Source organism: Anguilla anguilla, chromosome 5, assembly GCF_013347855.1.
Source record: "Anguilla anguilla isolate fAngAng1 chromosome 5, fAngAng1.pri, whole genome shotgun sequence".
Lineage (NCBI taxonomy): Eukaryota > Metazoa > Chordata > Actinopteri > Anguilliformes > Anguillidae > Anguilla > Anguilla anguilla.
This window is the reverse complement of record NC_049205.1, coordinates 35,418,504-35,562,682: the sequence shown is the minus strand read 5'-3', so window position 1 is coordinate 35,562,682 and position 144,179 is coordinate 35,418,504. Positions and strand designations below refer to the sequence as shown.

Sequence of the window (144,179 nt, the reverse complement as noted above, 5' to 3'; positions counted from 1 at the left end):
AAATACAGTACATGCAACATGACGTTTGCTTCATTTGGCAGTTGGTGTTACCCAGTGTTTAAAAGTGTTTAAAATTTCTGTTTCTGGCTTTCATGCTACGGTATGTGCAAATACACAAATGCGTTATTTTAAGCTTTTTTAAATGAATGCAGTTTGTGTAATAGGGTTTGAGTATGGCTTTATTATTTTAGTGCAAACTTTCTAATCTACTTTATACATGCTGTCTCTATAGTGAAACTGAATGTAGGGGGAACTTGAATCAATAGAAATACAGTATTTGTTTCAAGATATTGACTGAATAAGTCCAAAATATGTAGTCTATCAGATATAATGTATTTACCACCACAATTCACGAAAGATATTTATGAAAATGATCAATAATTGTCTTTTGAAATGAGAAATTTAAAAGGATTGCCTTTGTAGTACTTACTGTATTGTTCAGGTAAATTCTATCTGAAAGTAAGTAACATACTTTCATGTTCCTTAGAAAAAAATGCATAAAAGTTAAAAGTAGATGATGGCTTTTAAAGGTGTCAGAGGAGGGGGAAAGTGCTGTTGGCCCCATCCCAAAATAGTCCCCTAAGCCCTAACCCACACACGTGCAGAGAACAGATGAAAGTAATGTAGTCATAGCCCAGACTTGGCTTCTGCTGAGCTGGTTAGAAGTTACAATTTTGTTACATATGCCCAATTCAAGTCAAGTCAGTTTTACTGAATGGCATGTTTAATGAAACAGGATTGTCACATGGTGCTTTAACAGAACCAGATCCCCCGCAAGAGCAAGCACTGACTCAAGCACAAAAGCAATATTTTGTCTAATTGGATTACATCTATAACTAGACTCACAACCTTAATTTATTGTGATTCCCACATAAAAAATAAATACACTGGTAGTCTTGTCTATTAAACTAAATTCCATTTCAAATCATTACTTTATTCATAATAGAAATTGTCGGGTAGATGATGTAAATAATTTTCAGAATTTAACATGCAGATGGAATCTAAGAGCTGATGGAAATATTTTAAATGGTGAGTGCAATTGTCATGGATTTGAAGAGATTTTCTTTTAATTAGATACAGGCCTGCTCTCAAAATCTTTAAATTTGAGTTTTGGCTGTTATGTTATTCGCTAGATAAACGGCTTCTCATAATATCAGATAAGCCAGTTAATATCAAAATTTTCCTTGCTTCCTCCAAATGATAGTTTTATCGATACTGAAATTCTAAAAAATAAAAACTCTTAAAACCATTAAGAAATTGGTGTTGAAACATAGTTCACTAGTTAGCCATCTTACTTCTAACTATTAACTGGTCAGCAATAGTATGAAATTGTTAATTTAATGTATTGCTGTCAAAATAAGTACATCTAGTCTGATTGGTACATTAACATAGGTAGACTAATTTAAGTGAGACAATCAAAACCCCCTTATTATGTGTATATTTTTTATTCAGCAGTACAGTGTTACTGATATACAGTCATTCATCTGGACTGGGATCCTTCCAGGCAAGGGGCAATCAGCCTGGCATTTCAGTTCACCAGCCGTGATCAAGTTTATTTTTCCGCTCTCACTCTCTCTCTCTCTCTCTCTCTCTCTCTGTTTTTAAAATATGAATAGAGGTCTGATGTAATGGCATGAATATAAAAGCCCTGTCCAGTTTGTGGTAACTGCTTGCATGAGAATGTAATCCCTCACAGTTTGTGAACAGTGCTGTTCATTTCACACTCCCCAGCGGAGTGACAAGCAATGGGCTGAATGGAGTTTACCCAAGGAGAGCACAATGTCGGGCTCCACATCCTGTCTGCACATTCACATTGTAATTTATGCCCCAGAGGCTGTAACAGAAGAGATTGGTTTCCAAGTGGAACGAATCTTTCTGTTGAACCAAGATCTATTGATGTCTAATATGTAGATATGTACTTTAATCTAGATATTGCCTGCACTTGCCTGCACATTTTTAATCCGAAAGAACATTTCACCTTTGTAAACATCCCCAGTTTCTTTGAAATCTTTCTTTTTGAAATTGTTTAAGCATATCTTAGCTTTAGCCTCTGTATTCCTATTTGCTATATTTGCTATATTTTTCTCTCCAGTTTTTCTTTGTTTTGTGCTACTGCAGTGTTTTTAATTTGGAAGAAATAAAGGGAAAAAACTGAAAAAAAAAAGTTTTGGAATTTCACAACCACACTAGATGATGTACTGCAAAGATTTTAAGATTCCATAAAGTGAATTATAAAACTTGTCTCTCAAAATGAAGTTGCCAAGAAGAATTGTCAAAATTGTCAAAAAGGTATAATCCAGTGAAAACTTTACACACCTGTAATGACTGTAATTGCTCAGAAACATCAGTGTCTGATGTTTATACTGACAGAACTACCTTACAGTTCATGTTTAATTTAATTGTCATTTCCCTCGTTCTCAATATTTTTCAGTTTATGTAGGATAATTAAAACCATATTGGATTGCTGTAAGCTATAAAGCACAACCAGATTTCACTGGGAGCAATATTCTGTCAGCACGGCTTGCTATGAACCATGCGGTGTCAGATTGCATCCATATTGTGTCTGGCGAAGGACTGTTGGCACAGAGAATTTATAAACCTCGCAGTCCAACCTGGTCTTAGGTTTCTGTTGGTAAAAGTAACTCTTCAGTTCAACTGAGGAAGAGAACAAAACATGACAGGCTTTGTTCAGAAAGGTTTCAGACTGTACAGTGTAGGTCCAGTGACACATAGGTGCTCAGTGCTCTTGATAATCTCTTGATAGCTGGAGACTACAGGTTCTAGGGGCATTATTTGTTCAATAGCCCATGGGGGGAAATCCCATTTGTAATTAAGTTCTTTGGACCTGAATATTCTATATTCACCTGCTACCAGTACTATTGCATTACATATTAAATGTGTGATGGTTTTGGTATTGTAACCCATCTCTTCCATACAAACACCCATGAAAACATTTTGTTTTATTTTGAGAGTGTGTTGCAAACACTATGCAACATGCATGCATGGTTCGCTTCCAACATGGAGGAGCACTTGAATTATGCGTTCCCCCTGATTATTTTCTCCTTCCAAATTTGGGAGTTTGCACCAATTTCTTCACAACCCCCCAACAATAGACAACAGGTGCTTTAACCCAGGTGCGAACCCGTTGCTGTCACTGTCTGTGTTCATGTTTAAAGCTGCACTGATCTTGTATGTTAATAAATGAGTGCAATGGCTTTAAGGTATTGATTCACCTGGTCTGTTTCACAGAAATCGCTACTTGTTCACCCAGCTTAACCTGAGTTATGCCAGTAACAGAGGCAAACCAATGCCATCTCCAGACCAGAGATTACTACATCTATAAAGCATTAATTTATCTTAAGCTTAAGTCGAGTTGAACCATCCAAAATACAAGCCATTGATTTATACTGCTAGAATCCATATAAAAACATAAAGCGTGCTACCATCCTAAAGTAATAACTTGAGAAAAGAGTGGTAGAGGGTGGGTTAGGAAGGGAGGAAGAAGGATTTGCAGACTGAAGAGGTCATCAGTCTTCATTGGAAAATGGCCAGTGATGAGCCATGTTCTTAGCTCTGCCAGAAAATAATAGGCCTGTAATATAACACAAGTTAAAATTGGTCGATGTACATTAGATGTGCATGCATTTGGATTGCTTTCACCAGATACTCCAGTGCTATCTTCCATTGTCATGTTATTATGTCACTGTGTCAACAATTTAGAGAGTTTGTTTACGGAAGCATGTCACTTTCAGTTTGGGGTATTACCACATACTGAAAGCTCTCTGTGAGTATCAGGTACTCTGTCCTAGAGAAACTTCTCCATTGCTTGAGCCTTCATTCTCTTTTTCCTCCATAGGCGCTCCCAGACTAGACCTTGCCACACAAGTACTTTCTCCTAGAGCAGTGGTAATCAACCCTGTCCCATGCTGAGATCTACCATCCTGTAGGTTTTCATTTCAACCCCAATTTGGTACACCTGACTCTATTAATTTGTTTCTCTATTAATTTGTTGCTCAACAGAGATCACTAGCTGTTGAAAGAGGCCTCGTACAGAATGGTAGATCTCCAGGAACTGGGTTTGTTACCACTGTCCTAGAGTAACTGATGAAATTGGTGGATAGTAGTACAAAGTAAAGGAAAAATAATCTTACTATTACTGATACTCCCACCTACATTTCAGATTCCAGCCATAAACTGGTAATTGGGTGTAAACAGTGGGGCCATTCCAAGGGGAAAGTGCAGCTCATTATAAGTGAAGCCACATTAAATCAGGTGACACAAGGGGTGAAGCTCTTTCACCCTGATGTTTATTTATCACAGAGATGAAAAGGTTTCGGTCGGGGAGCCGCTGTTGATCTTTAAGTGACTGTGAACACTGTCCTTTTCTTTGGAAGTACTTGTGTGGCAAGGTCCAGTCTGGGAGTGCCCATGGGGAAAAAACAAAATGAAGACTCAAGCAATGGAGAACTTTGGAAATTGAAAATGGGGTACCTCCAAAAGAGGCAGCATCCTTCATGGCCCAGTTTGAAAGTATAATGGGCTGAGTTCATATAAATTAAATATGAACAGAAGGAATTCAGCTTACAATCATGCTCATCATTTACTTGGATGTTCACACTTAAACTGGATATACTGCTATAGTAATATATGATTTGATGTTTCTTCTCACCATTAGTCTGTTATTAGATGCTCTAAAATGTATAGTTAAACAAACATTAGCATAATCAGCCAGTAGATTTTGCATTGGCTAATTGTATACATCTTTTCAGTTTCAGCTTTACCACCACCTGGCTGGCAGCTATACAGTTTCATCATTAAGAAAATGGCTGGTTACTTGTATGCACCATAATATATTAAAGTCAGTAAATAAATGCTAGTAAAAAAAAAAACGTTTGAAAATAATTTAGAACAAAGAGTTGTCACAGCAATCCAGTTTTCAGTCAAAACACAAAATGAACAAGCAATGCAGCCCGCTGTTTCTTAAACAGTTGCAATTATATGGCCCTGTTTTGACATCATACCGTCAGAATGTGTTCTTTCAGTTGAAACATGCTTTCAATAATTTCTTAATTGCTTGTCTGCTTTCTTTGTTAGGTTCGGTAGGGAACAGACAGGGCAAGTAAACCAGCAGGGGTCAGCAATAAGCAATGTATGTTGATACTCAAATGCTGTTACATCCTTTTAACACTAGATGCAGGTAGGATGAAATGCACAATAGGTGTTTTATTGTTTATCATCAGCCTTGGTAATGGTTTGATATTTACTTGGAATTCAACTTCTGGAATACCACTGGATGGCTTTCATCTTTTCATAGAAAAAAAGGATCTAATAATCTTTTGTGACATGCAATTAATCTTATGCATGGTGTGAGTTAAGCCATTCTATTTTTCAAATAGATACGTGGTTCATTTATTATTCAACAAAACTTGAGATCCATCATTTTTAACAGTCTATCTAAAAGAAATCTTTTAATATTTATAGATATTAATGAAGCCATGACTCTTTGTTATTTCTACATTTGCCAGTCTCCAAGGAGGCCAGTGCTGCTTAATGCTGTCAGGGTTAACTGTTGGAGTTCAAAGGTCAAGTTGACCTTTAGAAATACAGGTTACTCATATTTACTGAAAAATGTATTCATGTCCGATTGCCACCTTCGGATTGAAAATGGTCAGTGAGATTTAGGAAATTAATATTGTTTCATTGAACATTGAGATCTTGGTATGCAACTTGGCCAGTGGTTCAGCAGATTATGCTTCAATGTTAACTTCATACTGCATATAACTCCAATAAGGTTGCTTGGATTTGCGTTATGGACTATATACTGCTGTTACATCCACAAACATGAGATTAACTTACATTTAGGGGGAAAAAATTCAGTCAATACAATGTTGGTCCCATCTACAGTTTTGCATTGTAGTTTAATGTGATATTGCTTGTTATCTTTTTTGAACTACACAAAAAATATGTTGAAAACCAGTTTGTTTTATGTTGTAATTAGTTTTATAGGCCTGCCTGTGTTCCTGCATGCCCATGATTGCAAATTCTGAATGCTGAGCCAACCACAGATTTCCATCGACCGTTAGACTGGAATTTCATTTGAAGTCAATAATTGTTAGTAATCTGGGATCGGACAGAGAGAATGTTGAAAAAAAACATAACATTTAAACATGGCGGTGATGCAGTGAGAGGACGGGAGTGCTTAAATCAGCATGTAACTATGGTCTGGTGTAACTCATACAAGTAACTCAAATTTACGAAGGAATGCATAAATGAAAAGTTAAATAGAAGTAGGGCCTAATGCAGCAATAATGTACTACATTAATGTATGTATTTCAGCGGATCAATAAATACTGTAATTGGCTTGCCCAAATGACAATCGTTTCTGTAGAAATGGGGCAATTGGTCTTCTCACATTGCACATTGTGAGGCTGTCCAATCAGAATAGGCCTATATGATATGAATAAAAAAAAATTACATACTGCAGACCTGAAGCACATAATTTGAGGTTGCCGAGATAATTTTCTCTCCGGTTCATTACAGTGGAGAACGTGTAAGATCTTTGTTGTTAATGTATAATTCCTGTGCTCATGAAACAATAATTAAATTCACAATGGTTGTTATTACAGCTAAATAAGAGTTAGAAATTATATTGTGCTCATTGCTTAAGTGAAAGTAGTCATTTGAAATCAGTGCTGTGGAGATATAAAGTACTACGAATTTGATTAAAGTTCAAGCAAAGAATGTATTTTATAATTACATCTCCATAGTTGTTTGATAACCTGGATCAACAGGTACAATAAAAAATATATATATATTAATCATGAGCAAAATTACATTAAAAACCATGAATGAAAAATATTAATATTGATGATGTGCTCTATTAATGTGCAGGGCAAATTTAGTTAACGTTCAGTGACATTAATTTCACAGTTTTTTTGAGATTTTGTTTTGCTGCTGAATTTTTGCTGTCCAATCACTGATAAGAGTAACGTAGTTGCAGCATAGACAGTTTTGTTGCAGATTCGCTCCTTACACATTGCAACTCTATACAGCCTGTCCATTAATATATATGACCCCAATGGTTGCAAGAGGAGGTCTTGGTGACACTTAAAGAGGGGTGGATGATTGCGGAGACACATTTGACGTGAGCTTCGGTGACCAAGATGACTCAAATTTCAAATTTCTGATGTTTCAAGTTCGATTGAGTCTAAGGTGATGTCAGTACAGAACTCTGACGCCCTGTGTGTGCAAAGGGTGGATAATGAGCAGGAAGCACATATTCCAGTATCAAGATGTTTATTGGGATGGCAGGTATACCATCCGCCAAGTTGCGCCTTGGGGTGGGGGAGGAGTGGAGAGGGGAGGGATATGATCCATACGTATACAGCACAGAGTTTGGCACTTTTTTGTAGGGTTTCCTACAAAAACAATCGCAATGACCGCAGACTCTGTACCTTCTGACCTCATGTAAACACACTGAATTCAGATGTAACCTCACACAGCCACAAAATAATTCCCCAAACTTGGTTATTTTGTGTTTTTTCCTTCTTATTTTTCCTGCTGATTTTGTCATCACAAATGCTCCAGTCCCACAATCAATAATTCTCCCCATTGTACATTTAGCTACATCCGCCAATAACAACATCTGATCGAAGCATAGACAGTAGAAAAAATACGGACAATGTCACTGTGACATCGCCCATCGGCTTGGTGAAAAGCGCTTTTGAAGCCTGGGAAGTACCATAGCAATGCATATTCAACTAAACAGGCCAGCCCAACGTGTCTTCAGCTAACCTAAGCTTGCAAAGCCCCAGTCCCATTTTCTTGTGGGAAAAAATTATTGACTTCGTATTTGGACCATATTGTTACCATTGACTTACATTGAAACGGGTGGCTGAAATACCTATACTGGAGCCAACCGCTTGGATCAAAGTCATCTGATGAAAGTAGCCAAAGTGATTAAAGTGTTTGCAAATTATGATTGAGACTGAAGTCTGCCTATTTGATGTATTGTTAACTGCATTTCATGTGATAAATAAAGTGTTCAGATGATAAGATAAAAAAAAACACAGGGCCAAGTTACATTAAATAATTTATAAAACATTGGACAACATTGCTTTGGAATAAAGCTTATTTATTCTGCATGAGCTAAGACAGTCAATATTGTTTATTGTAAATTGGCCTCATTAAAATATCAATACTTTCAATGGCAGGCCTAGATTTTGCAAATTTTAATTAACGGCTTATAGGCAGTGCTTTATATGCGTGAGTAACTTGCCATTTTTGCACGCTGAAAACATGTTTTTGCTGAGATTAAATATACAGTGAACTCCATAATACTTGGGACAAAGACATTTTTTTAATATGGTTCTCCGCAATTTTAGATTTGTCATCAAACATTTCACATGTTTTACACACTTTGGTTGCACCATGTTTTACATAGCCCCTCATCGCAAACAATATTTGGGACATATTAATGTACTATTGAAGTCCACATATCCTTTGCATACATTGACTGCTTGAAGTGTGTGACCCGTACATATGACAACGTGTTCCTTTTGGCCTCCACACTGCATTTTTATTTTATTTCTCAGCCTCATAATGGCATTTTTGACAAAGGCAATCAAAAGCCTAGAATCAAGACTAGATACTGAAAACTCTGTTATACCTTCACTGAGGAAGCCATTGAACACACCTGACTAATAACAGACACCTGTGAAGAGATTTGTCCCAAACACTATGGTGCCATGAAATGGAGGGCCTATGTATAAAAAATGCTGTAATTTCAACATGGTGAAACCAAAATGTATAACTTAAAAAGAAAGAAGGGTTGCTCACTTTGTTTACACTTGTATAAAAATACCCTTAAATGAGAATTACCACATATGAAGTGTTTCATTACAAGTCTAAAATTGCGGAGTACAAAGCCAAATCAAGAAAAATATGTCTTTCTCTCAAACTTTACAGAGCTCACTGCAAGTGCAAGGCAAAACATGTGAGCAATTACACCCAGTTTAAAAAGATAAACTGATAGCCCGGCCTCCTACAGTATGAAGTGGCTTCACATTGGTGTTTCAATTATTTTGTTCCTTATTGGAACTATGTCTAAAGCATCCAGGCCCAACATTTGTCTTTGCATATTACACAGTAAGGAACAGTTTATGTACATATTAAGAAGTCATTTGATTATTTTCTGAACTGTAAAATGTTGGAAGCTACATGTAAATACATGCAAAGGAACATCACTTGACTTACTGATTTTCTTCAGCATTCTGAATTGCATGAACACTAGTCCCGTTAACACCGTTAACACTATCATTTGGTCGAGCCCCATGAGAGGGAAGTAGCTCCGTGGATCTCAGTTTAAGTTTTCCCCTGACAACGCTTGACATGCTTTGGAAAGATGTAATAGCTGTTTTAGATGGTTACAAGACTCCGGAAAGGTAACATAAATTACGCTCAAATGTCCTGACCGTGCTCTTTGTTTAAGACATGCAAAGAGGAAATGGAGGTGGGCATAGCTACATTTCAGCATGTGTCTTGAGCACCATTTTTGGAATTACACTCATCTTAAACACACTCTCTTTTCTCCTTTCATGAATTTAATTCAATATGAACATAAAGGAAGTGAAAACATCCCGTCAGAAGGGATTTGTAGAATTGTTGTCACAATGGCCTTTTATTATTCTAATAAAGAGCTTGATGTTTTAAAAGCTCTAAATTACATTGTATTGACTGTGAGTGTGACTTTGCTATCAACTTTCTTGACTTGTAGGTCTCATTTCCCTTTATTATGCAGATTCCGTCAGTGCTAATGTTTGAATAAATATGTATTCTCATTTTAAAGCACTGTAGGCATGAGCATATGGTACTAAACATTTAAAACGTAATCCAGGCCCGACTAGTACTAATGTTTAATCTGCACAATTTTTGTCCATTTATACAGTTTCCAAATATAATAATATTGTGCCAGATGCAAACATTCAAATTCACCATTTAACGTTAAATACAAAGAAACATTATTTAATTGACATTACCTGCATAGCAAACCAATTTGGGAACAGATTACATTGGGACAAATTACTGATGTGGATAAAAAAACGGTGTAATACTTTAGATGGGTCCGTGATGTTATCAGTTGTTTGGCCTGTCACAGAACACACTTTGAGCAGATTCTGACTGCCAACCATTAACCATGGAGGCAAGTGTAAAATGCTCCCTCAGGGCTCAATGGTGTTCCTATTTTAGGTGCATTTGCCCCTGAAAATGGGTGTGTGCTAACTGGAAAAATAATTCAGGAGCACGTCTACTAATTGGGATGCATTTGTGCGTTTCTAAAAAAAGTTAGAAGCACATGTAGCTCCTAGGAAAAAAATGGTAGCATAGAGCCCTGCCCCTGTATGTGCTGTTGTCCAGTGGGATGGGGTGAGGGGAGGGGGTTCTTTTCCATCCAGCTGTCTGCTGCATTCGCAAAAGATCAGATAGGCAACCTCACGTGCTGGAACAGGCAAAGGATGAGGGAGAGAGGGGGACTAGGGTTCTGGATGGGGGAAGGGGGGAGGTGGAAAGGAGAGGGGGAGGAGCGCTTTGAATGAGTTTCCAGGCTGACGTTGAGAGAGAGAGAGAGAGAGAGAGAGAGCGAGCGAGCGAGCCCTGTGAAGAGCAGGCGTGCGTTCTCACCCCGTGATCTGTCCTTACACCTCTCCGTAGGCTTCTTCAGAACTGTCTGGGGAGGAAACCAGACCGTTCTGCCCCTGTGCCACTTTGATCCGTTTTCCTCACCTGACTTTTTTGGATTTTGCGAAGTTCGGTGGACGGGCTGAGAGACTGAGAGTCGTGTCGGCTGTGATTTCTCATGGGTAAGTGCCTCCTGTCACCTGTCTCTGGAATTCGGTGCGCAGATCCGAGCTCAGACTGCTGTAAAAACCTTACAGGCTAACACAAGGCGGACTTGTGTGAGATCTAGTTACCTTTTCCAGACCACAAACATTCATTTGATATGTGTCTAATACCACCGATGTTGTATTGTAATTCATCTGAGATTTTTAGTTAGGGCACCGTTTACGGAGTAGGACTTCTGAGTTTTTTAATGTTTTAAGGTTGGAACAGACTGCATTGTGTTGAAACTTGCTTCAGGGGTTTCAGAGTGTGTGTACTTACTAACATTATTTCCTTTGAGCTAAAGAAGCCTTCTCAGAACAGATAATGTTATAGACTGCCTTTACAAAATTAAGCAAACGTGCTCATGTCTTTATATGAAACTAATAACACTAGTTATCCTTTTTAAACGCCAGAAAGCAAAACCAAAGGGCATCATGGTAGCAAGTGCATGCAGAGTCCTACAGGGTTTTAAAAAAGAAACATTCTTTACAGTTTTAGCCACTGACAAAGATAACTGAAGAAGCAACATTAACTTACTTTGACATCTCAGCGCTGCAAGCGTCTCTTGTTAAAAATTGTTGAGTTGAGCAGCAGTGTGGATTTTCCCTGGCTTGGCAAACTGAGTTTGCAAACTTTGCCAGGTCCTGGCTGGGCACATCTTTTTACACCACAGTAGCTTTCTCAGTATTGTGATGTGGAAAAGCTTAATGGATCCAGCATGGCTCTCCTCCATCTGGCAAGGCGCAGGCTCACATCTCCCCAGCAAATAGGTGCCCAGCATGAGCCCCATAGAGACTTTAGTCAGGCCTGAAATGTTAACAAAGTCGTTAGGAACTGGGCTATTTGCTGCAGGTGTGTGCTTGGATGATTCCTGTTTGGGGTGCCTGTTTAACTCCTTCAGTAGAAGTAGCGGGCTAGAGGCCCTTGGATTAACTAGAGGCAGAACGGATTAGAAATGAAGGGCTTTGGCTCAGTGTGGAGGGTTGCTTACATGCAAGTTCTGAAGGTAATGTGCACATTGTCTCTGTGGCCAAAAATGAATCCTTAAGGACAAAGCCACGAAGAAGAAAATTAGCTGCTGTTATGTGATTTGTGTGAGAGCTTATTTAAAGATCTGAGGAATACTTCTGGAAGATTTTGCTGGGCAGCAATTCATTTCTTTTTTGGATTTTTCCATTGCAATTATTCTGTTTAGTGTTCTGTTCTGGTCAGCTTTTAGACATAAAAGCTTTCGCTTACAATTCTTTGTTACTGCGTGCTGAACGTATATTAAGTAAACGATGAGATTTCAGTGAAGACACAGGATATTACTGTATCTCCAGATGGGGTTATGCCCACTAATTTAGTCAAAGCCACATCAGAGTTTAATTTCCTCCCTGAAACCCTGCCATCGTCTGCAACACCCTTGTTTAAGAATTTCAGCCGTTACCTTGCCCTGGCTTTCTGAAAAAGCCAGAAACCACTTACTGAGTTTAGGCACCGTAATGCTATTACCTTCATTTACAGTGTAAACCCATTTGTGTTGCACTGTTTTACCTTTTAGAACTGCATTAGTATGTTTTGTGAATTCCAAAAAGCCAGAATCTTGCACACTTACTGTATAATGTAATATAATAAAGCATAAAAAAAGTCACAGAATGGTCTGTGGCAGTCAAAAACAAGCATTTCTGTTCTGACAGCTTTGTGTTTTGAATCCACAGTCCCTTAAAATCTGGGATAGCCGTTGTAATGGTGATGTGGTGTTCCATATGTCTTTGCATTTTTTTCTCCAGACAACTCCAAGGCTTCAGTTTTAATACATTTCTATCTATCTACTAATTAAATTGTGTGTTATATTCAGTATAATTATCATGCTATTCCAGTATAGGGTATCAGTTATAGTTTTGAGCACAGAGAAGGAAACTGAGGCAGATCTGGATCTTTATCATCGAAAAACTGTGGTTCCAGCAGTCTCTTCTCTTCCTTTTGTGTATGTAATGTATTTCCTACCGCAAGGCTTACTGCTTACAGTGGCCAGGTCTGTCAGTCTTAAAACCATGATGCTTCAATGCATGTCACCCACGAAAGACTTGAGGCTAGGGAAATGTGAAAATCCAATCGTGATGTCACTCCTGCCTTTCTGACATGGTCATCATACCTTCCCTTCAGGTGAGGTAAATGAACGGTCAGATTAATCTCTTTCTTTCATCTGGCCAAACAAGTTTTTTGTGACAAAACACAACAGGTGTCATGTCATGGGTATATACAAAAGCTCCAGTGTATTTCTTCCTCATGCAAATCAAGGCGTGTACATCTATTTTTTGGCAAACTGCTTATGCAGGATTTTTTTCTTCTTCTCACAATGCAGTTGTGCAAGGTAACCAATTTTCAAAATAATGATCAAAATGTATTCTGTCATGGCGCCCTGACTAACGAGACTTTCTGTAGCGATTGCAGCTTTTTGATCACATAACTGTACTATCAATACTGAAAGTAGGGTTTTGTTTGTGAAGTTCATGTTCACTTGTTTTTCACCCACATAAAGTGCAAGGGAGAAGCATAACATTGGTGTAAGAAAGCTTATATATCAAATTCTTTTTTTGTTGTCTCGCACTGAAAGCTTCCTTCCAGCTCTTTGTACTCATTGTACTCTGTAGCAAATGGCTTGTTACAAACCCCTGATTCCACAGCTAAATTACATATTTGTTTCTGTACTATTGCTTGTAAACTCAACAGCACATCTGTGCTAGCAACAAAATATTTGTCACACTTCTTGCTATGCCTCTCTGGTCCTAGAAAGCTGGATTGTCTCCAGGGATTGAATCCATCCAGACGGTTAACTGCCTAATTCAACTAATCACTGTCTTGATTGGGCCAATTTAGTGTTCCTCCAGTTCTGAGAGTGTCTGGTGTTTAGAGAGCTGGAAGACCTCCAGAGTTTTTTTTAGCTTAATCAGCAAATTTGGTAAGTGCCGAGTCTCCAAATTGGATAACTGACATGTACCTGAAATTTTATTTAATCTGCACACTTATATTGTTGGACCTCTGTTGGATATCGCATTGTGAAATTATGCCAAATTCCTTAATGAGAGTGAGGCAGTAGTCTGTGCATTGTGTGCTGTTCAAAAGACGATTTTTCTGTCTTTAACATGAGCATTTAGGGCACTTCTTATGGATAATGTAGTAGAACCTAAAAGACACTAAGCTGAGTTTTAGACTGACCAGTAGACTGAACAGGATATAAACCTGTAAGTAGCATTAGCAGTTATGCATTTTCAATTTGTTTTATACAATACGCAGATTCTGTGTTAATATCACCGACGCAAAAAAGGGCTAATAACCATAAATGAGTCACACTTTTCACTGATAAAACATAACTAGAAAATAATTATTAACCTTGCTCAAATCAGTTTAAGTGGATTTGGGTAGTTAGATGCTATCTGTTTGTTGGCACAATTCTGTTATCTTTTCAGTGTTGCCTTCTCTATTGCTGTGTCTGTGGATATCATATGACTAGAGTCCCTTGCTTTCTTTGAACTCACAGTCCAGCCCATGTATCTTTCTCTTTTCTTGAATGAATGAATGAATGAATGAATGAATGATTGCATTTATATAGCACTTTTCTGAACGCTCAAAGTGCTTTATGGTGATGAGTGGGAACCTTTCTTGGTTTTCCTTCTCTATAATCGACTTGGTTTTCTATGCATTGCTTATCAGACTGGCTTCTTCAGTTATGCCACCATATCAGTGTGCCATATCAGATAGGGTGGATTCAGACAGACCCAGTGGCCAGACTCGGCCTCTCACAGTGAAAGGGTGCAGTGGACAGGAAGACACACAAGCCTGCTGTGAAAGCTCCTGTTTCACGCTGTGCAGGAGTGGAAGCAAACATAATGGTGTTTTGCTTCTACTGACAAGTTAATTTTTCATTTGTAACAAATTGTCTCTCACAGGGTCGAAAGGACACCTTAAGCTGTAAATGTGAATATGAAAAAATCTTTGACAGGAAAATACCGAGTCAAATGGTCCTTATATAGATGTTGTATATTTTATTACCATAGGTGCATTTTACACATTCTTTTTTACAGGTTCTCCCATATTATAAATGTGAACAAAATGGCAGTGTGTGTACTTAACGAGGGAATGCTGTAACCGAGAATACAAAAACAACCTTTTAAAGTAGTCTTTTAGGTCAAAACAGAATTAAACACGAGTCCATACCTGGCTTGGTATACCAGTACGTTTATTGTTGCTTTGACTCCTGATTATAGATCCATGTGCATATTCTAATGATATAGCCGGCATTAATGTGCAAATGTGAGTTTCTGAATCAAAACTTTTGACCTTTTCAATTCAAAACTACTCTTACATTTGATGACCTCACACATGCTTACACACGTGTTCTTTAAAGAAATCTGTTAGTTGTGAATCATTGTACGTTGTTGGCATGACTAAATTCTAAAGGTCCCCTGTATTGATGTTTCCTGAAAGCATTTTTTTGAAAAAAGGAATGTCTAGAGTTTATAAGGAAGGTCCATCTCCCGCTAATGTCTAGAGGCAAGTAAGCCCCTGGCATGAGAAGAGCAAATATTTGACTTGTGTTAGCCATTCACTGAGGAGGGGGTTAGCTCATGTTCCCACAAGGATGTTACGGGTTTCGGCACACAAAGAAGCTGGGTGACCTTGAGTCTTGAGTAGCGGTTTCTGAAGTGGTGGGGTGAATACCCTGTCGTGAGAGAGAAGCTGTTTCTAATCGTTTATTTTTTAATCTTTTTTTAAATTAGGTGAATAATACCAAGATGCTACCTCATACATATGTGACCTATTTATTTAAATCTACCAGCGCATACATAAACTGAATTAACTGATCACACATGACTTATGTCTTCAACATTGAACGGTACCACTATTTCTATGAGATTGATTCTCAGTATTTGACCTACCATATATATATATATATATATATATATATATATATATACTTAAAACAGCACATTTTGGTCTGTTTGCTTTTAAACCATAGATGGGAGACTGCCTATGACTTAAGGGTCTTTTGAACAGGTCCTGAGGCTGGAAAACTTGAACGTGTACAGTCGGCTAATATCCTCTTACCGCTATTCTTGCTCCTGTTGCATTTCTGTGGTAGTTACACCTGCAGTCTAAATGAGCATGGATTTTGCGGAAAAGCCAGAGGCTCATTCTTTATCAGTGGATCTGTGCAATGCTTTATGGTCCTGCAGTGAAATTCAATATGCTCCTGGTTTAAAAAAACAACATCTATTAATGAGTAGTAAAATAGTCCTTTCATAATATTGCCAGGTCAGTGAACTATTGTAAATCAAAGTGCTTAATGGAATGTGGAATTGTACTATTTAGACTACATTTTTATGCTTTTGAAGAAAATGTGTACTTTGAAGTGAATAGTTATTGAGTGTTTCAGTGGGAATGCCTGGGATTCCTTCTTCACGGATAAGGTGAGAGCTCAGTCACAGCTGTTAAATAGTTTACATTTTAGCCTCCGAACCAGCGAATAGTCTGCTGTTGATGAAAGAGCAACTGGAAGTGGGATTTTTTAAATGCATTCTGTTTACTACCCCCTGCGATAAAATACTTTTTAGTATGCTTTAGTGAGCATACTAATTTTGGCATTTTAGTATAATTAGAGAGAGAAACAGCAAAGCAAAAGAAAAATAAACAACTCCGCATTTTTTGCATAAATTATTTGTTGAAAAGCCAAAGAGATTTGCAAATCCTTTCAAGTTCTGAATTTGAGGCATTTCAGGATAATACTATTGTCAGTAAAGCATGCATTAGGAAGTTAAATATTGATAGAATCTATTGTATTTTGTTTACTTTTTGAATGAATGTACATGTATCACATTTTGCCTTTAAATGTTGCTTTTAAATGCAAATATTTCTTTCCATCCAATATAATCAAGACAATTACCTGTCACAACATTTGGCAGCATTGTGGTGTTTGTTTAAATGATGGTAAATGGCTTTCCTTTATCCAGCTGTAATCAACAATTCAAATGAATTCTTGTCAGGCTGTTATATTGGTTTGGTTATCAGATAAAACCTGCCATTGTTTGTATATTGAAAAAGTAGCAGGTCATGCTTTTTGACATGCTTAATTTTGGTCATATTTCAAGGCGCTTGTCAGATTCTGCTTTAATAGACTATTTGTCTTGGTTTCCTTAGAGGACAGCTGTAGCGTTCTTTGAAAATATAATTGAATTTGACTCACGGCAGCCCCTTTCGTGTCAGATTTAACATATTACAGAACCATTAGGAGCATAATGGATAGCACGCTCTATTTAATCTTGAGATTAGCTCTTTAGTAAATTCATTTTGGAAGAATGAAGTAAAAAGTCTTTGTCTCTATTTTAAATCAAATCTTTAAAATGACTAAATCCCCTGAAAAACAGATCCTTATTTATTTGCTTGCTTTATTTTCTACTATAAATAGGTAAATTCCCTGAGAATCTGCTGTGTCTGCTCAGTTGAATCAAAGCCAATATCCTGATCAGTTAACATTGCTGAAAAGCAGGTAGTACCCCAATGAATTTACCTTAGTCAGCCTATAGTCTGACTAAGAATAAGGAATACTCTACTATGCATTATACTGCATAAAATTTTTTTTTTTTGCACAAATTGAAAGTTCTGGGATGTGAATGTGGAATATGTATTCTTCATAGCATACATAGCTGTCCATAATGTACCCTTTAGAGGGTATATCAGGGAGGGGAGCTTCTGCTGGGGATGTGTCAGTCAGTATCACATAGTGCAGTGCACTCCCATCTGTAATGAGAGCAATGGCATTAAAGGAAACTTGAACAATTTTCTTTTTTTCATGTTAATTGGCTGTAGTTAAAATCATAGCTACAGTACTAGCACAGATTATAGATAGACTGAATTATAAACAGTCAACAATCTCTCTTTTTGGCATAATAAATGTAATATAATAGACATGTCTTTGTAAGTTGCAAAACAGATTTGTGGATCTCATACTCTTTATGAGAAAGTTCAGATTGTTAATTTATTATAATAATACCCCCATAGGCCAGTGCGGTTCAGAGTTTACAATTATGGTGGGAAAGAATAGCAGTATACATGGTGAGTTCCCAGGATTTGGAGAAATAGTAGTTGTTCATTAAAATATAAAAATCTAAGGTTTGTTGCGAGTGCCAACCGATGCCTTCTAATGTCTAAGGAAAAAAGTGTGAAAAAATGCTTTTGATAAAAAAATTTTTATCAAAATGCTTTTGATTAAAAAAAAAAGATCTGTGCATCTTGATAAAGCACAGATGTGTTTGATAATACACAGAGCTTAGCAAAGCTACATTGTAGAGTGGAGAGTAAGCTCCAGGGTGTTCCTGTGTCAAGTGGCACAGGAATTTTACCTGCGCTCTGTTGTTTTGTGTGGCAGTGACTGTGTCAGGCAGGTATCATGTTTGAAAAACGAGCCAAGCATTGCACAATGCTTTTCCCTGTTTTCAGTGGCATTCTGCATGTTCTGAGCTGAACGTTGCATTCCATCACAGGAATATAATATTCATGTAATGTTCATTTGTCAAGCTAGGGCAATCTTGGCTCTGTTGCTTCACATACTAAAACTGGGTTTATGCAAATGTCAAACAGCATACTTTTTTGTTGGACCTTGAATCCCCATTATTGGCTTACATTAATTGTAAGAAGGGGCTAGAGAATGCCTTGCTTCTGGCTGATGGATACTCTTGTCAAATAGCAGGATGCACATGGGATGATTTATTGCTGAGAAGGAAGGCAGTTCATGGACAGTGGCTATTGGGTTCACAAGAATCTCAGGTTAGTCTGTTTTTTTCCTCGGTTAACCAATTACATAATGCCTGAATGCCATTGGAATGCACCTTTCCAGCTATAATCATTCACGTGTACCTGAAATTAATAGGATGCTACTTATACCCTGAACCATATGAAAGTTTCTATGAAATGCATTGTCCCTTAATAAATGAAATGAAACAAACCATTTTGTATTTAATTGGTAAAATTAATAAGTATAAGGACAAGATAAAAATGATATTCTTAATTCCGCCATCAGGGCCTGAAGCTATCAGATTTAGCAACAGCAATTTTTGGCATGCCGGTAGACAACCTCTACATTCTCAGCTCACCGCTAGCCTGTTTGGACTTAAACACTTGTGGTCTGTCAGATATTTCTAACATGCAGACGTGTATTGCCAAAGTTTTGTTGTGTTCCAAACTTGTTGTTCTCTTGCCGACAGTGGAGTGTTACCTGTTAGTTGGGAATGGATTTCCCTATAGTCTGTTGGTCCATTGAGTGTATAAACTCATGGCCTTTTGGTTATACCGTACGTGTTCTCAACACATATGACATCTGACAACACATATGACATATGTGTAAAAGTTTACTTTTGACAAGGCTGACATTTTTCACAATGGATGGTTTTCAGGTTTAGGGTTTAAAACTTAATACAGTTATGTGACACTAGCGTGCCGTTAGTCACCATCATGGAAAACCCTCCGAAATTCTAAGGAGCAACACATTTCCGGTGCGTCCATAAGTTCCTGGTCAGGGAGAAAACGACAAACAACACTCATCTTTGTTGTCTCAAACTGTTGAAACGTCAATGATGGTGCAACCTTTAGCCATTGACTCCTCCTGCTGCTTTTGGAGCTTCATGCATTTGGTCTTAAGGAACTATTCCTGAAGGGCATCTACCCTGGCCTTGCTCGTCTCCTCCATTTCCTTAATGGTGATAATTGGTGCCCAGAGAAAACTGAGCATGTGACCATCTGGGCCATCAACTTGAATTTCAGCAGGTATCCCCCTAGTGTCCCCGTACACACGCTAGAAATTGTTGGGGTCTCAAAAGACATGCGACTAAATATGCATTTATGGTCTAATCAGTGCACAGCAATAAAATGACACTCTGATAACTCTGGGGGAAATGGAGATACAGCACAAACAATGTCAGGAACGATGACAACACTAAAAAAATCTCCTCTTACATTGCATAATTATGTGTTACATTTTTTGCACATATTTTGCAAAAACAAAGGCAAAGGTGATAGGCCTGTCAAAAAGCATAAATGCAAACAGATCAGCTTAGGTGGCACAGTTGCAATTGATTTAACAACAGAAATTGATCAGTGGAAAAATTCTGGTTGAGAAAGTGGATGACCAAAAATTAAAGCCATTATTTAAAGACGGTATACATGTAAGGACATGTCTAAGCATGAACAATGATATATAACATCAAAGAGACACATTCACATGGGAAGATTGCTCTCAGTCAAAAATGCTACCCCTGAGCCATTCAAAACCAGACGGGAAACTTGGAATTAGGCTGCAGACTAATTGATATTTGAAGTGCACTGGATTTCAAACAATACGGAACTCACTATATATAACTATTTCATGTAGCTAGCCATATATACATAAGGTATGCTTTATTAAACCCCATGGGGTAACTTTTCCTTTGCATTTAACCTGGTTCCAGTTTGGAGGCCAATGCTTTGGTCAAGGGCAATGGCAGAAGTAGACCTAATCTGACATGCATGTCTTTTGGTGTGGGAGGAAAGCCACATGAACATGGGGAGAACATGCAAACTCTACACAGAGAGAATCCAGCTGATCGGGAACCCAGAATCTCTTCCTTGTGAGGCAACCGTGCTAACCACTGCACCACCATGCCACTCATATATACTTTATCCTTTACTTTACTCACGTGTGATATTCCCCTGATATTGCAGCAATGTTATTGAACTCTATAGAGCAGGTTGCGCCTTCACCCCCTAATTGTGGATGTTATCATTTATTGTTATACTAACACGCACCACTGAGTCTGACACATGTTAAGCATCAAGGAACATAAACACTGTGCTGTCATTTTTCTCATGTGCTGGGTTAAAATGGCAATTGAATGATTAACCAAGATGACTGCGGCAGTTTACTGAATGGTTTTTCAACCTGTGGCTTGAAATAGAAATAGTCTATCCCCTTTTTGATGTAGGATTGAAGTACACGCAAAGTAACAACCCACTTCTCTGGTCCCTAATCATAATCAAGATATTTTCTTTCTTTATCTCATTGAGGTTGATGCAGTGGTGCTGTGTGAAATCACAATACTTTAGAATTCTAATCCAAGAATTCCATAATCATACACGTAATCCATAGATGACAACACTTCCTCTGTCAATATCTGTGGACTAGTCCAACTCAGAGACTCCATTAAAGTGTGCAATCTGATTTTAAATGATTGGTTCGGAGGTGACATCATGTCATACAATAGAAATTGATTAATATATGGTAATACCATATACTTTGATATATTAAAGTACAATTTTATTTCAATTCTGTCCAAACCAAAGTCAAATATAGTTGGTCATGCACTAAGAATTTCATATAGCTAGCCATATATGGGTAGTCGTATGGGTAGATCATTGTCAGAAAAATTCATGGAGTTAAAAGGAAATAAACCTGTTGGTACAGTATAATATATAAACGGGAATGGAATGTAGCCTACACCTGGGTGAATATCTCAAAGGCAATGCGAAGAGAGCCAAGTATATATCTTTCTCAGTTTCGCCATGGAAGAGAAGGGAATGTGTAGTGACATGTCTCCCCATAAAACTGTCGTGCAGAAACAGACAAGCATGTAAATGGCCACATTTTGCCTAAAACCCAAAGCTCATTGTCTGTTGCTGCAGCTGAAGTAGCCAGCTTTTAACGGACTGTACAACGAGGCCTTTGATAGGCTGCAGATTACCCAACTGTATTAGCAAGCCATTTATGAAATGTTAATAGAACCATTACAAGAGCAACTCTTTTTTTGATATGTGTAATAATATTATCTGATGTAAATGTTGTGAATTGTGAACAGGTTGTAGAAGTACAAATGTGGTATTTTTCAGCTGTTACTATTGAAACCGCATACCTGTGCACAGCAATATTTTTCAATGATGGTATAACATTGTGAAAATTTGGATACCATCCAACCCTAGAGCATTTTTAAGCCACTGATGAATTTAATGGATAAGAAGCAGACTTTTTTTCTATTTATTTTGGTGTCAGATTACAATGATAAACTTTAAAATAATATGAAAGTGGAAGAACTTTCATAGCTCATGAAATCTGACATAAAAATTAAAAGTCTTCTGTCGGTTTTAAAATGAGTCTATCCGTTAAATACAAAATTCAACTGTGTTTTGTTAATGCAAGACTTTTGAAAACAACTGTATTGTGTCTTTTATCTATTTTCATATGAGAGACTGCATCAAAATTCTAACAAGATTGCTAATCTTGACTAAAACTTTTTTGTAAGGCTGAGAAGTAGCGGAGGTCTGAAGCTGAGTGCGGAAAGCAGCAACAGACATGGCTTTGTTGTCAGTATGCAGTAAAACAGGGACTCCGTACCTGCTAGAGTGATTCTGCAGCTGTGCCAGAGAAGGCCCGGGAGACCGAAAGGAAACCGGGCCTTTAAATCTCAGAATGTGGCCAGCCTAGGAGATGAACTCACCCAAGGGTCACCTCTGCTTCCCATCTGGGTCATACAGTGGTGAGGGTTACACGGGAAGGAGATTCCAGGGCGTGGATCAATCACTTCTGAGACAAGGTGATATCTGGCCCCGCTCGGTGCGGACCGCTCTTAAATTAGTTAACGTCTGTCATCATCGCCTTTTGGGTCTTTTCCCACAGCTGGGCCGAGTATTTGACATCTGGAGCTGGGTCAGTCCGTGCACTTGGCTGGTGTTGGCTGCGTGAGAGTTTTGTGAGTGTGTCTCCCGGTGTGTTCGCGCATTCGTCGGGTGGTTCGCGGTGTTTGTGAGACCTTGGGAAGCTCTGAGAGAGAGCGGGTCGGGGCCAGGTTTAACGCTCTGTGGATCAAAGGCGAGTCCACCACAGCGGCCCCTGGAGTCCGGCTCCCTCTCCCTAGCGTTGCGAGTGAAAACCTGGGCCGGCCCTGTTTTTTTCTTTCAGCAAACACTGTGCTGCTCTCTCAGTACTGAAAGACAGGGCTTTGTCTCAACCCCTGTGTGACCCCTAAATTAGCATGTTTGAATGACAAGTCCATGTGGCTGACTCTACAAGGGAACAAATGCTCTGTTTGGGGGTGATACTGGACCCCTGGTATTTTCTGGAAGCTCCAAACTTCCGCAGCTCTGACCAAAGATTGTGTCAGTAAAAAAAAGCAGTATCACTGAAATAAATGCACTGGATAAGACAAAATGTGAGGTACTATGGGAAGACAACACTTAAGTTCTGGGGGAAAAATACAACAAGTAAAACATGTCCTTTCGAATCAAAAAGGTGATGTGCTTGAGTGAATTTCTGCAGTGATTTTGGCAGTAGATTATCCTGCACAGGCTGTGTTTTCTTTTGGTTGTAGAATTGCCCCTCCCCCCCAGCCCCCCCATAGAGCCTCAGCAGCAGTAGTGTGTGGAGAGGGAGGAGCAGGAGCAGGGGCAGGGACAGGAGATGGCCAGGAGGCGGGGCCAACCCTGAGAGTTGCTGCAGTATGCACAGCAACATAACCCGAGCCATAGACCTGCAGTTTTAAAGGAAAGGCTGGAACCTGTGATACCAAAGGAGAGTTACAACATGGCTAAACCAGAGGAAATTCCCCACATAAATAGGAAAGACTGCTGAAAATGGTGAGCTGAATTACTGGGTCATGCTTACTGTGTGGGGGGGTTTTTCCCTGTTGTTTGCTTAAGGTGTTAATAACTTCACCTCTTGGGTCTAGTGGGATGGGGTGGGGGCAGGGGTTGTGCCAACGTTGAGGGGCTGCTGATACAGGTTGGCTGGAAACCAGCACTAGTGCCAAAACTAAGGCTGTTGGAAATATGAAAAACCTCTGGGAGAGGAGGTGCATTTGCTGATGTTACATTTTCTTGAGGGCTGGCCTGCCCCGTAGTTCATGTGTGTGAGCACTGCAGATTGTGTGTGTGTGCATAGTCCCTTCTGCAGATATCCCTTGGATTATTTTTTCTTGTCCTTGGAGTTGGGAGATTTTGTTGGATTGACTCTGAAGCCCAGCAGATGGCTGTTCCTATGTACAGTTTTTTTTTTTTTGGGATGGTTTAACTGAGCTCTTGGGTTTTTTTTTTTTTTGTTATTGTTTTTTTTAGTGGCTTGAATTGTTCATCTGTTCAGAGAAGTCAGACTCTTATAAAACACATCTTCAGCATATATAGAAGTATAAATTGAATTCAAGAAGAACTTTCAGAATGGTTGTTCTTAAAATGCAATCTGTAAATGGAACAAGGCTGAATTTCAGTTCGTAAAGAATATCCTAATGCCTCTCTCAGTTGTCTGGCTTTTAATAGACTGTATCTGAGTAAAGTTACTAAAAACAAATGCGCCAATAAAGTCAAAATGGTTTCAGTTTCAGCTTGTGATGTACAGTGTAGGTGTTTTTAAATAGTTCAGTTTTTGTTGACATAGGCCTAGTTTTTTTTTCCACTCTCCATTTGGATTTGACCGCATAATTACTATTCCATGATATTTCTGCCACTTCATGGCTACTTACTGATGCCAATGTGCTATTTAATTAATTTTGTTTCATATGTTGTTTTGTTCTTGTATTTTGCTACCTCCAACCTTATAAAAGGTTTATAATGTTGTGGTGTTTCTGTGAGAAATTGTGAGCTTCCTCAGTTTTTTTTCGTTTTTTTTTCTCTGTCTATGTTGCCATCTGGTTTACTTGTCTCCAGTTGTAGGGTTCAGGCTGGAAAAAACCAAGGTGCCATTTTTTAAAGAGGCATGCCAGATCTTGGTTAGTGTTGTGTTAACCTTGAAAAAAGACCTACACACCAGTAGGTCTGTTGCACCTTTGGGAAATGCTCTCACAATGTGGTGTGTGAAAGGCTGCCAGAGTATCTAGAAAAATGAAGGAAATGTAGACTAAATACTCTTCAAAGGCTGCAGATTTTTTTTATCATTACTGCATTACCAAGCCTGCTAGATTGAGTTTCAAAATAAACATGGTTGTACATGGTTGTAGGATTGGTGTTCCTTCATTAGTCATTTTTAGTTGAGTAGCACTTGGCTAACCCCTCTGTTTGTGTTGAGAACAAAATGTTAGCTATGCTAACAGTGAAATTGCTTTTGTCAGAAGTCAAATTCTGCCTGTCAACTAGCTAAGATATAGCTACTCTTGTTGCCTAGTTATCATGCAGCTAAGGAAAGTCACATTAGAAAATCAATCTAGTTTGATTTGATGAAAAAATGAAGATTAAGAAACTGAATTTATAATCAAATAAACAAGCTTCGCAGGTGATACTGCCATAAGCCTTATTGTCTCACAGTATTGACAGACTGTGTTCCTGGCCACTGTAATATTCCAGCGATTCTTTGTTTTTGGGAAAGAGTATTCCAGCACTAAAATGAGCATACACCTCTGAACATTTGTTTCCTCACTTTGCTGAGAAAGGATACTGTAATTATTAGCATATTATTAGCATAATTTGCTAATCAGATTAAAATGCCACAGCCTTTACACCAGTTCTGCTCTTGTTCAAATTCCCCTATCTGTCTCATAGATTGCACTGAGGGAAGTTTTCTATCAATGCCTTTTTTGAGACATACATAATATCATTTTTGTCATGTGATCATTGTAAAATCTGTAGGTATTGCAGAAAAAGTATTCTCAAAAACTTTAAGTCACATTTAATTCGGGTTTTGAACACTTACTTATGCTCCAATACAATATACAAAACAGGGACCAGCTGATTGCATTTGATTGGGCCCAAAAAATGATCTTCAAAGGATCCACACACATTTTATCGTCATATTTCTTGTGCTGCTATGATATTCAGCTACATGTGACTTCAGTTTTTGTCGAATTTATATTGCCTCCAAATCTGCTTCAGCCAGGCTAAAAGTACCAAGACATTACCGGCTTACTATCCAAGACAATACTTGCCAAATTGTCAGGTTGGCAAAAAATTTTACCTGCTATTTTTATTATTTCAGCCAGACTGTAATGAGGTTCGCAAAGTGTTTGAGAATGCTTTGAACTCCTGGAGTTGATTTCAGGGATAGTAGGATCTGCTCAGGTGGGGCTGGAGAATATTGTGTAAGTGCAGTTTAATTTCACATATCAAAGTAGTTAAATACACGACTGAAACCTTGATTACCTTGAATGAGCATATTTATATGAAAGTAAATGTTTCATTTTAGTATGGCACTAAAATGAATATAATAATGTGCAATTTCATTACTGCTAGCTTGCTGAACGAGAATGAACTGGGCAGGTAAAGAAACATCCTTCATAAGCATATATATTATAGAACTGTAGGATAGTAATGTTGCATCCATTTCAGTGTCTATTTTTGTCAGAACCAGACAGCATGCATAGCTGGAAGCGTAATCAGAAATAACGTTGGAAGCTGAAGGCCGGGGGTCCCCTCTCGGTACCAATGTTGGACTGGGCGGATTGGGGTTGGATGGGCATTGACACCCTTATTCATTATAAACTACTGGTAAATTTCTTCCATCAATTGGTCAAACCAGACATTATCATGTCCGGCTGGGACCACTAACTGGACCTGTACAAATTATTTGAAAATAATTTGAGTCTATGACCAGTTTTGCCTACGGAAATTAAAGAATAACTTAAGTGCTAAAAATAAATACAACCACATATATGTCAGGTGACAGACATATGGTTAGTCCAATGACCTTGATCCTAAAATACATAATTTGCTTTCTGTAGGAATAAGCCATTGATAATCACAGATTTTTGTCTCATGTCTTTGCATCATTGGCTACGAGGAGGTGGATTGAGGTTGGTGGGTTGGTGGAGTGGGTGTGTCTAGCCTCATTTGGCAGTCTGTGGATACACATGCATCTACGTGAAGTTTCAAAGCTTGTTGTCTGTTCTGTAGACTGTGAGTCATCGCAGACGAAAGCAACCCACTTTACGCTTGCATCATTCAAAAAAAAAAAAAAAAAGCAAAAGGGGCAATGAATCCCCTCTGAAGTTGCTCTTTAGTCAAAAATGGCCATTCTGAACATGCCAAGTTCAATTGTATTTGGCTTGTGAGAACACAGCGGTAGCAAACATCAACATTCAGCTCTTCAGAGGTTTAATCTCAGTAATAGCCTGTCTCATTTGAAGGGTGTTCCTCTCCTGGCTTGCTGATGTAGCTTTGTTGCGGCTAGAAGTTTAGTGAATCCAGATCCCTCTTTTTGAAATTGTGTAAACATGGTTGGTTTTTTATATCAAATATAAAACCCATTCCCCCAGAAACAAATAATACAATGACAATACAATGAATACAATGGAAGATGGTGGATGAGCTCTTTACGATGAGGATCAGTGGCAGAGTTTGGGTTTCGTGTTTTGCTTAGCTATCATCAGCTCAGAATTCTGTGGTATCAATTATTGGAATTAGTTCAATTATTGACATTATTCACTGAATGATTGGTTATAATCTGAGAGACCTGCCAATTAAGATCAAGTGCAGTCATGGTGAATCATTAATGTGGCTTTGAGACACATTCATTTCTTATTTTTTGGTTCTCATATGATCTACAAATGGACTAAACACCTCTGAGGCAATTGTTCAAACATATACATTTCAAACGTGTAGGCATTTAAACATGCACAATGGTGCTTTCAAAACATTGGAAACACATTTACAAGTTCAGAATTTCCTTCTGAAAGGCATCTTTAGATCAAGCCACTCTTAAATCATTCGCATATTGCATTATGCTTGGAACCTCTCGTAACTGGCTTGAAATGCACATCAAACTAAAGCCATGTGCTCATGAATAGAGCGCAGTGCATGAAATCCAGCATAACATGGGTGAGGGAGTGATCCATCATTTGCCGCAGGGGCTCAACTGTCATACCCTTGGCCTGCCCGTGGAATTCAGCGGAAAGGCATGTTTCACCCATTCTCACATACAGATCTCACAGGACACCAGACAAACGTCTTCTATGTTTCTTTTTATGATTGTAATTGGCATTGCCTCTTGTTTGTGTTCAACACGGGCTCAGCTAATGCCTTGGTGATATGCCATAGTACAGAAAACCCTTCTGTAAATGTACCACGCTAACCCACAAACATGCTTGCGTATCGGTGTTCATAAATATGCTTGTGTGTATCAAAGTATGCAAAGCGATAAAGTGCAGATGTGAAGAAGTATTTGTTTTTGTCTGGGAATATACGGTGCCCTCCAAAAGTATAGCAACAAAAGAGTGCAATTTGCAATTTTTTCTATATACTTATTTGGATTTGAGATATAAAGATGAATATGAAACAAAAGTACAGACAATCTGCTTTTATTTAATGGTGTTTAAATGTGTACATATTTTACCATTTTACAGAAGTGCCTGTTTTCGTTTTGAGCGCCCACATTTTTTCATCGGTGTGAAAATAAGCTAATGGATGACTGACAGGTGTTAACTGTTGCTGAGGTGTTTCATTTTTGGATTGGTTGTTCATGCATAAGTGAGTGCCTAGTCTTGGTTTTAGACTTTGTTTTCATCTGTGGAGTCAGAGGCATACATCATCATGAAGACCAGAGAACTTACTATGGCTGAAAAACAACTAATCTGTTACCAGAGAGAACAGAAGAATTCATTAAGAAGGATAACACAGAAACTGGGTATGTCAAGTACAGCGGTTTGAAAAGAAACAACTGGTGTGCACAATACAGGTCAGCCAATGAAGACACCTGCCGTTGATGACAAACACATCCAACGAGCTGTGATGAAACACCCTAAAGCTACGGTCAGTGGCATCACCATCAGACCAGATGGCAGGGGTGAAAATGTCACAAGCCACCATACACAGAAGACTTTGAGGGCAGAATTATAGAGGCTACACTGCAAGATGCAGACCTCTCATCAGCAGCAAGAATCAAATGCCCAGATTTCACACAAAAAAAAAAAAACAAAAAAAAAAAGAAATACAGACATGAGCCAGAAGAGTTCTGGAACAAAATTTTATGGAGAGATGAGAACAAAATAAACCTTTTCTAAAGCAATGGAAAGCCAAAAATGTGGAGAAAGGAACAGCCCATGATCCAAAATATACAGCCTCATTTGAAATATGGAGGTGGTAGTGGTATGGTTTTGGCATGTATGACTGCTTCTGGAACAGGCTCAGTGATCCTTACTGATGTTATGGCAGATGGAAGCATTAGGATGACTGGAAGTGTACAGACAAGTTTTGTCTGGCTATGTACAAAGAAATTCCTCCAACCTCATCAGCCGGTACTTCATCCTGCAACACGACAACGACCCCAAAGATCCTGCCTACGCAATCAATGCATTCTTCCTATGGGAAAAAGTGGAACGGTTTGGACTGACCAAGTCAGTCACCTGATTTACATCCAATGAGCATGCATTTCACTTTCTGAAGAGGAGACTGAAGACAGAAACCCCCTAAAACAAAGATCAGCTGTTTGAAAGTGGCTGCAGTGAAGACCTGGAAAGGCATTTCCGAATATGATATCAGATCTTTGGTAATGTTTAAGGAATATGCAACCAAATATAAAATTTTATTGCTTTGATTTTCTTTTAAGTTTCACTGTTAGCTTAAAGACTGGGGGGGGGGGGGTGTTGGGGGGGACTCAAGACAAAAGCAGCTGTTTTTGTAAGATGGTAAAACATATAAGCATGTAAATACTGTGAAATAAAAGGTGATTGCCTGTACTACTCTTTCTCATCTTTTGGCCTCAAATACAAATGCCCTGACTAGATAACAAAAATAACAAATTTAACTCTACCATTACCATACTTTTGGAGGGCACTTTATTTCTTCATAACAAATAAAAGAATCAGAAGATGACACTTGTTTTGATGTTTTACTTAAAAGTGGTTGATATATTGCAACCAAACCTCTATACCCCTGCAAAGTATAGCTCGAGTGGAAGCAGAGAACTGGACTTTGGATCTGTTTTTGACAAAGGTTTTTAAAATGTTATGCTCGAGAACAGTGAAGTAATTTATCATTTATAGCGATTGTCCCGAGAGCACCAAACTTTGCACTGCCTTTCTGAAGACTGAACATATCAAAACATTATTCCTTGGTAATAAATTGTAAAAATCGGCTTTACACATGACTACTTTTTAGTGGAATGTCACAGAGATACTTGTCATATCTTAAGTGTAAGTGGATACAAAATAAACAGTGTTTGTATATTTACTAAAATATACTAAATTCACTGTATAAAATTTAACTCAATTAGTTTTATACATCATAATAACAAATGTTGATAGGCCCAAACACACAATAAATAAAATAGTGAAAAAAATGTTCTTCCACATACACATTAATTTAAACAAGCCATTTTATGTCTATAGTATTATTAACTAGTCACATGAACATGTCGACAGACATGCTATGAACCTATTTTCTTGCACGAACATGCTTAATGCAAATTGGACCAAAATATGATCCCTGATAATATTGTTATTTGCATAGAAACATCAAAAATGGTCTTTCATTTAATACTCCTACTGGTATTTAACCGTAAAACTGTACTTTTTTAGCTCGTTGTCTGTAATTTTGTAAACTATGTAAGCATTGACTTCAGTCATCACGACAATCATGTCATTATGAATTGCCAGTGTTAACAAAATTTTTTGTGGATTTCTGTACCATATGTTGTTTTTTTTGTATAGCTATATAAATAATTATACAAGACAGCCCTTTGGTTTATCCCTGAAATTCCTATTCAAGATACCTTATGCCACCAGAGTACCAGAGAATATGAATTCATTAGTGTTAATGTACATAACTAATGTGAATAAATCACTTGGGTGGTAAACTTCTGAGCAGAGAATTGTCCACAGGAAACAGACCCGATGACAGAAGAAATGCATCTGTGTGTCACTCAGTTCAGTGGTTGTAAATGGGTCACATTGCTCAGCTCTCCATTTGCTTAATTAAAACAGTGATCTATTTTAAGAAAGGTGAAAACATCTATGCTTGCAGGCTGATAAAAATAGATGGACAGCAGACTGTCTCTTTCCAAATGACTGCCTGTTCTGTGCTATTGCTGTTACTACATGGTTGAATTACTACACATATGTAAAAAAAAAAAAAAATTAAAATATTGAAAAGCTTAGGTGATTTGGCGGAAAAACAAGAAATAATGTGTCAGTTTCTTACTTCAGTATTCCCCTGAAGGTATTGTGAGTTCATATCAGCGTAAAAAGTTTGAATGCTATATTAGGCAACTTTGGTAATCAGGGTAGTACAGCACCATACTATCTTTGATTATTTGGATGGATCATTAGCCATGCACGCTCTGTGACCAAATATGTATTGCTATTTGTTGTGTAATGCAATGTTGTATACTTCTGAATAGCTACTAAGTCCATAATTATAACTGTAGAACTGTGATTTGGCTACATTATAGATGAAAAAAGCAAAGTAATGAGGAGGAATACTAGGTGCGTATATTAATCAAATTGTATGTCCACTGTATCAATATAATCAATCTAAATGGTAGTGACTGAGGCTTTGGGCTTCTACAAAGACTTAAAGCAATCTCAAGCCATCTGTCCTGGTTGTATACATACCAAGCCTGTTTGGACTGAGCAATAAGTTAGATATATTTTTTTTTAAATATATTTTTTATTAATCTTCATGATGACAATGCTCGAAAAAATATCCACCAAAAAACGTTTCTGAGGATGATCGCTTGCCTTTCAGAGTTGAAGCATTGGAAACAATGATGAGAATCCTATGTACTGTTTACAGGCAGGAGGTGGGGTGAGCATAGAAAACTGCAGCATTTCATGGGTTAATCAAATGCATGGAGTACTAGTGGTAATGCCATTGCTTTACTGTACATTGCTCTTGCCTCGGCATGCTGGCGCATACCAAAGAAGTGACACTTTGGCTTTATTTCTTGTTTTATGAGGACAGTTCTCTCTTTTATGCACTGGTTATGGGCTGTTGGATAACAGTTGGTTTCCCAGTGGCTCAGTCTATGAAGGCCCTCACCCTGAGCAGAGACTGTGGTGTAGCCACAAATGTAAACCTCATCTGTTGTCATTAGCAATGATTGTGAGTCTGCAGTGGTGCTACACAGTAGGCATACAGTGGGTTCAAGCCAGCCAGAGTTGGGTTCTTGTGTGCATATGGAGTGCAGAATCTAGGCCATCATAAACATGGTTTTACTACCTGTATCCCCAGCTATGGTTTAGGAGCTCTGTCACCTTGACACCTGTCACTCTTTAGTCGTGTGTCCCCACAATATTGTTGGCTTGGTTCTGGGATGGTTCAAAGGGTGAGCGTGCACCCCATTACCCCCTTTTTGTTACCACCCTCTGAGTCTGACCATTTCCTTAGCACACTAACCAACATGGGCCATTAGGCTAAGTACCGTGATTTGCATGCTAATTTTGCCATTGTGAAAGGTCCTGGTGCTGTATTCCCACAGCCATGCTATAGCTGCTGTCTCCTCCTTGTTCCTGAGATTGTTTCCACGCCCACTCCATTGCACTGTCCAATCACATCATAAATAACCACTTATCCATTGAAATAAGACTCCTTAAGGTTAAATAGACTAGCTCTAGTTTACTTTGTCTTTACAGCATAAAGCCAATGAGCAAACAGTTCACTGTGTCGCTTTTATTCTGTCAGCAGAGAAATGGCAAGCATTGGCTAGGCCTTTTGTTAGCTCGTCAGTCACCGTACTTACAAAAGACTGGCTGGCTTTAGTTTTTTTCTGAAATTCTCCAAGATATATCTGCAGCCACTCTTGCAGCCTTTCACATTCAGCTTGGCTGGTACGTGGTCTGCTACAAGAATGAAGATGGATAAGTGTGAAAGTATTTAACATTGGGCTTGTCCCTGTTCTCCTTGTTCTTTAAGGGTGGCTAGATCAGGTTGTCTCTTGTGCTGTGCTTGCAACCTCTTGAAATTCACGATGGGATATTCTTTTGTAGGTCAAGTCAGCGTTTGTATAATCTTCTGTTATCTTTGATTCGTTCAGTATTGCTTTCTCTGGTCAGAGGCTTTTTACACATGCCTTTCCCGGTAAAGTGGGAAGTGATTTGCTCTCTGTCCTTGTGCTTAGACACAGTACGAGGGTAAGAAAATGAGATGTGTGTTCTGTGGTGTCTCAAGTCACACTGAATGAGACAGTGACTTTTGATTTTAAGGGTAAGCTATTGGACTAATTTACACATAAGTGCAACTTTTCCTTGTCACAATCGATGCAAACATCATTGAAAAATAATAGTGTAGTAACTCATAATAAACCTCCATGAATAATATCTTACGTACTGTTCAGTAAAATGGTGAAGAAGGAAAGATGGCAGTGCAAGAAATTTCATTTTTGTAGGTACAATCGCAGATTTTGTTTTCTCTGTGCATGCTGTTTTTGAAATTCACTCCAAAAAGTTAATTAATTAATAAATGAATGGAACTAAAGGACATTAGGCGATGGCGTATTTAGTTTTTGAAGAATATAGAGGACATTTGGAATTATTTTGTCTGATTTCTGACCATTCATTTATAGAATTTGATTTGTTCTTGTCTGTCCTTGGTACTTGAACTGCATTATTTAAAATTTTATTGATCCCAATATTCTCAAGCCTACGTCGCAGCCTTAATTTAGCTCCAATACCATCACTGATATATGTAGATTCTGTTGCTTGCTTTTAAGTAAGTTTACTAGGGACAGTACTTTTAAATAATGAATGCTTTGTTGTCTTATTGATCCCATTTTACAATGAACAATTTCTAGTTCCCATTTGAGACCCCAGAAATAAACTTCATAATCCAAGCTTTCTAGAACATGATATTTTTGCTATTGTATGGAAGATTTGTTGACTTACAGTATAAGCAATAAGCAAAAGTGCATGCATTGTGAACACATCTGTCAACGGCCAGGACTGACCTCATTTGGCCACATTTGTCCTTAACTTTTCAAACTTAATCAAGTGTTTTTGTTTCTCCCATTGTGAACATAGTTTGGTGTGTTAGTTTGGTTATTACTAAACTGTTAATATGAAGAACTGACACAAGCGTTTAATCTTCAATCAGGATTGAAAGCAAATGTTGATTGAATCCAGGCCAGAGTGTTGGGTCAGAGCTTGCATGCTGTGTTGTTTTGAGAACATCAAGTTATTTGTCATACAACAACCCTTTGTTTATTTGGGAAACTTCATGGAGCAAATCAGTGAGTAGTGTTTGTCAGCCAGTATTCCCAAAATTCACGTGCACTGGCCTTTTTAGTAGCTCCAAGGGAATGCAGAAGGCCAAAATTAGATCTGTGTGGCCAGGCAAGCACTTTTTTACCTTAATAATGCTTCCTGAGTAAAGTGTTTTTGGCCACTGCCCTATATTTTAGTCAGAACATTTTCCAGAACCTGATTTTTTTTGGTCTAGGTGGAATTGACTTGGATACAATGCAGGTCCAGTCAAAACGGAAACATTGCTACACTGATTAAAAGTGGAACTTCTGAAGCTGCCTAAGGTTAACATCTGTTTCAGGGAAGGAAAAGTGTTAAACAAAAGGTACATGTTCACCAGGACTTTCGCTGGTATCATCCTCAACCCGCTTGTCCTGCCTAAAGTGATATTTATAGTTATCCTGTTGATGGTCTTATGCCCATAGACCTGGCTTCCTCTTGGCCTCTCATATTTAGCTGTACAGGGTAGAGGTGGGGTTTCCATCTGACAGTCACTCACTGACCTGCTGCTATCGAAAAAAAATATTCCTTTCATCACTTCCCATCCTGGCCCAGATTTTATGTCGAAATATTATTGCTCCAATGAAAGACTAGCGCCACTGTATTTAGTGTATTTTTAAATACTCAGTCGTGGCATTGCCTCGGCATGATACACATAATGGGCACATGTAGCATAGTGGCTTATAACTTTGAGATTGTTGGTTCGGTTCTATCAGTGCCTTAAATGTAGTGAACACCGTTTAGAATGTAATCACATTCTGCTCTTCCCTCAAATCCTCCTTGGATTCAGCTTTGGAAAGTCAACGGGGGTGGGAAGCAATATCAGCTTTAGTTTCAATGCGGTGTTACTGCTGCAAAGCTTTTAACAAAACCTATAAAATGAGTGAAACTCAGCTCCCCAGAGAAGGCCCTTATTGATTATCCATTGAATTAAATGTAACCAGGAGAAATGAGATTAGCACTAATGTAATAGTCTTCAAGCTGCTTTGGTAAATTTGGCAAGTTATTGATGGACTTGTCCTGTATGTTGCTGTAGATGAGCATGCACAGTGGGCTTTTATAGCATTTGGGATGATGTAATTCCTTGATATTAATTGGTGCTGGCACCCTGAAAGACTGTCTTCCACGGTAATGCACAGTGTTAATCCTGCAGGCAAAGCTATGGTTTTATTGTTGAATCATGCTTTTGTGAACACCACCCTTATTCTCAAACACTATATATGGCCACTCAAGGAAGCCGCTGGAACAATCAGACTGTTCTTCGTGATATTAATAATTCTACTTCTGTTTGTCTTTTCTTCTCCATAAGAAAACTGGCATTATGTGAGGTTCATATAGCCTATTTGACTAGGTTTTGGTTTGTGCAGACAACTGGGATCCATAACACAATTACAAGGATGAATGTATTTCTGTAGGTAATGGGTAGCCAGCAAAGCCTAACCAAAAAACTGTTGTCAACAGGAAGTATATTTTCTTTACATTTATCTGCTTTAATCCACAAAATATTTTTGTTTCACCATGTTCATCTCAGTGCAATCGCTTAAAATGTCTGTTGGCAAAATAATGTTCATGGCTGCAAAGGGTAGGGGCAACGGGGTAACAGGTCTCAGATGGTCTCTGAACAGACACGTCTGAATAAACGCAGCTAGCCTTCAAGCAGATTTTGACTTTGTTTGCCAATTCAGTCGGGAGACATTGTGTGGAGGATGAAGGGGTCCCTTCTGGGTTCCTCCTCTGTACAGTGGCGGGCTGAAACCGCAGCCCTAATGATCCGTTGCATTATTCAGCGACCTCTTTTGGTTCTTAATGGAAATAAGACGTAATCCCCTCCGGATGGACTCTTGCTGTGTGGCCCCTCGGCGTAAGATGGATGCTTTGTTGGCTCCCATCTCAGGGAATTAAGAGGTGTCTGTGACATTTTGGGATCTCTTTTGGGAATTTCTTCTAGATTTATCCCTCAGGATCCGTTTGAGGAAGATGTCACTCTTTATTCCGAAAGACTGAATTGTTTCAGTGTTTTCCCTGTGTCAACTTTTGTTTATGTTATTGCTAGCATTTCATTGCATTCTTTCCACCAAACATTAACCACCAAACAGAAGGGGCTGTTATATGTAAAAAAGTATTGATAATGAAAAGCATATCAAGTGAATTTAGAAAAGGAAAAGGAAGTTTAACTTTATCATGGTTTAGCCCAGATTCAATCTAATCGCTGTGCACTTTACTGTCTGTTTGAGTAATGTATTCAAACGAGTGTGCTGCTTTTAGTTATGACACATTATTTTTTACTTGAGGCTCCTGAAATTAGTATGAGAAAAAAAATCTGTTTTCTTTGATCATTACGCGAAAAGACAGTAAAAGACATTCATTTAGATCAATTCTTGGTAAGAGTGATTTTTCTTTCCCACATACTCATATGCGGTTCAAGTCAGTAGGCTCAAATAGTTATTAATACAATCATGGCTGCAATTAAAATAGCACAGATATATAGCATTAATGCTTCATGAATGTGAAGCCAAAGAGGAAGGTAAACCTGCTACCTTATATACACAGTGAGTTGGAGGATTGATAAAATAAACTGATAAAAAGTGATATCCCAGCACTCTAAGAATAGGAGCCCTTGTTGAAGAGCCAGGATCTACCTCTATTCCTGCAGATTTTATCTCTGATAAGGTAGACAAGAATGCAGACGTTTTGGTCAATGGTGCCTCAGATGTGTATTACAAGTCTTTCTTTGGATAAGTTCTCATAAAAAGCTGCCTAAATCTAGTAAGGAAATAAAGTTTCTTTGAAGGTATAAAAATATATTTATCTTACTAAGTCATTAATGCAGTTCACTATCAAATCTAGGAATGTCAGTGTGCTCATTAAAGATATCACAAATACACTTTAGATTGCACATTGGCAATCTTAGTAATTTGAACATTTATAGTGGTCGGTAAAAGCCATTGGAGACTTGGAAACATCTGAGAGTGTGTCTGCAGACATAGTTGTTAAAAGTATTGTTAAAAAATATTTTCCCAACTTTAAATCTTAAAACATATCAAATTTATAGTTTTATTAACTGATGTAGCCATGAAAACAATTAGTAAAGTTATTGTAAATGTTTTCAAAATATATCAAAATGAATCGGATTTTGGTGTCTGATACTTTGGTCCTGAATGCATTTTGTATGGGAAGAGAACTAAACAGAAAGTTAAGCCACAGCAACCAAAAGGTGATGTCGTCTGAGGCTGCTATGCTTTCCTGACTTCCTGCAATCACCAAAAAAGTAAACAATGCTTTTAAATCGCAGTGGTTTCAATTATTTCTGATTATTAAGTGTATGTTGAACCTAATTAATAATTTACCTGAAGATGCTATGATCAGCTTATCTCAGGGAAGTAGATGTGGTGAATGTTGTTATTCCTGAAGGAGAACAGCAGTTTGGCTGTCTGTGCAGCATGTTGGCATGTATGCATTGAATTTGCTTTCCAAGTTAGTCCTTTCCTTGTATGAATGATTGTTTTCACTGGAAACATGCGCTTTGTAGTTTATAACATTTTTTCAAAATTGGTAAAACCTGAGATTTTTCCTATTTTAAAAAACATTATTGTCTAAACCAAGGAAAAGCAAATGGTTTCAATATGGAATATGCACAACTTGGATTAGTGCAGACCTGTGAGGAGTGGTGGTGGTTAAGGGGGGGGGGGGGGGGGGGGATTCGGTTTGGGGTGGGGGGGGTGTGGGTGGTTGTATGACAATCCCAAGGGTCTGGACTGAAAGTGGTCCTAAAAACATTTTTTCTGTTGTTTTTTCCAACAACAACAACAACAACAAAAAAATAAAGGCATTGTATTTAAATAATATTTTAACATTATTAAATACGTTAGCAAGTCAGTTAAGGTCAGTTAATGATTGCGTCTAGGGCAAATTACTATTTGTCTACAATGCTGCCATTGGTTTGGTTTGGCATGACAGTTAGCTGCACATACTGAAGGGTCAGAGTAGAGACGCCAGGGGACGAGGAATCTGCACAGACAACTAAGTGTGTCATTGGGTTATGAGAGTATCTCATGGGAAATCTCTATTTAGGCCAAAGAGGAACCCCATGCCACTATGTCTGGTCCGTCAGAGAGACAGAGGAAGAGTAGAAACGACCACCAGGGCCCTTCTCAGTTGCCATGTCTCTGACCTCAGCTGATGTCTTTAACAGGCTGTGACCTCATGCTTCTCTTTATTCTTCTGGAGTCGTGTTTCATGTAGAGTCCAGACATTCCGTGCTGAGCATGTGGATGTGTTCATTTTCTTTCCTTGTTTTCTTCTTTCCGTATGTGTGTGTATGTGTGTGTGTGTGTGCTCTTCTTGATGACAGCAAGGAGAACTTCACTGTCCTTGTGCATTTGGCCCTACCGATGATAACAGCACTGATGTCTTTTTGCAGGACTCTGATTCCCTGGACGGCTGCATCCAGAGCGCCCTCTCTGTGCTGTACCCGCCGTTCCGGGCCACTGCCGCCACCGTTCTCTGCCAGGTGTTTGACGTGGTGGAGGGGACGTACCACGGCGACGGGCTCCGCTACCTGTTCGACTTCCTGATCCCGGCCAAGCACATCCTCCAGTGCATTCAGCAGGATGCCTGCGTGCGTACCACCCACCCCTTTGACCGTTCCCGCTCTGCCATTAGTCGTGTGCGTTCAGCTATAGCAGAGAAACAAGGCAAACAAAGACCGTGCGTAAAAGGGGCCTGGCTGTTATTGTCATCACTTATTTGGTTATCTGAGAATGAGGCCACATGTGGGCAATGCCTGAAGGCCCCACCATGAGTTCAGCTTCAAAACATTCTCTGTTTGCCAACCGTTTAAATAGTCTTTGAAATTTTTCAGTGTCACGTGCCATTAAACACGTAAAAATGTCCATTAGACTGACAGCGTTTTGAGTTAAAGAATAGTTACCCCTTTCTGCTGGCCGTGTGCACTGCCCGTTTGACCCTGCGAGGGTTTGCTCAGTAGTAGTTGGGATTGTAAGTTAATGTCTATGTGCTTTCTGATGGTTAACTTCTCTTCTTAGCTTAACCAGTTTTAAACAATGTTAAATGAATAACGTGTCACCAGTGTTTAATTACTTTAATTTAAAGCCAGCTGGCTACATACTTGCCATTTTTGTTTTCTGGAATGACATGGTGTACTCTTAAAGGTGGTGATCCAGCTTTTAGTTACAAGTTTCTCACAAACCCTAGCAACTTACTAAGATCAAATTTTCTCTAGCACCTAGCTAAGATATTCAATTTAAATTTTGAATATTGGGCTGTGGTAGCACACAGTGTATAGTTAAGAGAGCTAGAAAGCCCAGAGATCAGAAAGTGTTTATTTCACCCATAAACTCAGCCAGCTGATTTCACTAATTATATTTACCTGCTGACTGAAGAATTGTGCTAATTAGCAAATTTAAGTGAATGGAACTAAATACTGGTGATGACTTCTGCTTTCTGAACCTGGATTTTCCATCTCTGATAGCTGTTGCTAAACCTCTCTTATACCAGCACTAAGGAAGCAATTGAACACACCTGACTAATGAAACACCTGTGAAGCCTTTTGTCCTAAACATTATGGCGCCCTGAAAGAGGAGGGCTTTGTATAAAAGTACTGTAATTTCTACATGGTTAAACCAAAGTGTACATAAATACTCTCAATTAAAAGCTGAGAATGTGTACTTCAACCTCATGTGAATTGTTTGATTACAAATCTAAAATTGCGGTCTACAGAGCCAAATAAAGAAAAAAATCTATTTTTCCCAGACAATATGGGGCACACTGTATTTCACACAAATATTCTCAAAAAGGATGCAGGTGTGCTACACAAAGGTTAGCAATAAAATAATATCTTGCTGTCATCAGACTTGTCATTTGTTAGGAGAGAAAGCTTCCATTGCCAGTTTGTACGCTCAGAATTGGTCCTGTCCTATTGGTGGAAGTATTGAAGGCCTGAATAGATGAGATGATCTCATTCTGATAGTATACCAATGATAACAGCTCTTTGAGGCAGCTTTAAATGAACTTTGCATGCAAGGAGACAACATCGTTCTGCTAATTGTTGCAATGAGGAACAGACTTTTGGCCAATGAGTACCTTTGCACTGATTGCAGAAGTAAATAACATGATATGCACTGTACTAGAATGTGGCAGTTTGATCTTTTTGTGTTTCAATTGGCATCGCCGGGCCTCGACTATAGACGGTTCAGCGACCTTGTAAAAAAAAATAAAGCTGGAGGGGCTTGCCATGTTGAACCTCTGGCTCATTCTTTCACCACAAAGGGAAACCAGCACAAAGACAAAGAGGTCTGTATGGTGGTGTCAGGGTATCTGACGCATAGCAGATTTCCTAAGGCTCGGTCTAATTGTGCAGGATGCGTGAACTCGTTCTAAACATCGGGCCGACTGAAAGATGACCCGTACTGCAGAAATGGCAAGTTTGTTTTGTTTACCCGTCTCTTCAGTGTCATTGGGGAGATCCCCACGTGTGCTTAGTCTCTCTTGTGTTGGGGAAATGTGAACTCTCCTGAGGTCAGGGCAAACCCTGTGTAATCGCGTGTAGTTGGAACCCCCCCCAGCCTTTGTTTAGAAAGACTGTTTGGGAATGGGCTGGAGTAATTGGAAACATTTGTTAAGCAGCGCATTTGTAAATGGGTAATTGAAAACAGAAGCCGGGAGTCAAAGCCTTTTCGCCTACTCTGTAGCCCCGCTCAAGGTCACCAGCCACCTGTCCTACCTCCCTTTCTTTGAATTGACTTCAAAGGGCAGGACAGGTTTAAACAATTCAAAGTCAGGCTCTTGGAGAATAATCCTTTGGTAGGCTGCTGAAGTCTTTGTTAAGGTTATGTTAGGTTAATGCTCTGAGCAGAGTATATTGTGGGAATGGCCAGAAGGTTTATACAAGAAAAAATGTTTTATTGAACTTTTACACACCTTTTTTACACCATGAACAGCAGTAAGACCATGTGAACACATCAGTTGAGCAATTTTAGCTTTAAATGAGTCCTTTCAAAAATGTATGATTCTGGCACTGAAACTGTGCCCCTGTTTAACACCACAGATTGTGTCACATGCCAGGTAGTTCTTGACTTTCTTGAAAGAGTTTTATTCTGCAAGCAGTGTCTTGTAGAACCACAGTCAGACTCAGAAGCAGTGAAAGAACCCAAAACCACTGGGAGAACAGGAACTTTTTGAGCTGTTTGGTGAGAAATTGAATTCTATTTGATCCATCTGCAGATGCCTACCACAAAAAAAAAGAAAAAAAAAAAAAGTTACACATAAAAGGAAATAGCTGGGCAGCTCCAGTTAGTTTAGTCATCTGCTTTGTTCTCTGAATTGTTTGACATTTATGCTCAGAATAGGGTATTCTCTATCTGATTTGCAGAACCATATTGTTCAGAATTTGTTGCCTGGTCCTAGGGTGGTGACCAGGGCTTGAAAAAATTTTTTTCCCTATCCATTCATTGTAAGCAGAATAAGAATTGCAATGTTTATGTTCTTTTGTTCCTCCTGAACAAAATAAAAAAACTAAACGGTTAATTTTGTAACTTTTTTCCCACCTCCTAAACATTGAAACCAGCCTAGTTACCTGTCTCAAAACCTATTATCTTTGTGACAGTTTTTCCAGAAAGAATAATAAGTACGGGTTAAGTGGAGAGTTGTTTTTGCAGCAGCCATCCTCTGAGATGCACATGGCTTTTGACTGTTGCATTAATATGACTGCCTACATGAAGCCCCCACCCCACCCCATCACTACCCAACACTGGTTTAGAAAACACATTCTGTGGATGATGAAAAACACAGCTGCAAACAATATGACACCAAAATGCATTACTTGACACCGCAAATATAGCACCACAACAAAATATTCAGATTAGAATTGATTCTATACAGGGAAATGACTGGGGGCAGTCCCATCAGAAGTTACCCAGCAACAGCAACACATTCAAATAATCTGAACTCCAACTCCAGGCATTTACAAGGAGTAGTGTACCAGCAGCTACCGAGCTCATTGAAATACAGGCCTTATACTAACTCCATAAGTTACATCCAACCAATGACTTGAACATAAATGGAAGGTAATTTCAACATTGTCCAAGTCGAGAGATATGAATCAGCATTGTTTCCTCTAACAATTCCACCGGGGTAACTTACACAGTAGCCTAACATTAAAAATGAAATGATACCACTCATACAGCCAAGCAATCGCTTGGCAGCTGGGGCCTGAACTCGTTGCAATGACATGCACTGACTGGCCTACTCATTTTCAGTAAGAAAATCAAAGACATAGGCAAAGCATCACCAACAATTTATTAGACTATCCAAAATACCTCCATCATGATCTAAATGTCACAGTCACAATAGGCTATCTTCGCGTTCTAGCTTTCTGACAAGGTACGACTCAACCATTAATAGGCACACACTTTGCTGTCCCATTGTGGTGTGTATAGGCCTACTAGTTGGCAAGCTAGTTCTAGCAGAAGTGGTGTCGCTGGTTGTAGTATTAGCAGGTGGAAACATCAACTCAAAAAAATAAATATAAAAACAGGGTTGCTTTACCTTTTGTAGAACAAATGTATTAATACTACAGAGGTGTGTCATGGGGAGTGCTGTCTATCACTGTTTATTTCTATTTTTTATTTTTAGAATCTTGCGAAGAATCTTGTTATGTTCTGTGATTTTGGCCTAAAGCAGCTTGTGCTTTTCACTAGTCATTATTTAAGAAAACCAGTTATTTAAGGTGTTAAACCAGCTAATACAAGTCTTTTCCAGAACAATGGGCAGTGTTCCCAATTGGTTTTGTGATGATTTCAGGGTGAGAATGTAATCCAAGCATTTTATTGCTCCAAACAAGTTCTGTCATAGTCACAAATAAATTTCCCGGGCGGGCTGCATACAGACTTACTGGCAACATTCTGTAAGTCATTTAGTCCTGAAAAACATCATCAAGGATATGTGAAAAATACATTTTCAGAATGTTCTAAATGAAATTCCAGATGTATCTAATATTGCTAACATTTTCATTAAATTAACATCAATGACCATCCAGAATTCAAATAATATTTTACAACTTGAATAACAAGACTGAAAAATGTTTTACAGTTGTTCCCTGCAGTGTTCTTTGAAACTTAATGTGATAATGTTTGAGGGACATCCAAGAAACGTGACAAATATATGTACTGTAAGCCTAACTTTCACAATTTTCCGAGAACCATGATTGCACAAGACTAAAACCACATAATAAAATAAAGCAAAATTATATAAAAGTGATAACGCACTGCCTGTGATGATCATTTTGTCTTGGTGTCTGACAGCATTTTGTGAATGGAAAATTAAAGATAGCTTTCTTTTTATTTTCTCTGCAGTTTATTTTTCTTTTCATCGCATGTCATTCCTATATGTTAAGTTTCCATTAATGAATCATTTTTGTCCTCTTTTATGTTATAATACTTGTTTTATCGGTCCTGTGCTGTGATTGGTGCTAAATTCCTTAAAAGAACTATGTAAAGAATATAATTTGTTATTGCTTTCAAAATGTTGTTCTCTTCTCCGTCTCTCCACAGTTTCCTTTCCGCGGCTTCCTGTTCCGCTTTGAAGGCTGGCCCCTGTGCATTCACGAAAAGATTATAATCCAGCTGTCTACCCTGGACTGGCGTGTGCTGCGGCCTGGAGACTTCTACCTGCAGGTGGCGCCCTCCCGAAAGAATAACCCCTGCGTGCTGGTCAGGTATCTGTCTGAAGACGGGCAGGATGTGGAGGAGCTGGAGGTGCCGAAGATAGCCCACGCCTCCATCTTCACCATGGACTGGCTGGACTCGGTGAACGGGCGGCGGAGGGGAACCCCGCTGGAGCGCTGCCTTCTTGCCACAGACAAGGACATATTCCGGATGCCCTGGGAGGACGTGGTGCATCCGGAATTCATCAGCAGGCCGAAAAGGGCGGAGCGCACGGCTGGGGTGGGGAAGGTCGGGGGCGAGGGGACAGCTCAAAGTCAGGCACAGGAGAGCCAACCCTCAGGAAGGACCACAAGCCTTTTGGCTAATAGCAATGTTTTAACGAACAAAAAGGCCCAGCAAGATGAGAGCAGTCATAACCAGGGCATCAGGATCCCTGTCCTGGGACAGTCGCGTGGGAACCAGCCGCTGGATGACTCGGACCTGGAGGGGGAGTACGTGGAGCTGGCTGACATCTCGCTGCCTCGCTTCTTCCCCCAGAAGGGCTCCTTGACCCAGTCCATTAGCCTGAACTACAGGAACAAAAACAAGGCCAGGACTAACGGCCACACGCAGAACAACAACGCAAACGCCCCCTTCAAAAGCAGCACTTGCTCTCAGACCATGATCTGCACAAAGCTCATAGAAAACCTGGAGGACTCATACCACCCTGTCATCTTAACCCCTACTACCACACAAGTCGCGAGCGGGACCATTGCGCCAAATGACTCCAAGTCAAGCCGCTCGGAAGGTACATCCTCTGAGAATGCTGTCGTCGTGCCCGCAGCGGAGTCTGTTATTGAGGTTATTGATTCGCACAATTTGCACAGTAGCACCAACAGTCACCAGGCAGATGGCTCTGCTGTTCCTTTGGAACTGACAAATGAGGTGATGAGTTCTGAGAGCAGCCCTGTGGCTGCTGAACAGTGCCGGGAGGGTCTGGCTTTGAAGGAGGTTGTGAAGGCCCAGAGTGGCGAGTCATTAAGCAGGGCAGAAGTGGCATGGAAGCATAGGGATGTTGGTAGTGGTGTTGGCAGGAAAAGCGACCCTGAGCACCCTGATGCAAATCTGCTGACAGAGTACTTGCTAAAAAAGGACAGTATAGGTGAGGACCAGGGGGACTCAGATTGTATTCCCGCCTCTACAACAAACCAAAGCATTCTGGCTACTTCTCTGCTCTCCCCTACACCGTACCAAGACACTCCCAGAAATTTACAACCCTCCCCTACAACGCACCTGGATACTTCCAATAATTTACACCCCTCCCCTACCCCACACCAAAATACTCCCAATTCTTTACACCCCTCCCCTACCCCACTCCAAAACTCTCCTTTTACTTCCTCTCCTTCATCTGTACTTCATCAAAACATTCCCACAACTTCACCCCTTATGTCACAAAGTGACACAAGCAATTTTTCACCCCTGCCTCCCATTCTCCACTGTAACCATCCTGATAACACTTCACCCTCCTCTCATCAAAACACTTCGGAAGTTTCTTCTCTATGCCCCTCCTCTACTCCCCATGAGAAACCTCTCAGTTTTTCCTTCTCCCACACACACCCTGATATTTTGATTATCTCCCCCACTCCGCACCAGATCTGTGCCAGTACTTCTCTCCCCATCCCTACTCCAAACCAAAACTCTACCAGTGTGTCACCTCTCTCCCCTACTCTCTACCAGAACACTCCTGAGATTTTGCCAGCCTCTCCAGTCCCATGTCAAAATGAGATGCCCATATTCTCACCCCCACAACAAAATCTTAATGATTGCATACCCCTCACTGTTGCCCCACACCAGGACTCTCATGGTGCTTCAGCTTCTTTCTCTACCCGACATCAAAATACTCTTGAGCCAAAACTTCCTGATTTTACAGTTCTCTGCTCTACCCTAGAGAAAAGCCCTCACTCCAAAAACAGTACTGATATTGCTACCCTGGCGCCTCCACCAGATACCCTGTTGGAGGAGGGTAATATCCTTTTCAGTTCAGACGATGTTCTGTTTTCAGGGACAGAAAAAGGGGAAGATGTTAAAAACAGCATTAACTTGAGAGAATTTGATGCTCCCAGGTTAGTGGGCTCTTCAGGCGAACAGGGGGAGGGCCATGTGAATGAGCAGATGGAGGGCCCAGTGGATGAACAGTTAGAGGCTCTGGTGAATGAGAAGTGGGAAAGCCTGGTGGAAGAGCATAGTAAGGGACTGGTAGATGAGCAAGAGAAGGGCCTGATGGATGATCAGGGGAAGGGCCTGGTTTATGAGCAGGAAGAGGACCTGCAGGGCAAGAATGGTGAGGGCCTGGTGGATGAACAAGAGGAAGGCCTAGTGTATGAGCAGGGGGAGGGCCTGGTGAATGAGGCGGTGGAGCATCCGGTGTGTGAGAATGGTGAGGGCCTGGTGGATAAAAAGGAAAACCAGGTGTGTGAGAATGATGAGGGTCTAGTGAATGAGGAGGTGGAGGGCCTGGTGGGAGAGAATGGTGAGGGCCTATTGTATGATCAGGTAGAGGGTCTGGTGGATAAGGAGGAGAACCAGGTGTGTGAGAATGATGAGGGTCTAGTGAATGAGGAGGTGGAGGGCCTGGTGGGAGAGAATGGTGAGGGCCTATTGTATGATCAGGTAGAGGGTCTGGTGGATAAGGAGGAGAACCAGGTGTGTGAGAATGGTGAGGGTCTAGTGAATGAGGAGGTGGAGGGCCTGGTGGGAGAGAATGGTGAGGGCCTATTGTTCGATCAGGTAGAGGGTCTGGTGGATAAGGAGGAGGGCCTTGTGTGTGAGAATGGTGAGGGCCTGGTGAATGAGGAGGTGGAGGGCCTGGTGTATGAGAATGGCGTGTGCCTGATGGATAAGAAGGAGGACCAGGTGTGTGAGAATGGTGAGGGTCTAGTGAATGAGGAGGTGGAGGGCCTGGTGGGACAGAATGGTGAGGGCGTATTGTACGATCAGGTAGAGGGTCTGGTGGATAAGGAGGAGAACCAGGTGTGTGAGAATGGTGAGGGTCTAGTGAATGAGGAGGTGGAGGGCCCGGTGGGAGAGAATAGTGTGGGCCTATTGTACGATCAGGTAGAGGGTCTGGTGGATAAGGAGGAGGGCCTTGTGTGTGAGAATGGTGAGGGCCTGGTGAATGAGGAGGTGGAGGGCCTGGTGTGTGAGAATGGTGAGGGCCTGATGGATAAGAAGGAGGACCAGGTGTGTGAGAATGGTGAGGGCCTGGTGAATGAGGAGGTGGAGGGCCTGGTGGATGAGCAGCAGGAGGCTCTGGAGGATGAGCAGGGGGAGGGTCTGGTGGATAGGAAGGAGGACCTGGAGTGTGAGAATGGTGAGGGCCAGGTGAATAAAGAGGTGGAGGGTCTGGAGGGTGAGAATGGTCAGAGTCTGGTGGATGATCAGCAGGAGGGTCTGGAGGATGAGCGGGGGGAGTGTCTGGTGGATAAGAAGGAGGACCTGGAGTGTGAGAATGGTGATGGCCTGGTGAATGAGGAGGTGGAGGGCCTGGTGGGTGAGAATGTTGTGGGCCTTATGGATGAGCAGGAGGAGGGTCTGGAGGATGAGCAGGGAGAGGGCTCGATCAATGGTGAGAGCATGAGGAGGACATCAAATGGCACAGAACAACAAAGTGTGCAACAGAAGGTGGAGGAGGGTAGGGAAACTTCATTACCTGAAGAAGTCATGGCCATGGTGGGGAGAGCAGAGGAGCCACAGACGTGTCTTTCAGAAATTTCACCCCTGCCTGAGCGAGCAGCACCAGCAGCACCTCAGGAGGAGAGCAGCTCAGCCATTGGAGCAGCCGAGGCTGCGGCAGTTTCAGGCTGCTGGCAGAAGGAGAAAGAGAAGGAAAAGGAGGAAGGGAGCCAACTGCAGGGAGGGACCTTAATGGAGGAGGGCTCAGAATCCGGTAAGCCAATAGCATGGGAGACAGAGTGTGAAGAGGAAAGTGAGAAAGCTCGTAATAGCAGTGCCCCGGGTGCCAAGACAGGACTATCACACGGCCCAGCCCCTGTGGGTGGGGCTGAAGCTGCCTTGAGCTGCCTGCACACCCAGCGCACGCAGATCAGCCCCAGCCAGCCGCATGACAGCCACGCTGCACCCGCGGCGGCCGTAGGCGAGCGGAGGCAGGAGAATGGAGCCGTGGGTGAAGACCGGATGCAGAAGGTGGAGGAGAAGAGGAGTGAGCCTCGGATATCTCCCAGCTCTAACACCCCCCTTTTAGGGGAACTTCAAGGCCCATCCATGGACTCTCACCTGCAAGGTAGATTTTTAATTCACATGTAGAACAGGCTGTATCACATCTCACCTGATATAACCACATTCCATCTATTATTTCCCTCCTTCCCAAGCCACTACATTTTTTGAGAACTACAGTACTCTGCTTTGTGCTCATCTGCAAGTGAATGTTCTGTGGTGAGATGCTACCTTTGCACCTCTGGCTTTAAAAAAATAGAGCTCTCTTTTCTCTCTGAAGATGTGACATTTCCCATGATGCTGAATGACCTGCTCCCTGCTTCATCTGCACACTCCTCCTTCACCTCCTCCCCTTCCTCCTTTTCTTCCTCTTTTACCTCAGCTCATCGGTATGCTTTAAAAAACATGTCATAATCGCTCCCCTGCACCGTGTAACAAACAACATACTTTTATAAAGAGGCATGTGCTCCACCTGTCCTTTCTCCCTTTTTAATAATTTCTTTTTAGATTTTTTGGACTGTTGCATTTCTGTTTTATGTTCAGAAGTTACAATATGGGGTGAACTCAGATTTACACTTTACACGTAGCGATGTATGTACCTTTGGAAGTGTAAAATGTTTTTGCTTTTGTTACGAGCTCAGAAAGGTTTCAAACAGCTGTGTTACTTGATTTAATTTCCCAATTAAGACGCTTCTGTTAAAATAATATATTCTTAAGGCACATAAATCTTCATAAGGCACAGTTGTATGATATAAAATTCTCCTGATTAAAAATATGTTTTTTGAAAGCCATATAAGAAATGTGACACCCTGAATGAATGCCTGGTCATGTCATCACTGGTATTGAAAGTGTAACAGACACTTCATTATTTTAGACACCCACGCACTTGTCAATGTGTTATGCGTCCACATCTTGTTCATGTTCACATGTAGACACACAGCACCCAATGTGGTGTTAATTTAAACACTCCCTATTTCTTTGTCTCCCTTTCTTTTGGATAGTATTTAGTACTTTCTTCTACTGCTGGAGGATAAAATTCACACAGTTGATATTTTATACTCCTTTGTGACCACGATAAATCATGTTTTCATTTAATTTTGTATATCCACTTTTAACGCAACGTTTTAACTTCTCAATTAAAAACTAACATTTGCCCTTGTTATGCATATATAGTACAGTTCAGGTGGCTTACAATAACCCCCGAAAATACTTTTATCCTCTTTTGTTCATAGATTCTGTCTTAAGATGAAGGACTTCTTTTTTCGTTTTGTAAATGTGTCAATAAGATGGATTATCTTCTACCACCTCAATATTGCATAATTTTTTATCTCCTGTCCTGGTGACAGATTTTCCTTAAATGTCAAATCTTATCTTTATGTCATCCCAGTGAATAGACTATCTGATTTCATCCTTTTAGACATCAGATGCACTACAGAAGCTTGCTTAAATGAACTTCACTGGCCTGCAATGTTGTGTGGTATCACTGTGTATTTTCAAGTCTATTGGAAGGAACGACTCTGGAGGATGAATGATTATCTATGTTTTGCTTTCTACCAGTACAAGATCTTGGTTGACTAGTTTCTTGGCTTGTTTGATTAAATCAGAAAAGGTGCTCCATTGTGTGGATCTGCCAAGATTCTTGGATGAGCGCTTTGTGGCAAACCCTGAAATGGCAGTTAGGACCACTCCCAGAGGATGTGTCCTGTTAAAACACTAGCCCCAATAGCGGGGACATGCCCCATGGCCTCGATCAAATCCTGACCTGTATTTGGGAGTGTTGTGGCAGATAATTAGCTGCAGCATCACCTTGGGAGAGAGGGTATTCTCCGCCTTATTGTTGAGTTAGGAGTCGTCTCACTCTTAAATTAACCGAAGCCAATGCAAGCTAGCTAGCCAAATTATCGTCTTATGGAGAAAACAATCTTTTATTTAACTTGCTTGCTGGTATAGCTGGTAAATGTTGAGATATTTGGTCATAGTAAAACACTTCAATGCTCATACAGTCAAGAACAACTTAAATCATGTGAGAAAAGATTAAGGAAGCTGAGTTCTGAAGAACTATTGGCTAATTTAAGTGGTCAACTAAATTAAGCAAGAAAGTACAAAAGGCTAAACTGGAATAGCACGAGTAGCTCTAGCCTATCAAGTCATTGTCTTCAGTATTTGAAGTAGGATGAGTTCCTGTTGAGCCAGAAGTCTTAAATAAAACACCAGTATTATGCAAAGTAGGCAAACATGTTTATATGCCAAGTCAAATACGGTTCTGTTCAGACTTCGTGTTTTGACATGTAAACAGTTACTTTAAATTTATTGTAGTAATGCAGCGGTCATACATACAGTTTATGCAGAATGTCCATTGGAATGAATGAATTCCAAATGACCAAATAATCAACATCTAAATGTTGTTACTATAGAGCCAGCATTATGTGGGTCCACATTTATAATTTTACTTTGACAGTGTTTCGGGAGGTGTACAGTGTTTAGCCTTGGTGTGACGCATTGACATTTTGATGGAATAACTCAGCGGCTATGGAGCTCAGTGACATTCAGGGAGATGGGCGGCATATCATTCTGGTTTGAGACAGTGCTGTGTCAGTGGTGTAATGCAGCAACTCTAGAGTTAAGTGAGATTCAGGGAGGTGTAGAGTGTTTAATCCTGGTGTGACGCAGCGGCATGTTGATTGTGTTCTGGGACTTGTCCAGCCCCAGTCGAGAAGAAGGCGTGCCCAAGCATGCTGGCTTTGTTGTGAAATCTGAGGGATGTATAGCACTATTGTGGGTCGCTAACTGCACTTAGAAATGCTAAAGAAATAGCTGCACATCTGAGTGGTACAGATGTGAGATTGCTGTAATAATCAGTTTTCGTATTGGTGTTTGCTCTCCAGAAGATCTCCTCGGGGATCACTTGCACTGTTTGTAGGGATATTGAGTTAAATTTCACCCAGAAGGGAAAAGCAACTTCTTTGCTGAATATTTTTCATTTAGTCATTGCTGGTGAAATATGATTGAATTAGACTGTGTGTGGCGTTTCTTCATTTCAGCCTATTTCTATATAAAACGCAGTGCCTCATTTGCCTGAATTAAAATGAATCAAATGTGACACAAATCCACACATGGGAGGTGGGCACACTTTTAAGTATCTTTCAAGGATTATAAATCACAAATGTTCTTTCTCGAGCTTTTGGAGAGCAAGCAGCAACAAATGTGTTCTGTCCCAGAGCCAAACTGTTCATTTTTACTGAAAGACAAGCAGAACAAAACAAAAAAGTAAAAATATGTTTCGTGAATCCCTAGGATTAGCACTTTGAATGGCGCTCATTGCCAACAGCAGTGTTTCAGAACATGTACTGTAAAAAGAGCAAAGCAAGAGGAAATAAATTCCTTCTGCTTGAATAAACTTCCTTACAGCTTGATTGGCTGCCAGCCTGTGAGTAGGGCACATGATAGTTTGCAGCTATGACCACAGTTATGGCCCACATAACTGTATATGTTCTGTAATATGTCACTCTTTACCTGTACAGACTTTGACAGACATGTGTGGTATATAACAGAATATAGCAGACCAGTGTAGTATAACTGTTTATTTCCGTGATCTGTAACAGACATGACCAATGTAGTATAACTCTACCTGTACAATTTGCAACAGACATGACCACTAAAGTTTAGCTCTTTACCTGTGTAGTCTGTACCAGACATGATCAGTGTAGTATAATGCTCTGCCTGTACAGACTCTAACAGAATTGGCCAGTGTAGTGTAACTGTTTTTCTGTGTGATTTGTAATAGCTATGTCCAGAGCTGTATATAAAACCGCTGTGTATGATCTAGCATAGACAGGCCCAGGGCAATGATAGCGTGGTTGTACCGTGCTGTGCTATATGGCTTCTGTCTGAGGGAAACAGAAGTATAAATCCACTCTACAGTGAAAACCCAGTGGCCGAACATCAGGCCCTGCTGTCACCATTTCTGTTCCCGCACAGTTACACAGAGGGAAGAGGATATTAGCGGAGGGATTTGAGATCAGCTGTGAAGCAAATTGTTTCGCATGTTCCTTTTTTTGATTGCGTAGTGCGTTATCTGCAGGAAATAGCATTCCAGATAGCTCCTACTGACGAATGCTCTGGGCGTCCCCGCAGAGATTCCGGTGTGAAATACGGCTTTCCCTGTCAAATTACGCCCCGCTGATTTACTCCTATTCCTTCATCTCCTCTCCCGTACACTTGTCAGCTGCTTTTACAGCAGCGGCGCAGCTTTTGGAATTCCTCGTCCCACCTGCTTTCGATCCCGCGCAGCTTTTTTACGGCCTCGTGAGAGCGTCCGCGGCGATGTTTTATCGCCCTCCGCGAGCTCGGAGCGCACGTTTTGCCCGCGGACTCCTCCGCGGCACATGCCTCCGAACGCGGCCCGCCGGCAGGCTCCGCGAGAGGATTCTGTCCCACGGTTTTGGCGAGCGCCGCGAGGAATGCGCCGGATTAGCCCGCCGGAGCCGCTCGCGCCAAAGCCTGCCGGCGGCAGGCGCTGGTACGGGGGCCTTCGCGGCCTACCGCAGACGGCGCTGGGAGTTAGTGGGGATTTACTTCCAGAATGTTCTCTGGATTTCTTTTTCTCCCACGTCTCACGTGCGTCTCGTGTGCCTCTGCGGTTGCGGAATGGTTTAGAACACGTTCAGAAGCCCGACCGAGGAGCTGGCGGCGGAGAAATAATCCGCAGCATTACGACAAATGACTCTTTCTTTCTTTGAGTGGAAAATATCCCAGCTGCTTATTGTTGTTATAGAAAGTCAAATCTACTTATGTTGAAACTTTGATGCTTTCTGTAATCCAGGTTTAATCATTATAATTGATGTAATCGTTTATGGATTCATATCTTTACATCTTTTTATTTATTGTTCATCCACTGTATCAATGAGTTATCAATGGCTGTGTGTGTTTGTCTGTGCATGCATGCGTGAGTGTGTGTGTGAGAGTATGTGTGTGTGTACGCATGTGTGTTTGGGTGTGTGCGTGTGTGTCCGTGCGCACACGTGTGTGTGTGTGGGCATGTGAGTGTGCATGTGCGTGTGTGTGAAAGTGACCTCCTGTGTGTCTCTGCCCTGCAGGGCTTGGCCAGGGGGCGGGGGAGAGCCCAGTGCCAGGCCACCAGTCCCACTCCCCGGGACGGCAGGCTGGCGGGGCCGGCATTGAGCAGGGTCTTGTGACGGAGAAGCAGCAGGACTCTCTCTGTCTGCTGCCAGCATCTTCAAAGCCCCAGCCTCTGCTCACTGACCCCAACGGAATCAACACAGAGGTGCTGGCCTCTGGTGTGCTCTCTCTACCTGGTGAGTAGAGTGCGTCTGTATATCAGGAATCTGCAAGGTACGAGTGGCAAAACAGAGGGCACATTGGCACCGCATTTGCCTTTAACTTACAAGTGAATGCAAGTCTTTGTTTTTTTGTCTTCGTTAATGCAAGCAGTTATGGTCATGTAAAAAGAAAAATCAGCAGCCAAATCTGAATGTAAATATCACTTTTTGTAATTATCTGCTTTGCTGAAGGTTTCGCTCTACCTCTTTCATCTCCCTAATAGGAACAAGAGACAAATGTGGGCGTGCCCTGGTTACCGTGACTACTAGAAACACAATTTGGTTAAATCCAAGCTGCAACACCAGCGAGCTGGTACGGATTCTGGTCTACTTCTACGCCATACTCAGGTAATGAATCTGGCTGTGTTTCAGAGAAGCCTTGTTGTTTGGGCGGCTCTGTGTCCACATTTAAGTTATAAACCAGTGACTTCATTTCCTGTGTACCACAGGAAGGAGGTCCGCTCCCTGGGTTTTACCATTTTGGTGGACGCGCGTAGATGCTCCCCTGTTCCTGCTCTTTTCAAAGCCTTTAGTATCATACAGGTAAGCCAGTCATGCACAGACGCAATACCTGCCTGACTGAAGCCAAGCCATTGCAGAGTTCTAGTTTTCTGAGGATATTTGCTGCTATGAGCAATGCAATTCAGCCACTGGACCTGAAAATAGTGTGTAGTTTGGCATAGGCCTTAATATGTGTAGTAAACTTTCATGAATGAAGCACCTGTAGAGTGAGAGGCATTTTTTCCATAAGAACAACTATATATAATTTCTGATTGCTTTCTTTGGATGAAAAACACAAGGTACCCCCCCCCCCCCCCCCAACAGCCTTGACTGATGAATTGATGAATGCAGCGCATATATTAAACAGGCTTTGTGAATGATTTGTGCTCGCTGTGAACAAACTGAATTTGACCTTAGCTGGTCACAGCCAGCCTGAGGTGGACAATGAGACTGGGCTGTGCTTTATTAAGGGGCAGTCCTGGTGGCTAACGCAGCACCTTGATGAATGGGGCTCAGCACAGGGAATTAACAGCTTGCCTTGTTGTGTCTATTTGTTCATTCCCCACGACTTCTCTCAGCGGCTCACAGACTGATATAAATCACTCGCTGAGGGACGGCACATGTGCCACACCTATTTAGCAAATTAAACGCCGCGACAAAAACGTTGAACCTGCTTTTTAGGATTGGTGGAGAAAGCCAACTGACTGCTGTGTTTACTTTATGGTCCCATTCCAATCATTTATAATGTCAAACCATTTGTGAATCTAGGTCACAAACTAAATTCCAATTAGAGTGTGTGCTATTTACGTTTGTCTGTCAACCTTTTTATTTATAATACTAAACAGGATTGGCAGTGAAAATAGGATATGGAATCAAAGGCGCTTATATTTAAATTTGTAAAAAAAGAAAAAAAAAAAAAGAAAATTCAAATCCTGATGGTTTTATTTTGTTCAAGCTCAGAAACTTTCGTTGCAGATGTTCAGACATCACAGATAGCCCCTTTATTTGTGGTAACTTGATAATACTGAATTTTTATTTTTCGGTTTGAGAATTAGCATTTATTGTGCTGAAAAGTGACCTTGACTCTGTTTCAGGTCAGCGATACCATTGAAATCATTTGCAGCATAGCACCCCCTTTTAATGAATGCAGTCAAATACTCCGCTCAGTGGAATAGCCTCTGGTTCTATTGTATGGACAACTGCTTAAGCTACTATCTCTTATTGAGTCCTTGACCTGACAGTGTAACCCTGTGCCGATACATTTTTTATACGGAAGAAGTGGCCTATTGTGCAATACAGAGTACTTAGTTCTGCTTCAGTCTATTATCTGTGTTGTCTAAAATATTTAATACTCATTATTGATTTGATAAAGGTTTTCTGGTCAGATTTTGTCTCCTTTTACATGTAGTTTACAGATGTTCATTGTGCCTAATGGAAAAAAGATTTGTTGTTTCAATTATTGAGAAGAAGCAGTTGGGTTTGCTCTCTCTGAAATAATGACAAACTCCAACCCTCTTTCAATGGTTCATAAAATGAAGAAACATGACACAACTGGTACTGTTGGGTGACTCATGGGTTCAGTGACAACCTGATTTAGGCATGTGAGTCAGGTGCGTGTGTGTGTGTGCGTGCGTGTGTGTTTGCATGTGCGTGTGCGTATGTGTGTGTGTGTGTATGTGTGGGTGTGTGGTAGGTTGGGGGAGGGGTGGCAGGACTGAAATTAAACCTTAGGGAATAATGAATCACATACCTACTGCTGCCAAGTTTAAAAAAAAAAAAAAAATACTCCCTATGATATCACCGCACACACACAATGCATACTCCCAACACCTGTGTTTTATACCGTGGCTCTTTTCTGGGTGAATGTGTGTCAGTCCAGAGACAAGAATCTCTGAAAGCATAATGCAGTACCGTATGAATTAACAGAAGAAATGCATGTAGGCAGTATTTTTGCATTATCAAAATAAGTTAAATCGCTGCTGTACAAAAGCTGCACAGGGCAATACTGTAGCATGTGCTGTGGAAGTAAATACAGTACAGCCAGTATGTGCAGTGCCGCATACCTACTGTGCAGTGTTGGCAGTATTAAGATTTACCATTTGTAATTTATTCCTAGTTCCTAGTACTTGCATGCTTACAGTTCTTTAGTGAAGTCACCTGTTTATCATTCTTTAATGAAGGCTATTACATGCATTATTCATTTGGAGCCCCCTGTATTAATTTATTTATAACTGAAGTATGTCATTAATCATATGTTATGGGTAAAGTTGTATGGAAAAAGTACGGAAAATGTTATGGAAAAGTTGTATATGATTCCGTGAAAATAATATTCCGCTGTCTCACTCCATTCCTGTTGCATTCAATAAACTTTGTCCCCTCATAAACGAATGGGAGGTTCTTACATAAACTTTAAAAAAAATGAAAAGTCTCTACTTTCATATTTATGTTAACTCCTGTCAGGGAGATCAGAATATGGTCAGTAAATCCAAAAATAATTTAACAGAAAGTCAAATTACTTCAGACCTGGTTTCAAATTGCGCTTAAGTAACATTTGTTATTTTTAATTTTCTAGCGCATTTTTCGTTCTTTGAAGAAGACCAAATGCATTTTGATTGTGATGGTGGTTCCTGCAAAGTGCAGCTGTGTTATTGTGAGAATTTTATTGCAATGCCAGTTAAAATAAATAAATAAATAAAATAATCACAGAACTAACTGGCCTCAGTCTTGACAAACCTGTGCCATTTTGAATTATAAAATAGAATTCTCATGCCAAGAGCACTGGCTTGTGACTGTAAGTTTGGTCTCTTGTTAAAGCTGGCCATCTGTCTTGGTTTGGTACATGTTCAGACCGTGAGGGAGACTCAGTTGGGACAGGCCTTCTGTACTGTTTGTTTTTCTTCCGCGACTCATTGTCCCATATCAAATTCCTCTGCAAGGACGAGCACAAGCATGACTGCTGCAACCTGCTCTTAGCCTGACTACGATCCCATTATTATTTGCAGCTCTTATAATCGTAATGACAATGCTGGTGATTTTTTTAGGTTTATTATTGCAGCTGTTCATTTATTTTGCCTTACGACCATACTTACTGTGGCGAATATATTTTTTAAAGCATTGTCCATTGGAAAGATTGAAATGCGCAGTGTAGCTTGACGAGATCAGCTAGTCCCTTCCACAGTAGTCCCTGACCACTTCCATACTTAACCTAGCCATTCCTAGTTCTGAAGGTTTTAATCACTCAAAGGCCTGAACTTGAAGATTGTTTACGTACCTACTCAGCCATTAAAGGCATATTGTGGTTCGTTTGAACACCATCCTTTCTTCTGCCTTTTTCTTATTTTCTGTTTCCAAATGTATTTCCTCCTGTGTTTTGTTCCTATGTTCCTATCTAAGTGTGCTCCTGTAAACATTTAGTCTAGACTACCTAAACATTCACTCTCCTAAAAATAAGCTGAGCTAATGGTTGTGTACCTGACTATAGCAACGTGAACATTCTCCTCAGAGGATATAAGCTTGAAAACAAAATCTGGAAAGGCTATGTCCTATATAGTGCCACTGCTCACACTGCTCAGTAGAGGAGGGTAGCCTATTGTAACAGGTTCCTGTAGGCCTGTAGAACCCTAATAAACCTGCAGTGGCCTGTTGGAAAGAGAACGCGCAGCCATGTGCACCAATTACCCCTGGTGAACTGGAGCTGTAATACTCCACCACAGATAGAAGATATATCAGCTCACAGCCGTCCTGTCTCGCTCAGTTCTACAAATAGCCAAAGATGCTCCGCAGAATATCAACTTTCTTTGTTTCTTATGAGAATCTGGGTCAAACAGCTATAAAAATAGATTGCAATATTATAAACAAACTCCTGCAAAGGCTCGTTTATAGTGCATTTGTTTTTTTTTTCATTTTTGTTTTTTTTAAAAAGCTATTTAAAATTTTAAGAAGACTTATTCTTCCTCCAACAGGATGCTGTGCCAGAATGTATTCACACCGTCTTGCTGTTGGCTGACAGGGACCTCACCTTCCAAATGGAGAAACCTTCCACTATGCAGGTATCCCACAATGAAATTTCTTTCATTTTTCTCTTATACCTTCTGCCCTATCTAAGGATGCAAAAAACATAATTAAATTGCTTTGGTGAATACTGTTCACTGTATCAGCAGCAGCTAGCGTATTAGGCAAATCCTGAATTTTCATTCTTATAGCAGAAATAATCAATTTTGATCAGTTTTTTTAAGGGACGTTTTTTATATCTGTACTGGGAACGCATATTTACTGGTTAATGAGGACAAACTGAAACTGGTTTGGAGCACAATACCATCTAACACATAGTGCACATTACATACTGTAGTTGCATTACTACTATTATCTGTTCCTAATTCAGGAATTGATATGCCTCTTTGGGGAAATTAGGAACAAACAATAGCTTTTAAAAAATAATAAATACCAGAATTTGTTACAGTATCCCACCCACCATAAAGCAATTATGCTTGTACAGCGTGCTGCAGAATTATTATTACTGGAAAATTCCTGCTCTTGCAGAATTAGGATCAGTTGCCTTGGCTTTGACACAGTTGCCTGGACTTAGCCCCAAGTAGCTTAACTTCCCACTCATTTAGGTTCCAAGCATCTTTTCACATGATACATAGCTTGTTACTGGACATTTTAATACTAAGTCTGAGTAACACCAAGACACAGCAAATCAGCTCTCTGAATTTTGTACTGACATATTTATGTCAGAACCCTAGCTTGTGTGTAAAATATAGAAGTGAAACCAATTTTCAAGGGCAACATGAACAGCTTGCTTCACACTGAACTTGCGGTGGCCCAAATTCTTTTGTGTGTGTCCACTCAATGTAAGAGATAGGAAGTTATTTTAAAACCCAAGTATCTATGTAGAGCATTGACATCTCTTCAAGCTGACAAACATGCGCTGAAGTATGCTTCCAACTTGGCTTGATTCTCATGCTAGCCCAGCACCTCCCAGAGGTGCACAAGGCTCCAAATTAAAATCCCTTTTTATTTAGAATTGCTTGCATGCTGTTCAACAGCATTTTGCCAGTGTGAATACATTTTATTTGGACTCTTATTCTGTTTTTATTTCTTCATTCAGCATTGTTTTCATTGGCAAATTGTGTGCGGTTGGAGGGAAGGTGTTCTGTTTCAGCCATGTTTGCTCTGCCCCTTTTTCTGCCCTGCAGTTTGAGATCCTCACCTCCCTCAAGTCTCTCCATAAACATGTGGACATCAGCCAATTGCCTACTGAGTTTGATGGCACCTTCCCCTTTTCCCATGGCAGCTGGATTAACTTCAGAATGGTGAGATACTTTCATCATCATCATCATCAGAATGGTTACTTAGATATAAAATGGATGTTAATGTGCTGTTCTGCAGCAGTACTATTAACTGCAGAAGTGACAATTCAGTTGGTATTTTTTACTTCATTCATACTTCATTGCATAGCTTTGAAGAACAAGCTTCCGTTATGTTTGAATGACAAAGTTTATTCCATGAATGACTTTCATTGATATTTTTTACTGCTTGTCACACAGAGAGTGGAGCAGTTGACTAATAGCTGTCAGGATGCTGTCTCCCTCCTCAAGGGCACCATCTCCAGCCTGGAGACCACCCCACTGCCCACTACGGCTGAGGTAACTGCCGAAGCATAGAGTTTGGGATAAGGGGCTCTTTCACGACACACTGATTTTACACTACTCTTCACTCCACACTGCTTCTAGGCTACTATCCAATGTTCACTTGTTTTATAACACTGTTCATCCTCTACTGATTTTATGCTACTGTTATGCTACACCACACACTACTGTTATACTACTCTTCACTTCTCACTACTCTTATTTTACAGTTCACTTCAGATGGATTTTATATTACTGTTCACACTACACTGCTTTCATACTACTGTTCACACCACACTGCTCTTGTACCCTTATTTTAATCTTAAATTTGTTCTTGCATACAATCATAATGAGGACTTTCAATGAGGTTGGCGATTGATCCATGGATGGACAAAGCATCTGCTTGACATTCCCTTTTACCTCTACATATGGTTACCTCTACATATGGTATTACCGTGCAATTTTCTATCAATGCACGGTATTCCATTTCCTGTGGAGAATAGCTTCCTGACACAAATACATATTGTTTTCAGTTCCACTTCTGTTTCAGAAATTGAAATGGAATTCACTTGCAAATTCCAGTTCTGTCCTGCGGTGATGCAAACTCTTTTGTTCTTTTATTTTTCCTAAATTTACCGGCACAGCAGAAGAATGAACCTTTCTTTAGTCCGATGATTCTGCGGTCCATAGTTTGGTCAGGACACTTTGCTGTAGGAGTCCCTCGTCTTTCTGATGAGATGTTAAACCGAGGTCCTGCCTCACTCTGGTCATTGAAGCTCCCACAACACTTATCGCAAAGAGTAGTGGGTTCCCTGGTGTCCTGGCTAAATTCCCAATCTGGCTCTCTCGACCTGCCACCTAATCACCCCCCTGTTTTATTGGCTAAAAATTGTTCCTTCTCAGCTGAGGTGTGGTGAGCGTTCTGGTACAAAATGTCCAGGTGGGTGCTACACATGGGTGGTGCCTGAGGAGAGTTTCCCTCTCATCACTGTAAAGCACATTGAGTGTGAAAAAAAACCCTATATAAATGCAAGCCATTGTTATTATTAATGGTATGAGCGGTATGTGTTGGAGGGCATTGAGTTTAAGGACTAATCTGTTTCAGCAGTACCCGAGATATATTTACCCAGACATATCACTGTGGCACTGGTATCTGTTACATTCTAGATGGCAGCCATCTCTTAATTAAGCAAATCTCATGATGAGGACATGCTGGAATGTTCTGTTTGGCGATCAAAGCAAAGCAGCACTGGATAGGTTGGCTGTGCTGTCTCTGTCTCAGAATACAGTCAGAGGCAGACATTATTGTGTGTATTAAGAGGCCAAAAAAAAAAAAAACATTAAACACCTTCCTTCAGTTTAGTGTTGGTTCAAGCCTTCTCTGCATTTCACTTTTGTAGGTGACCTTTCATTGTCACTGTGGGTCACAATGGTCACAGAGGACTGAGAGTCCACAGGGAGCTGATCATTGACAGGAGCTTTGCTTTCTAAAAAGTCTTTTTTTAGAAGCCTCCTCGGTAATTTCGGTGTTTGGGCGGGCGAGAGGCTCGTTTATTAGGTATTGATTTCTGTCGGTGTGGTAAACGGGCTGGACAGGAGTCTTTACGCCTTGAGGGCGTGTTTAGCACCGACAGGGAGTGGGCGGCTCTGTTTGAAGGCTAGCCCCGGCTCTCGGCCCTCCCTCCTTCATGGGCGCCTGAGGCTACCTCCTCGGGATTAAGGGGCCCTCATGGATCAAGGTATTTGGCAACCAGGGCTTTCTACAGGCAACGTACATATTACTCTTAGCAACCTGCCCCTAGAAAGAGTTTTCAGTCAGCTACGTATCCTAAAAGTCTAGCTTCTACAGCCTTTCTGTGTTTTTGCATTCTCGGTGCTTTCGTATTACGATGTTACCCTGAAGCATTCAAGTGGGACTCTAACAAGGGATCCAAACACGTAATTAAAGTCATTTCCCTGTGGCTGTATATAAATCTCAGAATTGTCTACACCACATAAATGTGATGACTGTAAATTAAATTATATATATATTTTTTATCCTAGATGTTCTGCTGTTGTGTTTTTAAATGGAAATGAATCTTAGATTAAAATGAATTAAAGCTAGACAAAGTCTTGATTCGTGCTCACGTTTCTGGTTCAGTGGCTCTGTGAGTTTTTTTTTTTTTTTTTTTTTTGGCTGACTGAGTTATTGTTTTTTTGTGTGTGTGTTTTTAATCTATGGTAAATGTTGTCTCGCTCATTCTTAAGAAACCTGCCGTTGTATTTGCTCGCAACATGGTATTGTTTTATTTACTTTTAAGTACTCTGTAATCAGGGAAACTGAAGGAGGTAGGGAAAGTAGAAGCCGGACCCATGCCCAGGCCTTTAGTGTTTAGTAACGCTCTGACATTGCGCGTGTACCTGAGGAGTGACGGATTGTTTGTGTTGCCCTGGGGGAAACCAGCACGTTTCCCCCTTCCTGCCACGAGTGCCCGGGGCCACTGCGGTGACCCGCACCCTGCTTTGGCTATGAATAACGGTTACAAAATGAGTATTGTATCTTATCGAACCCGTGTTTTGTGGTTGTCCCAATGGCCTCGATATGCACTTTTGTACGTCACTTTGGATAAAAGCGTCTGCTGAATGAATGTAATGTATTGCAATGTTCGTCTCTGCAGGAGGCCCACGAGCTGCTGTGCCGGTACCGGACCCTGATGCGCAGCGTGCTGGAGGACAGCCGGCTGGTGCGTCTGCAGCTGCAAGGAGGGGCCACCCTGTCCCGCCTCCGGAGGGAGGAGTCCAGCATCAGCCTCACCGAGGACTACAGGTACCATCATCTCTTTCCCTGGCTCTCACGGGTATGCGTTATGACACGGTTTCCCCAAAATGAGCACCCTCAGGCAGAGGACCTCCATCTCAATGAAATAGCTCATGGAGGAGACCTTTAAGTACCATGCTGTACAAATTTCAAGGCCTTTTCTGCTTAACACACTCACGCATGGAAGCATGCTTAGAAACAGGATTTCATATACTATGGATCAGCACAATAAAAATATGTTATAAATTACCAGGATCCTAATATAACCAAGGCCTTAAACTTTTTAAAGCTAGGTTTCTTTTATTGGAAAGTGGAATACATGTAATGTATGAAATATATCATTTCCAAAAAAAAATTTTTGCATGATTTTGTGGACCCCCTCAGGCTTCTTTTCATACCCCTGGAATCCTTGGTCCCCAGTTTAGCCACATCTGTATTATAGAGCTGGACATTTAGGCAAAATGTTATGTTTCTTCCAGTAATTATTTTATCACTTCAACAAATTCACAAACCTAATTTAATACTAGATATGCTGTAAAGTTCACTGACTATGCTGCAGTACAGGACAGTGTAAGCACTTCTTTTTGCACAGTTACTGTTACATTACAGGCATTTAGCAGACACTCTTATCCAGAGTGACTTTTATACAGCTGGATATATACTGAAGCAATGCAGGTTAAGTACCTTGCTCAAGGGTACAACGGCAGTGTCTCACCGCGGAATCGAACCAGTGACCTTTAAGTTACAAGACCAGCTCCTGTTGCCTTTATGTTTTTTTCTCACAGTTACTCTTTCGGTAAATGCCGTGACTTATTCACTGCACCTACAGACTTAAAATCTACCAGCTTACGACCCCTACCCTAAGTTCTCTTTGGTGTTGAATGTGTGCACAATAAGCTGCAAAATAAGTTTTTTTCTTTTTTTTTTGGTTCTATAAAGATGGCAAGATAAATAGTGAAATTTGACAAATAGTGTGTGGCTTCTGCTTTACAAAGATGGTGTTAAATCAGCAGTGCTTCCATTACTCTAAGGCAGACCTTTGCAGCTGTGTGTAACCATGAGTGTGTTCATCCAGCGAGAGCCGAGAGGAGAATGTATCTCTTCTAGTCCTTCGTATTGTCTCACTCAGAACAGCTTTGTCCAGGCTGCTGTTGCCAGTGGTCATCAGTGAGACAGGTCTTGCTAATGTTGACCCTGTGCTGAGTCAAAAACTTGTCACATTAAACTTATTCTGGCTGTAAAATGCGGTGTCCCATTTACTCATGCAGTTGTAAATTGCAATATGTGTTTTTTTTTTTTTTTCTATTAATGGCCCTGAAAGAGATTTTGAATCTATAAACACAATAATAGAGCTGTTTGCGTACGGGGCTGAGGTGAAAGATGTCCGAGGTCAAAGCTTTGAAGTCCTCGTCACGGGCCCGGCTCTCTCGCTGTTTATACAGTCTTATCCTCTTCGGCGTTCTCACAGACAGCTGTCAGATGCCACGTCTGCCAGTCCGCATTCATCCCTCCGTGGCTCTGCTTCTCATCAAAACAACCTTTCACATTTTCTCACCGTAGTCCGGGCCTGGAACTAGTATGAAATTAGCACTGCTGGAAATTACTATAAGGTTGCTATGTTGTTGTTGTCTGCTTGCAGACTTGCTGGATATTGTGTTTAAGTCTTTAAGTAAATGTTTTTGCCCTAACCTTTGCAACCCGTTCATTGTAGATCCTGGGTGAATAATTATTATCATTATTTATGTATTTATTTATTTCACAAAATTCATTGGCTGCTAGCAGTCCTCTGGATGCTTGGCTAGTTAAAGCTTATAAAATTTAATTTGTATTTATTCTGTTAGCACATGCCACACTACATGTTTTAAATAGTTTTGAGTAGAATGAATTTCATGTTGTTTATTTGTTTCAGTTCCCTCACTCTTAACCTTTCCTTTTAACCCCATTGTCCACGCCTGTGTTGCACCAAGAATGTGCCCTATCAAACACCAGTCTATTGGGGATAAGTGTATATTTGGCAGCCCCATTCTTTAGCAGTGAGCAAGTCTCTTTCCCAGCTCCGCTCTGATAAATCTTTTCTTTGGCTCTCTCGTTTTCCTGATCGAGCCTTTCTTGATTAAAACGTCTCGGTTTCTCACGTCGGCGGAGTTCGCGTCGCGGCGAAGCTTACGGGCCGAGAGGCGGAGGGGATTATCGCGGCTTCCTGAATGAGCCGTTTGACTGACGCCTGAGGGAAATCAACGCTCGAGTTACTGTCCTCTTTTTTTTGAGTCCACTTTGTGATGCATTAAAAGTGAAAGGTGAAGAAGGGTGTCTCCTCCTCTTTGAAATGGGCTAACAAGCCCCTGTGCTCCTATTGTGAACCACTGAGCTCTCCCGTGGGTTTAACGGGGAACACGTCATTCCTGCTTGGTGTTGGTCTTGGAATAGAAGCAGCGTTGCTGGCATTTCCCCCCTGTCAGAAGGTTTGCCATTTGCCTTTGTAGAGTCAGGAAATGAAGAGATATTGTTTCATGAGGTTGATTTTCCAGTATTACGTCCCTTGGGTGAGCGTGCCGCTGCCTGTCCTCTTCTTTCGGCAAACAGCGTTGATGACAGTGCTTATTCCACAGCTATAGTGTGTGTTGTTCTGCCAAGCTTGAGAAATGACTGTTATGCCTGAAGAATTGACACATTTTTTCATTGGAAAAGGAATATAATACACCACAGAAAACTTGAGAAAGCAGTGCATTGGAATGGCGCTCGCCTTTTATACTGGCTTCACAATTTATGATTTATGCGAAAGGGAGTTAATTTATAGATTGAAGTTCATCTTACCATATTCTCTCTGTTTTACCAATGCTCAATTCAGATTTGTGTTATTTTCAAATATCATAGAGCACAACCATCTAATAAGCACTTTGACTTCAATTGGCAATTAGAATTTTGATTCCTGCACCTAAGTGGACATGTGTATGAACCACCCCAAAAATCCACATCAGTTTGGAAAATGCTGTGCTACGATTTGTACCTGTTGTGTGAGTGCAACATGTTTCTCCGTCTAGGAATATCAAGGTTGGTCCTCTTTTTTTCAAGCTATAGAGCAGTTTTCTGCAGAGGCATGTGAAGTAGTCATTTGTCTTTCATCATTGATATTGAGCCTCCCCCCACGAATCGCTCCCTGTTTCCCTAGCACGAGGGGCGTCTGAAATGGCTTGTTGAACATTGTGTATAATTATACATTGAATATGTGATGTGTCTAATTTGACTTGGGTCAGCCGGGCTACACGTCATCTGAATATCCACCAATAAGTTACATTATACCAAAATTAGTATGTCTAAATACTAAAAGGGATTTCAGAAATCTTTGCTATAGGATGATACAGCCTACTGTAAGCAATATCGATCGTCATTGCTAATGTGATTCAATTAATTTTTTGACACTTTTTTACAGAATTATTCCCCCTATGCTCTTTAATGGCTGATAAATTTTTGTCTGACATTTCACATAGTTATATAATCCAGTGGGTTGAGGCGCAAATTCACAGCACTCATGACCGTCAGCTATGAAATGGGAAGATTGAGGCCTTGAGGTCTTCATCGGAAAATAGAGTTCAATGAAAACATTAAACAATCAGTCAAATAAGGACTGTCCTCTGAGGAAAAGGCTCATTACCTTGTTAGCACCGATTACCCGTAATTGCATTCGAATCTGTGCTGCCCGTTCCAGTGTAACCGGAGCAAAGGGGACTCAATATTCCCTGATATCATGCAGTGCCCTTCTGCAGCCGGAGCTGATGACAAAGGCCTGTGATTGAAAGGACGGCCCTGTCTGCGCACAGCGGTTTGCATAACAATCAAGCAGGAACTCCCAGGCGTCAGTGGGGTGCTGTTCCCTGAAAATCATTCGCTGTCACTAGGGTGGCATATTATTACTGACAGTGCTGTGATGGAAATTTAATAAAGGCTAATTTAGATGGTTTTTTGGTTGTATTAATAATACAACTTTTTACGAGTTTGTTTTTAAATTTGTATTTGGGTGTTAGCGTGTGTGTGTGTGTGTGTGTATGTGTGTGTGCTGTCATGTGTGATTTTCTGTCAGCAGGGGGCATGGCTCTCAAGCTTACAAGTGTTTGGTTATGGATCAGAATTATTTACCAAAACTGTTCTGGTTATCTCAAAATCTGTGGTTATAAAAAAAAAATGTAATTTCACATAGGTTATTCTGTATCATCATTGCAAAACTTTTTATTAGAACTTTTGGAGTTTTGGAGTTTGCCAATTTGTCCCTAACTTTGATTTGAAAACGAAATATAAATGTAATTTTTCTTCACAAACACAGATTAAATTTTGGCAATTTATTTTCAATTTAAGGACAAAAGTTCATTGAATCCTGTCCCAAATCTTTTCCTTGCCGAACTGGTGAGATTCTCTGAGATTCCAAGTGTGATGAGACAGAGGAATATATTAAACAAAGTACAATGTGTAGTACTGTATGACTGAACAGCTCAAGCAGTGATGTCATGTTTTCTCTTTTCTTTAAACCAGCATCACCAGGCATCCCTTACAATGTGCTCTGTCATTCTGTTCTTCAGTGCTGGGCAAATATTTCCTCAGGAAGTTAAACACAGTCTTAGATTGAGAAAATCTATTATGTGCACACAGATACAGAAGCACACGCTGAAACACGGACTCCTACTCACAGACACACATGCACACCCACACACACTCATGCATGCGCACATACGCGTACGTAAATGTGCACGCCCAGGGGCACACATGTATGCACGCACATACTGTATACCTACACTCACATGCTCACACACATACACACACACACATGCACACACGCTTACAGTGGGCCAGTGTGTGTGCAGCTGCCCCATGTGACTGAATGAGGGTTGAGAAGGTCAGGGACAGAGAACTGCCTCTCTCTGCTACACAGAAGCTTCATACACACACAGACACACACACACACACACACACGCACACAACTCGCTAACTTCACACCAACTGCGAACCTCCCACCCAGGCAGCCCTGGTGAGTGCCTTCTTCAGATCACATCGGATCCTACCAGGTTCAGCCAAAGAAATTACTCTCAGCAGTTACTACATTACACTGTTCATAGAATCTTTATTTTAAAACAAATTCTTTCTTATAAAGGATCAACAGTAACCCGGAGCTTTCAAAGGGAGTTTTTCTGTTCCAGTCATACGAATAAAAGAAATAAGATGGGCTACAGATATGAATTCGGTACAATAGAGACAATGACAGTCCTCTTCCCGGCAGCACTGTCGCGGTGAAGGGCAAAACAAAGGCGTTTTTTGTTTTTTTTTGGATGGGGAAGGCTGAAGCCGTGTTTTTGACCGGTGTCGTTTCAGAGATGCCATCGAGACAGTCAGCCAGCTGTACAACCAGGTGGACGAGCTGGTGCACACCTTGGTGATGCTCTCCAACAGGTGCACCCAGGAGCTGGAGTTTATCATGGAGTTCAAAACCCTGGAGGAAGGCTTCACTGAGGTGAGGGCCACTCGTACGTACATAACACTCTACACGCACACTTTTACTGTGGTTATAGAACAAATGTTTCATGGTAAAGTTTATCAGACAAGCTGATTTTTTGAGAGATTGTGGCTATATTGTCTTTACTGGTGGAAACTATGAGAAAAACACTGGAATGGATTCATGAAAATGTCTTATGACAAGCAATACTCAAATGTTCAAAGTTAGAAATGAGCCAGACATAAAATGTGTGTATCATTGTATATATTTGTGTGTGTACAGTTAAATTAAAAAGTTGTAACAGTGTTACAGTTTTTGTTGTTTTGGCTCTGTACTCCAGGGTTTGAAATTATACAATGAATATAATGTTAAAGTGAAGACTGTCAGCTTTATTTTTATAGTATTTACATCCATATTGGGGGATCTGTACACAGCCCTTTTTTACACACAGTCCCATAATTGCATTCAATGACTGCCTGAAGTCTGCCACCCGCAGACATCACCAGACGCTGGGTATCTTCACTGTGATGCTCTGCCAGGCCTGTAGTCATCTTCAGTTTCAGTTGGTTTCTGGGGCATTTTTCCTGCAGTCTTGTCTTCGGCAAGTGAAACGGATGTTCAGTTGACTTCAGGGTGGATGATTGTGTTGGGTCATAAGAAACAATCTTCAGAACTCATGCACAGATGTGTCAGTGACTACTGTTCATAGAAGACTTCAAAACTAACTACAGAGTTAGTTTTGCAAGATGCAAACCACTAAACAGTATGGCCTCTTTCATGAAGTACCCAAAAGAGCCTGCTGCATTCTGGAAAAAAGGTCTTGTGGAAAGATGAGACCAAGATTCGCTTGTATCAGTGATGCCTAGAGGAAAGCATGGAGTCCGAAGCAAACTGCACAAAATAGCACGCAATGGTTTGAGCATGTATGGCCGCCACAGCTACTGGCTCACTTGTCTTCATTGATGATGTGACTACTGAAAGCAGCAGCAGAATGAATAATAAAGTGTACAGAAGCCTCTCATCTTCTCATGTTCAAGCAGATGCCTCCAAACGGATTGGACAGAACTTCTCCCTACAGCAAGAAAATGATCTTAAACATACTACTTAAGCAACAAATGAGTTTTTTAAGCCAAAAACGGGAAAATTCCTGAATGGTCATTCTCCTGATCTGAATCCAATTGATCATGCATTTAATATGCTGAAAATAAAAACCTCAAGGCAAATATCTTCCAAAATAAGAAGGAGCTGAAGATGACTGCATTGCAGGCCTGGCAAACCATCACCAGAGAAGATACTCAACACCTGGTGATTTATATGGGTCACAGACTTCAAGGATATGCAACAAAGTACTAAACATGATGACAAAAGGGGTCTGTAACTCCCACAAAAAGGATCTACCATTCAAATGATTATAATGTAATTAATCATGCAGAGCAATAATTAAAATGTTGATGCATGTTGACTAATGTCTTCCTCAGAGTGTTGTGATAAGGTAGACTGAAAGTGTCTTGACTGCAGGTCAATTACTGAAGTGTTAAACCAGAAAATATTATCACTGACACAGCAGTAGAAGATTTTATGAAAATATTTCCTGTACTTCTTATGTGTATATGCTCTAAAATATGCTACTGGGTAACTGATCATTCTCCCATTGCCTTATGTGTAGAGCACTTCAGAGATTTTGGGTATCGTACAGAAAGTTATGTGATTATTAGAGGAGCCGCTGGTGGATGCTGTGTAGTGACTCAGTGATAGTTCCTCAGACTAACAGGAAGTGACTTGTGTGCACGGTCAGGTGAGAGGCTGGATCGAGGAGGTGGGGGAGAGGCGTCTGAAGACCCTCAGTGAGCTGGACGATTCCCTGGAGGAGCTCCACCATAAACAAGCCCACTTCAGAGATTTCTACTCTGCCGCATACGTAAGCTTGAATGGAAGTCCCTTTCTTCTGTGAGCAGTTAGACAGCATAACAACGCTGTTTCCAATGTTGCTATCGAAAAAATCCATCCATAGTCTGCATAAACTGGCCATAGTCTTGCCTAACTGCATAGCAGGCTTCGGTATTGAGGCGTTTACCATTTTCATTGGAGGGGGAGGCGAAGTGTTGGTGTCCATGGTTACTCACCGTTTCCCCTGGTTACAGGAGCACTGTAAAAGCGGAGAGGCCCTGTTGAAGAGGCTGGAGAGGTGGGAGGATGTGTCTTCGGCCCAGCTGCAGGTGTACGAGGTGAAGGTGCGCTCCTTTTGGGTGCACCTCCATGACTTCTCCCAGAGAGTGGAGGACACCAAGGACAAAATCGACAAGACCGTCAAACTCTATGAGTTTTTTGACAAGGTAAAAGTAGTGAAACGCCATTTCGGTCTGTTTTTTTCCGATTAAGAACTGCATTAAAGAAAATAAGAAATACAATCATTCAATGCTTATTAGAGATTGTTTGCTATTGTGTTGTTTTGGAAGAACATAAGTGGGCTTAAATTACATGCCAGATAAAAGTAGTGCTGGGAGATGTAGAGTGATAATTGCACAGTGGCACTGAATAATTATGGCTGACAATCTGACTATGAAATGCTTTGTAGTTCTGCAGTGTTGACTGAAGAAAATGTGTTGTAGTGGGATTTGAGGAAGATTGCATGGCTGTAAAATGATTTCTTATTATTTTGATAAACAAAAATTGCAAGATAAATGAGCAGCAATGTGGTAGCCACAGCAAACGAAATGGTAACAGTGTGATAATTGCAGTAAGGAGGAGAGGAGGTCATTGGACTGCATACAGAGCACATATGTTTTAGTAAATATGAGGATTTGGCAGCAATGGAACAGCGCAGTTTTGATTTGGACTTTGAAACATGACTAAATGACTAAAACTATTAGTCACTTCCTGAAATTCACAGGCTGTGGTTGAATGGCCCTAATATAAAAAAAAAAAAACCTTTGTACTGTGATCCACAAGGCTACACCAATCAGCTGTAAACTGATACAAAATGTACACATTCAGTAGTCATTCAAACAATTTCAAGAATTTGGTAAATGCGTCAAATTAAATAATTCATTTGAATGTAAGGCTTTAAGCAAATTTAATAAATGTCATCATAAAATCAATTTGATCCAACCTGTACCCTCTACATATTGAGCAATGGATTTTCTTGCAATGGACTGTGTAACTGAATACTCAGTCTACAACCATGAGGCTGAAATTAGCTGTGGAAATGTACTCAACAAGTAACATCTATTATTAATTACAATTTAAAAAAAATAAAAAAATAAAAAACAGGTTTTCTAATTAACTGCATGAGTTAACAGATAATTGTGACAGCTCTAGTTTTTTCCGCTCTTGAGACAGGCTAAACCATCATGATTAGAATTAATAAGTAGAAATGTGCTAATTAGTTTTATGAAGGTGTTGTTGCTCCTGTTTAATTGGGAGTTTGTAGTGCCGATAACGATACAGAGCTGTTTTGTGTGGGTGCTTGATGATGAATCTCATTAAATATGCAGTTCTGTTTGATTTTGATTAACTCACAGCAATTTCAGTGCTTGTTGGGCAAATCCAAAAGTCTGGTTTAATTTTAAGTGGGTGCTATTTTCAAATGAAGGAATTTTTAGTTCTCGCGCAGCTAATGTTACTCTAGTGTGACTTCACTATAAACCCATAACAATGAACAGCCTCTGATTAGGATCTGATGATATTCTATGTGGCCATTGTCTTGACTGGGCTCTGATGGCCACAGTGTTGAATGAATGACATGATGCAGAGATTCATGGAAAGATGGTAGTCACCCAAGGGAAGAAGAGGAAATTTCCACTTCCCGAAAATCATGCAATAGCATTTACTTGCAGTACTGATTGTTTACATGCCATTTCCTTCCATTTTTAAATGCAAGAGCATGCATTTTAGACCATTGGATTTTAGCAGTTTTGTATTGGGCTGCAGACTGGTATGGAGTGGTTCATGCGACTGTGCTTTTCACTGTCGGTTGAAGTCTGTGACTAAAAAGGATTAAAATGTACGGTGTGCAGGGCTGGCATTGTTTCAGGAGAGAAAACCCACTGCATAAAGACACTGCTGTATGTGTGCCAGTGAGATCATTCAACTGTCGGTAACAAGTTCCAAAAGGCTGCAGTTCGAGCAGGGTGCCCGCCATAGACATGCATATTAACGAGACAGGAAAGAACGCCTTCAGCCAGCCTAAGCTGTGAAGCACCCAGAAATAAGCCTGTGCCGTGTATGTTTGCGCTGTGAGCGCAATACTGACTTTTGAAGGTGAAATAAAACTTCCCCAAAGGGAAACTCCATTAACAATTGTTACTTTTCACATGAAAATCAGACTGTGATAATATGTTTATTTTATTTTATTTGTAAAATCTTCAGCAAATAAATAATTTTAGTTATTTTGCCCAAAAGTGTATGGAGTGTCAAGGCCTAGAAATAGAACTTCTCAGAATGATCAAACTACTTTGTAACAAACATCCCATTTGCCCTAATCGATCAGCTGAGCTGGTCAAGTTACTACAAATGCAATGGAATTTCCCCCTTCACACCATATTTCATTGCATTTCAGGTAGTTGTGTGACAGAGAAGGCAGAGAGAGCTAGCCAGCTAATAAAATGTGTTTGTGTGTGGCATAAAACTGCGCAAATCGATCTAGCTCAGCGATGGAACAACTGACTTTTCATAAGAAAGGTCTGTGAGAAAATTATCAGAAAATAATTTTGCCCGAAAAATTTGCTACTAGTCGGAGGCAGTGTGTGGCTTCACTGAGATCACTGGCACTGCACTCGCCTCCCACGATTGGTTGCTTGTGGGTGTCTTCTATTTTTGACACATTGTGTTTGTTAAATGTATACCAATCATAAACTATGTTAATCCCAGCACAGCAATAATTAATGCATCTTCAGTGACAGAACTATGGAATAGTGAAATCAAATTTGAAATGGGGAACTATTTATATGTCGGATCTTTAATCTGATTGGTTATCCTGCCGCAAAGCTGTCCCACTCTGGGGTCAAAAGCTCCCCCAGCACCATGTCGCTTCTGGTTGCTTTTGCCGGCTTCTCTCACATTGCGAGCTATCCCAACATGCCTTGCAGGCATGACAAATTGCCTCTCATTGAAAATGATTGGAGGTGTTGTCATCGTCTGTGAAATTAACTTCTCATCAGAGGTTGTGTGGCTTCACCCAGATTAGTTATAACATTTCATCCATTCGAACAAGTTGCAGCTAGTGCTAGGAACCAAGGTAGCTAGCTAGCTAGTTAACTTTCGGTAATTTCAACCATACTAAAAAGTAATGGAAACTGATAATGTTAGCCCGACCTAGCAACCAGTTAGCAAAGAAAAGTAACCAAAACTGCTCATTTGCAATGGATTTGTAGCCCAGGGCTACTGTTAATGTTGAGCCATGTAATGTAATGCATGTTTATGATATGAGTCTGTAGAAAACTAGGCACTGAATGAAGCAACATGTGAGCTAGATCAATTTACAACCAGTAAACTTAAAAAGCTAGCAATGAAGTGATGTGCTTACGATTCCTACCTATGTTCTTCGCCTACCAGCTAGCAAATACGCATCAGAAGCAAACTCATGCTCCCTCTTGAAGACAGGGATGCTGGGTGGCTCTTTTGGTTGAGACACCACACTGCGGTGGATGGATGAACCCCACAGTCTGGGTTCGATACGGATCATGCCAGCACCAAATTATTCAACACAAAAAAATCTTCTGAGAGACAGGCTGATATTGAACCTCTCAAAATGTAATGCAGTCATTTCTGCAAGATCACTCCTGCTGATGAGTCTTCTGTTCAGTTCATTCAGCTGAATGATTAGCTTCCTCAGTTGCACAGTGAAGTCTAGACTTTCACAAAAACTGCTGTACATGGTGGTCACGTCCTCCTGCCTGGCAGTTAGTCTCACACGTTGATGTCTATGACAGCTGTGAGGGAGGTTAACCAGTGTCAGATTTAATAAATTAGCATAATTATATTTCCCTCCTCAACTGTCATGTGGTTTACCCACCCCAACCACGAATGTGCTGTGCCTACATTTCCTGAACTGAAGTTTTCTGAAGTCTTTACCATCTGCTGCCATGTATTGAACTGTAGTGTAATCTTGATATATGTGATATGGCACAGAAGCACTATTGCAAATGTGTGTTTGCCTTCATGTATTGTTTAGTGCTGAATGTTAATTTATCAGCAGGTTAAGAAATACTGTGTCATTTTAAGGATAACGATAGTGTGTAAGTGTGAAAATGTAAACAGAGATCCTGTCCCGTGGGGGGGAAATGCGTCTTTGACCTGGTGTAACCCAAACAGACTGCTGACGTGGGCTGCCTTTTTTTTTTTTTTTTAATAAACGAAAGAGCAAATAAATGAATTTGCATTTTAATATAATTTTGGTGTATATGCTCACAGTTCGAACAGATGTTTCATTATCGCTTGCCGAGTACAGTTTTCCCTTAGTCTGCCGTCTCTCCCCCTTCCTATCAAAACTCATTTTCTTTCGCATCCGTTCAAGCGTTCTCTTTGTTCTGGAGACCACATTCAGAGTCAAACTAATAACTTGAAGCAAGCAAGTGCACAGAATATAGCACCTGAAACCTGAAACCCCTTTTAACTGTTCATCTCTCTGTGGACCACTGCTTATCTTGTGTTGTGTGTGGTCTGCGCTGCTTGTCTATAAAATGTTTCATGGGGAGTTTTGTGTGTGTGTGAGTGTGTGTGTGTGTGTGTGTATGCCCATCCCTTTTGTTAATTTATCACTTATGTGTGAAACACATGTGAAACCCAGTTCAAATGTAGAATACAGTTCATGCAATTCAGTGCATTGCAACCATACCAGTATGTTCATGCAGGCAATAAGAGGAGTGTTTATGGTGATATGTTGATAATGGTGAATGGTATAAGAGTACGAGAGTTAGAAGCAGCTCCTTCATAACGTGTTTTGAATTCAGTCCAAAGTCTCCAAGAGTGTTTGGAATATTGGCTGTATGTAGACACCATTTCCTCCATTATAAAATGACAATTATGTAATTGGCAATAAAAAACCATTTGCTTTATGGCTTCATAAACCAGAATCATGAATATAATCTCTGTTCTAGACTATAGGGGGTTTTCCCCTTGGTTCAGGACTGTGAACAAAGACTCAAGGCAGACCTCTGACACAAATTGTGCAGTGAACATGTTATTTCAATGTCTACATGGAAGACCCTGCAGCTATAGACATCAAAAATCAATCGAGACAGATTGCAGAGAGGAGCAGCATGGCTTTGTGAGAAAGTGTGGGTGCTGTGTCGATCCTGCATTGATCCGTAAAACGCCCCAGGGGCGAGGGTGGGGGGGTTCGGGGGGGCGTGTAGAGGTTGGACATCGCTCGCTGTCACGCGCGCTGTCACTGACCTCCTTACCGTGGCAGATGGCCCGCTGGGGTGTTGGGGAATCAGCGAGATGATTCCAGTCGCGGGTGATGTGTCCACAAAGGAATATGACATGAGGGAGTAGGCCCCTCTTACTGCCTGCATACATCCAACCAAACCACAGCACTTTAAGCACTAAAGAGGCAAGCGTGCTGGACTCGGGAGTACAACAAATGACCAGTGGCTACGTTTACATGCACACCAATACCCCGATTATTGGGAGTAACCAGTTTATGCAAGTATTTTGATTATTGAATACACATGGATACAAGTATGCAATAAGGATGCAATTACTCCAATGATTTGGTTTACATGATTCTTTCCATAATCTTCATGTGCTCAGCAGAAATGGTGTACACGTCAGCCATGCCTGTTTTCATCCAGAATCTTCTGCTTCTGCCTGACATGCACATTTTCCAAAAGCCGAAAGAAATCGGAGTAAGACGTGCACCAAAAAAGACTCGGCGAAAATCCAGGTGTCTTATCAGGATTTCAGCATGCCGATCATGACCTTGCACCAATAAAGATAATCAAATAGAGAGCTTACATGACCATTTCGATAATCAATATTGTCATAATCAGGTTAAGATTGGAGTATTAGTCTGCCTGTGAGTGTGCCAAGTGTTTGAGAATGTGAGGAATAACAAAATAATAATAATCAGATGTTAGGCTGCTGAGTTAGCTTTTTGCAATATTATATTTTTTAGGTTGTTGGCCTCCAGAAAAGCACCTTTAATGCAATCCTGAATCCATCTCTGTGGAGTCTTTCAGAAAGCTTACTTGAAAGATTCAGTGGATATGAGGGAGGTGACGGGGTGCCGGTGAAGAACTGATTGAGGCAGCGTTGATACGAGCTGTGTTATAATGAGCCCTGCTGCGGCCTGATTCGCACATCGATACTGAGCGTCCTTACAGAGCCCAGAGAACCCCTCACTACCCTCAAGGGGATCAGCCACACTTACCCCTCCCCATTAAGTATTGAGGGATATTAGCATCTGAATGCATAACCACTGGTCAAATAACAATGATACAGTGAAAATGGCAAAGGGAAAGTAAACCACCCCCTTCCTACCCATGCTGCCTGTGCATCCCTTGAGTATTTGAATTATTTGAAATTAATTTAATTAGATTACACCGTTGATATATTCAGGAACACACATGCTACATTGTAACTGGGCATTTTTCACCTCTTAAGTCAAAAACCCACACAGCATATAACCCCAAACAGTAGGGCAGCAAGGTAGGGACATAATCCGGCTGACCCATTGGCTGTGAGCTTTCTTGGGGAATCTTGCAATCCAGGTAGTGCTTATGTGCCAAGTTTTGTCTCTGCCACCCCCACCCCCACCCACCCCACTTTCCACACTCCAGTGGCTTTGTAGTCCCGGCAACCGACACCCATCCCCCGCCCCCGTTACTGGGGTTCACCCATCTGGTATTTAGAGTAGCATTTGCCTGTGAATAGAGGGAGGCGGGTGGGGTAGCAGGAGAAGGGGGGACCCAGGCACCAGAGCCTCAGTGCGCTCCTAGAGCAGGATGACCACAGCAGCTCCATGCGTTGAACCGGAGGCCCCTGACATCAGCCAGGTAGGAGCCCCCCTAACCATATCTTCACAGGATTGTGCTGAGGTCTGTCTCTTTTTCCTTGGATTGAGCAGGTTTTAATGGTGGGGCTTTCTTTTCCGCTGAGTGCTTTTTATGAGGTCATTCTCTCTGAGTTCAGGCTCCGTGCGGTTGCAGTTCATATTGCACGCCATCTCGGTTGTGAAGTGTGCTTCTGGAAATATACAGTAGTGGTCATCTGGACCATGATGGTTGCGGACGTGGAGCTGGCCTGTGAAGTGGCGTGGATACTTATTTTCTCTTTCTGAATCCTGTGTATGTGTACAATTCATATGTGTGATGTGTTGGAAGCCTGAATGCTTTGCGTGGGTGTCAGTTACAGCCTGAATTGTTGGCTTGGTTGTAGCGAAGGTTCACTGGCACATTAGAGCTCTTTGCTGCTGAGACACAGACTGTAGCATTGCTCAGTGTACTAGAGCCATCTTAATTAAATATGAAAAATCCATTATCAATGGAATGTAGAGGGAACTCGCCTAATCTTTAAGGCAGTGTTTACTTTAAGGCAGTGTTTAAATCCATCCTGGATTTAACGAGGCGTACCGAGTTTATGGCTTAATGAGAGTCGTGTGTTGATTCTGCTGTTGCGCTTAAATCTCTAAGGACCCTTACTGTTTGATGTTGAGCCCTGGGCAATGCAGTTGTTCCTGTCTGTAGCGGCGAAGGGATATTTCACAGTTTACTTTGGGTGGACTGTGTAGAACACATTCATCCTAGTGGCACCCATCGTCCTATAAACAATTGTGCAAAGAATAGTGAATGAAGGTCAGATGACCACAAAGCTAAAACCCCTTTGATTTAAAATTGGTTTAGTCCTGAGCAGCTGAATCTAGGGTATGGGTAGTCAATTGGCTCACAAAATGTAATTCTTTATATAGTGCTCTTCTCACCAATGTGTCCCAGGGTACTGAACAGATAAATGTAATCCCCAAAATGTAAGCAAGGCTCAGTTTGGTCAGTCAGATACAGATTAAATAAAGACACTGACGAAAATAAATGTTTTCAAGGTGGATGGGAGTTAATTAATGGGAAATACAGTAGGGTCTGACTCTTGTATTGAAAATTGGTTGCTTAATCACGCTACCAATAATTTTTGGTAGACGGTAGCCCAAAAGTCCTGGGTCAATTTAAGAAACCTAGGTATTTTAAGAAGAACAATACAGCGACTTGATTGGCAAAAAGTAAGCTGATTAATGAAATCTGCTTGTAGAATGTTGATGTTGAATTCAATAACTGACCAAAACAACTACTTATGAACTCACAATCGTGTGTTGTCTTGCTTGTCTTCGTGGACTAACCATGTTCATGGTAATCTGACTTTTTAGCTTGTTGACTGTTAAAGTTTAAATAAACTGGGTGATTGTTTACTTAATTTAACTAATTTAATTTAATGGTATTGCGTTTTTCTCTCTTTTAGTTGTGTTTATTTTAGATGCTGTCTAAAGTTACATTTACATTAAAGTCACAATTCAGTTTCACATTTCAGTTTGACATCAAGATTAGCAGGGAAACAGCTAACGAGCTAGGTAGCATAGCTAATGTTAATTGATCTGCTAACTGACCATCAACACACAGAAATAGTATTCCTAACTCAGTCTTACATTCTGCCCTTTTTATTTACATTTGTGATAATTACATCTCTGCTTAAAAAGGACAACCAGGTAGGGTTGGCAGATTTAGAATTTGTCAAAACCGGACAACATGCAGAGCTGGAAGCCAGGGGGGAAGCTGTCAGAAGATCAGAACTGATAGTGGATAGTGGGGGTAGGTGGTGTGGGGTTGGTTGCATTCAGGGGTAAGAGTGAAAGTACTGGAATGGATCACGGACCGGGGGCAGTTGAGTCACAAATTCACTAAACGGACCAGGGGTTGTTGAGATGTATGTTCATTACAAATAATGGTACATTTTTTCAATCAATTACTCCGACCAGACATTACATTGTCCGATCAGGACCACAAACCGACCCTGTACAAATAATTTAAAAATGGACATTCCAGTTGAAAACTGGGCATCTGGCAATCCTACAAATATGTAGCAAAGAATGGTAGCCATAACTGCTCATTTGCAGTGACTCGGTAGCCAGGCTACAATTATCCACTATTGTTGAGCCCTTCATTGAAAATGAAGAGCCTCAGTTGTGTTGACTCAAGATAATACTTGGTCACTGCCTGTAGCACCTACTATGCGTGACAAAGTAGTGACAGTTATCCACTCTGTGTCCAGTAATGGGTTTGGAAAGGCCAGGAAGAACTCTAATGGCAGAGTTATCCATACCTGCACTAACTCAACCAGCTCCTTTTGTCCTTCTGTTCTAGTCTGCTGAGTACTGTGGATGAATTAACAAGTCTCTGATCATGATGCGCAACTAGACTGAGGCAGTGTGCAGGGTCACTGGCTTCTCCATGGCCCCCAAACATGGCCTTAACCCTCACAGTGTTTGGCTGCAGGGCTCAAGGCACATTCTGTCTTTCAGAAACCACAAATTGGCAGACCCTCCAAAACTTCTCCAGATATTCTGTTGTTAAATTGTGAATAACAGGCTTTATTTATTGTGAATTGAAGCAGCTGCTTAAATTAGCCATGTGTTGTGTTAGATAAATGTGTGTTGATGGTGGCTTGTGCAGTATTGATGGAAGTTAGGGTGAGAGTCTTGATTCTTGGACAGCTGAGTAGGTGCATTCATTCTGAGAATTTGGATGGCTTTTAAATATGAAAAGAATTTGTGTTGTAAATAGATGCAGGACATAGACCGATAGATTGACAGACGGGTAGGTAATTTGGCAGTCTCGAATGGTAAATGTGGTTGTCATGTTCGATAGCGATCTCCCTGCTTTACAAAGGCGCGCCTTTGTCAAGCGGAGAAAGAACCCCAATAACACGGCGCTAAACCGGGGAGCTCCCCTTGTGCTCGGCTGCCATGCTCAATCAGTAAGTGTGGCAGCGAATGCGTGTCAGACCGCGCTGGCGTAACGAGGACGCGGGCACCACCTTGTTAACGGCTGATTGGCTGCTGACCGGTGAGGCGGAGTGAAAGCCTCGCTCTGCAGGCGCTGTTTTCTCAGTCCCCTCCCGAGCTCCACTCGGTCAAATCACCCGTAACGGCTCCTCCCTCCCACACACTGCCCGAGGGCCCGCGCTCCCGCACCGCGTAACACGAACACCCAGACGACCTTTCTGTGAAATGAGACCGCGGTGCTTTAACGGCGTTCCCACGGGTCTTTTGAAAGCGCTCGCTTTTGAGTATCGAAAATCCCAGGCCGTAATAAAGGTGCTCGACGGCGCTTTGTCGGTTTGTGCGTTTCACAAAGCTCTCCCTTTACCTTCGCGATGTGCGTTTCTCATCAGAACGTGCAGTTCACGCTGACACGCGGTTTGTAAGCCAGACGGCTAGAATCATAGTCATTGATTGGTTTCTGATAATTCTTTCAATACATTCTGATAATCAAGGCGTGTACATTAAAGATGGTCATTTTAATATTTTAAATTAAATAAAATGACATTGTTAATAAAAATACATTGTGTGTTCTCAAACCTTTAAAGGAGAAGTTTGCCAATATAAAATGTATTTACATTGTGCTGTTTGTCATTCTCTGCTATGCCTTGTTCATCTTCAGTTCTTGTGTAAAGTTTGAATATTGAAAAAAAAGTATTGTTGTCGTTATTATGAATATCCAGGACAGCTGTGTGCACTTGCCATGAGACCCTATATTGAAAATCTGTGGATTTGTAAAACAGAATGCAAATTCAGTTATCCATGCAGTTTAATATCTGTTCCCAAATGTGGAAAATGAACCTAATTCATTTAAGGAGTCATGGACAGCCTTTATATGTTTCTTTCTGTCATGTATAGAGTTTTTAATGGCATCTTTTTTTGCATTTAAAATGCTGGCAAGATTTTAGTTAAACTTCATGAAGAGTTATGTACACCGCTCACAGCTTTATCTGGGTACTTTTCCCTCTGTGTGAAAAAAGTGTCCAGACAGTGGGAAGGAATTAACCCGTTAACCATTTCCTGTTGAAGTAATGAAGGTAAACCCTGGGGGTTACTGGCGTCTAATTGGTCCTGAATGGGATCGAGTGGGACATTTGAAAGAACCCGGACAATTGCTTGTCTCTGCTTCCCAAGCCTTCATTAGCTGCAGTAAAAGCTCTGAACCTTTGTGAATGAGGGACGGGTTTCGGAATTAACTATGTTTTTAAACATCTGTTCTATATTTTTGCACCCTTGTAACATATAAAGTTGAAGGAAACATGTTTGGGAAGTGTGTCATGGTTACTGCACAGTTGGTGGGAAACAATGTAGACAGACGGCACACGCCAAAAATTACTTGGAATTTTAAAGTTTAACTCATTTGGAGTCCAAAGGCTCTTGCATCTGGGTTTGGGTTTCATAATGTGGATGAAGAGAGGTGGGGGATGCCAAGCAAAAGAAAGACCAGGCAAATTTTGGATTTAGTACATGGGGGGAAAGGCTTTTTTTTCCTGCCTCTCCTGTCTGGCCTTCATTTTAATCTGTCTGCATATCCTGTGAGGTTATCGATGCACTCTCCATTTTAACTGACTTTGGCTAACTAAAGTTAGCCGTGCGTGGTTGTTGTCCAACCAGCGATGGATGGGCCTGATGCATTTCCCATTCATTTTATTAGCATGCGTGTCACCCCAACAATAAAAATAAATCCCACTTCTTGTCACATAGAGGAATTGCAAGTGGGATGATCTTTGTTCAGTGTGACAGCAGTGTTCAGTTTACTGGGGTCTAGCCCATTAGTCTTTTTAAACATTTAAATTCCATGAAGAATGAACTAAACGTGCCAGGGGAAAAGTCCTCAAAACAAAGGGACTCAATGCATAATTGCACAACAGAGAGTTCCGTTGATGTTCAATGTGGTTTACAGTGCCATAGGCTCAACTGTAAGCACACATACATGCACACACACACACGTGCATGCACACACATGCAGACACACGCACAACAGACACACATATCTCTCGTTTTTACTTTTTATTGGATTTTAAATTCTTTTTCATTGAAAGTAGCCTCCCGAAAACATTTCAGGGTCCGTTGCAAATTCAAACAGATTTGAACCCGTCAGACTGAAAACTTTTATAGCACACATAAATGCGTCCATATTTTGTGAAAGGGTGATCTGGGAATATGCCCTCGGCGAATGTGTTTCCTTCATAATAGCTGCAAATCATGCAGCTTTATTTGTGGCACGCCGTCGAGCCTGCTAATTAGAAGGGTCTGTCTCTCGCTGGGTGGTCTTTTGTCTCCAGAACATGGAAGTGCTCGGTCCTGCATTTCCTTTTGTGCTAGAGTCGGGTCATCTTTATCACTGCTCTCCCGCATATGGACTGCTGAACTGCCCCGCACTTCCCAATCGGTCCTGCGCACTGCTTTTTTTCCTTATGGGCTCACTACACCCATAGTCTCAGCCCCAGTTGTTCTGTATTTACAAGGGAGTTTACAGAGATGTATCTGGTAACCCTTAGTTAATTAGCACATCTCCTGAGAACGTCAACCTGGTCGAGCTCATAGTACCTGAGTACATGAGGTAATTTTGGACTAGTCATGCTACTTTGGCCATGAATCTAACGTTTGTCTTTCGCTGTGACTCTTGAATAAAAGCAAGTGTTCATTTATTCACAAACACGGATATCGCATGTGACCATCTCCGGGATCTTCAGGGTCTGAGAAATAGGTCTTAATATCTCTTTCATAACACTTTACTAGAAGTCTTTCTTTAATCCTCATTTTTGCTTGATGAACTCAGGTGTCTCAATGCAAGAACTTATCTACCTCATCGGCCAGAATAGATCATTGAAATGACTCAGACGTGAGCTCAGAAGTAATGAAATAGGGCTTTAAAAACCTTAATTTGAGGAAAAGCAAACCTCGACCCACTTAGCTGGAAGTTACACTTTATGTGTGCACAAAAGCTAAGGGCCCGGTAGAGGCGTTCTCTTCCCCCCCCCCCCCAACCCCCAGGCTTTTTTCCGTGGTCGCCCCCCCCCCCCCCCACACCCCCCATTCCCACCCCCCGCGCTCTCAGTAGAGCGCCCCTCTTTGTGCCCTCTGAAAAGCCGAGGCTACATTCTAGTGCTTTTGAGCCGCGCGCGCGGGTCTCCTCCGAGCCTTTATTTGAAAACCCGCCCTGGGCCCTCGCCAATCAAACGCGCCTTTCAACACAAATCACTCCAACTTCAAAGCCGCAGGCCACTAATGACTCTGGGGGGATGATGTCATTCTTTATTCCATAATGAGACCGATTCCGATTCGCGGCTCGGGTGTTCATTTTTAAACCTGAAACCAGCGACAGGAATGCTTTTCAGAACCAGGGGTAAATTGTTATAGGAATGCAGGATAATTCCTTTTGGCCAGATTACAGTGGATTACATTGAAGCGACTATGCGGTTGTCTTAGTTTTCAGCACACATTCTGGTCACTTGTGGACTTTCTAAGTTTTCCTGTAGAACTCACACCTGCACTCACACTGTGATACAGAAAGAAAGCTGTCATCTCTCCAAAATGCATTGAATAGGTTTAAATCCCAAAAATGATATTTTACGTATGGTCTCATGCTGTAAAATTCTCCCCATGAAAACGCTTTGACAATAGTCTGTAATCTTCGATTACAAACTTTCATATTGTCAACCTTCGTTCTGCTTTTTTTTTTTTTTTTTTGGCATTTCCAGACTTTTACCCATTAACAGCCCCCTTTGTTGCTGGGGGGTGACCTCTAGGCCACATTTTGACACCAGTAACTTAGTGCTATCACACTGAAGCGCTGGTATGTGGCCAGAGTGTCACCTCGCCCTCCCCTAAAGGTCATGTGTCATATGCGAGGGTAGAAGAGTCAGGGTCCATTGGGGTGAGCTTGGAAATGTCACCTATTAAGGGAGGTGGGAAAAACACTGTGTGTCAGCAGAGAGCGGCTACAGAAGAGAGGGCCATCTCTCTCTGAGCACAGCAGCCAGCATGATTGCATTGTCACGTTTCTGAGTGAGTGAAGCTATTTCCATTCTTAAATTTGAAATTTAGTCTCACACACTGATTCTGAGACTGAGTCTATACAGAAACTAGTGTTTTGTTTTTTAGTTTTTTCTGGTCCATTTGGACAATACTTATTTGTGGATATATCATTTTAATTTCACTTGATGCCAGAATTGTTTTTTTTGTCACACATTTGTTGTTGTTTTTCTGAAGATATGATGTTAGGATTAGTATTAGCATTTTAGCCAATATGTTGCACTCAACTGCACAACTGAGATAGAAAATGTACGCATCTTGATAGAAACATCTTGTGGAAGTCTGTGTATGTCCGTCATTCCTTTCATGACCGTGTTCATAATGGCCGGGGAGACCGTGGTCTCCAAGCTGTTTCACTTCATTAAGGAGTAGTGTTTTGATGTGCTAAATCCATTACCTTGCCTCCTGGTGATGCGTCTGCTAGGATTCTTGAGTGCTAAGACCTCCCAGCACCTCTGTAAATTCCTCCCTTGTTTACTTGAAAGGGAGCTTTCCTGAGAGGCCCTCACCCGGACCCTCGCAGGCCTCTCCCGTCTTCCTCAGATAAGAGCTGTTGTCCTTCCAGAGCACCTAGGCCTCAACCGGCTCTCCGAGGCCCACCGCATGAAAAGGACTCCCTCGTTCGGGCTACATTTTAGCTTGACGCTCGCCCATAAAGGCGCCGTTGTTGGCCCTCTAACGCGCACGGAGAAACGGCCCCATTGTAAACCGGCGAGGCCATTTCCCGGCTGCCAGCGCCTGTACCACACAGTGTCGTGAATGTTTCCTTTCTTTGGCGCTGAAGATGACCCCATGGCGTCTAGATAGATGGATACTTTTATTTGTCCCCGGTGGGGAAATTGGTTTGCAGCATAATCACAAGGCATTTCAACATAACATCACAAAGATCACGAATAGACATACCCATGCACCTACTTCACACATTGCAATAAATCAGGTGTAAATAAATAAATAAATAAATAGTTAGGATGGGGGCAACTCCTGCCCAGACCAGCTGGACGTTCTTTGTGATCAGGAAGGAGTGGTCAAAGTGCATGGGGGGTAAAGTGCTAGCGCATTACCCGTTTCAAAACTCTCTCGTCACTCTCTCCCTCACCACAGGCGTACGAGTGGGCGTTGGAGGGCATGCGCCACCTGGCGTGTATCAGCGCCGAGGACTGCAGCACGCCGGAGAGGTGCCAAGCCATCATCAAGTGCCTGGAGAGCTACCGCCGGCAGTACCCGGCGATCCCGGACGCCCGCTTCCAGGAGATGAAGGAGCTGGCGGGGGAGCTGAAGAGCGAGAAGGGGCTGAAGCAGTGGAAGTTCGCCTGGTCCAAGTGCCAGGAGACCAAGCAGATGTTCGAGAAGAAGCTGGAAGCCGCGCTGCGGACCCGCCGCTCGCAGCCCGGCGACCTCACGGAGGGGGGTGGAGACAACGTATCGCTTGGGCGCCAACCGGAGGCCGGCGACTCCAGGCGGAGCAGCAGTGTGTCCTCCCCCTGCAGGAGGGTGTTCTCCCGGGGCTGGGGGAGACAGCGTCCCCCCGACAGCCCCACCACCCACGTTCCGGAGCCCAGCGACTTAAAAAGCCCCACCGCAAACTTTTTTGGCCTGGACCGCAGGGTGTCGCAAGCGTCGCGGTCCCACCGGCTGACCCGGAGCACCTCCACCGAGGAGCCTCCGCTCCCGGTACGGCTGGAGGCCCAGTCCAGGGCGCCGCCCTGCGCCTACAGCCCCGGGACGCCCGCGCCAGAGCCCGGGCGACGGGTGCTGAGGAAGACCCAGAGCTTCGACGTCCCCGTGGACTCGGCCCGGTACGGGTCCTGCCACCGCAACGTGAGCGAGCCTTCCAGGCGGGTTCACACGGGCGTTTTCATCAAGGGCCTGGAGGTGAGCAGCACGGACGTGGTGGAGCGCGGCCTAAGCCCCCGGCTGCCCCCCCAGGGCTGGGCCACATCGGACGTCCCGAAGAACAGCACCCCAATTCCAGAGACCAAGGCCAAGGGCAGGTATGTACCAAAAGCCCCATCTTTGAAGAGAACACAGATATGTTTGTAAACCATACTTGTACAGAGAAATGCTTGTACAGTGAACTGATTTATGAGGAAAAAAAAAATACTGCCAATTAGTGTACGCTGGAGCATAGCTGTATCCTGACAAGTCTCTTCTTTGCCAACAAAGCACTACAATTCACAAACCGGCTTTCATCCTGAACTCACAGAAATAGAACATCTGTCCTTTTCCTGAGTGGCTTTGGCAAATTAAATCAAGTGTAAAAATGTAAGATGAAAATGGACAGATTAAATTAATTATGTGAGCTCATCCCCTTAAAATGATGTTTCACTTTCTGTGAGTTTTTTTAAAGTATTATCTCAGTTTGAGTGATAGCTATGGTTATCTTGATTAGCCCAGGCGGATTTGTGTGAAGGCTATTTTATATATTTACAAAAATTTCTAACAACCTGCTGCCTTTACAGTGGCTGTGGGGTCATAGTTTAAAGCAAAAGACACTTCTATACATATGAACACATTTTTGTATATACTTGCATAATTGAATAGTGTTTATTCACAATGAATAACATAAAATTCAGCTTTTATTTCAGTTAATGTGGCGCAAACTCTCCACTCATAAAGTTAAAGACCAGAGAGGCATGGTTGACATGCTGCTGGCCTGGCCAAAGCGTAGCTACCACATTGCCCATTCTTGCATGTCTTACCATATGTCAAGCTACGTGCAAATTGAAATTGAGGCTTTGATTATATCTGTCTATGAAACAGATACAAACATTATTAATTGGTGCCTGATGAGAAGTTGTAACAGACAGGCTGTAAGGTCCAAGAGGGAAGGTGAACTGACATGCTGGCATCCCGTTTTATGACATCTCATTTTCAATAGGTCAAGGTTATCTGGTGAAAGTGATGTGTCATTTTCCCCCCTGCCAGCTGGAACTGCATAAGCAGGAATCATTTTCAGTCCTGTCAACTTGGTGTTGCTCTGAGGCACTTCTAGCACGTGCTACTGTTGATACAGGAAGTCATGCTACTTCTTTCCTTGAGCACAGCGGTCTCAGGCTGCATGCGTCATAGGAAATAGTTCCACCAAAGATAAGAATACACACATGCAACCTGTGGAGGCATAACACTGCTATACAAGCTGTTTCGGAGTTACTTGAGGTGTATTTTCTTGCTTTGAGGAACTTATGTATGTGTCTAAATTATCATTCATAGCACACAAAAACTGACTAGGCTGATCAAAAGCACACAATAAAACTGAAAGAATATCAAAGAAATTCCAAAACCTTTTGAACTTTGAACTCTGAACTAACAGCTGGAAACCACTCCATTGTTTTAATGGCTTTACCATGACTTGACGAGCAGTGTCAGCTCTCACTTGTGAACTTCCTGTGAACAGGGATCTCCACTGACAAGAAAACCAGTTGAGTGCTAAGGAATGATTTAATGTGTGGAATAGCCTACCAGGATGTGAAGGATCTCAGGGTTTTCAGCCAGTAGAATACCAGTGTGGGTTGTGGTTTAGTCCAGAGGGGGTTTTTATTGTGTACCAAGTATAAAGCTTTAGACCTACCTAGACCTCTTGGTCTTTCACTGTATTTTGTTGGCTGAGTGAGGGTAGGTTGTTCCAGTCTATTGTTTTTTTTATTAAATTTTTAATAAATGCAAGCCCTACCTTTACACTCCCAAACCAAAGTTCAGCTGCAACAATTTGGACACTGTTTCAATTATGGTTGGGCGGTATATTGTGCATACCTGTTTTACCAGTTAGTTGTGTAGCCTAATCCGCTAAAGACTGTTTTGGAAATTATTGGTTCTATTCTTACACATGATGATGTGCAATATATTTAGTACTTTTCATTTGTTGGGGCTTAATGCAAATATGCAGATGTATCATGAATACATGTCCCCATATTATTGCTATGGTGCCGTAAGCACAGGTCAAAGAAATTAAGCAAGAAAGAAAGAAATATATAATATAGAATTTTTATTCCTTTTTTTTAACTTTGCCTATATATTGTCCTAAGGTTCCATAAAGTAGAAAGTAGTAGTAGAAAGTAGGTCAGCAGTAGTGTCCCCAGAAACCTAAATAATTCATAACGAAATACTAAAAAAGCAGTATGTCTACAACCCACAGTTAAGCTCCCTTCAGAAATTCCCAGTTTAGAAATACAGGCACATACAGTAACAGTTGGTTTCTGCATAACTCTCTGGAATGAATTCCGAATGAAAAAGTAGTGTGCTAAGTGAGCGGGGCCAGTGGGAAAGGGGCTTTGGCAATAAAGCAGAATGTGAAAGGAGTGCATTGCAGATGCTAGTGTATGAAAGATACTGTATGTATGTCACAAGAGAGTTGTCCATGTGACATCACGCACGGACCCGCTTTCTGGCCACGGCCAAATCTGGGCCTGTATTGGTGTTCAGCAGAGACAGGTGCTGGGAGGTGTGTGTGTCAGCTCACATTTAGCACACACTGGTATTGCCATGCAGTCAGCAGGGGGAGAGAGACTTGTTTTGTGTCTCACGCACAGCCTGCAGTGTGTAAGCATGGCTGCTTGGGATGAGGAGGGTTGTGATGAGAGACAGATGGGGAGGGCCTCATAGGAAAAGCACAGTAGCGACCCAGGCTATGGAGAGGGAGAGCAGCCCCCTCGAAGTCTGTAAAAACAAATGAACTGTGAGCCAGAGCTCTGCCGTCAGAAGCATGTTTTTTTCTTTAATGACATGTTCGTAACATGGTTACTGTCCTGATCTGATCAGCTTTCCTTGCTGGTTGTGCATTTATGCTATGGTGCTGTTAAGGGATGTACTACCACCAAAACAGCTGAGCCATAGGTTGTAAAAATAATAATAACAATAATAACAACAACAATAATAATAATAATAACAATTCACCGTATTTCAGAGGACAAGAACCATTGTTTTCTGCAGGTCTCTGCAGGGTGGGTTTCTACAATGTCTCATCCGTTTTCCTAACTGTTTCTCTCTCTCTCTCTCTCTCTCTCTCTCTCTCTCACAGCAAGCTGCGGCACATCGTGGACGAGATGGTCACGACGGAGCGGGAGTACGTGCGCTCCCTGCGCTACATCATCAACTACTACTTCCCCGAGATGGAGCGGCCCGACCTGCCGCAGGACCTGCGGGGCAAGCGCAGCGTCATCTTCGGGAACCTGGAGAAGCTGGTGGACTTCCACAGCCAGTACTTCCTGAAGGAGCTGGAGAGCTGCTGCAACCACCCCCTCCGCGTCAGCCACTGCTTCCTCCGACACGTGAGCAGCCCCTCCCTGTGCCCCGCCCCGTGCCCCGCTTTCCACCATCGTCGCGTAGGCACCAAGGCTCAAACTGCCCAATAATAACCGTGGGCATTCATGTAATAATAGAAAAATCTTTCACAATCCTTGAACCGCACTGGTGAACTCCTGTTATACCTGGGTGAATACTCAATTCTGATTGGCTCGAAGGTGTGCATTAAAAACTGATAACCACATACCTGTGGCAAGTAAGTCCAGTCAGTTTGATCACCATTTTAAATTCATACGCCGGCCACCATTTGGTGGTGGTTATAAAAAAGAACTGCTGTAATGATGTTATTCACCTCCACCTTACACAAGCTTACTGCACTGTTGTAAAAAACTTGCAGAGATGTTTTGTGTTACCTCAGTTCAGCTGATGTTAGCCAGTGGCTATAGGGTTAATATCTGGGCAATATCTGCCCTTGAGCGTGGTGCATTACCTGGATTATTTTAAGAAAATTAAAAACCCAGCTGTTCAAATAGGCCAAGCGGCCTTTTGTCTGTGCGATCAGTCTCAGTAGGTGGTTCAGCTTCTGGCAACATCTATTCATCACATATAGCCATTTCTCCAGGCAATGTAGCTCTTTCATAAATGTAAGTCACCAAGCGGCAATCGGAGAAGCCCGCATTAAGCATGTACTTCAAACTAGTTTAGAAATGCCTTGCTTTTTTTCTCCTTTTTGTGGTGAATTCAGACTTGGCACGATTTAGAGGCTCAATTTAAAACTTTTATGTGGGCAGGAAGTTCAGGGTTTCTGCTGTTCAGGTTCATACAGAACAGCAGCCACAGTGAATGAGGATCATCCTGTAAGCTAAAACCCATGTATTTGCTTTTGGCCTTATTCTTTGTCTTAAGTACTTTGTTTAAAATATTGCATATCCCAAGGCAAGTAACCCTTTATAAAACATTTTGCCATCAAGCAAAAAGCTATCCAAGTAAAACTATAAATTCCTTTGCCAATGGAAAAATAATTTACATTTCTTGCTGTGAATTTCATTTACAAGTAAAGCATACTGAAGCAAAATGCCTCACTTGTAAAAAGAGCCTACTTTTTTCTATTATTCACAGCAAGACCAGTTTGGGCTGTATGCCTTGTACAGCAAGAACAAGCCAAAGTCTGACACTCTGTTGGCCAGCCATGGGAACACGTTTTTCAGGGTAAGTGGACGACTGGTACTGAACATGCTCTGACTGAACAGCCAGCGTTCAGTGCTTCACTGTTATTGTAAGGGTGGTGCAGTCATTCAGTAATAAGGTGTTCTTTCTATTGTGATTGTGGTGCGTTGCTTTGTTTTCTTACATACTAAAAAAAGGTTTTACAAATGGGGCTCAATGCAGGGCGTGTCCTTTCAAAACAATGATCACAAATTGCCACACCCAATTGGCACAGATTTTTTAATATGACCTGGAAACTTGCAGCAAATAGGTGGAGTCTATTTAAAGAAGGACACGTATTTAAGGATAATTTAAAATGGCTCTCTGGTTCCTTTTTTGGTTGTTATTGTTCAGGCACCTTTCAAATTAATCCCTTTTGAAATGACAGACAAGTTCTCAATGAATGCTGTTGGATCAGCAGTTGGCCAACTTCAAGAATAGGTGTGAGTGAAGCCAGCTTTTTACTTTATTTGTGCGTTGAGAGATGACTTTGAATGAAAAATACCTGTCTTTGAGTACACAAAAATGTGCTTGGACAACTGAAACACTCTCAAATGTAACTTAATGCAGCAAAGATGATGAATCTCCTGACAGAATCTCACTCAGAATCTCCCCCCCACCGCCCCCCCCCCCCTCCCCCTTTGCAAAGATGGATCGCTAGTTGGCCTCCAATATACAAATGGAGGAATTTTGATTCATGAGGACTACCTGATCCCAAAAATATTCCACTATTTGAGGACCATTTTTCTTATGTGTGATATGTGATGTGTATTTGAACCCAGCTAATAGGCTTGTACAGATTGGCAGCTGGTTATTTTTTATTTATTTATTTATTTTTTTACTGTTTTATTCGTTATTTCTGCTTTCCTGCTTTTGTTTCTATTAAATTTTTTTTGCATGTTTATTTATTGTAAAAAACTATGTAATGTTTATTTTAAAAACTGCCATATTATAAGTTTCTGGAGGGAGGGTCCTCATCTGTTCCTAATACCTGATTTGAACTGAAGACCATTTTTAAATGTTTTAAGATCTTTCCCTAAATTCTTTACATCTGCCGCATTGCATGAAGGAGCAACTACAGCACTGCCAAGACCTCCAAACATTTCACTTTCCCCCTGACACAGTTTTCACTTATTCCCACATGTCCTTGTGTTTCTATTCTATTGCTAATTGCACTAGCTGACTATTTCGGTGGAGTTGTGTGGTTACCTGATTTGCATAAATACTTCACATTTAATCTTTCGGTAATATAGCGGGGGAAGCATTAACAGCTAGCATGCAAAAAAGCAACGCTTAATTTTTCTCAGTATTCTTTCTTAGTGGATCTGCCAATTGTACACTTGATCTTTGTGCAAAGATGCAAAATATCTGGTCTAAAATTTTACCATGTGTGGACTGTGCTTTACTTACAGTGCTGTGCTGTTATGTTGTTTATCCGTTAAATAGAACAGATCAGGGTGGGCAAACCCAGCATTTCAAGACCGGGGTTGGCCACCCACTGCATAAAGGAATGAAGAAGGTTATAAATTATAAAGCGAACTGTCAGTTGTCTGACGCATGCTCCCGCCCCCTCGCGCACAGAATAAACAGCTGGAGCTGGAGGATAAGATGGACCTGGCGTCCTACCTGCTCAAGCCCATCCAGCGAATGAGCAAGTACGCCCTGCTGCTCAAGGACCTCATCAAGGAGGTGAGCGAGGCGCAGGAGCAGGAGCTGGGCTACCTGAGGGCCGCCGCCGAGATGGTCAAGTTCCAGCTGCGCCATGGCAACGACCTGCTGGCCATGGACGCCATCCGGGACTGCGATGTGAGTAGCCCCCCCCCCCCCCCCCCCACCCCACCCCCTCAGACATTCCCTGCCCGCGCGTTCACCGGGCGATGCTTTCAAAAACAAATTACGGGCCTGGTTTCGATCAATGCTCCTCCTTCACTTCGGTTTACAAATACAGGGTGTTTTTTTGCTGTTTTTCCTCCATAAACATGCATTGCTTGTTCAGGTTAATGAACGGAACTTGTTGAACTTGCCAAACTGTTTGTGAGGGGAAAAAAAGGAACACTTGTAGTTGAAGATCAAATTTAAGGGCAGGCGTTCATTGCTTCCAAGCCCTGAACATGCAGCCATCAGGAACCTTCGAACCCTCCTTTGGAATGTTGTTGAAATATTGCTTAGATAAAGGGTTTAAGAAAAACATGGAATTTCGTGAATGGCGGTGACCGGTCTTAGCGCTCGTTCTTTGGGCAGCGACACACCCATCAGGCTGGATCAAGTCCAGACTGCCCAAAGAGCCAAGAGTCCTGTAATTAGATATGGCTTTGAGTGGGAAGGGGAGGGCATGAGTAAACAGGGTACGAGTCAGTACTAAAGTGACCCCTCAAGTCAGTCTGGTGTCTGCAATCTGCTTGTGACAGCTGCATCGGTTGTGCAGTCCTCCAGGACCATATTCGCAGATGGTGGAGTGCAGAGTGAAATACAACCTTTCGGCTGACTGTACACATTTCCGAGGACACGCTTGCGTGTGTGCCCTCCCAAATTGACAGTGGAACTTTGATGCTACAGGGCTACAGTACATTTGGGACTGAGAATTTCTAAATAAAGTGAAGGGGCTACTCTGCTCTCTCCTTGTCCATTGTTTCTGTGGGCTCACATGTAGAATCATCTAGTGTCGTACCATATGCTGTTTTTAGGGTTACGCAGGTAATTTTGTTCACTGATGTTTTACAGTTATTGTATTTCATCATGGTTATTTCACAGCATCATGGTCTTGGATTGAGTCTAATCCGTGCCAGAGCCAGTGCCGGTAGCTCTGCACAATTGGCTTTGCGTCACCCAAGGGATATACGGGAGGAATTCAGTTGGTGGGGATAGCTGTGGTCATCGGTCAAGTGACCCCTTTTGGCTGTGCAGGCACCTGGGGCTTGCTCTCTGTGCACATGTATGATTGGGTTTCCTCCGCCCCTACTCTGCGTGTGCGCTGCTTGTGGCTGTGATTTGAAAAGCAGCAGCTTGCTAACACAATATCTTTTGTCAGAGAACCATGAGTTTTCTTCTCTCTCGTAAGCGTACATCAGCGTACTTGTACATAGTTTACAGTTTGGACATTCCAAATTCAGATGCAAAATTTTTCTTAAAAAAAGCTTTTTCATGAGAAATGTGTCAAGACAAGAGACCTATTGAACTTTATACTTGTTACATATTCAACATGTTCTGTGAATTCTACAGCACATGCTCTTTGTATTTTCATCAGAAAACCTGATTAAATGACATTGTTTTCTGCAAACATTAAATTAAACAGTGTATTGTACCAAGCTGACGTTTTTTATCTGAACTGTGTTACTTGATTTTTTTGACGAGACTCAGAGTATAAGAATGTTGTAAATATAATATACTGTATAGTGCAGTGATGCAATACGTTGTTACCGCTCCTTCTCTTAGGTCAATCTTAAGGAACAGGGGCAGCTGGTACGGCAGGATGAGTTTACAATCTGGTACGGGAGGAAGAAGTGCCAGAGACACGTTTTCCTGTTCGAGGACCTGGTGCTCTTCAGCAAGCCTAGAAAAATTGAGGGAGGGCTCGACGTCTACATCTACAAGCATTCATTTAAGGTGCCAATATCTAAATGCCACAGCCCTCAATTTAATCAAGTAAAGCAATATTGACTGAAGTACATGATTATCCTTGTTTTGTGAGATGAGAACTCTTCTGTATAAGTCACCTATCATTATGCTTGAAAAACAGTTACTAGTACATGTGCATTAGTATGAAGGTATGCTACATTGGACATTTGATACCCAATTTTGTATGTAAGATTCTAAATATGGTAGACCTTATGATTCTTACATTCTGTAAGTCAACAATTTTGGAAATTTGAAATGTGAAGCTCATACAAAACATACCCAGGCCTTGCAAAAAAAATCTACTGTTTCTCATGCAAATGATTCATTTGTTGCTGACACAACTTTTGAAGTTTGCTCAAATTATGTGACTGGTTGCCATGGAAAAACAGCAACTTGACAAGACACTTGGTGGACTAGTAAAACCAACAATGACATGACGACTGTCCCCTCCCTTCAGTCTGCCGACGTGGGGATGACGGAAACCTCGGGCGACAGTGGACTGCGGTTCGAGATCTGGTTCCGGAGGAGGACCACCAAAAACCAGACATATGTGCTGCAGGCGGGAACGGCTGAAATCAAACAGGCCTGGACCTCCGACATTGCCAGGATCCTGTGGCAGCAGGCCACCAGAAACAAAGGTGACCCAGGAAGTGCAGTACTTTGTACACAGCGGATGCATTGTGTGTCACTGGCGTTGTTTCAACCATGTGCTATTAAATGATACAAGTACATAAACATGATTTGTATTATTACAGACTCATTTATCAGGCTCATAACCTTGCGGTTCTATTTACTAATGATACTGTAAACGTGATCAGGCTGATTGAGATAAGTCAGCCCAGATTTTAGGGCTGTGGCCAATGGACCAATGGTTGGTTACTTCTGATGAATAATGAGCTTGTGCAGATTAGGCTTCAAATATAGGCAGCAATCCAACTCAACCATTAACCTCTAAAATAATGCTTGCTACTTTTCATCTCGCAATGATATAATTTCCCCTTTCAGATGCATAGCTGCAGATACAATCTCAGCTGTGCTGTCAGCTACTTGAATACATTTATATTCATGTAGACTGAGAATATTGCTGTTTTCCTTCATCTGTAATCCCATTTGGACTGTAAGGCACTCTAAATATATTTGGTGTTTTCTGTCCAGAAATTCGAATGCAGGAGATGGTATCCATGGGAGTGGGTAACAAACCTTTCCTCGACATAAAACCAAGTGATGCTGCTATCAACGACAGGGCCATTGACTACATCATGAAAGGAAGAGGTAATATTGATGGTGATGGTGTGTTTGTTATTTTTATGTCATGATGGGAGAGTGCGGTTTCATGGACCTCAGTGTGAGCGCAACTACATTTTTTAAATTTGTTAATCTGCGTCTGTGAGTGGCAGAGAATGGTAGCTCAACCCCTTGTAGGGTGTGTGAAACTACTTTCCCATGTATTTAAAACTATTTTTCCCATATTAGTGCGACAGCTACGTTGTGCTTTGAAGTATTACTTCTTTTCAGCAAAAAAAAGGGCTATACTTCAAATCACTGCAGAAAAGACCGAAAAACCCCTTGAAATTTGCTTAAGAAATGTTTTCCTCTAGTCTTAGTAAAAAAACATTTTTTGGCCTTTTAGGAGCTCGGACACGAGCGTCGATAGCAGTGTCTCTATTCGACCACTCCACCCCCTTCAAGGGGGCGCCAGTGAACACGGCAGTCAGCGGGCCCCCGTCCTCGTCCTTGCTAGGGCCCCTCAACCTGCACATGTACAGCAACCAGGCCCTGCTGCCCAGGGAGCAGCCCTTCGTCAGCCCCTGCATCGAGGAGGACGAGCTGGAGCACGAGACCAGCAGCCAGCCCTCCATGAGTAAGCTCCCCGTGACTGAGTCAACCCAGCCTTGATAGCCCTTAAAATCAGGAACCAGTCCAGAACTTTCCCCACCATTACCTTGGGTTGGCAGGCCACCCCTAAATATTCAGATTCGTTTGAAACTTTGAATTGACACAGTCTGGAGCCCTGCCATATGGACTCCTCAGTGATCTCTCTTTACACAGTAGCTACACAGAGCTCTAAAATTTATGAGAACCTATACCTGTGATTTTAACATTGTGGTCTAGGGTAGGCCATAGGGTTCTACCGCAGTCCTATATTTAATGAAAAAATGGTTCTGCCGCAACAGCAATTTGGTGCTAAAATTTCTCCCAGAAATCCACAAAGTGCAAAAATTGTGAAAAGGTGAAATAATATACACGGTGAAAAATACTGAAAAATAGACAGAATGATCATCCAAGACCAGAAACAGATAATCCAATAACAAGATTTATTCTCTGGTTTACACACACACACACACACACACACACACACAGGTGTGTGTGGAGAACGAATTGTTAGAGGTGAATATGGAGTGGGTATGTTTGTGTGTGTGTACCAGGGAACATGAGCCAGGAATCAGGTGTCCACCCCTGAAACTAATGCAGTCTATGAACAAATGGTAGCATACGAGCCATAAGGAAGGCCCAGTCCATTCTGAGGGATCCCCAGCATCCCCTGTTCAATCAGTTTGTATTACTTCCCTCAGAGCGCAGATATACAGTAGGCTACCTATATTAAAAACAAACATGACTAAACACTCTATTATCCCAACTGTCATTCGCTTTCTTAATGAGTTAAAGTAATTAGTTTTTTTAATGTTTATCTATTACCCCTGTTGTGGGTGTTTATTGTTATTTATGGTTTTTTATTGTATACTATCCTGCAGAACAAATTGCCCCATGGGGATAATGAAGACTCTAACTAGCAGTGTATGACATTTAACATTTAAAACAGAAAACATTAGCACAAACTTATCTCTGATGGGGAAATGTTGCCAAGTGCCGTCCGAGGCTAGAGACAGAGCCCTCTGTCACAAACACGCTCGTCCATGAACACACCCATTCCTGCGTCACCCACGCTGATGATGGCTTGAACGTCCATCTTGCTTCTGTTGAAGCGTCTCTAAATAAACCATTTAGAAAATGGAAGTAACTCATCCTTTGAGTGCAAAACGCACACCTGCTCCTCGTTAATTATGCGTGGCTTCGACGTGCCACCGCAGCGGTTTTCTGACCCCCGCCCCTTTCGCCCGCAGCCACGGAGAGCTCCGAGTCGTCCTCCCACTGCATGTCGGGCAGCGGCTCCAGCGGCTCGGACAGCGGCTGCGTGTCCAGCCACCTCCCGGAGGACCCCAGCTCCCCCTGCCACCCGCCCTGCTACTCCGCCGTGGCCTCGCCCATCGAGGAGAAACCCTGCTTCAACAGCCAGTACATCTCCGCAGTGAGTCTGGAGTCCTCTCACCCTGACTGTCTGTCACCCCTCATTTGCGGGTGCAGGGAACACTTACTTTGGGGACCACAAGTCTGAGAACACTACCGAGTCCTGGCTTTTTATCTTTATCAAGGAACAATGCAATTACGCTATGCAAATTTCACTTCTTCCAGAATGCATTACTGAGAACACAGGGTGCTTATTAGGATGGCATTGGAATCGCAGTCCCTGGACCTGGACCCAATCAAACATCTGTGGAAGCAGCTGAACAGGGAGAACTAACCAGTAACATAAACAAATCAATCAACATATGGGAAGTGTTGAGAAAGTTGAAATGGAAGATAAGATTTTGCATAAGCTAGTGGAATCAATGCCAAGCAGAGTGAGGGCAGTAATCAAGGCAAAAGGCAGACACACTAAGTACTAACAGTTATTTTTTTAATACATGCATACTTTTTTTAACTTTTTTTAAAATGTATTCGTGAATAAGGAATATAAACAGAGTAGTAATTCTATTGGCCCTTGATTTCCAGTTCTTGGTAGTGTCCTCTGATTTTTTGAGCCCTGCTGTTAACACTAAGAAACACTACTGATGATAGTACATTCTAATTTAAAGTTATTTGTAGGTGTAAAAAGACTTGCGATGTACTTACAAAGGCAATACAAGGTGGGGTGCTGCCAGTGGATTGCAAGTCCAGATTCATCAGGAGCGTATTTCATGTTTCCATCAATGCTTTCAACTACAATTTCCCCCTATAACTAATTACACCAATGTCTCACAGTATTGCTCTGCTGAAAGTCATTTTTTGCCTGTAGAGAATGGTCATACAGTACACAGTTGAAGTATTATCAAATGGTTAAAACAAGATAAGGTCACTAAACCCATTTTACCAAATGTACTCACCTATTATCGCTCAGCCTCATAGCTAAACAAAGCCACACAAAGTCTTATCCAGCGAGCACATGATTAATCGCTTGCTTTAGGCCAAATTAATCTAAATCCGTAACACGGCCCATTCACATAAAAGAAACAAAACGCACAAAAGATGTTACGGAAGAAACTGCCGCCTTGCTAATCAGTGAAAAGTCAATTCCTCCCACCTCTTCTTAAAATACTACGTTCCACCGCTGCGCTTAACATTCCCACAATGCACGAGTAACCGAAGCTTCTCCGCTCCCACCTAATGACAGCGGGTCGTGAGCTCATCCCCCGCGGTGTGATAATCTGCTTTAAGCGAGGCCCTCGCTGGTTAAGCTTCATCATTCACTCTCCTTCTGCCCGAGACGCTCATGTTAGCACTTAGCGTGTACAAATGTGGATCTGAGGCCTTTCCTGTTTGCCTCGGGAATTCTCCCTGTAACACCCTGTAATGCGGCCCTCGTCTGTTTCGCAGGTTTAATATCCGGCTGCTCTCAAGAAGACAGCGACGCCACCCCAGAAGAAAGTATTTATTTTCCGACACTGTGCCAGCACGTCTCATCTAAAACGGACACTGAATGAGTGGGGACATAGCACTGTTTAAAAAAAAAGCCACTTTTTGAGCATAACTTTTTATATTGTTTTAAAAAATTGATTTAAATATTCTTGTATTTATCTTTTTTTCAAACGCACCAGTGCAGTAGTGCCCTGTACTATACTGAAAAACTGTAAATAATTATTTTAATACCTTGCGACGCAGTTAAAAACTGTCCTGTTCTGTTGACCACTTTGCTGCAGACTGCAGTTAAAACAGCAGAAATATATGTACCTTCAAAAGAAAAGGTACTTCCAAATTGGAGAGAGGGTACAGAAGTACTCTTCCAAGTTTAAAAAGCTGTTTGCTTTTCTTTCCTTTGGTCTTCACACAATGGCTGTATTATGTCCTTGCTGAACTGACCCTTGGTCAAATGTCTATGACTTCTCTTACTGTGATGGCATTATGCTGTGGTAACGCAGTTCAATAATACAGGTATGTCAGGCTTGTGGCTGTAAAAATCCAGTTCTGTGTACTCTTAAGGTAAAGCAGGTGGTCTGTGAACATAACTCTGCTGGTTCTCCAAGGCAGTTAACAGCTGGTCACCCATCATTGGAGCCTTGCACCGCACTGACCAATCACAGGGAATCCAGTGGCCTCTTCGGAGGGGAGGAGCCAAGTTTAACTTCGCTGTGTTGTTAACGTTAAAAAAGACAAAAATGTACATTGTTTGTAAATAGTTTGGGACAGCAATGCTCTGTGGTTCTAGTTTCTTAAAGAATAGGGAAAAATGTTTGTGATAACTTTTGAACATCTTTGTATTAACGAGCACAGCAGGGAATCACTGAAGTGCTATTCTTAACATATATAAAAAAACAAAAAACAAGAAAAAAAATTTGTAGCTGGAGCATGAATGTTTACCAAGTCTCAAGATACCTTAATCCTAACAGGTTCACATGTATTTAATAAAGATGGATAGTCCTGTATCCAAAATTAAAGTCTGGAGTTTTCTTTAATCTCTCTTGACTTGACAGTTAATAATATTTTTTTTTGAATGAAGATTATGTTGGACCAATGAGGCCATACCTACCAGTATGAGGACAGAGATGGCACAGTTCAATCTTCAGGAAACAGTGTGGCTATCTGACACAGGTCCTCCCCTAGTAGTTCAATGCACTTGCTGTACTGCTTTGCAAATCTCAGTGTGTACTGTAAACAGCAATGAGACGAAACCGTCAGGATGTTTATTAGGAAGTCTTGGAAACAATGAATATCATAACAGTTGCCACCTGTAGTCATTGAAATGGTTAAGTCCTGAGTACGATCTGAAAAAATCAACAAAGCCAATAATTAAATACATTTTACAGTACAATGTATAATATTGAAAGCTGGTGGATATCTGGCTCCAGGGGAAGTAAACACTCATAGGTAGCAGCGTAGATGCAAGGACTACTTAAATATTGTTTTGGAAAACTCGAAGGATCAGTGGGCAGTAGTGTGGAAACAGGAACAAGTATCGCTGAGGCAGAAAGCACCGTACCTTCACCCACTGTAGTAGCCTGTCCTGGATGTGCTTTTGTTTTTCAAAACAAGAGAGTTTCATTAGCTCCCCCACAAAGTCTTCTGGTTCAGCCTGCTCAGTCTGGAGATAGAAAAAAGGCAGCAATGTACCACGGATGACAGACTCTTCCTGCTATGTTCACTGTCACAAAGACCAAACATCCAATATCATGGATTTAACAGGTGCTGAAAAGGACTTTGTATTTTCACTTTTCATGATTGTGTTTGAATTAAAGAGTATTTGAATTCAGGAATATATACTGTAGGTTTTGAAAGTGCATTTAGAAAGAATTCATTTGAGAACACAAATACTACTTTTAAGTAGTATTTGATATGCCATAATCTCATAATACACTGTATTTCATTTTGGTGAATTTTAAAATTCATGTGCTTGTACTTTTAAAAAACCACAAACATAATCTGGACATTTATAGTTTAGATTTTCTTTTTGAATGTTTACGGTCATTGGGCCTCATTCACAAATCATGTGTACGATCACATTTCTTTGTATTTGTATTTGTAAACTGTGTATAAGAACGTTTCCAAGAACCAAGAACGTTCATCATTTTTTTTGTATCTGTACTTGTTCATGGCTGTTTCCTTATGCTAATCACATGAGCAGGATAGCGCATACAATTTATAAACAGTAAGCATTCATCATCTCATACACCTGGGATATGCACAAAACCAAAGGTCTGCACATGTGTCATGAATCCCATATTGGTTTTTCATAAGAAAATTTTTAGAACAAAAGAGAGAATAATTTCAGAAAAGTTTTGTGAATGTGGCCCAGTGCAAAGCCAAGTTACCATGTTGCACTTAAACACTGGGTCTGCAACCCAAACTGTAAGCAGAATTTATTTTTTCCACTATTTGAAACATGATTAAAATTCCTTGTCTTGAAGCAAGCATTGAAAGTTTTATACATAATTGATATGTATTTCATCAAATACTTATAAATGAATACTTGATGAAATAGATTCAGAAAGGATTTGCTAAATATTTAAAATGAATTTGATTTCTGAATAAAGTATTTCAGCTATTTAGATCCAAAACACTTTTCGCATCAAACCTGAAAATATTTCAGTTATATCTAAAATGTCATTTAAAATGTACACGCAAAAGCAAATGCATATGTATTTGACCCAGGTCTGATTAAAACACTTGAAGCGCAAGTGTTGTCTTACCCATAAACTATAGACAAGACCAGCCATTTTAAGACTACAGTTCCTTGGATCTTTCAGCCTTTTGGAGTCTACGATGAGCCCGGCCAAGAATGCATGGCATTCACGGGCATACAGCATGTCTTCATAAGTCATGTTGACGTATACCAATGCAGTGTCTGGAAGGTAAGATAAGTCAAACAGTAACAATAGCAGTGACAACAAATAGTCTTCCAAAGCTATATTTTGCTCCATTTCATCTAAACAGATAAAACTTCAAATCAGGCAATACTTAAACACAGTAGGATGTTCAATTAGCAAAATTAAGAACTCATGAGACCTTAGTTCCACAAGCTTTATCATGCCAGGAAACAAAATATCACCTTCAGTGCATGGTTTTCCAACTGAGTTTTGCTTTTCAGGAAGGATATTTAGCAAATCTCTCATCACTTAATATTAAAAATAGGGATTCTTCAGAGAGTTGAAAGTACAAAACGGGCTGTTTTTTAAATTTTTTTAAAGAAATCTCTAACTCCACCATGTGGTAGAATAAATGTACTGCACAAAGTTGGCAAGAAAACATGCTCATGAAGGGGCACAATATGAAGATAAACCTATAACCGATGGTGACAGGACAGTGAAGCTTGATGAGCTACAACAGGGTGGAACATGTTTCCAGTGACCTTAATGGGATTTAAACCAATCAGTGCTATGGAAAGCAATTTTTTGCTGAAAGTCTTGTTAATAAAGACTATAGAGTACTTTGTATAGAATGATTTGACACCCAAACTGCTTAACATATGCTCATTTAAAAACAGATTAAATAAACAAAGTAAAACCAGGAAAAAGAAAAAAAAAAAGTACCGTCAAAATGTTTCGCTGATCAGTGCTAGAGGATAGTATGACTCGACTAGGGACATTTGAACCAGCAATTACCTGTTTTGGGAATGAACCATTTTGCGCTTTAAAGACAAGTAAAATAACCCAGTCTAACGCCAACGCGTTTCACGCCCAGATGAAGGCTGATGTGGCCGAAACGCTTTGACTGTTTTTTTATTTTTTTATTCCTCATGCCAATTGAATAAAGGCTTTTTTAAACTCGTTCGTCCCTCCAACAAGAGGGCCTTCGACTGCATTGAAGTAAGTCCAGTTTTATACTTCTAGCACGGAGGCACCCTTCTTTGCTCCCTTCGAGTTATCTCCGCCCTTCTGTTCAATGAGCACCTTGTTGGCTCGTCCTGATTTCCGGAGGTTCTGTTTTTCTTACACAAGTAAAATAAATTCAAGAAAGAAAATCAATCCCAGAGGACTAGGGTAGCCAATGTAAGGTAGCAAGGGCGAATGATGTGAGCTCTTATATGTCCTGAATAGAATTCTCACAGCTGCATTTAGAACAGCCTTCAATCTATCAATATTCTTTTTGGGGAACAATAAAAAGAATATTGGACCAATGATGTATGCTTGTAATAAATGCATAAATCGACCTCTCAGAATCCAGCTGTGAAAGAAAAGGTCTTACTCCGAAGAAACATTAGTACAGAAATCAAAAAGGTTATTAGTAATAATTTGTGTTCTAAAACTCAGGTTGAGTCCCTAAGTTCTTTAATTTAGATTTTCTTGTAGAGCAAAAGGCCCCAAATTGTTCACCAGTTTTTCTTTCTGAGTTTTTGGGGAGTTCAGATCCTTTAGGTTCAGAACATTTCCATAAATCCAAGTAATGACTGACAGACAGTTAAATACTGGTTTGAAAGCTTTTTTTATCAACCAGCTTCAAATGAGGTTTTCTTAATTTTGTGCTCAGTGTTCCAGCTTTCTGTACACAACATTGCAGAGAAGAACAAGTAAGTAACATACAGAAACATCGAGAAACAGGTCCATCAACATTTTGCCACTTAAATCGATATCCACAACAACTTTAAAAAGAATAAAAACAATGTCGCTAAAATGCTCCGAAGAGTGCATGTTTGCTCCAGAAGTGATTGAGGAAGCGAGGGTTGCGTGTGCGCATGGTAACTACGGTGTCACATGCCTTTGATCAACTCCACATGGTTCCTTTGGCCATTATGAACTTTACTACTTAAGACTGGAGGAAAAATATGATAACGATAAAATAAATGTAAATACCTTTTCTCATTCATAAGAACTTACATACAGGACTTACTCTGAAGATCTTGTGTCGTTGGTGAAGGATGCACTAAAAAAAAAAGCAAGAATGTAATTTTTCCACGTAATTCGCCTCTGTTGTGTCATACAAACACACACATCCATCTCATTCAGTATGCTGAAAACAGCAATATCAGTTACAATTACCACTGGTGATTATTTCCACTTTCTATAATTAACCAGTAAATCACCCAGTAAATTTCTGTAATCATGATTTATGCTCTCAATCATCTTAGTGAAGTAGAAGTTCTCACCTGTATGTGGAGGCGTGGCCTCGTAAATGATGCTTTCGATGAAGCAGCTGCTGGCCCCACCTTTCCCAACAACAGGAGGATGGCGCACCCTGAGCACACAGCCTCCGGCCGACGGCCTCCTTCCACTCCTCTCACCTCTTCCTGTGAGCACGCAGTACAGGAAGTCAGCCATTTGCACTGTAGGGCCATCTCTCATTACATTACATTACATTTATCTAGCAGACGCTTTTATCCAAAGTGACGTACAAAAGTGCATATCAAGGTCATTGGAACAACTACAAAACACAGGTGACAAGGTTATTGGTGCAACTTCTTGCCTGTCATGGTAGAGGTGTGCAGCTTGCCTTCCCATTGGCTCTGCTGAGGTTCCCTGGAGATCCCTCCCTCCTGTGCGCTGAGCGAAGTGTTGGGCTGCCCGCTCACACTGAGCCCCGAGGGCATGCTAGGCTGCCGACCTGGGTCCTGCTCGGGGAGATGTTCCGTCCACCCGGTCGCCTGGTCCGCTGTAGGCCCATTGTCTGGCTGCCCCTCTGGCTCCCGGCTCATACCTGCCTGTTGCTTGGTCCAGGCAGTGTCTTGCACCAGAGGCTCTAGTTTCTCCGGTGAGGCTAACAGCTTGCTAGCACCCTCTGTGTTGATCTCATTACCAAGCGGGACCTCCCCTTTCCTGCCAGTGGCATCGCTGGGCGGACTGGCCATCTCAGGGTTCTGAGGCTTGCAGATATCTGTGCAGGAGCAGGAGGACGATTGAAGTTCCATGATGTCTGAGGTTGCTGAGTCATCCAGACTGTCCCACTGTGGCTGCCCGACGCAGAACTGAAGGTCCTGTAGAGTGACACCAGCATGAACAGAAGCGTCACACCAACTGATACACAAGTATAGCCCAGCCCCACTACTTTAAAGGCTGAGAAACACACCCCAACTCTGGACATGTGCATCCTGAGGTGTAGTTTCTTCTGATCAAGAATTTAGCTGCCTGAACTGAGTACACTCCACATGACAATTAATCAGAATTTGGTAATTAATTCCCTCGAACAAGTTGCTACAAAAAAAGCAGACGATTGCAAATATGTTATGGCCAGGTAATTTCTTAAGTAGTTGTGACCTCTAGTCAAATTTTTGTTTGTTGTTAATGATTATGACCATATATCAGATTTCTAAAAAAGGACCATGGGCAAACGAGCGTTATTAACATAATACTAGGCTATTTGTTCATATACAGATTGTATGTTTATGTTTATATATCTATTTTTAATCCCAAAAAGAAGGAATGTCCTGGAAAAATAGGACTAATAGGTTAGTCTAATATTAGCAGAGGTATTCCTATCAAAGACGCCATGTAAGTAACATAATAAGACAACGTACTTCGTCATAAGTTATCTGCACAAACTCATCCTCATCTTCATCGTAAATAAGCAGGGATTCTTCCGAAAAGGCAGACGTGTCTCTGGTGGACCCCCGGCTCTTTCGCCACTCTCTGCATGGAAACAGCACCGCACTGTGACCCGGGGGGGGGGGGGGTAGGGGAGTCCGGGGGCAGAGTGATCGACCACGCCCCAGACCCTCCGTCGTTTGATAAATTTAGCACCCTCTGACTCTCAAAGATCAAATCCTCAGCCAGAAAGAAAAATGCTAATGAAACAACAACTGCAGTTACAGTCCAGGAAACAAAGCAATGGTTTTCTCACCTGTATTCTGTGCAGTCCTTCAAGGCATCAGAGAGAGCCGGGATCTGAAACTCTTCAATTTCATGGTGAAGCAGAGGCCACTCACTACAGCATTGACACAGGTACAAACAGCTAAACATTCAATCCTTGATTTAACCTTCTAAGAACAATTCATTTTTGTCCCCTGTAGGGGACACACGACTCAGGTTTTAATCTCATGAACCATACGCAACATGGCCAAAAGTACGTAAGCACCTGACATCCAATGATGATGATTTCTCATCCGAAATTATAGCCATTAATATGGATTTGGTCCAACCTTTGCTGCTATAACAACCACCACTCTTCTGGGAAGGCTTTATACCAGATGTTGGAGCATTATTGCAGGGATTTGCTTCCATTCAGCCAGGAAAAGCATTAGTGAGGTTGCACACTGATTTGGCAATTAGGCCTGGCTTGCAGTTGGCTTTCCAATTAATCCCAAAGGTGTTTGGGATTAATTGGAATAAATACTTCACCTTATGTTTCTGCCAGATTGCAGGAAACATTAATAGAAAGTGATGCAATACCTCTTACTGGAGTTACCAAAAGAAAATTCTGTCCTTGCAATGAGTGATTATTACTGATGACACAATGAAGGAACTTGATTGTGAGTTCACATATTGACCTGAACTCAGTTGGCAGCATGAGCTGACCGCATCTCAGAAAGTTGAGGATGTGTCGGAACATCAGTCCATCACCCTTCACATAGAGGCTCTGCCCGTATGCTATCCAGCTGACCTTTCTGGAGTTGGAGAGCAGCTCAGGGTACTGAAAGGGAGAACAAACCAGACTTACTATACTGTGAACCATCAATATAAAGCACAATGCAAAAGAATTTTGGAAGAATAAAGAAATGTGGTTCTACATTTCAATAAATATCTATTGTAGCATCTTTATAAACATCATCCCATATCATGACAGACTTAATCCCCTAGAAAGACATTTGTCCAGTTTACGTACCTTTAAAAGGGTTTTTAAATAAGTGGCATACCAATGAGTTCCAACATAAACCTTAATGACTTTATAAATGGTGAACTTTGAGACTGAAGCAGACCAGGGTCCTGTTGTAAGAGACCCTATAAGAAAGAGGGGGGGACATCGGTCCACAGTCACAGAAATTAAAAACTATTTTTGTATATTTTCAAAAAGAAAATAAGTAAGGACTTATGAGTATAACTAAGGACTTACTGCCTGAGGCCTTCCTGTTGAAGAACTCCCATACAGCTTCCTTGATGGCCAGGTAGAGCTCGTCCTGTCCCTCCAGGTATTCGCACAGTCTGCTCTGCTGGGATGCAGTCTCGGTCAACGGGAGACGGCAAGTTCCCAACCAGTTCCTGAAACATTCCCAAAGGCTCGCTGAGGCTCGGCATCAAAAGCACACTCACAAATCTCTGCTTCCCTCCAGCTACTCGCACAGCACACAGGTATAACAGTGCTTTTCACGAAATTGCCCACAACATACCTTATGAAACGGACAGTCCAAAACTAGGCAAAATACTTATATTTGAACACTTTAGCAATCAGTAAATTGCTATTGATTACCATTTTGAATGTAAAAAATTAACACAAAAAAAAAGAAATGTATAGTACATTTATACATTTAACATTTAATTTCAAATTCTCAGGGATCCATGTGTTTTACAATTTAGCCCACATTTAACTTCAAGAGTTCAGTTCTTCAAATTCGTATTTGACCTAGTATTGCTGGCAGTGACAAATTTGACATGTCAAGTGCAAAGCAGAAATGGGATACTGTTTTTGTATCATAAACCCGAAGCAATATTATTTTGGTCATGCAAAGCTGTTTTCTATGGAGTAACCAAGGAGAGATGTGAGTGAGTTACTTTGGTGGCAAGGACATGGGAAATCACTGACAAAAATCACATGGCCATAAATTAGTCCACAAAATGTGAGTCATGACTGTACCTGCACTTGCAAAGCAGATCCAACAGCTACTGTGTTCACAAGCAATACATATGCCAGACATTGTCTGAATGTAAATATTTTATTTGTTACTTATGAATGATTTACTTCCTGATTTACATCACGAAGTATAGCTGTAAAACCAGATGGGTTTTTTTACAGACTGATTTATATTTGGAAGTTCTGTTCTGTATTTTCACATCATTTTTATTTATTTATATGAATATTATTTTCGCACCCAATGCATGCTGGGATAGGATCCAGACCCTGACCAGGAATAAGCAGGTATAGATAATGGATGGATGGATGGATGGATGAATTATTTATTTTTATTTGGCACCCAATGTGGGGAGGACCATGTCCAATTCTCACTCTAATTTACAATGTCAAATTATCTGCAACCACAGTCGTTTCGTGCGTGAATCTCATTCGGCCAATTCCTCTGACGCACACTTTTTACACCGCAGACTACAGCTAAGCTCACACAGAGTGGAGCTGGAGGAAGACCTTCCATATGCAACTTCGACATACAGTCCACAGGCTTCCGATCAATCAGCAGAGTTTGTTACATTGTGATGAATCACAGACCCCCATCTGACTGAACCCTTCCACACACTGGGCGACACAATCGCCAATTGTGTATCGCCCTATGGAGCTATCCGGTCACAGATGGCACTGGCATAGTCTGGATTCAGTCCTAGACCGTGGGGCTCAACCTTGCACCGCACGTGTGCTTAACCATATGTGCCACCCAGCAGCCCCCGATTTAGAATTAATGTATTGTTTATTTATCAAATCATTTAAACGCTTTCACGGTAATCTTACTTTCCATATTTTTCAATGTCTCACTTCACATACATGCATTATGACCATCAATATCATAGACTTACTCCACATGTTGAAAAATGACCCCGCTTCCAGTGATGTACACTTTACTCCCATCCACGTTGCTGTCCACATAGAGCTGCCCCAGGGAAGAGTCCGGATACTTAACCAGGAGGTTGAAGGTCATGACATATAAAGGCAGTGAACTGGACTGCTTCTTTGATTCTGGGCACCAGTCTTGGATCAATGAGTCCTCCTTATAAGTGGCCCCTGTGTTTGATGGCATGTTAGAGATGCCTGGGCAAATGTTTATACCTGGCTGTCAAATACACAATTCACTACATTTTTTTAGAAACAAAAAAACATTAGTAAGTAACCTGAAATCTTTCACAGCATATTCCATTTGCAGTTCTAGTACAAGTACAATAAAACATTTAATGATATAATATTGTGTAATATATTTCACCCTCCAGGGGCATTTATCATTAGTGTGGTAATTAATGAACTCTGCTGTACCTTGGAGGTCTTGCAGAGCCTTTGTGAATTCTGTAATCCCAACCATTTCTGCTTCACAGATTAACGTTTCATAGTCATGAAACCGTTCTGGCAGTAGGATCTTTCCAGTATGAAGAAAGTTGGCTTAAAAAGGAAGTAAGTTTGATATAAGACATAAAGACATAATTTCATATAAGATATAATTCCAGCAAGAGTAATGATTGATACAATACACAATAACTTCTGAGTAAAATACAATGACAAGCCAAGGCTTTATGTCAAAAGAAAACCAGATGTCAAGCAATAAGGGTTTTTTGTACAGTCTGTGCCAGGGATTTTGGTGCCAAAAAGTTCATATACAAATATAAATTTTATGAAACAACCTGAGTAACTTAAGGCAGCACCTAAAATGAACGTGTTGTCACAATTTTTTTCTTATTATTTTGAGCGGAAACGGCTGAAACAGGAAAAATCAGGTGTGATTTAAGTGTATTAAGAGGAAATGTGTATGAAGGGTGTGATTAAACCAAGAAAATGTTGGTTTCTTTTCAGTTTCATTATGTTGGATCAAACAGGATCAAGGTTACACTGCAGTCTGTCAAGTCTGTCTTAGCAAATTTTTTATTCTTGCAATGAGACTTAAAATCTTTTTCTCTCAAGTAGAAAATATTATATTGTTTTAAGTTACTGTTTTTTGACAAGTGTTGCCCCATTGGAAAATCTTGAAATGAGTCTAACTGTCCTGCCTCACAGTCAATAATTTTGTCTTATTTAGCAAAAAAAAAAAAAAAACATTAGAAATTACATTACAGGCATTTAGCAGCCACTTTTATCCAGAGCGACTTACACAACATTTCTTCCACATAGCATTTACAATGCATCCATTTATACAGCTGGATGCATACTAAAGCGATGCAGGTTAAGTACCTTCCTCAAGGGTACAACAACAGTGTCCTATCCAGGAATGAAACCTGCAACCTTTAGGCTACAAGCCCAGTTCTTAACCATTATACTACACCGCCCTATAATTCCAAATGGCAAAATGTAATTGTTTGATGAGTGCAGGCACTGTAGATTTACACGGCAAGGAGCAGAGAGGCTTGCCTAAGAATCTGAAGAGACGGCTGCCGCACTCAATGACGACCACATCTTCACAAAGCCACAGCAGGTTGTCCTGTGTCACCAAACTGGGATGCAGCCTGACCTGGTCCAGTGGTAGGAAGCAATAGTAGACCTCCTCATCACTGTCTACCAGGGGAGCACCAACCAATCCCGGGGGAATGGCATCATGCACTGCACTCAAAAAGAAAAAAGAAAAGAAAAAGTTGGCGGCTACTAACCGAAAGCTAAGTCTGTCCTCACACAGTAAAGCATAACTTGTTTCAACTCAAAAGCCTGAGAAAGTGGAGTCCTGCTCAATTTTTTGAGCCAGACATCATGATAACACTGTCTAATTCCAGGACTCACCTGTGGATACAGGACTAGTCATGGGGTCTGATAGCCTGGGGTTACAAATGCGTGTCTTCCAGTAATTCAGAGTCGCTCTCTCTGTGACCTGAAGGTCCTCAGGACGAGCTCGCAAGAAGTGCTTGCCAGATTGAAGATTTTCTAAAGCCTGTAAAACATTAATAGTTGTGAAACATAAATAAGGGTAAACAATAAATATTCATTTTACTAATACAATATTATGATAACACTGCAATAATAGCATTGGGACAATCTGTTGTTCCCTGTGGGTACTGAACGAAGCTGTTAGTATGGACAAATAGTTTATGGACAAATATCTTGCCCAATGTTACTCAATTTTTGACAGTAAATAGCAAAACATTAAAAAGTAACACTGCAAGGCATTGCAAATATAGACATGGTGGTTTGGTCAGCCAATTAAATTACCTGTTGCAGCGATGTTAGGTGTAGACCTGCTGCTTGCTCATAGAGAATATTTACCTCTGTGGTGCAAGAAGATGCCAGTTTCCCTGTATGCATATAATAATGTACATGCCTGAAGGTACAACCATCTCTGTCAATAAATAATCTTGAACCCTGACCAACGGTGAGAGCTTCTCTGAATAGCAGAGAATCCTGAAAGAGGGAGAGTCTGCTCAAAGGAATGGAGAATAAGCATCCTCCAACGTTGAAGAAATGAGATGTCTGATTATTCTCTCTTGATGCCATCACTGTCGACTATTCTGTGACACAATTTCAGTACATGTAATTAAGTAAAAAATGAAAAGGATGTTAAGATCGCTAGCAAGATCGCAATTAATTCACGTTATTTATGAAGCCAAGATTGTTAGCTTGTTCGCCCTATATAAAATCAACCGGATCAAAATAATTTGACCTTAGTTAGCTAAGTGTATGCTATACTTATGTCGTTCTGAGGAAAGATCGTTAGATTTTAGATAAGCATCTTTCGGATCCCAACATCCGCTATCAAACACGCTAGATTTACATTTAGTTTCGGATGGCATTAACAGAGTTTTGCATTCAAAAGTAACGTCAGCTTATCACATTCGGCCGTTTTCTGTGGAACGTTCTATTAACCAAAATAACTCCACGCGCCACCAGGCAGTCTTATCAGCAGGCTAGGCGTGTAGAATCGAGGACTAGTTTTTCAACGTGTCAAGAAAACAAGAAGGCCAATGCCCTGCATCAAAGCGATACAATGTTTATTAACGATATTAGATATCAGTGTAATAACGATTTTTGTTTCGTTAAATCTGCTGTCATGAGCCCGTTTTAAAAGAAAGACATCGTGAATTGTTAATTCAATTATTGTTTTATTTTGCATTAAACAAACTATTAGTAAGTACAAAAACACGTTGGCACACAAACAGATGGTTATATATCAAATATTTAAACAAACAGACTAGAAGATTAAGTGAACTGGAGCAAGTGTTTCTCCCAAAATAGCGCAGGCAATTTAGCCACGTTGGAGATATTCAATAAAAAAATGGGAATTTTTAAATCAGCTGCTGATTAACACCAGGTAGGCAATATCATTCCCTATTTGAACAGAAAATGGTGATTCTCTTTATCTTGACACCCAGGACGCCATCAATGACTTCGGCTACACATTTTTTTCAGAGAACTTCAAGTTATTTAATAACTGTCAAGGAGCCCTTGTCCTGTTGTGAGTGCTGCATTGAGGAAGGAGACAATAAATTAGCTGCCATTCTAAATTCATGGTGTGACACAAATGTATGTGTGTCTGTGTTTTGGTTGCTGGTTGGATTGTTAAACTGTTCCATAAGGGAGTTGTTGCTGGAGAGCAGAGATCTGTAACAGAAAAGTAAATATAAAATAAAATTAAACATTTTAAAAACAAATAATACTCAAATTGTAATTACAATTTGTGTGTAAAGTAGTCATTACACACACACATGCACAAACACAAGCTCTCTCACACACACAAATGTGGCTTACACACACACATATACAGTAGGCTACAGGCCAAATGTATTAGGCCACGTGTTTTTTTGTTTTTTTTTTGTTTTGTTTTTTTACTTTAGGTGGAGAAGAATAAAGTGTAAACACTTTCTACATGGTCAAACCAAAATGCATAGAAATACTCTTAAATAATAGTGCTGAGCCAAATCAAGATGAAATATGTCTTTGTTCGAATGCATTATGGAGCTTATTGTATAATTGCTGAGGAAACAGACATTGTTTGTACTGTAACCCCTTTTCCCATGCGTGTATACTGACTTAGTGTCTCTGCATTTTGATGAAGTACCTGTGGCTGTCCTGAAGCAAACCCATTGTCTCCTCCAGTCGTTTAAAGTGTCTCTCTTGCTCCCTTAGAGCTTCCACCTGCCTCTGCAGACACTTGTCCCATTCCCTGCCAGCTAAATAAGAAAACACACAAACACACACGCACGCACACACACACAAAGCTTTCAGTCATGAGCAAGTCAACATTACAGAATGCATATGGAGGTAGTGAAATTGAACAGAGCCGGTAAAATCTAACCCACTTTCAAAAATGTTCAAGGCGGACTCTGGTTTTGAGTTGACTGTTTCACAGTGTAAACTGTTTCTTTCCCCCATTGCAGTTGCAGCACTCTTCTTCAGTGACTCCTGAAACATGACATACTACATTATTTTATCAGCTGCATTTGATATGAAACACGGTATTACTGTATGTATGCTAATACACTGACTAACTGTCAAAGTTTAAAAATCAAATAAGATCATTCATTTGAAAACTAAAAACTGTGCCTTAAATAAGGGTGATGAAAGTATATTGTGGCCTCTGTTAAAGATACAATGATATGTGACTGGAGTATATGTAACTGGATGTATGACTGGAATGACTGACCATTTGCTGATGTGTTTGTGTTGGTTGGTTTTTCTGGTGCTTCAGATCAGAGCTGTTCAGGCCCAGGGCAATGCTGTCTTTCACTCTCTCTGACTTATCTCCATTCTTATCCACGTCCTTCATCCTCCATGGGCTCCTGCCTCTCTCAAACCGGGCAAGAGAGGGTGACGTCAGAGAAGCTAATAGATCATACGCAGGAGCTGCAGGAAATACCAGCACGGACAGTGTTGTGGAATATACTGTAGCATTAACAGGAAAATGATGTGCAAAGTCACAGCGGGACACAATGCAATAGGAAGCTAGTCAGTCTTTAGCAGCATGCAAGCAGAGTTGTAAAGAACAAATGCTCAACCTCCATTACCTAACTACTAATAAGTTAGCTAATTGCAGCTAATTACCTTAAGTCTGTATGATGGTATCATTGCTGTTATGCCCTTTCCAAATCTATTTGTCTGGTGAAGGCTAAAAGAATTGAAGGCTGAATAAAATGAAATTCTGAATAAACGCAATGATAAATCATATTGTGAGTGCTTGTTACTCTTCCTTACTTTATATTATAGTACAGACACAAGGTATGTGTGCTTTGTTGGACAGAAAGCATGAAGAACCTGCCAGAATTACACCATCATTCCATCCTGCTTTAATACCCTCTCCCTCTACCCCCCTTCCCATCAGGCTGTTCATACTGAGGAATCGTGGGTTGAGCTGTAGGGAGCAAGGGCCGCTCCAGTGCTGGTCCACCAGGTCCAGCAGCTGACGGAGCACTGAGGAGAGCTCCGAGATTGGGGGTGGAGGGGTCCTGGCCAGGCACTCGCCCTCTCTCAGTCCCAAATCCTGACAACAATAAAGAGGAAGACTTCAAGACTTCAAAAAGCACAGTGCTAAACACAGGCTATCAATCACTCACTAATCTGTCATTTTAAATAGGGTCAACCAAGAACTCCACAGCCCTTAGAAATCAACAAGACATCAATGCACGGTTTTGCTTCTGTATTTACCTTACAATACCTACAGAGACTTAATGACTCCTAAAAAGTACTACTCTATTATATGAGTCGTTGATCAAATTCAACTGTTTGTTAAATTTTTGATTAGTAATTGACAGATCACATCATAGCTCCACGCATGATGGGATTCAGGAAACCTCACTCTCCAATCACAAATGTTTATTCAATATTAATCTCAAAATGTCTCCTTTGGTGCAAACAGCTTGTTTCCTAATGATAGATTAATGACAGATGGTGTTCATGCACAAGCTGATAGCTCTCATCACTTTATATACTTTAGACCAGTCACTCAGCTGTGTGCAATGGAAACTGTGCAGCCATGTTTGTGTACCAAATTAAATCGATTTGGGGAAGTCTTGAAATGAAGAAAAGGCGACAAAATGGCAAGCGGATATTGACCTCTCGGCCTCTGGCTGGGTAATTTTTGATGGCGGTCCGGGGGTGGTAAGCAGATACTGTGGTGCAGAGTGAAGAGGAAAGGGACTGCAGATCTGTGCTTTCCAGTCCAGAGGGAGAGGCTGGAGGACTGGGACGCTGTGAGGTGTGACTCTGAGATGCGCCGTGAGTCCCAGGTAAGTGGCTGTCCAGTAATCTGTCAAGCGAGTGACTGCGAAGGGAAGAACCGCAGCTCTGAGACACCTCCAGAAAATTCCGGAAACGTGACGCTTCTTCTGGCAGGTGAGTGGCAACGTAGAGATCTAAATGGGGACAACAACACGTCCTCCTGTTCACTTCTGCAAATACAGAGACCTGTCTAATGCTTTGGTTCACGATGCAAAAGACATTATGGAAAAGTAAGCATAACATGCAGTCATATTCTGTGCATCCATCTGTCTTCCAATCTCCGTCCTCCTTAATAAATCCGAGTGGGATTACGTTTGATCACTTTCAAATCAACAAATGAAAGTTGGGTTAGTCTACCATCTAGTGGATGAAAGTAAACCTACACAGTCACTTATTTTGAATGATCAGCCTTTTAAAAGTATTCCATTCTATTTGCATAGTGCTATTTATGTTGCTATATTGTAACTGCTAAATTTTAGCTAAAGGTTTTATATACCATTTAATAGTTATTATTATTATTATTTACTCTTGGGTGAAATAGCAGCAGCCAGCTATGACTCTACAACCACTGAGTTACAAGAGCAGTGTGTAAACACATATACACTGCCACCCAAATCACAGTACATCATACAGTACATTTAATTGTATTCTGTGGTTGTATGTGATAAATGAGCTCCTTTACCTGACGTGCGTTTGAAAAAACTGCTGGAGTTTGGTTCCAGCTCCAGCGTAGGGTCAGGGACTGCAGTCTTGGGCTGCGTAAGTGGGAGATGACTGGGAGTGCTGCAGGGACACAGATCGGAGCAGGGCTGGAAGGCCCTAACATCCCTACGCCTCGCAGGGCTATCAGTGAGAGCCTCAGGCCCGGTTAAGGAGCCCCACCGGGGGTGTCCTCTCCTGGGATGCGGGGAGAAGCACCAAGCCTCCGGTCTCTCTGCCGTAGAGGACGGCAGAGCCTCTGTCTGGGACCCGGAGCTTTTTTTCGGGGGGTGGTCATCGGAATGGTCCTCAGCGAAGGTTACGCGCGCCCCCTCTTTGGACCGGGACGGAGAGCGTTTTGTTCGCAGAGAGAAGTGTGCAGAAGATGGCAGGGGCCGATATTCTGAAACACACAGATTGGACACGCCTATTGCACCAATCACGGGGGTGGCGCTACCCTGTGATGGCGCTGCCTCATCTTCCTATAGTGTCCTGCTCTAATCACAGGGAACACCTCATGCTAACTAACCTGGAGCAATACCCCACACTGCTTTAATGATTACAGCACTATGAAAATATCCTTATCCATGAGAGGAAAATCACTCAAAAATTTTTAAAATAAAAAAACCAATGACTCATATAACCATATAACCCATAATTAATAACTAATCAAAGCATATTGCATAAACAGTATACCAATATAAAATTCATAATAAACAATAAAAATTACTGCTTTCAAAATCATTTAATAATCACCATTCCATACCCACATCACACCCACATGCAACTTATTACTTCTTCTGCCAGACCACGCGTTTTTGTACTCAGAGGGAAATGACTGATGAAACTGTAATGAATTTACCATCTTCAAAAGCTGCACTCTTCAGCTTTGTGGAACATTTCATCTCCGAGATCTGTCAGAAACAGAAGATTTAGCTTCCACATGATGAAGCCAGTTTTAAAAAGAAGCATTAATTAAACATGTTTCATTTTGCTTGTATTGCTTACATTTTTTCAATGTGAAAAATTGCATATTGGAGAAATACATTAGTGGTGAAAAGCAACTTTAAAATCCTGTTAAGTCTGTTCCCCCATTTGACAGTAATTATATAATTTTATACATACGAATATACGAATTATTTCTAGCTGTAATAAGCATTCATATAGAACACTGTGCCACACATTTGATTCTTTATTTTTAAAACCATTGGATTGGGGAGCATCTTTAATGGTCATTACTTCTGGCATCCCTTTACCGCTGTGTATGTGTGTGTGTGTGCGTGTGTGCGTGCGTGCATGTCTGTCTGTCTGTCTGTTCGTTTGAACTGATTCAGATTGATTTTGCTCACTGTTCCATACCTCTGGGCAGCGTGCCCTGTACGGAGCAGAGTGTCTGTCACTGAGTGTACCAGGGCTGAATCTCAAGGGGTCAGTATTCACGTCCTTTCTCATCAGTCCAGTGCTGCTGATGTCCTTCTTTAATTCTAAAGTCAGAAATCATAGAAGTGTATGTCATTGTGAATAGGACTCTCACGGGCCTGAGACCAAGAGAAGAAGTCAGCTGACGGTCCCTAGAGTACCTGAGCCAGAGTCTGAGTTGCCTTTCCATTGGAATCTGTTCTTTCTGTCAAACTTGTGGAGTCTGTCCTCTTGAAGTTCACTTTGTGTCATGGCACTGCTAATAAAGAATACGTACCTCAGCAATGGCTATTCAATAACCCCATCATTCCATTTCTCAAGCTCTTCATGATAAAATAAGTACCATTCCATTCTGAAGAACCCAGCTTTGTGTCAAAATAAAAACATGCTTCCAAAATAAAATACCAGTTCTAACGGTAACTGTTCAGGTTACAGCCACAATAATCCATTTGTCTTAACTTGCAAGTAACGATTGTTTTGTTCTGGGTCTATTTTTATCATTATGCTTTACAGTTAACAGAAGCATTATATAATCCCCTAATGCCTTTCTTTTGGTCTCTCTCACCTTCCTGGTTTCTTTTCAAGCTCCTGGCTCATCTCCTTGTCTTCTTTATCAGAAAACTTTGGCTATTAGCTTACAAATTCTGCCCGGGCCACTCATGAAAGCAGGCTATGCAAATAAATGACAAACTGATTGAAAAATAGGTTTTACAAATTGACCTCCACAAGAAACTCTTTGCAGTTAAAAGCAGTTGGGTTCCTATGCAATTCATACAGCATTCCTGGTAGTCATGGATACAGTTTGAGGTGGATAAACAGTGCAACAGGTGAAAGGGAGGGGAGTACTGCATTGGCCAATCCCAGCTCACTGCTCACAGGTGCGTACACTGGCAAACAATTTGAAGTGCAACGCACTTCTTCAGTTTCTCACAAACGACTCTTCATTGATTCTGATTATTATGAAATACACATGCAACAGAATTAGAACTAGAAGCATTGATGTGTCTCTAAGTGGTTTATTGTGGATGCTGGGTATTATTTCATACATCTTTATACTAAGGATGGAAAGCTTTGGAAATTAACCATTTAAAAATTGCAGAAAAAAAAACCTACCTAAGTGAATATCATTTGTCAGATGGATTGTGCTAGAATCTGATTTGCAGTGTTTTCATTGCATCTATTTTCATAACATAGCTTTGCCAATGATACCGAGTGTGTGTGTGTGTGTGTGAGAGAGAGAGAGAGAGAGAGAGAGAGAATTTTTTTGTTTTATTTCATTACCAATCTGCCTCCTCTTCCTCCCAAGTCAAATTTAAGAGACCTGCACATGTGTTAGACCCTGAATTACTAACCAGAAGTCATATTGGATTGGCTGATAATTTTGCTAAAATTCCATCAGTTCATTTTTATGGGGCTCCCGGTACTTTTCTGCAGGGACAGGTAGTTGAAATGGCCTGATGCTAACTTGTGTGCTTGTTTAGATCTATAATAACAACTGGAAGAAGTTTATGCAGGATATCTGCCAGGTCAGATCTCTGGTTAATAAAACCGAAACAACACCTGATCCAGGTCTGAAAAGCAAGTGGCATTGCTACTATTTTTCATATTGATCAGGAGAATTCAATGCGGTATTTAGCCTATATTGTAAGTTCCTCTGGATAATAATAATAATAATAATAATAATAATAATAATAATAATAATAATAATAATAATAATAATAAAACAAAAACATAGCCAAAGGCTAGAATACAACACAATATAAATTAGTCAATTAAAATAAGTAAAAGCAAACGTGAAATTTAAGTAAAAGCAAGCTTATAAAATGAATGTGTGAATGTCATTTAATGTAAAATGATTTTTTTCCAGCAATGAACATGGAACTACTTAAAATGCATTTTAAAAGATAATTTCAAATTCAAGTTCTTGTATTATTACACACATGGATCTGGTTAATAGATAGATTAGATAGATAGATATACTTTATTGAACCCTGTGGGGTCATTTGTCCTCTGTATTTTTACCCATCCTAGTTACGTAGGAGCAGTGGGCAGCCGCAGTGCAGCGCCCGGGGACCAACTCCAGTTCTGAGGCCAGTGCCTTGGTCAAGGGCAACTGCAGGAGTGCACCTAACATGCATGTCTTGTGTGTGGGAGGAAACCGGAGTACCCGGAGTAAACCCAGTAATATCACCTCGAAACAAGAAAACTAGAAAACAATAGAAAGACTGAAATCCACTGTAGTAGAAATCATTTGTGACTGTCATTTTCCCTTGGGAGCACATTAATTATTCCAATTCCATAATTATTATAAGGCACACCTTAAAGTCTTGACCCCTTTCTGAAAGCCACCATTACTCTTCTTCACCTTCTGAAATGTAAAGAGAATTTAACGAGTGTATGATTTATGATCCTCCCAACAAGAGAATCAATGACGGCATAACACCGACAAAGCCAACATACAAAGTTGCGGAAGAAAGGAGGTGGGGGTCAAACTCTGGTCTCAAACATACCGCCATTCTGAACAAAGCTGCACATGACTGTTACATGCCCAGACTGGCTGACGTACGTGTACGACTGGTCCTGAATGCATTCTTTCTGTATCATTTGTATTAGCCTTTGAGGTGTTTGCCTGATTAGTCATGTGGTAAATACAAACCTTCAAAAGTTTGCCTTCTTCTGTGCTCAATTCCAGGAACTGGCAATGCAACTCAGTGCTCTCTGTTGTTGCCTTGCTTTAGAAGTAGCAAGTCAGGTTGCGACAGTTTATAAGGTGCTATGAACTGAATTTATCCACTCAAAGGGCATAAAGTCAGTCTATGCATAGATATGTGAAGGGAATCATGTTGTCCCAATCATGCCTGACTTATTGGAGGCTCTGTTTTGTTTGAATGCATCTAGTTGCACATTATAATAAGCATATACTGTATGAGCACAGGATAATTTAAAATGACTTTAACAGAGAACATGTTATAGATCTGTACAGCAGTTCTATGGGTAATAAAAACACAGGCAGTCCCTAAAACAGTATTGTGCTTTTATTTGTTTTCATGTAATGTGTGTAGCCAGAGCACAATAGGCTGTGCCAAAGTACCACTTCTCTTGTATTTGGATGTAATCCATGCAAGTAATTTATTGTTGTTTTCCTTTTTTCTCTGTGACAGTAATTCAGTCTCAATTGAAAACTACAGACCAAAAATAATAGCCCCCATTAACAAAGCATGCATGAGCTGTGGTGTAATTTGCACGATCATTAACTGTTATGTAATTGCGGGCATTGTTCCTAATCAACGAATAAAATGGGGAATAATATTTATTCTTTCCCTTGGCCCTTGGATAGCACTTGGACTAGATTTCCATCGCTCATTGTTTAAGAAGTCATAGTGCAGAATGTGCACAGTACACTTAACACCGAGCCCTCTGCAAGGGAATGTTTTTACTGCTGAAACAATGGCTTTAAGAATAAAATAAACATTAGATCAGGCTTCAAGAGTAGTCCACTGACTTATGTTATTGATTGTCCTCAACAGAGAAAAACAGTTATTTTAAGGAAAATGTGCATGTTTGCACCCATTTAAAAAAAATAATAAATAAATAAATTCACGCATGAATAAAATTAGCACCCAGTGAAATTCATTGCCTTTGACAAACAACAAAGCACCTGAAGAATAAAGCGTTTCAGGTTTGTGTCTGAAATGACAGCCATTTAGCGATGACATCACGCGGTGATGACATCACATGTTCACAGCCCCGTGCCCTTTTTCCTCCCTCTCTCACAGTAAAGCCCGGCCACCGAGCAGCGAGGCACGCTCGGGCTGATTCAGCGCCACCGACGCGCGTCCGAAAACGGCGCGGAAGGGTGTTGAAATTCAGCCTGATGTCAGGAGGCAGGTGAACAGCCAGAAGGAGCTCCTGTGAAATATGGCCGGGGCTTCGGGGCTTGACATGTGGGGCTGGTTACGTCTGCAGACCCGGTCAGGCTTGTCTTGCTCCGAAGAGCTAATGGGCAATTAATCAGCCAATTTAGCAGCTACTGCGAACGCCCCAGGAGTTTCACGAGAGCGCGTCGGACTTGTCCGTGATGTCATCCGTCAGCCTGTGACAGGCGGCGACGAAGGGAGGGGTCGCGAAGGGCCGCCCCTCGTCTGCGAGATGTTTTTGATTAGGGCTTCCAGAGAGCTGTCCCAAACAAGCGTTGCCATGAACGCCCGTGTTTGGTTGCAAACACAGAGAGGAGAGAGAGGTCCGTCGGGGCCAGGTGCCGGAGTGTTTTTTTGTGTACGCGCCGGCTGCCGTGGCAACGAGGCACCCACAGCGGCTTCCTGCTTCCCGCTGGAGGGCGCGGAGAGGGAAGAGCAAAATGTGGGGAGTGGCTACGGGGCCCTGACCTCAAATCAGCTGCCTGGGTCCGGCGTCTCAGGGCGGAGCACGTCGTCAGGTCGTTAACTCGGGTCTGATATACTGCTTCGGTAAGGAGAAGCTCCTATGAGCTTTTAAACCGCCTCTGGCCATGTGGCTAATTATAGGGAAGGAGTGGATGAAATGTGTGGTATAAACACAGGTATGCTATGCTGATGCACACTCTGCAAGGACTGTCAATGTGCGAGAATGAAATGCAGGTGCTCTTCGAAGTCTGCTGAATTTCACTGGGTGCATTCATTCAGGAATGCTAACGGTGTGTGTGCGTGTGTATGCATGTGTGTGTGTGTGTGCATGCGTGTGCGTGACTTCAAAACCTGCAGCATTTCTCTTGGAAGACTGCCAGCCTTGAAGCTACAATGCATACAGCCATAATGCAGAAGCTCCTGTATTGCTCCTAAATGTCAAATGACCATGAAGAAATGTAAACAGAAAATGAAAGAAAATGCCCTTTATATATTTATTTATATATCTGGGTTATGAACAATTCTTATCCTTTTTTTTTACTTTTTTATCCAGTTTTGAAAGTATTTATCAGTCAGTCTCACACTCCATATACTACTGAAATTCACAACCTGAACATTGCAGAGCCATATGGTTTATCAATAAAAAATTGTAGGTAGTGACACTTCACTTGTATGTATTATGTATGTATTTATTGTAATGTATTTATTTTTCCAGTTTTAACACAGCTTGCTTATACCACAATAATAGGGAAGAATAAGGACATCGCTTTTAAAAAGAAACATTTCTGAAATATACAATAAAGCAGTAAGCACAAATAATTGTTTAATAGATTTTGAACATCCTGGATTATGGAACAAATGCTAGCATAGTCTTAAAATATGTATTTAGAAAATGTAATTACAGTACAATGAATTGTTGATTATGTTGAAGGTAACAGCTTTAAGGGACAAAGAGGTCAAATAAAGATGTGCAATTGATAAATGTTGTAATTGGCTGGTAAACAACCTGGCAGAAAAGGATATTTGTGTTATCGAAATCTCTTTTGCAAGGGGGATCCTCACATAAAACACAAAGTTACAAAGTTACACAAGACAGTAAACTAACAAGTTACAAACCAGAAATTGGGAATGAGACTGCAATATAACAGTAACTAAAAAGCAGTGCATAGGTTACAAACAGGAGCATATTTAAGTAACAGAGTCATGAATTACATGATTGAAGTCAGCAATTGAAAGCAATACATTAACACAGAAATATTCAGAATCATACATAGCAAAACAGAGCAGATTGTGTTATTACTCCTCTGGGTTTTAAACAAAGAGGGAGAATTAATAAGATGACTCCATAAAGAGACGATCCACTCCATCAGCAGGCTCCCGCTTTGTGAGTCTCGTTTTATGCGTTGAAATTGAGCCGCGGGATATTTGCCGGAGATCAAAAGGCAATCGTTTCTGCAGTCCGGTTAGCTCCAGGAAACCGCGGCTCTCCGCCGTTAATTACCGGGCTGCGGATGTTGGCCGAGCTCTGATTCAGTCTCAAGCCCCCGAACGTGGATGAGCGAGCTCGTCTCACTCCGCCCTACGTCACAGGGTTCACTTGGCTTTGGTTTTCTCCTCGTAGGTCCCCGCGTTCTTGTACGCGCTAACGTAGCCGGTGTTCTCCACCAGCTCCTCCCGCCCGCTCCTGCCTTTCCCCTTCCCGCTCTCATCGAAGCGCTCTCGGTGGGAACCCGTGTACTTGGACGGGTCCGTCAAGCGCTCCACTGTGGCAGTCTTGGCTACTTTCTGAAGACGAAAACAAACGAGTCATAGAGTTATATCTTAAATGTTCCTGCAAAAGTGTCATAATTCATATGCTAACATGAACTGGCACAATGTACTAATATTGAATCTTGGTATATCCAGCTAAAGCATTGGTTCTTGCAGCGATTTGTCCCATGGTCCAGAATCAAACCCTAACTGTGCCCCCAGGGAGTCATACAGTATGAGAGCACAGGCCTAGTAGGCCAGGGAACAGCAGTTGGATCCATGTAACCAGATTCATCGCAAAATAGAAGTTCCTCTCATTAATTGCAGCTGTATTAGCTGTGCGGTTCTCTGGTATGCTAACTGCCAAGCTCAGCTGGTGAACTGCACAGTGATAAGACAGTGGCTTACTGCTTGGCTGTTATAGGACACATGTTTCATCCCAATTTCACAAAGCATTTGAAACTGCAATTATGTGACAGGTCTGCGGTCATGAGAGGACATTCCGATTTGGCGAACAGAGAGAAAGAGTTGTGTAGAAGCATGGTTGAATTTATACAATATTAAGCACTCACATCAATGCAGCAATTAGCATAGGTAGGGTTTTATTCCCAAATTCAAATGCTCACTTTGCCTGTCAGAGATGAACACTGAGCTGGGGCAACTGTTATGTGCAGAAGGATAAAAGCCATTTAGTTCAAATCAATGGGTTTAAATGGAAGTTGCAGCGTAAATGACCTATAATTGTGATGTGGAGTTTACAAAAGATCACAGAGTAGTTGAGACAGTGCCGTCATCAGTCTGTATCATCTGACACTTCCAGTCTTCTACTCTCTGGATATACCAATACACCAAGGGTAAATATTTTTGTCAGGACAATTTGGGATTTAAATGACATGATACAACAGTTTAATAAAAATGTAAATGCTAAAGAATTTTTACACATTATAGTATTTGTATCAATTAAGCATTTCTGTGTCAGTACGTAATCCTCCATACCATATGAGAATAACGCAATTCACACTATGCCGTATTTAGTATATGTCTTTGAATGAGTGCTGGCTTTGACATTTGAGAATCATGTGGCCCAATACATACTGTTGCCAATGTAATTACTGTATGAGTATGGAATTGGTGTATTGTGTCAAATTAAGCACAGGTTGACAGAAACAAATTAGGATAGGCCATGTAACACTGTAAGTCATTGTAGGAGAAGACCATGAGCTTCTGGTGTGGATCTGGCAGGCTGTGACCACACACACCGACAGATTTACGGCAACGGGATATTGTGCAACAGAGTTATTGTGAATCATTGCCACCAAGAACAAGAATTACCAGGTTGACATTTGGAAGTGCTTGCAGCTCTGCAAAATATCACCACAGTTACACCACAAAACATTAACAAAGATTTACAGGTTTTATTACTGGTAGTGATAAGGTGTGAGAATGTGTTTCATCCATGCAGGTTGGACAGGCTTTTTGTGGCATGCTCATGCAAGCCCAATAGCATAGGATTGATAGGATTGATCACAAAATGTTCAGTTGGCAGATCTGAAAAATGATCATGGCATTCTGTAGGTTACAATGCCTGGATTGAGTTTTAACCTTTACTTGCATAAAACTGCAGCTTAGATTGTTCTGAAATATTTGAGTTTGTAGAACCATAGTTTTGTGTTAAAAAATATAAAAATATGCATGTTTAGTTTCTCTTATTGATGTTTCACTTTCAATAATCCCATTTATAAAACAATTCCTGTCATCCCTCCAATGTAATTCATAAAACTGCATACAGTGCATGTAGCCAACAAGACTAGCTTTGCCAATAGGCAATATCTGGTCACAAAAACTGGGGTAGTGAGTGATAAGTAGATGAGTGTTAAGCACAATTAAAAAGCTATTTGCTCTCCAGCCAGCAGGGTAAACAGCCAACTAAACAAAATATGTATACCTGTCAATAAAATTAATGTAACCTTTGCTGCTTGTACTTGGTATTGTAGAGTGTATGTTGCCCGACCCTCGGTAGCATGCTTGGCAAAATTAATTTTAGACATTGACAACATTGAGCACATGGGATCTGCGGCCATAGGAACCTTTATTCAGATTAATGAGTAAATTTTTAGTTTTGCTTGCTCTTACCGTTATGCCAACATTGGTGGGCTCTTTGCCCTCGATCAACTTGTGGATGGACTTCAAGGATTCTTCTTTGCTCTGACCTTTGAATCTTTTTGGCGCTAATTCCTCCAGAGCCTTCTGGAATTCCTCATAAGTGATGACCCGAGAAGTCTTTGCTCTGAACATTTACAAAAAAATAAATAAATACACACTGCTGTCTGAACAAGTCAAAGAAAATGCCATGTTTAATCACTGTATCAATTTATTGTCTTGAACACTGAATATATTAACAAAGAATGGTCCAGCCTTAGCTTCTAATGTTTAAAAGATACATTTAAAAGTGAACATATTCACTTACTTCACTTTAGTGAATACGATATCTACATCGGTGCTGGTGACGTTCTTTCCATCAATGACCTTACAGTCTTTGCAAAGTTTGGCCCAGTTTTTCCCATTCAACTCCTTCCCAGTGGCTTTGGTGTCTCCATGGATGGCAAACTTCTTGAAGGAGTCCAAGAGCAGTTCCATGTCTGTGTTTTGTGCCATCATGAGAAAATCTGGAAAAGACAGTCAAATAAATCCTAATCTCTAAATACTATATGCCAAGGTGATAGCCACAATAGTCAGAACATATTTTAGAAAATACGTTTAGAAGCATCACATGAAAGTGTGCGGAAAATAACTATAGAGTCACTTATGCATATGGAGAGGAGAGTTCCCCTAACTAAATTCCTTGTTTTACACTTAATGAATACTGAATACTTCTATTCTTATGAGATATTTGGCTCTGCCTTAGATTAAGTGGCAAGTGCTTAGGTAGGCCATTAAAGTCATATAGCCCAGGGCATGGTTTGGGAAGTGTTAGGACCCAGCTTCTTCCCGTGGAATCAAAGTCAGGACAATGCAGGAACTCACTAAGACAACAAACAATTTACTGAAGAAAGTAAAAGTTTATTGTAAATCACACTGGCCAACGGGAAGGTCACTGAAACACAACATAAGTTTGCGGTACAGCTACCCACACCGCACTGGTCTTCTAGCCTGGTTTAAATACCCTCTGGGACCTTGACTGGGTATGCATGTCCATCCTATCTGCGATCTCTTTGTTCCCTAATGACGTCTGTTTTGTACATAAACAATCTATGCCCTTAATGTTGCCTGATACCATATGGCGTCACTACTTGCAGAGAGGAGAAACACTACGAACCCAATAGAAGCCCTGATTTAACAGTGTAATGAAAAGTTACTGGCACAACCAACCCATCTGTTAACTGAAATGTCCGTATTCAAAATTCTTAAAAACAAACTGAGTTTAATGAATAGGTGCATTTGGTGCTTTATTTAACGGACCCCAGGCTTATAATGTGCATTTACTGGGGACAGATGTTTTGGTTTAATAGAAGGGCAGGCTGGAGATGGCAGATCTTTTGATTTGTTAATTGCAGAGAGATGTACCATGTGACTGCAAGACATGACTTCATCCTGTCTGCACCCCACACCTGCACCCACACATGGTGAGGCAATCCTCTCTGTCACTGTGGGGACCTGTTGTTCGGGACCACCTCTGAAGCCATTAATGCACTTATATTAATAAAATTATGCCGGAAAAAGTATAAATACTCTAGCATGTGTCACTTTCTTAAATTAAACCATTTTTCTAAATGGCCATATTAGCAGATGTATGAGTTCTGTATCATAAATCATGCAATATGAGTTAATCTAGACCTGTATTGTTCACTTTGGTAGCAAATTTCCTGAGGGATTGCTGTGATCATCTTGGCTGCAGGGATTCTCATCAGGCACTTATTTACTGGACAACTGTATCCAAGTACTGTTCCTCTGTATCTTAGTTTCACATTTCAGAATGGATTACTGAAATAATTTTGGCTCAGTCAATTCACTTTAATAAGCTGTGAAGAGACTTAATATTGTAAAAAATTAGGCATGCTTGAAAAAGATTTTTTTCCCCTTATCATTACAAGATTAACTGTTTCAAATATGGCTAGTTTGTAGTTTTGTACATAACTGGCTAGGCATCGGTATTTCACCTGCATTTACTTCAATCAGGGGAAATGAATTTGATACAGCATGCATGCTATCTAGCTATGTGTAGTCAACTTCACTAACAAAGCTAAAAAAGTTGCAAACAAAGAGTCTCGTCCTCATCAATGTTCACAGATTATAAAACACAGCATAACTTGAAATTTCAAATATTTCAACAATTTATTTCTACCTTATAACAATGCAATATTACATTTCATTTTATTGGGAAGTGGCTTTGTCTGAAGCGACGCACAATTACTGCATACCAAACACAGAACACTCCAGAACACAGGTCAGGTAAGGCAGCTACAATTTGCATAAATACCATAGCCATAGCCATGAACATATGCATATTATGTTGTATTTGAGAAAATTAAGAGGCTAATATTTGAATAGGATATGGATAACTTTGTGAATCAGCTAGCAATAATGTACTGTACCAATGGCCTGCTAATGTTACTCATTCCACACACGATTCCATGTTTACATCCCAGTTATAACTAAAAGTCCAAAATAGCTAAATACCAGAAACAAAATAGCTGCACTACGGTGTACCATATGATGTTCTCACATGTTAAGGGGTCCACTCAGTGTAAAAGATTGTTATAACACTGTTATACTGTTACCATCTATATGGAATCATTCATATATGTATTTTCAATATCTCTGACTACCTCACCTCTTCGCTTGCTTGTAGCGCTCAAGGATGCGTCTTCAATGGAGGTTTGGGTGGGGTTGAAGACGGAGGAGGAGACGAACACAGAGTCTAAAAAGGCCCATAAAAAACCTTCATAATATACCTTTAACCTTCTGCTTCTTTCAGAAAATTCAGAGACAGATTCATCCAGGTCCAGTGCGTGAGTGCTCTGCCTTTTCATGAGCTAGTATTACCAGGTTTTTATTTCTGTCATGGAGCATTGAGTGTCTAGAGGGTGTCATTACTCATGTGAGCGTGGAGAATGAGCTCTCACAAGCAGCTGTAGAAACACCCATGACGGGAGCAGACACATAGATTTTATGTAGGCCTGTAAGTGCTCTCTATATTCTTGCAGGGGTTTGCAAACAGCAGATCAATCAGCGTCAAACATCGGTTTGCAAACTAGAATTTCACTGGCACACCATTACACAAAGAAGACAACAACAGAGAAATCTTCAGTGTTGCACCCATCCCTCATGCCATCACTCTTTAAACAGAAAGCAGCAGAATCTGCAATGTCATTCTGTTTCTTTATATCTCTCAAGACTACAGTGGCCAAAATTTCAATCACTTCATTTTGAGCACTTATGCATTTTGGGGGATACCTGATGCAATGTCAGTAAGGAATTGATTATTTTCCAAAGTGCACTTCACCAAAAGCCCTGCTGCTAGACAATCCTCCTTGTGCTCACTTCAAAGTATCTCCTGATCCCCACATAGAAGAAGCTCATTAGCCACTAAAAACCTGAAGACATCACCAATACTTTTAATGTAATAGCAGTTCTTTTGGACTTGTTGAGGAGAGAGCAGAGAAGCTATGGTATCTCCAGACATAGAGCCAGGTCCAGTGGGAAGAATTAATATAATGGTGACAAGAGGAAAACTGGCTGATTTAAACCAACCTGGAAATGAAGACCTGTTTGTCCTGCCACTGTGGATTCTTGGTAATCATAGCTGGCTACTGCACGAATGATGCAGGCTGAAACCTGTAATGTCAAGGCTATGGTGCCCAGTATTGTGATGAACACCATATCCTATGCTTTTCCTACCCAGGGAAACCGACAATGGTTACTGTAGATGTTTATGTATTATTTATTTATGTAGTGAGATATTCACCAGAGTGATTCAGGTTAAGTGTATGTTGCTTACACAATCAGTGAGTACTGAGTACTCAAGAGCAACCCAATTAGCATGACCTGGTTGGTCCCAGGTTGGATTTAGTGGTTATGGTGGGCAATGCGACAATCACTGTTGGAGGCCAACTATTGTTGGCCAAGCTGTAATCAACTATCAATTAGTAACATGTCCATAACTAGTATTGGTCCAGCACTGCCATACAATATTTCCCCAGCCATATGTCATTGGGCAGCAGCCAATGACAGCATTCTAAAAACTCGCAATCAGATGTTTTCCCAAACAAATGTTTTTGTAACCACAACTAATTTGAGTTAACCTATGGCAAATACTAACATTGACACATACTTGAATACATTATTTTTATGACCAGACAGAAGCCTGATTAGCCTGTGATTAGTACCTTAAAATAGTCCAACAATTACACTCACAATTATGTTTACACTGCGGTTAGAACTACAGCTTTTCAAATAACCATTTTATTTGATTTTTTACCCACATTTGTTCTCATATGTGGGCCATACTGGCCCAGAACATGTTTGCAGTATATATCAATAGGCAGACAGTGGATGAAAACACTCCATAGACATTTTCATCCACCTGCAAGCTTTTTCTTTTGCCCTGACACTGAAGCCAAGAGCTGACGTAGCTGTGCTCTGTCACACCAATGGACATCTTGAAGATTAATTTTGTTTTGATTACTTCCTTTCAATTCTGCCTGTACTTTTTTGCTTGTACAGAGAACATTGTCATGGGAAACTGCTCTGCCACAATGAAATCCCACTATTTATGCTGCTGTTTTCCTCCGACTTTAGGTTATTGATAGCATCATTCACCTTTCTACGGTATTCTTGGTTTACTCACAAAAGTGAGCTGAAACCTATACAAATCACATACAAATTTAGCAAGGTACGCTGCTATTTCTGTGGTGAAATTTACAATAATGTGGTTTTATTTATTCACATCAGTGTAACATTGCAGAAGTAAAACCCCCAAAATGTGCTACTGTAGAGGCCAGCAGATATAGCTGTGATGCTTTTTAAAGCTAGTCATCCCCACCCCTCTGTCAGGACAGCAAATCCCACTGATTTACAGACCTCACGTTTACAACCTAATGAGTTTCTATCACTGCCACCACTGTGTCATGACACGTCTCTCTGCTTTTCTGATCTATGCTCTGGTGCTCTTAAATTCCCATTAATGATCTGTGGATGGGAATCACACCACTTTGTAAAATGTACACAAGGTAAGGTAATATTATTTTGGAAAAAATGACAATGAAAGATTTACGACGCCAAATTTACTAGCAGAATATTACAAAATGGCTTGTATTAATATTACTCCAACCACACAGCTACTATATCTCAAACCAATGCTACTGATACTGATTGCAATGAATGAATTACTTTATATATAAAAGCAAGATTCTTACAAAAATTCTGTTTACATGAAGCTTGTGGTATTTATTTTGGATGCATAATTTTGTATTCACTCTCAAATATAACTCCCCACATTTTTATTCAGGTTTTTGAGGATTAGTCATAAGCACATGGGTAAAGTGAACACATGGGTGTGTTTGTACTCTAAACACAGTAAAATATATCTATTACATCATCCAACCAGGAAGAAACAGAACTGACACCTGAATCCTCATGCACAGCCACCAAGTATAATAATAGAATTATCATAGATATCACTGCCCTTTAACAGTGCATCAACAAATGAAACATGTTCTATTGGGTTCGCACTTTTGAGATCTAGCATTTCTGTCAACCATTCAAAAAAAGCTATAAGATCTCGCAATATTAAACTTATTTTATGTATCACAAGCAGCTCCCAATGTTTCAACTCAATAAAACAATATGGCTACATAACAGTTAAACACATGTATGCCTTGTTGGCCATCATGGCATTAAAAGTAACTTAAAAGTAAGTTTCCAAAGTAAACCAAAGACTGCAAGCAAAGGGCATAAAATGCTCCACGCTGGTGGAGCAATGCATACCATGTGTTGGACGGATGGATGGATGCAATGAGCGTGTGCGTAGCCGTGGGTCAGTGCGGAGAAAGCTGAGCCCTCAGAGAGAGAGCCGCGTGTCCCTGCAGCACCGGGGGCGAGCGCTCCGCTTACCTCTGCAAACCTCCCGCTGCTGAGCCTGCTCCGCCTGCACCGCACCGCTCTCCGCCTGCACCGCGACACGCCACGCCTGCCCCGTCTGGCCACCTGCCTGCTCGCCTGCGTCCTCCGCGGCTCCAGTGCGCTTTAAGTGGCCGAGGGCTTGTTATCTTCTGTTTGTCCCCGTATCCATAGAGACCATCCTGTTGCACATCATGAGAAAGCAATGAAAAAAGCCGGAGAGAGAGAGAGAGAGAGAGAGAGTGAGAGAGAGAGAGAAAGTTCTCTCTCCATAACCGAGTGACCGGGGTCATTTATCAGACGCTCAGCAGTGGCCCCCTTTTTCGTGAGAGCAAGACGGCGTGGGCTGCCATGCAGGTAGCGCAGAGGAACTGGGACTGCTGCATTTTAAAAAAAAGTTTTGGTAAGAAGTTGCAAGCCTGCAGCAGTTTGTGTACACGGAGAGAAACAAAGAACCACAGAGAGAGAGAGTTGTGTGGCTGAATTGGACTTCAACCTGTTTTGGTCAGATGATCTGATCAGATCTTCCAGACACTGCATGTTGATGAAGCACACTTAATATGCATATCATCAAACATTTATGAGTGATGTAAATTACCCTTTAATTGTACATGAACATATGTACACAATTAATTTTTTACCAAAACTAATGTTCCGAACCTCCCATGAAAGGATATCACAAAATATGATTATTAAAAATGGTTATGAGATTGTTTTAAATGTGTGATTTGTGTAAATAGTAATCATTTCTGATGTAAAGGTAAAAGGTTTGCAGCAAGGTTTTCAGCATTTAGAATGGAGGTGAGTGTGAAAACGGAATACCAGAAACATTACCTATTTTAATAGGTAATTAATAGTTAATATCAAATTAATAGTTGTATAGTGTGTCATCTAGGTACTGCATTAAATTGGTTATAGATATTGAACATTTCTGTGAATGGAGAGAGGTAAAGTGAATAAGGCAAGTGGACCTTGCTTTACTCCAAAGCACAAAGCAGCTCTGTCAATAAAGACATCCATTCAGCCAATGTGTCTGTAAATAGCACATGAAGTATTCTACGACCAGTAACAAAAAATAATACAAAACAAAACAAGACAAAAAAACATTACCATTTCTGCAGCAAAGGCAGCATTTGAAATCTAATATAAACACTGGAAAGTCCAGGGGTCAGAAAGTAAAAGTCTGGCCATGTGTTTCTTCCATGCATGAACTCAGCCAGCTAATTTCACTCATTAGGTCTGCCTCCTGGCTGAAGAATTGTGCCAATTAGCAGCAAGTCCAGTTGATTTGAACAAAATACTGGGGAGGACTTTTACTTTCTGAACCTGGATTTCCACCTCTGAATATAAAGGCAGCATAAGCAGGGCTGGTGCTGACTAACACTGTTGCAGGATGTGCACAGGGTCTTCTAGCCTGGATGTGCTGTGATGGGGCAAGGGTGCCCGAATCAGCCTCCGAGCTACTGTGTTCTGAAAGTGTGTACTGTCTACTGAGTATACTGCATACTGTTTAGTGTGCGATGGGCAGTATGATAAAAATATCCTCCACACTATTTTCCAACTGTACTGTGGAGGTGTTGAAGACGTTCCACCCTTGTGTGGGCAACGGTCACGTGTCCTTGTTGTTGCAGTTCAAGGAAAACTTCAGCAAAGCTGCACCACATTACAGTGAAGCTGTGCCTCATATTTATGGGACCAAAATGGTTTTCTCCTATAAAAATGCTCCTGAATACCCTCAGTCAAACCCCAGAAATAAGTACATTCTAGGATTTTAAGTACTCTACATTTAGAGAAGATTTTGCCTCAAGTGTACTCAACAACTGTACTCAATAGTAGGCAAGTGCACTTATTCAGCCTAAAACACTGGGCCGTCCAGACATGCTCAGTCCTTGCCTCGCCCACCCCGGCACCGCTCAGGTAATTAAGCTGTTAGAATTTTCTGGGCCGACGCCACCCCTCCCTCACTTTTCCTCTCCCTTCTATAGTTAGGATCGACATTAACGCGTGAGAGCATGAGCCATTACGTGAGTCAGTGCCAAATGTGACTGTGACCTAACTCGCATGATATATTAGATAATAGACATATATTTGAATTTTTTTTTATCTTGATATTAATTAAATAAAAAAGAGAATCTTTCTTAATGACCTGCAGTGGTATAAACTAATGTTAGCTTTTATGTTGTCTCACATCTCTCTCCTTCTGCCTCCTAATAACAGTTGCATTTCAGCAGAGGGACGAGGGAAAAAATTAATTGGCATTTCTAACAATAGCAAACCGGCTGCTGGAATATTAAGTGTTCTTTTTACAGCAGATGCAGGTGTGAATGGCTTGCAACTTTATACCACTCTGCACTGGGTGCTATATAAAGGTGCCAAAAGTTAAGCATGCGATTGGCTTCTCTGGCACTGTGTGGTCATTTTAGGGAGCCCTAATGGTTTGGGAATCCCTGGTTTATAAAGACACTCGCTGTGTTAACACTGAAAAAGGCATGGTTTATGTTCTGTATTGCTTATTTGGGGATTCACCCTTCTGCAACCAGCCAGTACTGATGGAAACAGTAGTCCCAGTATGTCAAGTGTTGTGTGTACCGCAGCTACAGTGGAGCCATTAATCAGGATCTTTCATGATCTATATCCTTACTACATGGGACATTTACTTTTTTAACTCTTTGCACCCAGGTCCACTACTGAATACTGAAGAGATCCACTTAAACGCCTACAGTGAGCTCCATAATGTTGGGGACAAGGACATATTTTCTCTTTATTTGGCTCTGTACTCTGCAATTTTAGACTTGTAATCAAACAATTCACTTGTGGTTAAAGTGCACATTCTTAGCTTTTATTTAAGCGTATGTTTATACCCTTTGGTTACACCAAATCATAACTGTTAGAGAATTGATTACGTTCCCTAGTGGGGTGCTACTGTTGTGGCCTACCCTTAAGCAAGTTACTTAACCTGAATTATTTCAGTAGATACCCAGCTTTATTGATGGATTATGTGTCAAATGAATATAAATTTGCAAGCCACACATTGCCAAATGCCTGAAAGGCGAATATAATGTAATGTAATCTAACAGCATAACGTCATGGAACACAACTGATAATTTATTATAGAACAATGAGTCCTTTGGGACTGACAGCTATTTGGGTTTCCGAATACGAACACAATTAGATGAAGGGAAGTCCTCTGTAGTGGTTCAGTCCTGTGACAGCAGCTGCAAGGGTTGAAATTCTGTTTGGTAGAACTCCTGGCAACATTTAGGCGTGACTATCCATTACAATTCCGGTTTTAGATCCATGGAAAATGATAACAGTTTGTAAACAATCCCACTTACTCTGCTGGCCAAATTTTGCAATAAAACATTATCTGGACTGAAAATGAAAGGTCTGAAATATCCAAATGCAGACAAGCCTTTGAGTAAGCGTACATTTAAGTTGTTGGTAGACAAATATGTCTGAAATTAAAGGGAGCTCTGACCACAGTTCATTTTAATACAGTGGTAAACCATATCTGCACATCTCTGAATGGCTATGTAGGCCAAATGGGCCTGGGAACAAAAACACCTGAACTTCTCTGCGCGTTCACCCTTTATCTGTGCAGACTGACCTCCCGTCGGGACGCAAATGCAGTACGTTGGTCAACCCCTCTGAAATTACCATTTTGTTTTAGCTAGACTAGCGTTTTACACAATCAAATAAATTATACTATTGTACTTATTTGGCTCAACTTGATATGATCCACAAACATACAACAATTGGGCAAACATATGGGGCATTAATGGGACAAACATATCATGCTGCAGGTACCAGTGTAGTAAAATGGGTATGGAACTGGTCCTGTAACCTAAAGGTCACAAATTTGATTCCCGGGTATGACACTGTCATTGTTTCCTTGAGCAAGGTACTTAACCTGCATTGCTTCAGTATACTATATCCAGCAGTATAAATGGATGCAATTTAAACGCTATGTAAAAAGTGTAGTAAGTCACTCTGGATAAGAGCTGCTGCTAAATGCCTAATGCAATATGCCTGGATGGGTTTGTAAGATTCAATATTTATTTAATTGGCCTTTATAATTGTATTTTTTTTAATTTGCTCATCTCCCCCTTTCTCTAGTATAAATGGCTGTATGTGTCTTGGTACAAATGTCTGTTTTGTAAATGTGAATGTTAACGCTGCTAGAAAAATGTCCCCATGGGGATAAGTAGAAGTATTCTATCTACTTATCTATCTCTGTACAGTATCTATTTTACAAAGGTAATATTGTTTTTTTTTTAAAAAGAAAAGAAACAAGAACAAAGAAGATGAAAAAAGCCAAATAACCGAAGTTCAGGGGTTTATTGTGCGGACGTGGAAGTTGTTGATAGATTTTGTCTGTTTACACGAGGTCAGAAGTTACAGAAGTTAATGTTTTTAAGGAAGAAATTCAGCATGAAAAGCCCTCGCAGCAGGGACTCCTAACAGCCAATGCTTCCCTACTGAATTGTTAAGGCTTATGCAGCTTTCATTTTATACCAGGAGACTGTTCTATTACTATGGAGAATGAAGAGTCAAGCTGAAGAGGCATACTCACACTGAATCCTTCAATCTAGTGGCTGCAAACCTACCTCTATGACAGTGTGCTTTAACATCCTATCAGTGTATGGCAAGGTGAAACATTTTAATAGGCATTGACCTGCTTCTGACATTAACAAGAAACAGCTTCTCTTGTTTTTATGTGCTTCTGCTGAATAGGGAGCATTCATCATTGCGAGTTATTATCCCATCATGCTCATGTTAAACAGAGGCAGCAGGCATGGTAATGAAAGGAAACAGACATCGACTCACGGCTTGGGAAACACGAATCTGATGGGTCACCACCATTACAAATACGTGCAGTGTGTGAATATGCTTACATAGCCCTTCTGAACTTGTTTCAGAAACGCTACTCTTGAGTTTGCATGAACTGTGCCACATACATCAACATACTTGACGGTTAGATCATGTGATTTCAGCCTTTGTTGTCTGAACTGTTGCCATGAAGACTGAATAACGGCCGCGCTTCAAAAGACAGACAAGTGACGTTACCATGGGAACGTGATAGCAAATATAAGTTGCATTTGTAAGTGCAACAATCTGGAAAAGCCAGATTACTTTAAACCATGACAAAATGCTGTCCACATGAAAACTCCTTTACGGCTTCAATAAAAGTCAGCCTGTACAGAGCAGGGATGATACCTGTGCCATTTTTAAACATTGCTTAAACCATATTGAAAATAGTTTTCATTTTTTCTTGTCCTAAATAGGGTATAAATGATGGCTAAAATGCCCATTCACGTATGAATTTTACTTGATGGGGCATGGCAAGCATGCTGACATATGAAAATCAAACCCAACTTTGTAACATCAGAGGGACAGGGTGTGGGAACCCCCTATGATGCAGGATCAGGATAAATGCAATGAGGATTAAAGCACGCTTTTTACAAACTGTGAAAATAGAAGAGGAACATGTAATAGTAAATGCTCAACAGGTTAAAATGCATAATACATTGGTGTGGAATACACATCATCTGAAATGCCATTACCACTGAGACATTCCTAGGTATTGTTATAGAAGAAAACTGCATGAACAATATTGATTAAAAATATTGTTAAAAAAGTCAAGCTTAAACCAGGAATTTTTTGGAAGCCTTTTTTTGTTCACTAACTGGTACTAAGCTTTACTTTTTATAATTGTCACAGTCATTTAAATTGAAATTGTTTTCATGTCTACCACAATGTTAAGTTGGTTTCAATTTAGAGATATACTCAAAACTTATATATAATTATAAATATTTTCTGTTTACAAAAAACAGGCCTATATCTGCATGTTTATAATGTTATCTTATCTTATTTTATTTATTTATTTATTTATTTATTTATTTATTTATTTATTTATTTATTTATTTCATTTATCAAAAAGTTCATCCAGTTATGACAAATGGTTTTGAACACAGGATACAATGGTACAACTCTGCAGTGGAATTCATCTGTGCAGACTAGCAATAACATCCTCACATTTGCCTTCCCAGGGCATTCCACTCACCATAGTGGCCATTGCTAGTAGCAAGGCTAGTAGATTGCAGCTTTAACCACACAGTGTTAATGAAGAAGTCAGATTTGGGGGGTTACATGCTCTAATTGTTACACAATGATTTGGGTAAAATTGGAGTACTCTACATTTTACTGTAATTATGTTTACCTAAATTAAGATGTTCACAGTAGCATAATAAGAGTAAGGTGTTTACATGGCTTTTGCCTTGTTGTAGTAAAATCCTATTATTAGCACACTTGTTAATGTGATCATTCTGTGGAAATCGTATTAAAACCTGTTGTATTTTGTAGGAGGAGGTACTGTTTTTATGTTGCCATGCCGCTCCTTCTGAAATTTATGACCAACTCACTTATTTAAGATGGATCCAACAGGATGGAGGGAGAAGTGTTATAACAAAGAGAATCTGTGTATTGTATAGCAAGGAGTTTGAAAAGGCATACATACTTATGGTGCCTCCAGGTTCATTCCTTAATTGGTCGGCTAGTCAATCCATAACTCTGAGGTTTTTATCTTTGGGGTTCTGTATACTGTACGTTCATTTGCTTTTCTTCCTTCCCCATGAGAAAGCACAGAGAGCACAAAGAGATGTGCAAATAACACAGGGATTTATCTTTTAGGTGTAGCTTGCACTTGGTAAATACATTTTACTGTACTGAACTGAACTCTGTCTTGTCTTTTAGATACATTCCCTAACTTGAAGAGAATGGGAAAACTTGCCAGTGGATTATTAAGACAATCGGTACACTTGTTATGCAAGCCAAATAAATGTCATTGTGTCACACCCTCATGCCCTTACTGTGTCCGCATATGCATAACTGAAGTAGTGTGGGACGTTGTCAGCAGAAATAAATGTTGCGTTTATTGCTTGGATAAGAATGTAGAGTCACATTGTGCCTCTCACAAATTTTAGCAGTGCAACTTATACTAAGATCATAAGACAAATATTACATTACAACAGGCTGCACTTCAAGTTGCTGAAACACAGAAATGGCAGCAAGAGACGGACCAGCTGAACAGCTGTCAAAAAGCATACGAAAAGAAAAAAAGAGAGAGGCGGCACGATTTAAATGATCATTTAATGGAGGCATTTGTCACTGCAAATGTTCTTATTGAAAAGTGGATCAGCCAGAATGGTATGAATTTTTAAGAAACGTGTTAAATGTAAAAAATAGAAAAATAAGTTACACAGAACGTTTGCATTCGCATGGGAAAGTTGTTCTCTGCCAATAAGTCTCCCTCTTAAGCTGTGCAACAGCAGGTACTGGGTAAACATTTTAAATGCATAATGTTTTATTCAAGGTTTGCAGAGGTGGAGCTGGATGTTACACGCAGGCCTGGTGCATAAAGGAGCTTAGAACCTTGTTGGAAGACACGTACAGTTTTGGGAAAACCGTTTCATCTCATTGCTCAATATGACCGGTGTCGTTCACACATAAACATCAATCCATGAAAGAAGGCACAGCGAATGATCTGGCAGTGACTGTGTTTAGACACACAAATATTCCTGTTTTAACTTAAATGTTCAAGCATTCCGACTATGAGTTCTGCAAATTATTTCAAAAACCCAAATGAGCCAGTATACTTGTAAGAATGGGATATGGTTCTGTTATATGGGAAAATTATTCATACAAAGACCTTATTCAGAATATACTTACCATTTGAATATAAGAATGTTTTTTGTTGTATTTTCAGTCTTGAATCATAATTCACTTACTTACTTTGTGTCTTATGAAAGGCATGAATATTATGCAACTTCTGGGCAAAAGAAAGCATCACAACATCAATGCCTTTAAAATTTTTGAGAAATTATTGATGATCAATTACTGTCATTTACGAAAGTTATTTAGCAAGGGTGAGCAATCAAAATAGCAGATGGTAAATTTCTTACACATTTTTTATAGGGCTTATTTAGAATTCTCTGTTGATTGGTTATAGCTCCACCATTCATCTGGATTGGGACAGGTGTGAGCTTAACCAGTGCAAAGAGAACAATGGTGAGAATGTTGCATTGTAGCGGAAGCACTGGGAGGAGGAGGAGGAAGAGGAAGAGGAGGAGGTAGGTGCTTCGATCACCATGTGTTTCCCTCAAATGCCCCACACGACTAGGGAAGTTCCCTGTCTGCTGGGAGGCATCTGCAACTTCCTTGAAAAAGTCCCTCCTTGGCACAGCTGTGAACTTTCCAACCAGGCAATTCCAGATGGCCTGGGCCACACTGGGTACAGCACCAGCCGCACTGGAGATTCCAACGAGGTAGCTGGAGGCACTTGACACAAAACAGGGCTTCTAACATGGGGCTTCATGCATTGATGAGTTTCTTCCTCATTTGAGGCTCTATCCTTTTTCATGAATGTCTACTTACAACTCGTGTGCATGCTGCTTCGCTTACCACCTTGTGTCTGCTTACAAAGTAAATCTCATTTGTATGCTTCACCACTCTGGGATGAATTGCATTGCTCTGGCTCCATGATATGAAACTATTTTGCAAACAGTGGAGAATCCGGTATAACAATGATATTTGCTATGGCAGACATTATCAATAGGATAAGTATTGGTTTGTACAAAGAAAAATCCTTGACAAGTGCACAGTTTTTGCAGGAATTCCAGCTATTGTAGATGCTGTTATTGAATACATAGCCCTGTATTTATAGCTTTCAGTTGTATTCATTTTGAGTACTATAGGCTTACCTATTTGAAAACAACACATACTGTACTCCAAAGCAGGACAAAATAAAACAGCTTTTAAAACACCAAACCCTTTCACTGTTTTTATTGGGCTGATAAATTACCTGCAGATGTGGAAGCTGAATGTTGTTAACATGTTTGTGTTTTGGACCAGTGCACAATCATCTTGTAGTTGTTGCACTAGCTTCCTAATTAGTTAATGATGTTGGTGTTGGCAACAGATCCTTTTAGCATTGTCTATCACTATCAGGTATGAAACACCAGCTGGCCTGAATTCACACTTAATCTGACTCATTGATGAATTTATCTTATGTTCATGTAAACTGTTCTGTGCAAATTAATTGTAACCAGTCATTTTTAGAAAATAAAAAAAACTTTCCAACTAGCTAGCAAGACATCTACATTAATTTGCTTACTTAATGAGAATTGTTTCACTCCAATCTTTCAAAGCCCCTGTATTTCAAAATGCATTCATCACTTCTATTTAATTGGTATTCTATATTTGTTTTATGTGTTAAAATGCCTATAAAATCATTTTAAATTATAAATTGGTATCCACAAAAATACAAATACAAATCCATCAAGGAATGGAGGCCCACAGATGAGGGATCCAAAATACAAATCCATCTGCCTCCTGTCCCTTTGACAGCAGAATAGTTGTCCATTATAATTTTAAAATGTCATAAAATTTAAATATTGAAGATGTCTTCACATTCAGCAATGTGACCACGTGTTCTGTGTTGCTTGATGGAGTTTCAGATGATGATTTTGGGTGAAATGATAGCCCCCCTAAACAATCTGGCAACATGCATTGCAGCTACAAGGCTACCTTGCAGTGAATCCCAAGCGCCATCTCAACCCCAAAACTGCGAAAAACAGACCCAAATGCAACGAGACAGGTTCACCCAGATTCACCGCCTCTCTCCCGGAGCCAAAGCAACACACCGTAAAGCCCTCGAGAAGATGACAAAAAACCCCTTCACTTCCTGTCTCTCTCCACTGTCACTGATCTGTAAAATGGCATTGTGTAGGGGAAATGACTCTTTTGCCATACATAGGGCACCACTTATGTAAGTGTAGTGGTGCAGCCGCACAATTAAAAATCATTTACAAAAAAATTACAGTTATTCACAATATCTGACCATAAATTGATAACTTCAATGAATAATCAGAGTTATAAATATTGATGATCAAATAATTAAATCAAAGATTATGTGGGAACTCAAAGCAGAGCCAGCGCTAGCGGGTATGCAACGTATGCAATTGCACGGGGGCCCGGGCTTGACCAAGGGCCCACAGGGCCCGTTGAAATGGTGGGTGAAATGCATTGAATAGCCTTTGCGCAAAATACTCGCAACATCTCAGCTCTGAAAAGTAACTACACATTTTGTCTAATCAGAGAACAATATGTGGATAATGAGGGTGTGCCCGGTAACCGCAGGGGGTCTCTGTCCAATAGCAGCTTTCATTATTATCTTGTCATTAATTGAAGGTTTTTGATCGCGGCTGCGTGCATCTCTGAACATAGATTACAGTAACGTTAGCTAACTTAGCTTACACGTTTTTTGAAAGTTATTTCTCAAAAATGCAGAAGTCAAAATCGGGCTTTAAAAAGCGAAAAGACAATAAAGAAGGCTTGAAAATACAGAAAAATAGGCTAGAAATGCCAAAGAGGTTTATTCAATGTGGTTCACAGGCGCAGCACCAGCGGCGAATTTGCCGCCCACGGCTTCTATTGGAGACGATGCTAGTAATGCTATCGGCAGATGTAACGTTACCCCAAGCTGAGGCTTCCCTGGAGCCTGAACCATCCATGGTAAATGCACTTCAACCGGAGGCGACACAGTCCACGTCACTGGCGTCAGATGCAACTCAAACGGAGGCTAACGTTATCCCAGAACAAACACGCACGTCAACTCTGTGTCCCGGTTAGAGAGTTAGTTCGGGGATCCTGTCTGTTTACTCTGCAGTCTGCTAATGCTATTTAATTGGGATTATTTGTGTGGTTATGAAGCAATGCTGCACACAGTAGCATAATGAATGTTGTTGATGATGTTAGTTTTTTTAATACAGTAGCTAGTTTGTTTACCTTCTCACTTTTGTATCTGGCGATTATCTTAACAGTCTATTTGGTTGGGTGTGTGTGTGTGTGTGTGTCAGTGTGGGTCTGTGGCATTTGTAATTGTTTGTTGATCCATCAGTGTTTTTATCTGAAAATAAGAGATGCTTAATGCCCACATAACTTGAGAAGACATTGTATTATAATGTGCTATATAAATACAGTCTATTATTATTATTATTATTATTATTATTATTATTATTATTATAACATGATGTGTGATGACGTAATTAAAATAGCGTTCCTCCACTAAAAAAATTCCCACTACACCACTGAAAGTAACCTGATTATTGCGTGACTGTTTTCAAAAGCATTCTGGTACATAGGCTAACGTCAAAGCGGAGATACTGTGGCTCTATTTAAAGGGATCATATATATTTACGTCATGGTTAACTCTTTTCGGTAATTTCCCAATATTGTTTTTTGTGGAGGGCCCATTTCACCCGCTTTGCATACGGGCCCAAAGGACACTAGCGCCGGCACTGACTCAAAGGACAATGGCACCTTGGATGAAAGGGCAGGAAGAGACAGCAAGTGATTACTGTTGGTCACTTTCATTAACTGGGTGTGGGGAAGAGAGGCACCACACCGGTGTTGTGTGACAAAGATTAAGAAGGCTTTGTGTGAAGATGATGTCATGCACTTCATGTTCTGAAAGAGACATTATTTGCGTAAGGATGGTACAGGACTGATAGAGAGTACCTACACCTGTGACACGTTTTGTCTTTTACTCAATTATTAAGACACCACCTGTGTAATAATGAAAATATTCTTTACAGAATATCTTCTATCTCTATCAACTATGGATGATGTTTATTCACCTCAAATCAAAATGTGCAAGGTAGCCCACAAATTGATACTTTCATTGTAACAATGGACCCCGCTGGCAGGGTTCCAGAAATCTCTATGCTCTCCACCTCTCGCTAAGATTCATTTTTATTTTACCATTGAAATAATATAATGCAGGAGTGAAGATCATCCTGTTTGTTTAAACAGCTCTGCTTACTGTATCCTCTGTTTAAAAGAATATGGAAGTTTTTACAGAGCTTGCTTGCACAGCTGCATTGTCATCCTGATACATCCAACAGGAAGCTACCTCAAATCTCACCTGTTGTGATATGAGATTGTTGGTTTATGCCAAAATCCATGCTACATGTGCATACCAGAAAGGTGTGATGACCATTAGTGAAAACTCAGTCATTCTGATGAGCTACTGGTTCATGTTTATTTTGTTTTTAGCATAGTGGTAGCATTCAATCCTTGCATCGTTGTCTGCCATTTTATCTTTTCGGTCTGCTTGAAGCCAGTGGGGTGTCCAATTGCAAATTTGTGACCCCTATTGCTGATCTACTCCTGCTCCTTTTTTTAACGTGTGTGTGTCTGTGGGGGGCACACCTCTATTCGGACATGTTCATGAGGGTGGGTGGCCTGTTTGTGTTCCGCAGACAGCGTGGATGGCGGTTCCTCCATTTCCATTCCGGCAGATGACAGCCAGACTGAGGGTACCAACACCAGCGAAACAGGAAAGGAAAACAAACGGAAGGCACACAGCCAGGATTCGTCCTCTGGGTTAGTCATCCGGTCCTGCAGCTGGCATTGTGCTGATAATATTTTGTGGGACGGTACTGAACTGAGAGTGCGTGCCCAGCTTTGACCTGGAATGCTCCGGTAATGCTGGTAAAGCTTTCAAAATCATACTGGGCAAGTATAAAACATTGCATCATCTATGACAGCTGTGAAGATCATGTTCTCACTTTTTCAGCTTTAATATGTAGTCTAAATAAGACAGAAATGAATGATCCTCAGCTTTCCTTTCTGATCTTTCATCTGACACTTGGGTCTCAATACACCTGAAGGACGAGCTGAGATGTGTCAGGACCTGAACGGTAACCATCACCAGAAGTGTTCTGCTGACTGACACAGGCCTACTTTACACTCTCTCCCACAGCAAGACCTTTCCCTCAGAGCTGATTATCTGCAAGCAACAGGCCCAGGGGTAACCCTGTGAGATAGATGAGGATCTGGTTACTTTTTGTTAGTTAGAAAGGCCCGTTATCCAGGGGTACTACTATAGTGTATGCATGGTATGCAAGGAATGGAGCCCCCAGACACCACAAGAGGGCCCCAAAATCACCAGATTGGAAGGTATTTTAATATATTATCATAGGGGTGCAAGAAAATCCTGGAAAACAAAAAATTGTACAGAAAGCAACTGCCGGTTCATACTGAAAATCAGAACAGTTTCAAATATTAGTACATTATCTTATTTTAATTCAGTGTTAAAAAGTATAGACAGACAAATTCCCAATTAACCTAATCCTGCAAGCTCACTAATTCATTCCATATGGCATGTCCATGCAGAAATCACGGCCATTGCAAACAGGCCCATTAAAAGGCCCACTTA

General features: G+C 40.9%; 4 protein-coding genes across 11 annotated transcripts; 1 reads left to right on the top strand and 3 right to left on the bottom strand.

Annotated features, from left to right (window-relative positions):
* Positions 1 to 23,398: 23,398 nt before the first annotated feature.
* On the top strand, positions 23,399 to 99,542 carry LOC118228069. 3 transcript variants are annotated; one of them, XM_035419299.1, is made up of 24 exons: positions 23,399 to 23,517; positions 38,455 to 38,652; positions 43,604 to 46,435; positions 46,553 to 47,996; positions 53,026 to 53,244; positions 53,493 to 53,616; positions 53,718 to 53,811; positions 57,732 to 57,818; positions 58,968 to 59,084; positions 59,319 to 59,417; positions 62,057 to 62,205; positions 67,555 to 67,693; positions 69,471 to 69,593; positions 69,817 to 70,008; positions 84,840 to 85,729; positions 88,753 to 89,002; positions 90,096 to 90,185; positions 91,764 to 91,988; positions 93,615 to 93,785; positions 94,255 to 94,435; positions 94,953 to 95,069; positions 95,428 to 95,658; positions 96,920 to 97,104; positions 98,490 to 99,542. In XM_035419299.1, exons 1-24 carry the CDS (start codon positions 23,515 to 23,517, stop codon positions 98,493 to 98,495), a joined length of 8,166 nt encoding a protein of 2,721 aa, XP_035275190.1. In that variant the 5' UTR covers positions 23,399 to 23,514; the 3' UTR covers positions 98,496 to 99,542. The 3 variants fall into 3 exon arrangements, with proteins under 3 accessions (XP_035275190.1, XP_035275189.1, XP_035275188.1); XM_035419298.1 differs by having other exon boundaries at positions 43,604 to 46,564; positions 46,610 to 47,996; XM_035419297.1 differs by having other exon boundaries at positions 43,604 to 47,996.
* On the bottom strand, positions 99,165 to 111,362 carry LOC118228165 (BTB/POZ domain-containing protein KCTD19-like). The gene is made up of 16 exons (XM_035419501.1): positions 110,535 to 111,362; positions 110,109 to 110,256; positions 109,705 to 109,934; positions 108,663 to 108,762; positions 108,212 to 108,416; positions 106,587 to 106,732; positions 106,359 to 106,474; positions 106,024 to 106,166; positions 105,378 to 105,461; positions 105,055 to 105,187; positions 104,007 to 104,514; positions 103,690 to 103,830; positions 101,297 to 101,451; positions 100,090 to 100,191; positions 99,640 to 99,758; positions 99,165 to 99,239 (listed from the first exon to the last, which is right to left on the bottom strand). Exons 1-15 carry the CDS (start codon positions 110,814 to 110,816, stop codon positions 99,666 to 99,668), a joined length of 2,586 nt encoding a protein of 861 aa, XP_035275392.1. The 5' UTR covers positions 110,817 to 111,362; the 3' UTR covers positions 99,165 to 99,239; positions 99,640 to 99,665.
* A 42-nt stretch (positions 111,363 to 111,404) lies between these two features.
* Positions 111,405 to 117,431, bottom strand: LOC118228070 (leucine-rich repeat-containing protein 36-like). Of its 3 annotated transcripts, none has more exons than XM_035419300.1 (11): positions 117,217 to 117,431; positions 116,813 to 116,910; positions 116,592 to 116,716; positions 116,095 to 116,146; positions 115,216 to 115,635; positions 114,369 to 114,667; positions 113,649 to 113,796; positions 112,963 to 113,162; positions 112,619 to 112,721; positions 112,378 to 112,489; positions 111,405 to 111,920 (listed from the first exon to the last, which is right to left on the bottom strand). In XM_035419300.1, the coding sequence occupies exons 1-11, from the start codon at positions 117,246 to 117,248 to the stop codon at positions 111,740 to 111,742; spliced, it is 1,770 nt and encodes a 589-aa protein (XP_035275191.1). In that variant the 5' UTR covers positions 117,249 to 117,431; the 3' UTR covers positions 111,405 to 111,739. The 3 variants fall into 3 exon arrangements, with proteins under 3 accessions (XP_035275191.1, XP_035275192.1, XP_035275193.1); XM_035419301.1 differs by having other exon boundaries at positions 116,813 to 116,907; XM_035419302.1 differs by lacking the exon at positions 116,813 to 116,910.
* A 4,279-nt stretch (positions 117,432 to 121,710) lies between these two features.
* Positions 121,711 to 131,100, bottom strand: tppp3 (tubulin polymerization-promoting protein family member 3). 4 transcript variants are annotated; one of them, XM_035417304.1, is made up of 5 exons: positions 130,895 to 131,100; positions 127,614 to 127,700; positions 125,250 to 125,448; positions 124,916 to 125,069; positions 121,711 to 122,818 (listed from the first exon to the last, which is right to left on the bottom strand). In XM_035417304.1, the coding sequence occupies exons 3-5, from the start codon at positions 125,438 to 125,440 to the stop codon at positions 122,627 to 122,629; spliced, it is 537 nt and encodes a 178-aa protein (XP_035273195.1). In that variant the 5' UTR covers positions 125,441 to 125,448; positions 127,614 to 127,700; positions 130,895 to 131,100; the 3' UTR covers positions 121,711 to 122,626. The 4 variants fall into 4 exon arrangements, with proteins under 4 accessions (XP_035273195.1, XP_035273196.1, XP_035273194.1 ...); XM_035417305.1 differs by lacking the exon at positions 130,895 to 131,100 and adding an exon at positions 130,769 to 130,885; XM_035417303.1 differs by lacking the exon at positions 127,614 to 127,700 and having other exon boundaries at positions 130,895 to 131,097.
* Positions 131,101 to 144,179: the final 13,079 nt, after the last annotated feature.

What these genes read in the sequence shown, in the direction of transcription:
- LOC118228069 (XM_035419297.1), top strand. An exon ending in TCTATGAGTTTTTTGACAAG is followed by an intron (nt 70,009 to 84,839) that starts GTAAAAGTAGTG and finishes CCCTCACCACAG; the next exon opens with GCGTACGAGTGGGCGTTGGA. An exon ending in ATGGGAACACGTTTTTCAGG is followed by an intron (nt 90,186 to 91,763) that starts GTAAGTGGACGA and finishes CCTCGCGCACAG; the next exon opens with AATAAACAGCTGGAGCTGGA.
- LOC118228165 (XM_035419501.1), bottom strand. Translation starts at nt 110,816, where the DNA reads ATGGCATCAAGAGAGAATAATCAGACATCTCATTTCTTCAACGTTGGA. An exon ending in GGCTCTGCAAGACCTCCAAG is followed by an intron (nt 108,417 to 108,662) that starts GTACAGCAGAGT and finishes CATCAAACACAG; the next exon opens with GGGCCACTTATAAGGAGGAC. An exon ending in ATGCTGCCAACTGAGTTCAG is followed by an intron (nt 105,462 to 106,023) that starts GTCAATATGTGA and finishes TCAATGCTGTAG; the next exon opens with TGAGTGGCCTCTGCTTCACC.
- LOC118228070 (XM_035419300.1), bottom strand. Translation starts at nt 117,248, where the DNA reads ATGAGCCAGGAGCTTGAAAAGAAACCAGGAAG. An exon ending in TTTTTTCAAACGCACGTCAG is followed by an intron (nt 114,668 to 115,215) that starts GTAAAGGAGCTC and finishes GTCCCCATTTAG; the next exon opens with ATCTCTACGTTGCCACTCAC. An exon ending in CGCCTTGAACATTTTTGAAA is followed by an intron (nt 112,490 to 112,618) that starts GTGGGTTAGATT and finishes TTTCTTATTTAG; the next exon opens with CTGGCAGGGAATGGGACAAG.
- tppp3 (XM_035417304.1), bottom strand. Translation starts at nt 125,440, where the DNA reads ATGATGGCACAAAACACAGACATGGAACTGCTCTTGGACTCCTTCAAG. An exon ending in ATCGTATTCACTAAAGTGAA is followed by an intron (nt 125,070 to 125,249) that starts GTAAGTGAATAT and finishes GTAAATGTTCAG; the next exon opens with AGCAAAGACTTCTCGGGTCA. An exon ending in CCACCAATGTTGGCATAACG is followed by an intron (nt 122,819 to 124,915) that starts GTAAGAGCAAGC and finishes TTTCGTCTTCAG; the next exon opens with AAAGTAGCCAAGACTGCCAC.